The sequence below is a fragment of the Oncorhynchus kisutch genome, unplaced genomic scaffold (genome assembly GCF_002021735.2).
Source record: "Oncorhynchus kisutch isolate 150728-3 unplaced genomic scaffold, Okis_V2 Okis02a-Okis13b_hom, whole genome shotgun sequence".
Taxonomy (NCBI): domain Eukaryota; kingdom Metazoa; phylum Chordata; class Actinopteri; order Salmoniformes; family Salmonidae; genus Oncorhynchus; species Oncorhynchus kisutch.
Window position 1 is genome coordinate 3,545,855 of NW_022261979.1, and position 144,179 is coordinate 3,690,033.

Consider the following 144,179-nt stretch of genomic DNA (forward strand, 5'->3'; position numbering starts at 1 on the left):
TTTTCCCCCATTCATTTTTCCCATAGGCAATTTCAGAAACACATCAAATAAGGGTTGTGTTTCATGTAGGCTTACCCTGGTGTGCCATTTTTAGAACCATGTAAATCTCTCACGGACAAGGTGACTTTTAGCAATACATTTGGCTCTATTTACTCTCAGATTCGAAATTTGTAATTAGCATCGAAGTAGACATGCAAACTACAAATCCCTGCAAGCTCCTAAACGTCATTTCTAGCTGACACCTTGCTAACAGGTTTTGTGTCAATTTAAACTTGCACTAACATTTCACAGAATTGGCCATTAAAGAAATGTAGCCAATTTATTAATTACTACATTTAGCTAACATTAGATAGTTAATCAAGAGATTCTTACCTTTGCCTCGATCAGCATGATCATCGTGGCATTTGTAGTTCTTTATGATAGCCACATTAGCAGATAATTAGCATTCATTTTTGGGGGGTAAATACAGGCGAATATATTGATAAAAGTCACCTTGTCCTAGAGAGATGTACAGTTATCAAAATGTCACACCAGGGTAAGCCTACCTGAAACACAGCCCTTATTTGAAGTGTTTCTAAAATCCACTATGGGAAAAGTCCCTGTTTGACTACTATGTTTTATGGGATGTTTTATGGGGATTATGACTCATTCCTGTGGCACTCTATAGGGCTCCGGCCAAATAAGTGCATTATATTGGAAATAGGGTGCTATTTCGGACACAAGCATAGATATGATGCATTATGATGTGACCATAGAAATAGAATCACTAGAAAGGATAGAGTCTCTGATCACGGCAATTTGACTGGTAAACTGAACTGTACACCTGACATGATGTTCTGATGATTCTATTTCTATGCATATGATGCATTATGATGCAGTCACAATTGATGCCAATTGGAGTGTTGGGTTAATGGTGCTTTCAAGGCAAGTGATCTTGGTCAAATCATGACTTCCGTGATCTATAGGTCGGAAATTTGGAGCTCTAAAGAGTTGCCAGAGTTTTTGTCATTTTTTGTTATATCCAATTGGTAGTTACGATCTAGTCTCATCGCTGCAACTTCTCAAAGGTCGAGTCAGGAGTCCTCCGAAACATGACCCGCCAAGCCGTGCTTGCTTCTGACTTGGAAATCCAAGTTGGATGACTGTTGAAAACAATTTCTCCATGTCCGAGTTTTTTTTTCTTTTTCGGTTGTCTTGAACACTCTGAAGTCGGAAGTCCGTTGTTTTCAACACGGCCAAAGGCGACACAGTAGGTGACATCTAAACTTGACTTTGTGCTTGCTGTCTTTCAGGAGTCAGAGGTCAGTGGGAATGACCTCACCCTCATAGACCTGGGTGACCCCATCATTGACGGTGATGTTATGAAGGAAGACAGGTAAGTGATTTACACTAATGACACATTTGTGACTGGTTACAGGATCACATAGGCCTACAGATACAGATTATGTAGTAGGTCAAAGGTCACCGCCTACGGAGAGGTAGGCCCAGAGCCATGTATTTAGAGAGATGGGACATCTATCTGCATTATGTTCCTTTCTAGGGAGTTTTTCCTAGCCACCGTGCTTCTACACCTGCATTGCTTGCTGTTTGGGGTTTTAGGCTGGGTTTCTGTACAGCACTTTGACATATCAGCTGATGTACGAAGGGCTATATAAATAAATTTGATTTGATTATGTTGCATTTACATCAAAATGTATACATTACATGACACAGTATAATCAAAGATATCCATATGAGAGCTGGCTCCCCATGCGCAATATTGACATTTTAAACACTAATATGTACCTGAACATCTATTTTATAATTGACTTATAATGAAAGGGTAAATGAAAGGCTCAAAGGCGCTAACATGGAGTCCTTTCTAAAAGTTTGCCAAATTCTCTAAATATATAACTCTGGATAGGCCGAGTCATCTCAGATTATTGGAACCATAGAATTCCAGTGATTCTATCCTAATTCTAGAAGGATTCATTCTACTTCTATGATTCTACTTCTATAATTGGAACACATCCTCACACTCACATTATAGTGACCTTAGAGAGATTCCTTTTTCTGTATCACAGAGAGGTTGAGAGACAGACCAAGTTGGAAGAGGCTGTTCTAGAGACAGATATCCCAACTCTGTCACTAGAGGCTGAAGGAGAGATTGAGATGCAGGAGGCTGATCTGAAGACAGATGGCACATCTCAGTCACAGGAGGTTGAAGGAGAGAGTGAGTTGGACGAGGCCATTGTCATCCCATCTCAGTCACAGGAGGTATGATGTTTTGTGCTTTAATGACGCATTGAAGATTAAAATGACAAATTAATTGACCAAGCTTGAGCTAGTAAAGGTCTTCTAATCCAGGAGGCCAAAGGAGAGAGTGAGTTGAATCAGGTTGATCTGAAGACATCCACATCAACTCTGACACTGGAGTTCGAAGGAGAGAGTGAGTTGAATCAGGTTGATCTGAAGACATCCACATCAACTCTGACACTGGAGGTCGAAGGAGAGAGTGATTTGAATCAGGTTGATCTGAAGACATCCACATCAACTCTGACACTGGAGGTCGAAGGAGAGAGTGTGATGCAGGAGAGTGATGATGTAGAAACAGCCGGGCCATCTCAATCCCAGGAGACTGAACGAGTGGCAAAGGTAAATGCTTCCAGATAACAGTGTGTGTGTGTGTACATGTCTGTTTGTACACGCAGACAGTAGTTCGTAAACAGACACTGCGTTAACAGTGCTATGGCGAATTTGATTGAATTCCAGCCTAAGTCTGCTTTCTGTTGTCCCCATCAGGCTGCAGTGGTGACCTTCACTACCATGACCCGCAAGGCTGCAGCCTCCCAGACCAGCCTCAGCAGGGGAAAGAGAAGCTACCCAGACCTACACACCTTTGTGCAGGACATGAAGGATGGGTAAGTTGTCTTTGGTTCCCCGTGCATCCCCTAGATATGTTCCCTATTAGAGCCTTGGTCAACAATAGTTCCGTATTTAAGGAATATGGGCCATTTGCGACGTACCCATAGGGACAATCTCAATTGCATTCTCCTAGAGTTCTCTCTTCCCGCCTCCTTCTCAAAACCCATTGGATGAGAAAGCCCTCCCTTTTGTCCATCTCGTCCAATGGGTTTTGAGAAGGAGGTAAGGTGTCTCGTCTCGGGCAAATACAAGGGACTCAACTGACCAACTGACCAATCAGGGATGTTTGGATGTGGCCTACTTCCGTAGAGGTCCATCCATAACGTAATCTAAGAGAATAGAGGTAATATCATGTAGTTTATTTGTGTACCTTTTTTTATTTACTTTTCAGCCATTGGAATCTGCTGAGTGAGAATATGCGTTCCGGGGTGAGTTATAGTCACTTCTAAAGTAGTTCATGTTGGTAAGATGGACCAAACATTCCAAACTCTTATTGGTGGAAATCGTGCAGGACCTTTAATTCAGAGGAATTCCAAACTTTTTCACTCAGGCCCCCCTTTCCAGCATTGTGGAACATCCTGAACCACTGCTTTAATTGACTAGCTTAAGTAAACACATGGTGCAGCAGTGCAGCTCTGTTAACAAACTAACTCTGTATGGTCTTTTAACATTTCAGATGAGCAGAGATGAGTTTAGTGCTAGGTGCATGGATATTACAAATTGGGTAATGGAGTCTACATCCACTGTGGTCGTTCCCGCCCTTGACCTCACCATGCAGATCAGGCTCTCTGATTCGTCAAGCTCTTCTGGATCAGGAAGCAATGTGGCTAGAGAAGTGACCTCTCTTGGCCGCAGCGTCAGATTCAGCTTTCGTGGTGGACCCAGTAGACGCACCAGTTCAAGAACTACTTGCAGCACACAAACTCCCACGCCTTTCCCCTACTCTCACAGGTACCTACCCCTATCCCCTCCTCTCACAGGTACCTACCCCCTCCTCTCATAGGTACTTACCACTATCCCCTCCTCTCACAGGTACCCTACCCTATCCCCTCCTCTCACAGGTACCTACCCCTATCCCCCTCCTCTCACAGGTACCTACCCCTATCCCCTCCTCTCACAGGTACTTACCCCTATCCCCTCCTCTCACAGGTACTTACCCCTATCCCCTCCTCTCACAGGTACCTACCCCTATCCCCTCCTCTCATAGGTACTTACCACTATCCCCTCCTCTCATAGGTACTTACCACTATCCCCTCCTCTCACAGGTCCTTACCCCTATCCCCTCCTCTCATAGGTACTTATCCCTATCCCCTCCTCTCACAGGTACTTACCACTATCCCCTCCTCTCACAGGTACCTACCCCTTTCCCCTCCTCTCATAGGTACTTACCCCTATCCCCTCCTCTCATAGGTACTTACCACTATCCCCTCCTCTCATAGGTACTTACCACTATCCCCTCCTCTCATAGGTGCTTACCCCTATCCCCTCCTCTCATAGGTGCTTACCCCTATCCCCTCCTCTCATAGGTACCTACCCCTATCCCCTCCTCTCATAGGTACCTACCCCTATCCCCTCCTCTCATAGGTGCTTACCCCTATCCCCTCCTCTCATAGGTGCTTACCCCTATCCCCTCCTCTCATAGGTGCTTACCCCTATCCCCTCCTCTCATAGGTACCTACCCCTATCCCCTCCTCTCACAGGTACTTACCCCTATCCCCTCCTCTCATAGGTGCTTACCCCTATCCCCTCCTCTCACAGGTACTTACCCCCTATCCCCTCCTCTCATAGGTACTTACCCCTATCCCCTCCTCTCATAGGTACTTACCCCTATCCCCTCCTCTCACAGGAACTTACCCCTATCCCCTCCTCTCACAGGTACTTACCCTATCCCCTCCTCTCACAGGTACTTACCCCTATCCCCTCCTCTCACAGGTACTTACCCCTATCCCCTCCTCTCATAGGTGCTTACCCCTATCCCCTCCTCTCATAGGTACCTACCCCTATCCCCTCCTCTCACAGGTACTTACCCCTATCCCCTCCTCTCACAGGTACTTACCCCTATCCCCTCCTCTCACAGGTACTTACCCCTATCCCCTCCTCTCACAGGTACTTACCCCTATCCCCTCCTCTCACAGGTACTTACCCCTATCCCCTCCTCTCATAGGTACTTACCCCTATCCCCTCCTCTCACAGGTACTTACCCCTATCCCCTCCTCTCATAGGTACTTACCCCTTTCCCTCCTCTTCTTGTAGGTTTTTCTAAAAACATTATTCCCATGTCCCTTGTTATAAGTACAAATATCCATTCCAGATCCACCTAGAGAGAAATACTACTTAGGTGCTTCCAATTCTTGGATCATATTTTGTAATTTGTTATCATGTACTATTAATTTCTGTTGTGCATTCTGCAGTTCCATGACCTCTTTGCTGAGTGTTGACGAAGAGCGATATGTCTCCTCACCTGAGGGTGGTGATAGAGAGATGAGACACAGACCCCACTCGGCACCACTGAGTTCTGTGTTTGGAATCTCTGAGGATTCTGTCTTCAACATGGTCCAGAGAGGCCAGTCACAGAGTGAGATCGTACTGTCGTCCAGTTGGAGTAGACGGGAGAAATACAGACCTGTCAAAATACCAACGGACACCAGGTTTATGATGGGTATTGTAGAGTTGGTAATGAACCTTCTCAATTCCAGATTGGCTGAGCTAATGCGAAGTTTCAGTCAGGGAACTCTAGGTCCGCTGTCTGGTAGTATCTCAGCAAGTCAGCAGTTTGCCCAAGAAATGCTAAGCATGGTGTCTGCTAAGATGTATTCCCATGCCATAGAGCATATTGCGCACGGCCACAAGTCTCCCCTTGAGTTAGAGAGGGAGCTTGAGGCCATATTGGGTCCTCTGGCTGGACAGGTTATAGTCATCATCATAGATAGCATCTTTAAGGCTAAAGCCAACGGAAGAAACGAGGGACGAGCGACCAGCCCCTTGACCTATTTTCTCACTGCCATTTCAGCAGAAATACAAAGCCTAGTTGTTCAGAGATCGGCTAGCAGACCGTCCACCAGACTGTCCAACAACGACCCACTGCTGAACGTTTCCAAGTCAAAGGTCTTAAGATCAGTTCTGCTCAAAATGGCAGAACTCTTTGGCCAAGGTCCAAGTGAAACCTGTCTAGTTCCACTAGTCCAGAGTCAGTCCAACAACTCTGTTTGCGACTGGACTCTGAATGCAGGCACCGTTCATCCAAGTCAATTTCTGTCCCACAACAGAATGACAGAAGTGTCCTCTGCCAGGGGGGAAGAGACTAAGAAGAACAGGAAGTGGCATTTCCTACACAAAATTGTCAAGATTCCAAAGATCAGGATTAAGGTAGAGGGCTCAGTGTCTTTAGTTTACCTCTGTAAGGCAGGGCTGAAATGTACCCTACAGATTCACTAAACCCCTATTGTCTCTGCATTAGAACAATGCTGTTGTCATTGTCTTTAGGAGGTTGAGTGAGGCCGCTGTAATACAATCCTAATACACATGGGAGAGAGAGTCAATGGATGTGTTCCAAATTGCACCCTATTCCCTATATAGTGCACTACTTTTGACCAGAGCTCGATGGGCCCTTGTCAAAAGTAGTGCCTTACGTAGCCAATAGGGTGACTTTTGGGATGCATGCCATACAGTGCCTTGCGAAAGTATTCGGCCCCCTTGAACTTTGCGACCTTTTGCCACATTTCATTTTTTGTGAAGAATCAACAACAAGTGGGACACAATCATGAAGTGGAACGACATTTATTGGATATTTCAAACTTTTTTAACAAATCAAAAACTGAAAAATTGGGCGTGCAAAATTATTCAGCCCCTTTACTTTCAGTGCAGCAAACTCTCTCCAGAAGTTCAGTGAGGATCTCTGAATGATCCAATGTTGACCTAAATGACTAATGATGATAAATACAATCCACCTGTGTGTAATCAAGTCTCCGTATAAATGCACCTGCACTGTGATAGTCTCAGAGGTCCGTTAAAAGCGCAGAGAGCATCATGAAGAACAAGGAACACACCAGGCAGGTCCGAGATACTGTTGTGAAGAAGTTTAAAGCCGGATTTGGATACAAAAGATTTCCCAAGCTTTAAACATCCCAAGGAGCACTGTGCAAGCCATAATATTGAAATGGAAGGAGTATCAGACCACTGCAAATCTACCAAGACCTGGCCGTCCCTCTAAACTTTCAGCTCATACAAGGAGAAGACTGATCAGAGATGCAGCCAAGAGGCCCATGATCACTCTGGATGAACTGCAGAGATCTACAGCTGAGGTGGGAGACTCTGTCCATAGGACAACAATCAGTCGTATATTGCACAAATCTGGCCTTTATGGAAGAGTGGCAAGAAGAAAGCCATTTCTTAAAGATATCCATAAAAGGTGTCGTTTAAAGTTTGCCACAAGCCACCTGGGAGACACACCAAACATGTGGAAGAAGGTGCTCTGGTCAGATGAAACCAAAATTGAACTTTTTGGCAACAATGCTAAATGTTATGTTTGGCGTAAAAGCAACACAGCTCATCACCCTGAACACACCATCCCCACTGTCAAACATGGTGGTGGCAGCATCATGGTTTGGGCCTGCTTTTCTTCAGCAGGGACAGGGAAGATGGTTAAAATTGATGGGAAGATGGATGGAGCCAAATACAGGACCGTTCTGGAAGAAAACCTGATGGGAGTCTGCAAAAGACCTGAGACTGGGACGGAGATTTGTCTTCCAACAAGACAATGATCCAAAACATAAAGCAAAATCTACAATGGAATGGTTCAAAAATAAACATATCCAGGTGTTAGAATGGCCAAGTCAAAGTCCAGACCTGAATCCAATCGAGAATCTGTGGAAAGAACTGAAAACTGCTGTTCACAAATGCTCTCCATCCAACCTCACTGAGCTCGAGCTGTTTTGCAAGGAGGAATGGGAAAAAATGTCAGTCTCTCGATGTGCAAAACTGATAGAGACATACCCCAAGCGACTTACAGCTGTAATCGCAGCAAAAGGTGGCGCTACAAAGTATTAACTTAAGGGGGCTGAAGAATTTTGCACGCCCAATTTTTCAGTTTTTGATTTGTTAAAAAAGTTTGAAATATCCAATAAATGTCGTTCCACTTCATGATTGTGTCCCACTTGTTGTTGATTCTTCACAAAAAAATACAGTTTTATATATTTTTGTTTGAAGCCTGAAATGTGGCAAAAGGTCGCAAAGTTCAAGGGGGCCGAATACTTTCGCAAGGCACTGTATATTTTACACAGGCTCAGTTGTCCTGATGTGTTTTGTCAACAGCTATTCAAGACAAAAGGGGAACCGAAGAGCCACCCTGAACAGGATTCTCTGCCTACCAAACGTCTCAGAGAGACTCGTATTTCACAGGGTAAGTGATAAGCATTGATTATGTCATATTGATGTATCACCCTATGGCCAGCTTGTTAAAACGGTGACTACAGATACAGGCGGACAGACAGGCAGACAGATACACACATTCATTTTCTGATTATGAAATATTCTTATCACAGATGCTGAGTGTGAGGTTCTATCCACTTCCCCACCCAAGGAGGCCCTGACAACCACACTGGCCCCTGCTCCCCAGGAGTCCCAGTCCCGTAAACGCCCTCTCATAGTCAGGGTGTTACGAGCTATCTCCAGAGCCGTCTCCAAACCATTCAGAAAAGCTTTTGGGAAGAAGAATTAGCCAAATGCCGGATTTTATTACTATTTTAATCAGAGCCTTTATTTAATAAAACATTACTGCATTGATTTCTGTCTATAGTCGTCTTACTGTTTGTGCAAGATAATGGTACTTCAAACCACATCGTCAAACATATTTATAGTGAAGCACTGTTTATGATTATTGATTGTGGAAATCACATTTTAATACAGAAAAGATGTTACATAAAGACAGACATATAGGAGAAAACTCCGTCGACTATTCACATGATCAAGACACAACTAAAGCCATGAATGGATCATATTATTCTACCTTTATTTCAACAAGGAACACAGACTGAGACCAAGGTTTCTTTTACAGCTGGGCCCTGCATAGACATGTTACACATTCAGTTCAGCTACAATGATTCAGAAACTACACAAGACAAACAAGACCATCACAGATAACACAGACACCAGCAGATTATTACATTTGCACACAGGTTATTCCCCTAACAGGTTATTCCCCTAACAGGTTATTCCCCTAACAGGTTATTCCCCTAACAGCACAATAACTTGCATTACTCGAAAGTTACAAGCAATACAAAAATAAAAATGCTCCAATAAATATTTAAAATGGGCGACAGGGGGACAAGACTCTCAAATGTAAGTTTAGTCTGCAGGCTATTCCATTGGCAAGGAGCGTAAACAGGAAAAGGCAGCCATACCCAACTCTGGAAATCACATGGGCCTCAAGTGTAATCCATTCTTGAGACCTGGTTTTAGGAATTCTAATTCTAATATTGATGAGTGATGATAAATAAGATGGTAGTTTATTCAGAAGTGCTTCATAGACAAACACGAGAACATATTCTCGTCTCATGGACAGCGAAGTCCAACCCACATGTTGATACAAAACACAGTGGTGAGTTCTGTAGCTAGCGCCCGTAATAAACCTAAGTACTCAATGATAAATAGCATCCATCGATTTAAGTGTTGATGCCGTAGCATGCATGTAGATAATATCCCCATAATCTATAACAGACATAAAAGTAGCTTGCACAATTTGTCTTCTATTTGTAGAGGACAAACATGTCCTGTCTCTATAGAGGAAGCCTAGCTTGATTTTTAGCCGTTTATAAAGTTGGTCAATGTGCATTTTAATAGACAGTTCATCATCCAACCATATCCCTAAGTATTTATATGCAGAGACCTGATTCATTCGAGAACCATGTAAGCTCGTGTAAGTGCAAGTGTATTTTCAACCAACTTTTTGAACCTATTTAAAATCATAAAATGTGTTTTCTTTGTTTCTTGTTTTAAATGTACATTTTATTGTAACAATTTTAAAACAAGATGAACAGAGAACAGTTGTTACACTTTCTATGAAGCCCATATCTATAATGCATACACTCAAGTCATACACTAATAATTATTTAATTTAGTTAAGTATAAATGCAGTTATAAACACATAATGAGACCTTGTTGTGTATTTCTTGCAATAAAAAAAGAAAAAGGCTACTAGTTCATACATATTCATAACTACTATCGTACGGCTCATGTGATTGGCCCTGAACCCGGAAGTCGTAGAAACGGGTCATGCTTTGGGCAGCAGTGCCAGAAGTCGTCCAGTCACTCAAATTTGCACTCTGTGGAGTAAGTGGCTATCGAAATATCTATCGATTGTCGCTACTCATATAATGCATTTTGTAATGCGGACAAAAACCAATGATTTGCAAGAGATCTAAAAACGACGAATAAGCTATTGAGTATCACTAACAGATTTCTGGACAGTAATAATGGAAGATGTGACAGGCGCTCAGCTCATTGCTGAGGCACTAAAAGCTCAGGTGAGATATGTGCAATTTATATAAAAGAGTATTACACTGTATAACGGTATTGCTACGGTTTGGTAAATAATATATTCGCCGCTGATCATGGCCTTTGGAATTGACAATGTAGCACTAGGAGTTGTGAAAGTGTGTCAAAGGTCATTGCACTGGTATAGCGAACTATTCATATTTGTGTAGCAAAACATTTAGATGTTTATGTGGATGTTTGTTAAAATATGGAATAGCATATGTTAACACCCCTGTTGATGTATCCCAAAGTGTGTGTCAATGCAAAGAACATCTAAACTACACTGTAACAATTCATACTGTATCCACATGTATCTCTCTGCAGAATGTAGAATATATGTTTGGAATAGTTGGTGTTCCAGTCATTGAAGTGGCTATGGCAGCTCAAGCCTCAGGAATCAAGTATGTGGGAATGCGCAATGAACAAGCCGTAAGCCACCTTTTATTTTTAGGAATCTTCCCATGACATGTTTTATGTGAATTGGTTGTGGGTACACCAGTAATACTGATGTGGTGTGTGTCATCCAACAGGCTTGCTATGCTGCGTCTGCTGTTGGTTACCTCACTGGACGGTAGGAGGATTGTCATTATAAGAGAGCTCTAGAGATACTATCTCTCCTCTCTGAAATCCCTGACCTATCTCCATACATTGTTAATGTGGGAAGCATCCCATCTGCCTAGAGAGACTACTCTCTCCATACAATACTAAACCATGGGATATTAACTAGCCAGACTTGTGTGTGAGGGTCAGTTTCATAGCTGTTTTACATTGCTGTCTCTCAGTTTGTTTTCCTGTCTTACTGCCTGTTCCTCTCTGTCTGCTTATCTTCCTGTCTGTCTGCCTGTCTGTCTGTTCCTCTCTGTCTGCTTATCTTCCTGTTTGTCCGCCTGTCTGCCTGTTCCTCTCTGTCTGCTTATCTTCCTGTCTGTCTGTTCCTCTCTGTCTGCTTATCTTCCTGTTTGTCTGCCTGTCTGTCTGTTCCTCTCTGTCTGCTTATCTTCCTGTCTGTCTGTTCCTCTCTGTCTGCTTATCTTCCTGTTTGTCTGCCTGTCTGCATGTTCCTCTCTGTCTGCTTATCTTCCTGTTTGTCTGCCTGTCTGTCTGTTCCTCTCTGTCTGCTTATCTTCCTGTTTGTCTGCCTGTCTGTCTGTTCCTCTCTGTCTGCTTATCTTCCTGTTTGTCTGCCTGTCTGTCTGTTCCTCTCTGTCTGCTTATCTTCCTGTTTGTCTGCCTGTCTGTCTGTTCCTCTCTGTCTGCTTATCTTCCTGTTTGTCTGCCTGTATGTCTGTTCCTCTCTGTCTGCTTATCTTCCTGTTTGTCTGTCTTACTGCCTGTTCCTCTCTGTCTGCTTATCTTCCTGTTTGTCTGCCTGTCTGTCTGTTCCTCTCTGTCTGCTTATCTTCCTGTTTGTCTGCCTGTCTGTCTGTTCCTCTCTGTCTGCTTATCTTCCTGTTTGTCTGCCTGTCTGCCTGTTCGTCTCTGTCTGCTTATCTTCCTGTTTGTCTGCCTGTCTGCTTATCTTCCTGTTTGTCTGCCTGTTCCCCTCTGTCTGCTTATCTTCCTGTTTGTCTGCCTGTCTGTCTGTTCCTCTCTGTCTGCTTATCTTCCTGTTTGTCTGCCTGTCTGTCTGTTCCTCTCCAGTCCAGGGGCGTGTCTGGTTGTGTCTGGACCGGGACTCATTCATGCTCTTGGTGGAATGGCCAACGCTAACATGAACTGCTGGTATGTTAGAACTCTACAAACAGAAGGCCCTTCTACTCATGTTCAGTGGTCCTTCCTTTCAAAAGAAGGGATGCTATCCTTACACTGCAAAAAATGATCTGAGGACTCCAAACTATCTCCGCTTGTCAGTTGATGTCATTGTGTGATACTACTCTCTCTGTAGGCCTGTGATTGTTATTGGAGGCTCCGCCGATCAAAACCAGGAGACCACTGGGGCGTTTCAAGAGTTTCCACAGGTACTAACTCAACCATGAGGTTTCTGACTATTGAACATTAGGGGGTGGTTTCCCGGACACAGATTAAGCTTAGTCATGGCCTAAAAAGCAAACTCAATAGAGAATCTCTATCCAGGAAACTGGTCCTAGCAGTGTAATTGCTGAAAGAAGACATCATTTGTTATTTGTGGTCCTCTTTGTTCGTCAGGTGGAGGCGTGCCGACTGTACAGTAAGTTCTCAGCTAGGCCCAGCAGTCTGGATATGATCTCCTCAGTGGTAGAGAAGGTATACAGTCTCCTCTGACTCCCTATGTTTAGTCCTCTTCATATCATTTGGTATCACATGCAATTATTTTCTGAACTCTAATTTTCCAGCTTAGCAAGGTAACTTAAGTGCTTCAGAAGAACACAGCCTTAATTGATTCTGAATGGAAGGGTATTTGGTCTGTCTTAGGCAGTACGCACTAGCATGTATGGACGTCCCGGTGCTGTATATGTAGACATATCTGGGGACATGGTCAATGCTAAAGTGGACAGGAGCAGAGTCAGGTTGGTGGCTATCACTGTCTTTCATCCATTTAAAATGTATACTAATGTGTTTCTGTTGAATATGTATACCTCTGACTTCACATCACCATAGTCATTTTGATTTGATTTTGTTCTACCTTTTAACGTCTGAAGTGAACAAGAAATTACCAGATTTTGTTAAATTAGTTAGAAAATATAGCACTATATCAAAGTATTCTCATCAGAGAATAGCAATACGCCTAGATAGACCTTCATGATTTATTTACCTATGCAATGAAGTTGATAGGTAACATGTTTAATATTTGACCAATTCTTTCCTATTTCCTTTGTCAGAGAGGTGCCCTGTTGTCCACCTCCTCCAGTGAGTATGGCTGACCATATGGCGATCACAGAAGCACTGGCTGTTCTAAAAGGAGCCAAACGGCCTTTACTTATCATTGGGAAAGGTAGGCCAAACAGCCTTTACTTATCATTGGGAAAGGTAGGCCAAACAGCCTTTACTTATCATTGGGAAAGGTAGGCCAAACAGCCTTTACTTATCATTGGGAAAGGTAGGCCAAACAGCCTTTACTTATCATTGGGAAAGGTAGGCCAAACAGCCTTTACTTATCATTGGGAAAGGTAGGCCAAACAGCCTTTACTTATCATTGGGAAAGGTAGGCCAAACAGCCTTTACTTATCATTGGGAAAGGTAGGCCAAACAGCCTTTACTTATCATTGGGAAAGGTAGGCCAAACAGCCTTTACTTATCATTGGGAAAGTTAGGCAATGCTTTTTAATAGCCAAACCCAGAACTGACATCTTGTGGAATTGCGTCAGGTACTTGATTCAGTTCTGTGGGGAGATATTAAGAGAAAGATACAAAGATACAAACGTGACTCTTCACCCCCCCTAAACAGAAACTCTCTGCAAGTTTCAGGCAAGTTTATGGGCCTAATGTCCCCATCCCCTTCTGACATTGAAAAGATGCGAACACCTGTGAAATCGTGATTTGTCCAAATGATCAGTAGTGAAAAATCAGCGTACCAGAACAGAGTTCCTCGTTAGTGGCAGGTAGCCTAGTGGTTAGAGCGTTGGCCCACTAACCGAAAGGTTGCTGGATCGAATCTCCCGAGCTGACAAGATAAAAATCTGTCGTTCTGTCCCTGAGCAAGGCACTGTTCCCAGGGTGTCGTGGATGTGGATTAAGGCAGCCCCCTCACCTTTCTGATTCAGAGGGTTACATACGGAAGACACATTTCAGTTGAAGGCATTCAGTTGTACAACTGACTAGGTATCCCCTTTCCCCAGTCTGTTGACAGACGCTACTACCAGTTATGTTACTGTCTGTCCAGGAGGGATCAATAGCCAGCTGAAATGCACTGTAACACCTATAGCATTGTACCAGGGTTCCGCTGAAAACAGGACCACGCTCAGTAGACAAAAGTTGTGGACATGATTACTCATTCTACCTGTCAGAGAGGCATGTTTGTTCTACATGCTATATTTTATCTGAACATTGCACAACGTTGTGTTCAGCTGAATGCAAGGTCAGTCTGTTGATATCAGTGTGGCGGTGCCCTCTGTCTGTTTCCCTCTGCAGGTGCAGCCCATGGAAGAGCAGAGGGGGCTCTGAGGGAGCTGGTGGAGGGGTGTGGCCTGCCCTTCCTGCCCACCCCCATGGGTAAAGGGGTGCTGCCTGACGACCACCCCAACTGTGTTGCTGCTGCCCGCTCCAGGTCAGCCACTCCTTCTCTCAGCTGGCATCATATTCATGTGCAGACCTTTGACTGTATAAGTAGGACCAGGATGAACAGACCAGTAGAACTCTGGGCCTTCCTGAAATCCCCATCTATAACTAGTCTCTTTTCATCACATTTGGTTTCATCTGATTGTGTTCTTTTCCCTGCTCTCTTCCTCTCTTCCTAACCCTCTTCATCCTCTCTTCCTAACCCTCTTCCTTCTCTCTTTCTATCCACCTCTCTTCCTATCCTCTTCCACCTCTCTTCCTATCCTCCTCCTCCTCTCTTCCTATCCTTCTCTCTCTTCCTAACCCTCCTCCTCCTATACTCCTCCTCTCTTCCTATCCTCCTGGTTCTATGGTCTTGGTGTGGACTGCAGAGCTCTGCTCCAGTCTGATGTTGTGGTCCTACTTGGTGCCAGGCTCAACTGGATCCTGCACTTTGGCCTTCCCCCCAGGTTTGACCCCCATGTAAAGGTCATCCAGGTAGGTCAAAGTTCACCAGTAGGGTTGCTTTTTAAATGTTATTTTCAAGATTCCAGATTTTCTGCTTATTACGTCAGATTTTCTGATTTCTGGAATCTTCCAACAGGGATTTCTGGGAATTTTGGGAAAGTTGCCATAATTTTGCAACCCTAGTCACAGGTCATGTCGTAGTGTACTGCAGTTCATTGTAACCAGGTATAAATGTCTTTGAGTCAGTCTATTGGATTTAGTCTATTACCTAAATAGCTTCTCTATAAGTCTCTTGTGGTCTGTCTAAATAATGTCATGGCTGTCATAGTGCTGTACAGTACATCTGTAAGGTGGTGTGGTAAATGGCCAATATACCACGGCTAAGGGCTGTTCTTATGTACGATGCAACGCAGAGTGCCTGGATACAGGCCTTATCCCGTGATATATTGGCTATATACCTTAAACCCCAGAGGTCCCTTATTGCTATTATAAATTGGTTACCACCACATTCCAACAGTGAAAATGTTTTTTTGGTCATACCCACGTTAAACGGTCTTTTATAAGCCGGGTGGTTTGAGCCCTGAATGCTGATTGGCTAACAGCCATGGTTTATCAGACTGTTAACCACGGGTATGACAAAACATGTATTTTTACTACTCTAATTATGCTGGCAACCAGTTTATAATAGCAATCAGGCACCTCAGGGGTTTGTGGTTATGACCAATTTACCATGGCTAAGGCCTGTATGGTATATTGGTCATATACCACACCCCCTTTGGCCATATTGCTTAAATATACAGTACCTCGGCTTTAACCCAATCAGCATTCAGTGCTCAAATCACTCGGTTTATAAAAGGGAACGCTATATACACACACACACACACACACACACACACACACACATGCATACATACAGTGGCAAGAAAAAGTATGTGAACCCTTTGGAAATACCTGGATCTCTGCATAAATTGGTCAAACTTTGATCTGATCTTCATCTAGGTCACAACAACAGACAAACACAGTCTGCTTAAACTAATAACACACAAACAATGATACGTTTTCATGTCTTTATTGAACACACTGTCAGTTAAAGCTTGGTCACATGGGTCTTCCAAATGGACAATGACCCCAAGTGTACTTCCAACGTTGAGGCAAAATGGCTTAAGGGCGACAAAGTCAAGGTATTGGAGTGGCCATCACAAAGCCCTGACCTCAATCCCATAGAAAATGTGTGGGCAGAACTGAAAAAGCGTGTGCGAGCAAGGAGGCCTACAAACCTGACTCAGTTACACCAGCTCTGTCAGGAGGAATGGGCCAAAATTCACCCAACTTATTGTGGGAAGCTTGTGGAAGGCTACCCGAAACGTTTGATCCAAGTTAAACCATTTAAAGGCAATGCTACCAAATACTAATTAAGTGTATGTAAACTTCTGACCCACTGGGAATGTGATAAAGAAATAAAAGCTGCAATAAATCATTCTATCTACTATTATTCTGACATTTCACATTCTTAAAATAAAGTGGTGATCCTAAATGACCTTAGACAGGGATTTTTACTAGTATTAAATGTCAGGAATGGTGAAAAAACTGCGTTTAAATGTATTTGGCTCAGGTGTATGTAAACTTCCCACTTCAACTGGCTATTTTATATGTAGTATAAAAATAAACGTCCCTTTTTCAGGACCCTGTCTTTCAAAGATAATTCTTAAATATCCAAATAACTTCATAGATCTTCATTGTAAAGGTTTTAAACACTTTTTCCCATGCTTGTTTTAATGAACAATAAACAATTAATGAACATGCACCTGTGGAACGGTCGTTAAGACACTAACAGCTTACAGACAGTAGGCAATTAAGGTCACAGTTATGAAAACTTAGGACACTAAAGAGGCCTTTCTACTAACTGAAAAACACCAAAAGAAAGATGCCCAGGGTCCCTGCTCATCTGCGTGAATGTGCCTTAGGCATGCTGCAAGGAGGCATGAGGACTGCAGATGTGGCCAGGGCAATAAATTGCAATGTCAGTACTGGGAAGTACACCTAAGACAACGCTACAGGGAGACAGGATGGACAGCTGATCGTCCTCGCAGTGGCAGACCACGTGTAACAACACCTGCACAGGATCGGTACATCCAAACATCACACCTGCGAGACAGGTACAGGATGGCAACAACAACTGCCTGAGTTACACCAGGAACTCACAATCCCTCCTTCAATGCTCAAACTGTCCGCAATAGGCTGAGAGAGGCTGGACTAAGGACTTGTAGGCCTGTTATAAGGCAGGTCCTCACCAGACATCACCGGCAACAACGTTGCCTATGGGCACAAACCCACCGTCGCTGGACCAGACAGGACTGGCAAAAAGTGCTCTTCACTGACAAGTTGCGGTTTTGTCTCACCAGAGGTGATGGTCGGATTCGCGTTTATCGTTGAAGGAATGAGCGTTACACCGAGGCCTGTACTCTGGAGTGGGATCGATTTGGAGGTGAAGGGTCCGTCATGGTCTGTGGCGGTGTGTCACAGCCTCATTGGACTGAGCTTGTTGTCATTGCAGGCAATCTCAACTCTGTGCATTATAGGGAAGACATCCTCCTCCCTCATGTGGTACCCTTCCTGCAGGCTCATCCTGACATGACCCTCCAGCATGACAATGCCACCAGCCATACTGCTCATTCTATGCGTGATTTCCTGCAAGACAGGAATGTCAGTGTTCTGCCATGGCCAGCGAAGAGCCCAGATCTCAATCCCATTGAGCACGTCTGGGACCTATTGAATCGGAGGGTGAAGGCTAGGGCCATTACCCCCAAAAATCTCTGGGAACTTGCAGGTGCCTTGGTGGAAGAGTGGGGTAACATCTCACAGCAATAAATTGCAAATCTGGTGCAGTCCATGAGGAGGAGATGCATTGCAGTACTTAATGCAGCTGGTGGCCACACCAGATACTGACTGTTACTTTTGATTTTGACCACCCCTTTGTTCAGGGACACGTTATTCCATTTCTGTAGGTCACATGTCTGTGGAACTTGTTCAGTGTATGTCTCAGTTGTTGAATCTAATGTTCATACAAATATTTACACATGTTAAGTTTGCTGAAAATTAAAGGCAGTTGACAGTGAGAGGACTTTTTTTGCTGAGTATATTTTCGTATATATATATATATATATATATATATATATATATATATATATATATATATATATATATATATATATACGAAAATATACTCAGCAAAAAAAGTAGGAAGAGCACCGTGCACGACACATGTAACAGCAGCTGGAAGACCGGCCAAACACAACAGAAATAACCAGGTTCCACCACATAATGATAAGGCTAACACACACATAAATATATATATTTATTTTTATTTTTATTATATATATATATTTTTATTTTTATTATATATATATATTTATGTGTGTGTTAGCCTTATCATTATGTGGTGGAACCTGGTTATTTCTGTTGTGTTTGGCCGGTCTTCCAGCTGCTGTTACATGTGTCGTGCACGGTGCTCTTCCTGTCATGTGTTGCGCACAGTGCTCTTCCTGTCATGTGTCGCACACGGTGCTCTTCCTGTCATGTGTCGCGCACTGTGCTCTTCCTGTCATGTGTCGCACACGGTGCTCTTCGTGTCATGTGTCGCGCACGGTGCTCTTCCTGTCATGTGTCGCACACGGTGCTCTTCCTGTCATGTGTCGCACACGGTGCTCTTCCTGTCATGTGTCGCGCACGGTGCTCTTCCTGTCATGTGTCGCGCACGGTGCTCTTCCTGTCATGTGTCGCGCACGGTGCTCTTCCTGTCATGTGTCGCGCACGGTGCTCTTCCTGTCATGTGTCGCGCACGGTGCTCTTCCTGTCATGTGTCGCGCACGGTGCTCTTCCTGTCATGTGTCGCGCACGGTGCTCTTCCTGTCATGTGTCGTTGCTGGTATGTTGTAGTAACGTTCCACATACTTTATTTATGTCAAGGTTGATCTATGTGCCGAGGAGATGGGGAACAACATGCAACCTGCTGCGGCTCTCCTAGGGGACGTCAATGCTATTGTCAAACAGGTAACACAACTCAGTCCTAGGGGACGTCAATGCTATTGTCAAGCAGGTAACACAACTCAGTCCTAGGGGACGTCAATGCTATTGTCAAGCAGGTAACACAACTCAGTCCTGGGGGATGTCAATGCTATTGTCAAGCAGGTAACACAACTCAGTCCTGGGGGACGTCAATGCTATTGTCAAGCAGGTAACACAACTCAGTCCTGGGGGACGTCAATGCTATTGTCAAGCAGGTAACACATCACAGGCATCTAATATGTGCCCCATATCTGTATGTTACTGTATTGCTGGGTCCTGGTGGTCTGTACATTGGTCTGTATTTACAGTGCATTTAACAAGTCTCAATACACTTTACAATAAAAAATAAAATGTTTAAAACAAATGTATTTTTTTTTTTAAACAAGCATTGATTATCCTGTCTGTAACAACTATTTGATTTTCAGCAAAGTATAAATGGAATTGAATTGGTACAGATGTAGGATCTTATTTGAACCAGTTTGCTACAGCAGGAAAATAATCCTGCAGCAACAGGAATGTGAATTATTATGTGGATTATAATAATTTGACATTTTCTGTAGGGGTTGATACATTTCTCATAGGGGAAAATCAAGTCTGAAATGTATAAGAGTAAACACTTCAGAAGCCTTTTTAAACCTCAAATATACAACACATTTTACATGTCCTGCATTGCAGGAAAGTTCTCCTGCTACAGGGTGCTCAAATTAAGATCGTACATCTGTACTTGATTCAGTTTGCTTAGTTTCTACTCCTCATCTTAACTTTCAGCTCCTAGAGTATGTCCATAAAGATGGCTGGAAGTATCCAGCTGATACAGAATGGTGGACCACATTGAAAGAGAAGATGGCTGCTAATGCAACAATGACAAAGGTGTGTTGGTGTGTGCGTCCATGACCTGTGACCTAAGCAAGCTAGCCTATCTACCACCCCTGATTTGATTGTGTTTCTCTCTCCAGGCATTAGCTCTTCAGTCAACAACACCCATGAACTACTACCAAGTGTTCCACCACATCTCCCAGCTGCTGCCCCACGACTGTGTCATCGTGAGTGAGGGGGCCAACACCATGGACATTGGGCGTACCATGTTGAACAACTACCTTCCTCGACACAGGCAAGGCATGCCGCCTCACACAAGTCTTCCCTGTAGGCAAGTAGGAATTAGTTGTTGTTGTCCAGGAACCTGTTGATAGTTCTGCCTGGGAAGACTTCTCAATCTAGTGCTGCCTGGCAGGTTGACTGGATGACTTCTCAATGTAGTGCTGCCTGGCAGGTTGACTGGATGACTCCTCAATGTAGGTCTGCCTGGCAGGTTGACTGGATGACTTCTCAATGTAGTGCTGCCTGGCAGGTTGACTGGATGACTTCTCAATGTAGTGCTGCCTGGCAGGTTGACTGGATGACTTCTCAATGTAGTGCTGCCTGGCAGGTTGACTGGATGACTTCTCAATGTAGGTCTGCCTGGCAGGTTGACTGGATGACTTCTCAATGTAGTGCTGCCTGGCAGGTTGACTGGATGACTTCTCAATGTAGTGCTGCCTGACAGGTTGACCTCTCAATATAGTGCTGCCTGACAGGTTGACTGGATGACTTCTCAATGTAGTGCTGCCTGACAGGTTGACTGGATGACTTCTCAATGTAGTGCTGCCTGGCAGGCTGACTAGATGATTCCTCAATATAGTGCTGCCTGACAGATTGACCTCTCAATATAGTGCTGCCTGGCAGGCTGACTAGATGACTTCTCAATGTAGTGCTGCCTGACAGGTTGACTGTATGATTATTCAATGTAGTGCTGCCTGACAGGTTGACTGGATGACTTCTCAATATAGTGCTGCCTGACAGGTTGACTGGATGATTATTCAATGTAGTGCTGCCTGACAGGTTGACTGAATGATTATTCAATGTAGTGCTGCCTGACAGGCTGACTAGATGGACTCTTAGTATCTTACCCCCCCAGATATTGTTCCTTGCTTCCTACTTAACACACAGACACACACACAAACAAAGATACCTTTTTTTACACACTCTGAGCTCTTATTAACACAGCCGTGTGTGTGTGTGTGTGTGTGTGTGTGTGTGTGTGTGTGTGTGTGTGTGTGTGTGTGCGCGCGCGCAGGTTGGATGCTGGCACCTTTGGGACGATGGGGGTGGGTCTGGGCTTTGCCATCGCGGCTGCAACAGTGCAGAGGAACCAGAACACAGGCCAGAGGGTGGTGTGTGTGGAGGGGGACAGTGCCTTTGGATTCTCTGGGATGGAGGTGGAGACCATGTGCAGGTTGGTACAGTCAAGGTCTCTCTCACATAGCAAAATGTGGTTGTAGTAATCACTGGTCAGGTGCATAGGAGAATTAAAGTGTCAACACCCTAACCTAGTCATTGATGCTTTCCCTCGTTATTGATGCTTTCCCCTCATCGTTGATGCTTTCCCCTCTGACCAGGTATAAACTCCCGGTGGTCATCATCGTGGTCAACAACAACGGGATCTACAGCGGCGTGGATGCAGAGACGTGGGAAATGATGGGGAAGATGGGAGATCTCACCACTGTGTGAGTACAGAGGGGTTTGGGTTTAAAGGTCAATTTGGGACTGGGCCTACTCTGACTGGTTATGTCAAGGTCAGGATTACCTCTAGTGATGGTATGTTGGTCATCTTGTCCTCGGTTCTCCCCCCTCCACTCTCCCCTCTCCTCTCCAGAGCCCCCCCTGTGACCCTGCTGCCTGAAGCCCGCTATGATGAGGTCATGAACGCCTTCGGAGGACGAGGGTTCCTGGTGCGGACAGAGGAGGAGCTGCGTAGTGCCTTACAGCTCAGCCTCAGTGACTGGGAGAGACCTAGTCTCCTCAATGTCCTCATAGACCCCTCCTCAGACAGGAAGCAACAGGTAACTACAGGACAAATCTGACATGACACCCCGTTCCCTGGTCTATACCAGGCAAATTCAAATCTGGATGTCAAAGCCAGTTCGACTGACTGTCCATGGTCTGTCTCTGTCTCTTAGGAGTTTCCATGGCTAACTCGCTCCAACCTGTAGGCCAGTGAGGAAGACCTGCTTCCTTCTGCCACCTGATGGACAAATTGGGTACATCCCAAATGGCAACCTCTTCTCTATAAGTTTCATTCTCTATGGGCCCTGGTTAAAAGTAGTGCACTAAATAGGGAATATGGTGCCATTTGGTATGCAGCCCTTGTCAGTGAAGTTTCTCTCTATAACGTGGTGTTTGGAGACAATGACAGCTCCTCTCTCGACCATGAGAAGGCTGCATGTGTTTTTGTATCTAAAAAATAATCATGTTTCTATGAAATGTTTTAATCAAGTTACATTTACTACACGGTAGTATTACATTTTCGATTTTGGAAATTTATACCATGATTAAGATGTAGATTTGTGAGAAAATGTCAGGTATAATATTTGTCTTTGGCTTGTTTACTATATTTGTACAAGTGTCCTTGATAATAAACTTAGTTGCAGACAAACTGAAAGATATTAGTAGTTATTTTAGAAAATTACAAGTGAATTCAATGTCTTTCAGAGCAGTAGACTAGAGGACTCTTTGCCACTTCCTTTTTAAGTGTCCTGTTCATCTCTCCAGTCCCTCAGTCAGTGTGCCTTGTCCCCAACAGTACCCAGGTAACTGCTGATATTACAAAGTCCTCCAGCTGAAAATAAGCTCATGTGTAGCATGTGGTCAACGCAACTCCTTCCTCAAACTAACCTCTTACCCCTCTTCAGGGTTCCTCTGCCAAGGAAACATCATGGCTGACATTAGTTCATGTCAGTCTGTGTGACATTGGGTTGGAATCAGTGGAGGCTCCTCGGGAGGACCATCCTCCTCAGTGAATTTCATAAACATAAAAACAGTGAAACATTAAAGTGAACCTTTTTAGATAAAACTAAATATATTAATGTCGCCAAATAATCTATTAAAATACAGTGTTGCAATGAAGGTCGACAGTAGCAATAACAGCACTCTGTAGGGTAGCACTATGGTGTCGCTGGAGGACAGCTAGCTTCCTCCTCTGGGTACATTGACTTCAATATAAAACCTAGGAGGGTCGTGGTTCTCACCCCCTTCCAAAAATGTACACAAATTCCAGAGGACTTCCTTCAACCTTTCGGAGCTCTTGCAGCATTAACTGACATGTTGTTGACCCAATCAAAGGATCAGATAATTAATCTAGTACTGAAAGCATAAGCTACAGCTAGCTAGCACTGCAGTGCATAGCATGTGGTGAGTAGTTGACTCCAAGAGAAAGACAATAATTGAAGCTAAACAAAGGAATTTATTTTTAAAATGAAGCGAGAGAGAGCTAGCTATATATTTTTTTCCACTTTCACTTACTTCGCTAGATAGTTTAGCCTACTCAAACACCTGGCTCAAACAGAGAGGGATGCTATGTTACCTAGCTAGCTGGCTAAGGCTATCCAACACTGGAACTCTTCCAAGTCACAGTAAGCTTTTGGTTTTATGAATTTATTGCCACTGGGGCCGCCAGTGTAACTGCTTGCTGACTATACACTGTAGTGCATTATTGTAGCGGGTTTACTTATGTGTTAGTTCTACTAGCCATGTTGACTTGATGTGAGCTAATATGGTGACAACGGTGTAGGCTGTGTGTAGCGGTTATGATATGAAGGGTTGGCTTGGAATGTTTTTTTTTTCGCCTGACAGCTGATGTGTTGTGCACTGAAGTCCACAAGTGAAGGGAAAGGTGAGAGGAAGAGAGCGCGTAGATGCAAGAAGGAATTAGCCAATGATCAAAGTCACGCTGTTTGTGTGGCTGCTATGGAAGTGAACTGTGTTTGTGTGAGTGGGTGTATTCATTCCACCTACTCTGTTAAAAAAACATTTCTTAAACAGAAGCAAACAGAACAAAAAGGGGATAAACATACCTGAATTTATCCAATAGAAACTCTTGTTTGCAACTGTTGGGCTAAGGATTACACCCTAGATCAGCTCGATGCAGGCAAGAGTGTGCAAGGCGGTATTGAATGTGTCACTGTCTGTCACCTTGATTACTGAAATTTCTCTCGACCTGTGCACCTACATTGTAAACTTTCACTCATAGGCTAGGTTGTAGCATCCTCATGATGGCTATAGGGTAAATGTGAGTATCCTAAACCTATCAATGTTACATTGAGATAGATGAACGGAATATGAATGACAGTCATCCAATATGCTGTAATTGAAAAGAAAAATCGTCCCTCATCTTAAACAGTACCGACCGCCACTGGTTGGAATAAGGCCCGTGTGTGTGTGTGTGTGCGCGTGCGTGCATGCATTTTCAATGTGTGGCTGTGTCCCTGCCTGGCCAGCAGCACCCTGCATGCCTGTCATTCCTCTCTATAGGTCAGGGATTTCCACTGGGACTGGGAGGACAGCTGGGTCCCTGCCTGCTTCCTGCCCTGAGGCCTCCCCAGCCCAGCGTCACCCCCCACGCCCTCCTCCCCTTACAACCGTAACTAAACTCCACCCCAACCTGCACTCAAATAACACATTTTCTCTTTTGTGAGGGAAACATGTTGTATTCACCTTATTTGTTGGATATGTAACAATTATTTACTTAACAAACAGTAAGATATTTCTGTCCTGCTAATGCTGTGTTTTATGGTCTCCACTCTAGCACCCTGCAGCTAGTCTGGGTGTTGAGGACATGGGTTCTACGAGAGAGAGCTTGAAGCTGACATTATATATAAAAAATAAATTTAAATAAAAGCTTGGGGATTTGAACTTGCTACCTTCCGGACTTGTGTTGGTGATAAAAACCTAAAAGCTAGCATTCTATAGACAAGATGTGGTCTGTGTGACTCGAGATAGAGAGAGCCTGGAAGAATTAAGAATAATGTTGTCTCATCTTCCTGGCATCTGGGAAACTAAGTAAAATACCATCTTGTGTAGATAACCAAGGTGGCTTATGGGAAGGTTAGAAGTGACTGACTAAGCAATCTTGGTATCAGCTATATAAAAACTGTGCGTTGTCTGTAAAGGCTAGACTCTCAGCCTAACAGTCAGTCAAGACTGGTGGGCTGACGGTCTCATTATTGCAATAATTAATTGATGTTAAATAAAGATGATTGTTTGAAGAAATGACTAAGACCAAGTCTCTCTCAGTACTGAATTTCCACAACACTTTTCTGTGGGAACGAAAAGCCAGTGACTGTGTTCATTATTTCATGACTCGCCACCACTCCTGTCTCACTCAGGCATCCTGATGGGTCAGAGGTCAAAGCCCCCCCCACCCAGGATAAACTGATGAAGGTCACCCAGACTGTCCGTCTCAAATGATATTTTAGGGTCACACAGAGCACAAAATGGCTTTAGGGAAAATTGTCTCTGTATTCTTTTATCAACTTCATTAAGATAATAGAATGGGCTTCATTTCTAAAGGCATCTACAGAGAGACATCTGTACTCTGCCCACAAATCACATTGGTCTGGTTAGGGAACCCAGAGTGGTAGGACAAAGAAAAGCAGAGGTAAGCTTTTATTTGGGCATCTCTGCAGGCAAATGAACCTTAATGAAATCATGGAGTGAAATATGACATGGTAATTGAGTTACGGGGAGGGCAGAACGGCAGCCAACTCCTACCTACTCCTGTCCTGTACCCATGTCTCCCTGCCACAACCTGAGCCCTCAATCTTCTGCCTCAGGCACACACACACACATACACATATGCATACACATATACACACACACATACACACACACACACACAGAGAGAGAGCTCATTCTGAGAGATCATACAATTCCTTTGTTTGCTTTTCAGTTCATTAGGGCATTTAGAAAATAGTCCCAGAATAATGTTACTGCTCGTGAGGTAGACCATCAGGCTGACTATAGAACACTAGGCCAAATCCGGGAGAGTTGATGACAATTCTAGCTGTGGTGTGTTCAGTTCAAGACTCTGTCTCTCTGAGGATATTTATGCCCTGCCAATACATGAAATAGTACAGACAGACACAGCACTTTGTCAGCAGCTGCCTGCTGACAGAGTCTTTTCTCTGCTTGATGCAGATCCACTGCTGTGCAATGTGTTCTCTTCCTTCCTGAGAGAACGTCAACAGAATTTCCGTAACTGTCAGTCTGCTCCCCACCACACACCAACCATCCAATCACTGTCAACGACAGAGGAGACTCCTCTACTCGGGGATGCTGACAAACCCCTGACTCCCAGCCCCATGTCAGACCAACCAGATGCCCTGACACTAACTAGAGACTATTGACTCTGGTCAAAAATGTGTATGCAACCATTTGATGTGAGTTCCTTGGCTGAGTAAATAGCTTGTAACAGTCAACAGCTTCCATTTTCTCATCTTTATTTTGTTCTCAATAATGCATGTCTGTGTCAAACATGTTTTAATTATGAAATCAGAGGAGTTTTGAAATCCTGATATGCGAGCGCATTCACCACCACCAAGCATTGTGTAATGTTATCACATGCTACTAGTGTACCTACAGCATACAGTACACTCATATTAGCCAAACAAATGGATATTTAATGTGTTTATACACGGTGCAATGGATAATACATTTATACCTGTCATATAAAAGTTGACGTAATATTCAGTCATTACAGTTATACAGTTACATTAACAAGAACCATCAATATTTCTTTAAAAGCATATACCTTGTCGAGAGATGACTAATATTTACTTACAGCATGTAGGCTTCATTCACAGCCTCCTTTGGCAAATCGGTTGCATTTTAAACTTGTAAATTACAGTACCACTAACATGCAGATGTAACATTTAGAACAGTCTTGAAATGACATATTTTCATACATCCACTTTTACGTGAGTAACAATATTTTCGTAAGTGTGGGTGAGGTTAAAGGTCGGCCTCCGTTGGCACGGAGACCTGTAGCTTGTGGTAAAGAACAGCTTATCCTGAAACGTTCTCTTAAACTACTGAGGGAATACAGGAAGTAATGCAGACTACAACTATAGTGTTCAGTTCTCCACTGAGTGGTGCAGTAGTTCTGCTCCAGGTATTTAAGCAGGCAGGCTGGAGGTATCAAGAGGAGTACTGCTATAAATACGAGACAGAAAGATGTCCAGAGCTTTCTAACTGATGCACCGTAGACTGTCATAAGGTTTCCCACCCTAACTATCGGAATTCACTTCCTACCAATTAGCAGCTAAAAAAGCTTCCTGATCTGCAATGAGGAAATGATTTAAGAACATGTAGCAGTAATAATAACATTTTGCCTGCCTTCACGTGTCATATCTCCCTGCAGAGAGTAGTTCACTGAGGTCCTCCTCTTTACCTGGAGGACTGATGGCACGAGTCATCAACATGTACAGTAAGCACATCTGAGTGAGGAGGGGGACAGTGTAACAGTCAGTGTGCAGCATAGACTCATTGGTCTCATCTGTGTTCTACAGTGGATATGAGGGAGGATTTCTCTGAAAACATTATGTTAGAGGTTCCTGAGTTAAACCGTGGAAATGTCAATCTAAACTAAAGCAAAGCTGACCTTGCCCACAATGTCCAGATTCTGAACGGCCCTCTTCAACTACAGTACAGTGCCATCAAAAGCTAATAGAGCGCACGGGCCTGGTTGTCCAAATGGCACACTATCCCCTATATAGTGCACTACTTTTAACCAGGGCCCATAGGACTCTTGTCACAGGTGGTGCACTACATGGGGAATAGGGTGTCATTTGGGACAACAGCTGTTCAGTTCTACCAGAAGGTGAGGGTTCCCGGTCTATCAGCTTGGCTGCTATTTCCACAGGCAGCCATCTTGGCTTAATGCTACTACTGTACAGTACATAGCTTTACTGTTCTTCTGAAGAGGATCTGACCAAGGTTTAAGATCTGCCTCTTCAGTACAGACTGACCAAGGCTTAAGATCTGCCTCTACAGTACAGACTGACCAAGGCTTAAGATCTGCCTCTACAGTAGACTGACCAAGGCTTAAGATCTGCCTCTTCAGTACAGACTGACCAAGGCTTAAGATCTGCCTCTTCAGTACAGACTGACCAAGGCTTCAGTACAGACTGACCAAGGCTTAAGATCTGCCTCTACAGTACAGACTGACCAAGGCGTAAGATCGGCCTCTTCAGTACAGACTGACCAAGGCTTAAGATCTGCCTCTTCAGTACAGACTGACCAAGGCTTAAGATCTGCCTCTTCAGAACAGACTGACCAAGGCTTAAGATCTGCCTCTTCAGTACAGACTGACCAAGGCTTAAGATCTGCCTCTTCAGTACAGACTGACCAAGGCTTAAGATCTGCCTCTTCAGTACAGACTGACCAAGGCTCTCAGAATCCTCCTGAATACTGTATCATTATAACATGCGCCTGCTGTCCTGATTAGTACAATTATAACATACAATATACTCCCTACGTACAATTGGAGACGTATACCTACTATATATACACAGTACGAAGCTCATGACAACGATAGTAAGTATTGTGATTGGTTAAATGCCTAGGTAATGACATGTGTGGCCATGGTCTCACAGCAATCTCAGCCTCATGCAAATGCTACAGTACATGATGTCATTGACGTTGCAGTAAAATACACAGCACCCTACTTTTGATTGTTCAGACCTGGTTCTCTTTTCTTTAACAGTGCTACGTCGAGGTAAATATGGCTTCCGGCTCCACCCACAAATATCTCACTTTCTCAGAGCTTTCCCATTGGCTGTCTCTCCCTTCCTGGCTGTCTCTCATTTGACCGCCTCTCGTTCAGCGGCTGGTCCTATCAGGTGGGCAGAGCCTCTTCAGTCTTGAGTTGAGTTTTATTTAAGACAAAGTGAAATTGTCCAGTGCGAATGGATGAGGGGGGGGCGTTTTACTGGCCCCGGCTCCCCTCCTCGGGAGCTACATGGCTTCAGCAGCGATACAACAGAGTTAGTGTGTGTAGTTTTAGTTATTTTGTCAGGCTTAGTCCAGTTTGTCAACACTTCCTTTTTGAGTCTCTTGTTTGCAGTGTTGTTGTTGATCTTTTATTTGCATTACCGTCATCCTGTTCAGTACCAAAGCAAACAAGACAAGAAGGATCCCACTGCTGTGTCCAGGTTCCTCCTCATGTGAAATACTTGCAGTTTGTAGAGTCAATGACACAGTACGGAGTGCATCTGAGACGACCATAAGACCTGGGAATCAAGGAGAATTAGAACCCTCTGTCAACTAATCATGACAATGGCAGACAGTTACTGCTTCATAGGGAACACAAAGTTATGAGGTTACGTACTGTAAGATATGGAAAGCAGACAAGAATGGATCAAGCCAGTAAGCCTACTAACCCTGGGAGATATGAGTTGCATGTCTGATAGCCAAAGTCCTTTCCATCACATTCCTCGGCCCCGTCGTAGCGATAACCATCTCCACAGTAAGCATGTTTACACTCTGAGGAGGAAGAGATGGAGAGAGAAACAGAGGGGGAGAAAAATAGAGACCCGCGGAGAGAGAAAGACACAGAGAGACAAGGAGAGATCAAAAGCCATTCAAACCAGACCGGTGCTTCTGTAGGTCATCAATAGCATTATCATTTAACAAGTTCATTTATCCAAATCAACTTCCCATGCGGTAATCGAACCCACAACCCCAGGCTCCAACAAACCGAACCATCAGCAGAACCAAACCACGAATCTGGTTCATCCACTCTGATAACATGACTTACTGACGCAGCCGTCGGTGACAATCCTATTCCCGTCGTCACATTCCTCCCCATTGGGGATCTGAACGATCCCGTCGCCACAGTAACCCTCCTGTTCCGGAGCGTTCTCCGTAGACTGGAACGGCGTCAGCTGGAAGAAAGAAGTCTTTTACAGAGATTAGAAACTAAAACTAAGAAAATGAAATAAAACTGTAACTTAAAGATGAACCTTGCCAGGCAATACTGTAAGCACTTAGACATATCCCGTTTAGAAGATAGTGTATCAAGTGAGGTACCTGAATGGGCAGCCATCCGCTGGTGTCTTTGAAGTAAAGCGATCTCTGGTCTTTCCGGAAGGCTAGGGCATTGTCTGTATGAAGACCATCTAGTTCTTCTTGACTGTTTACCACAAATATCTGTACGAGAAACAACAAGATACATTCTGGGTGAGACACAATAAAGACTAATTCGGCCTATTAAGTGCCTTTCGCTGAGGCAAGTTTCTGATTCGCAATAAATGTTGATCATGTGTTACTTGTGTTGCCTGCTCACCGCTGGCACTTTGGCGTAGTCGCTCCTGGAACTATGTTCATCAAACTGTGGACTCTTCACACTAATGGAGTTACAGCTGCAAGGTCCAGGAAGACCTGGTAGCCCCCTCTCACCTTTCGTTCCAACCACGTAGAGTCCTGAACAAGAAATAAACATTTAGATCATATATTATCAATGTAGGCATATGTACAAAAAGTCGTGTACACATGAAACCATCTCTATATCACAGAGTACCACATTCAGAGACCGCCATGAGCGAGGTCACAGGGACTATATGTTATAAATACCTCTGCTGAAATGCACTATCCTGGCCCCCTCGTCTATCTATGAAGTTGGTAAAGCAATCAACTTAATTTGCACAGACACCTGAACAAGACACCGGCTGTCACAGTTTAATTACATGGTGACATAATGTTTGTAAATATGTAAGGAGCTTCTTGGCCCACTATGAATTCGTTTTAAGGACATGATGTCATGGCTTTAGCATCCGTCCCATCCCAGATCCCCCCGCCACCCCCCTCATGGTATCTGTTACACCTCAGGAGGGGGAGAGAGGGGCGGTGATCAGGTTCCTCTGAAGCTAAATAAGCTCTCTGGTGTTACCTCCTGCTGTGTTTTAATGTCTGCTTCCTTTCGCTGATGCTGCACGGGGGGCTGCCTGCCTGAAGCTTCTCACACCCATCCCTGAAGCTTCTCACACCCATCCCTGAAGCTTCTCAGACCCATACCTGAAGCTTCTCACACCCATCCCTGAAGCTTCTCAGACCCATACCTGAAGCTTCTCAGACCCATACCTGAAGCTTCTCACACCCATCCCTGAAGCTTCTCACACCCATCCCTGAAGCTTCTCACACCCATCCCTGAAGCTTCTCACACCCATCCCTGAAGCTTCTCACACCCATCCCTGAAGCTTCTCACACCCATCCCTGAAGCTTCTCACACTCATCCCTGAAGCTTCTCACACTGACAGGACCTCATATTAAACCTCAAAATGTACTTTCCAGTGAGATTCTCCATTTTGCCTTTCTTTTAATTACAGGACAAGGTTTTAATAATCTAGGTCTGAGAAACTAGCCTTCAGAGTCCAGAAAATGGGCAGAGCCTCCAACAAAGAACATACCAATCACTCTAAATCTGACTCGATGTTCTTCCCTGGAATTCATCCAGGTACACACTCAGCCTGCATATACACAGACTGGCAACAGATTAGCATGTTAGCCCAGCCACACTCCCTAGCCCTACAGCGGTCTCTAAAGAAGAGAAGCTCAGATGGGAGAGCTGATGGAGGTAGAGTCCTTACCTGAGGCTGGGAGACCTGGGGGACCAGGGTGGCCTGGGGACCCCTGAGGACCTGCTGGACCTAGAGGGCCAATAATCCCATTGTCGCCCTTCCCTCCCTGTTAAATCAGACAAGAAAAATACCACATGTAAAAACATCGACAGACAAACATATGGTAAACCTTTATTGGTCAAAACATGTCACCACATCATAGTGATTTGAAGTTACAGTATGTTGCTCAAAGAGGGTAGCATAGTGGTTAGGGCGTTGGACTAGTAATCGAAAGGTTGCTAGATCAAATCCCGAGCTGACAAGGTCAAAGTCTGTTGTTCTGCCCCTGAAAATGATTGAAAATAAGAATTTGTTCTTAACTGACTTGCCTAGTTAAATAAAGGTTAAAAAAAAAGATAGGCAGAACTTTTTTAATCACAGCTTCTAACAGCATATGATATGTCATTAAGATCCAAGTAAGATCCTAATACAGTATATCTCTCACCTGTTTAATAAACAAAACACCTGTTTAATACAGCATCTCTCACACCTCTTTAATACAGCATCTCTCACCTGTTTAATACAGTATCTCTCACCTGTTTAATACAGCATCTCTCACCTGTTTAATACAGTATCTCTCACCTGTTTAATACAGCATCTCTCACCTGTTTAATACAGTATCTCTCACCTGTTTAATACAGCATCTCTCACCTGTTTAATACAGTATCTCTCACCTGTTTAATACAGTATCTCTCACCTGTTTAATACAGCATCTCTCACACCTTTTTAATACAGTATCTCTCACCTGTTTAATACAGCATCTCTCACCTGTTTAATACAGCATCTCTCACACCTCTTTAATACAGCATCTCTCACCTGTTTAATACAGTATCTCTCACCTGTTTAATACAGCATCTCTCACCTGTTTAATACAGTATCTCTCACCTGTTTAATACAGTATCTCTCACCTGTTTAATACAGCATCTCTCACACCTCTTTAATACAGTATCTCTCACCTGTTTAATACAGCATCTCTCACCTGTTTAATACAGCATCTCTCACACCTCTTTAATACAGCATCTCTCACCTGTTTAATACAGTATCTCTCACCTGTTTAATACAGCATCTCTCACACCTCTTTAATACAGCATCTCTCACCTGTTTAATACAGCATCTCTCACACCTCTTTAATACAGTATCTCTCACCTGTTTAATACAGCATCTCTCACACCTCTTTAATACAGCATCTCTCACCTGTTTAATACAGCATCTCTCACCTGTTTAATACAGCATCTCTCACCTGTTTAATACAGCATCTCTCACACCTCTTTAATACAGCATCTCTCACCTGTTTAATACAGCATCTCTCACCTGTTTAATACAGCATCTCTCACCTGTTTAATACAGCATCTCTCACCTGTTTAATACAGCATCTCTCACCTGTTTAATACAGCATCTCTCACCTGTTTAATACAGCATCTCTCACCTGTTTAATACAGCATCTCTCACCTGTTTAATACAGCATCTCTCACACCTCTTTAATACAGCATCTCTCACCTGTTTAATACAGCATCTCTCACACCTCTTTAATACAGTATCTCTCACCTGTTTAATACAGCATCTCTCACACCTCTTTAATACAGTATCTCTCACCTGTTTAATACAGCATCTCTCACACCTCTTTAATACAGCATCTCTCACCTGTTTAATACAGTATCTCTCACCTGTTTAATACAGCATCTCTCACCTGTTTAATACAGCATCTCTCACCTGTTTAATACAGCATCTCTCACCTGTTTAATACAGTATCTCTCACCTGTTTAATACAGCATCTCTCACCTGTTTAATACAGTATCTATCTCACCTGTTTAATACAGCATCTCTCACCTGTTTAATACAGCATCTCTCACCTGTTTAATACAGTATCTCTCACCTGTTTAATACAGCAGCTCTCACCTGTTTAATACAGTATCTCTCACCTGTTTAATACAGCATCTCTCACCTGTTTAATACAGTATCTCTCACCTGTTTAATACAGTATCTCTCACCTGTTTAATACAGCATCTCTCACCTGTTTAATACAGTATCTCTCACCTGTTTAATACAGTATCTCTCACCTGTTTAATACAGCATCTCTCACCTGTTTAATACAGTATCTCTCACCTGTTTAATACAGTATCTCTCACCTGTTTAATACAGTATCTCTCACCTGTTTACTAATCAGGTATATATCCCACCTGTTTACTAATAAAGTATATCTCTCACCTGTTTAGTAATAAGATATATCTCTCACCTGTTTAATAATAAGATATATCTCTCACCTGTTTACAAATAAGATATATCTCTCACCTGTTTAATAATAAGATATATCTCTCACCTGTTTAATAATAATATATATCTCTCACCTGTTTAATAATAATATATATCTCTCACCTGTTTAATAATAAGATATATCTCTCACCTGTTTAATGATAAGATATATATCTCACCTGTTTAGTAATAAAGTATATCTCTCACCTGTTTACTAATAAGATATATCTCTCACCTGTTTAATAATAAGATATATCTCTCACCTGTTTAATAATAAGATATATCTCTCACCTGTTTAATAATAAGATATATCTCTCACCTGTTTAATAATAAGATATATCTCTCACCTGTTTAATAATAAGATATCTCTCTCACCTGTTTAATAATAAGATATCTCTCTCACCTGTTTAATAATAAGATATCTCTCTCACCTGTTTAATGATAAGATATATATCTCACCTGTTTAGTAATAAAGTATATCTCTCACCTGTTTACGAATAAGATATATCTCTCACCTGTTTAATAATAAGATATCTCTCTCACCTGTTTAATGATAAGATATATATCTCACCTGTTTAGTAATAAAGTATATCTCTCACCTGTTTACGAATAAGATATATCTCTCACCTGTTTGCCCCTCTTCCCTGGTCTGCCCGTCGGTCCTCTATTCCCTGATATTCCAGGTTCTCCCTTTGGACCCATTTCCCCCTGAGGACATAAACCACAGCACTCCATCAACAACAACATATGCCGGTACGTCATATAAATAACTGTGGTCCAGTTTAGAATTGTGTTTTTCAGTTATTATGGAGGGCCAGTTGATTCTGGTTCTATCCTGTTGTTCAATGAACCTCCACTACACGTCACCCTACAATGACCTCCTCCTGCTCCTTCTCCCCTTCCTCCAGCTCCTCCACATCAACCCCAGTAGCTGATAAACATCAGATCATGTTACAAGATGTATGTCTCACTTTCTGTCCAAGCATTCCAGGGAAGCCCATTGTGCCCTTGTCTCCCTTCATCCCTCTCTCACTACGGTCACCACGGGAACCCTGATGAGACAGACAGGAGACAAAACAACTGTAAACAAAACATCCATAAACACACTGAAAACACACACGATGTTGAACCAACCCAGAGGAACTAAAATATGGTTTGTAATGTAATAGAATAAAAGAAAGCAGTCCAAAACATTCTAAGTAAAATCACCCACCTTTTCTCCTTTGTATCCAGGTAAACCCTAGGAAGGAAGATCAGAAGTCTGAAGTATAGAAATTATGTATAATATGATGGTTGAAATCAGACATTTTTCTCAGTGAAAGATGAAGGTTCACAGACCTTCGGTCCAAGAGGTCCTCTTGCTCCAGGTATTCCCATCAATCCACCATCTCCCTTGTCCCCCTGCCAGACACGCACACGTGCATACACACACACACACACACACACACACGGCTCTGACAACACAGTCTTCATGTACCTTTACAAATAATATCATACAGATGTGGTATCTTAATTTTGATCACTGTCAGAGAATTTTCCTGCACCATAGGAAATTCAAATGAGCCCTGTGATTTACATAAATTCACTGAAAACCCACAGTTCTCTTTCCCTTACTAGATCTTACTGCTAATATATAGCCTGCTGTGGCCTATCAAAACTACTGTCCATTCTCATTAGAAATGATCACTTTTTAAATATCAAATCCTCCTGCTGTGACGAAACTGGTCAAATTAAGATCTAACACCTGTAGGTACAGGAACTCACATACCATCTTATCTTATTGCATAATTTGTGTTCTATCATTTTTTTTCTTCCATACTATGGTACGGTATTATATCATATTGACATTTGGGCACCATGAAATAGGACTTACTCACCTTGGGCCCATTTGGTCCTGGCCACCCGGCTGGTCCCTGGCGCCCCGGGAGACCTGGAGGCCCCGTCCGACCCTGGTGGGCCACAACATAATTTCTTTAGCACAGGGTTCCCAAATAGTTTTTTTGCGTGGGGGGGACCCCTTATGTGATAGCAAATTCATCAGGGACCACCTCATAATATCAGAACACAAGTCCTACTTCAGAGTAGACTATAAATAGCATAGAAGCAGTTTTACTGTGACTTCAAGTCTTGTACCCCAGGAAATACATCTTTAAAGGCTCATTACCTGGAATTCTACACATTTTGCCTTTGGGCATAGAGGCTATTTTGCCATTTTAAAGTTAATTTCTTGCAATTCTAGTACCAGTGTAAATTTTGCCAACAACAACTACAGTGGGGCAAAAAAGGATTTAGTCAGCCACCAATTGTGCAAGTTCCCCCACTTAAAAAGATGAGAGAGACCTGTAATTTTCATCATAGGTACACTTCAACTATGACAGACAAAATGAGAAAAAAATAATCCAGAAAATCACATTGTAGGATTTTTTATGAATTTATTTGTAAATGATGGTGGAAAATAAGCATTTGGTCAATAACAAAAGTTTATCTCAATACTTTGTTATATACCCTTTGTTGGCAATGACAGAGGTCAAACGTTTTCTGTAAGTCTTCACAAGGTTTTCACACACTGTTGCTGGTATTTTGGCCCATTCCTCCATGCAGATCTCCTCTAGAGCAGTGATGTTTTGGGGCTGTTGCTGGGCAACACGGACTTTCAACTCCCTCCAAAGATTTTCTAAGGGGTTGAGATCTGGAGACTGGCTAGGCCACTCCAGGACCTTGAAATGCTTCTTACGAAGCCACTCCTTCGTTGCCCGGGCGGTGTGTTTGGGATCATTGTCATGCTGAAAGACCCAGCCACGTTTCATCTTCAATGCCCTTGCTGATGGAAGGAGGTTTTCACTCAAAATCTCACGATACATGGCTCCATTCATTCTTTCCTTTACACGGATCAGTCGTCCTGGTCCCTTTGCAGAAAAACAGCCCATAAAGCATGATGTTTCCACCCCCATGCTTCACAGTAGGTATGGTGTTCCTTGGTTGCAACTCAGCATTATTTGTCCTCCAAACACGACGAGTTGAGTTTTTACCAAAAAGTTATATTTTGGTTTCATCTGACCATATGACATTCTCCCAATCTTCTTCTGAATCATCCAAATGCTTTCTAGCAAACTTCAGACGGGCCTGGACAGGTACTGGCTTAAGCAGGGGGACACATCTGGCACTGCAGGATTTGAGTCCCTGGCGGCGTAGTGTGTTACGGATGGTAGGCTTTGTTACTTTGGTCCCAGATCTCTGCAGGTCATTCACTGTGGTTCTGGGATTTTTGCTCACCGTTCTTGTGATCATTTTGACCCCACGGGGTGAGATCTTGCGTGGAGCCCCAGATCGAGGGAGATTATCAGTGGTCTTGTATGTCTTCCATTTCCTAATAATTGCTCCCACAGTTGATTTCTTCAAACCAAGCTGATTACCTATTGCAGATTCAGTCTTCCCAGCCTGGTGTAGGTCTACAATTTTGTTTCTGGTGTCCTTTGACAGCTCTTTGGTCTTGGCCATAGTGGAGTTTGAAGTGTGACTGTTTGAGGTTGTGGACAGGTGTCTTTTATACTGATAACAAGTTCAAACAGGTGCCATTAATACAGGTAACGAGTGGAGGACAGAGGAGCCTCTTAAAGAAGAAGTTACAGGTCTGTGAGAGCCAGAAATCTTGCTTGTTTGTAGGTGACCAAATACTTATTTTCCACCATAATTTGCAAATAAATTCATTAAAAATCCTACAATGTGATTTTCTGGATTCTTTTTTCTCATTTTGTCTGTCATAGTTGAAGTGTACCTATGATGAAAATTACAGGCCTCTCTCATCTTTTTAAGTGGGGGAACTTGCATAATTGGTGGCTGACTAAATACTTTTTTGCCCCACTGTATGACAAAAAAATACTTGACAACTTATTTTTCCTGACTAAAGCTATGATAATGAGACGCTCTGGAAAAAAACGATAACTGTAACTTCATTTTAGTGACCAGATGAGAATTCCACACAAGACTAATGGACATTTCATTTGACATGAAGCTCCTTTTCATCTGTTTTGTCCAATCAGAAGTCAGGATATTTCATGCAACCCTCTCATTGGCAGAGTTGACATCTTTCAGTTGCGCGATCTGATTTAGCTGATCTATCCGACTCTCCCACAAAGCTCCCAGGTGGTCTCTTCAGTCCATCTTTTGAACTGATGTGAAGCGAAGACACTTCACTTGTAACTAACCTCAACCAGAAACAATAATGTTTATTCTCTTTCTTACTTTCATGTAGGGAAGTTCTGTTTTGATATCATCAGAAGCTCTATTTTCCCATACAATAGTATTTCTGGAATTTCTGGAAAGCTAAAATTCTCCCCTTCAATGAAACAATTGTTATTTACCCCTTCAACAGTCATGATGGGGAGAAAATCAGAGCTGTACATCTTATTTACCTGTAGCCCAGCCTTTATGGTTAATTATGGCTGGCTTTGGTTGCAATCTGCCACAATATCAATGTGGCTAAATTATATCAGGGACAGTAGGCCTAGTGGGACAAGGCCACCTGAATGTAATCTACACCTCCATTAGGTTGATATACACTGAGTGAACCAAACATTAAGAACACCTTCCTAATATTGAGTTGCATCCCTCTTTTGCCCTCAGAACAGTCTCAATTTGTTGGGGCATGGAGTCAACAAGGTGTCCAAAGCGTTCCACAGGGATGCTGGCCCATGTTGACTCCAATGCTTCCCACAGTTGTGTCAAGTTGGCTGGATGTCCTCTGCGTGGTGGACCATTCTTGATACACACAGGAAACTGTTGAGAGTGAAAAACCCAGCAGCATTGCAGTTCTTGACACAAACCGGTGCGCCTGGCTCCTACTACCATACCCCATTTAAAGGCACTTAAATCTTTTGTCTTGCCCATTGACCCTCTGAATGGCAACACATACACAATCCATGTCCCAATTATCTCAAGGCTTAAAAATACTCCTTTAACCTGTTTCCTCCCCTTTATTTACACTGACTGAAGTGGATTTAACAAATTACATCAATAAGGGATCATAGCGTTCACCTGGATTCACCTGGTCAGTCTACGTTATGGAAATAACTCTCTTCAAACAATAGCATGGTATTATTTCACTGTAATAGCTACTGTAAATTGGACAGTGCAGATAGATTAACAAGGATTTAAGCTTTCTGCCAATATCAGATATGTCTGTGTGCGGTGAAATGTTCTTGTTACTTACAACCTCATGCTAATCGTATTAGCCTACGTTAGCTCAACCTTCCGGAGGTGGATTTACCAATCCTGTAGAGGTTATGGAAAGAGCATAATGTTTTTCCGTAACGTTTTGTCCACTCAGTGTAAATTGTAATTATGTTGTTTGAGTGTCATTTCTATATAGCCGACACTTTCTCATTCTGAACTTCTGACAAGAGTGGAATGGATGTGGCTTTGTGAAAATGACCACGTGAGCAGCTGCCTCTCACCGATTTGACAGCTCTAACAGTTACACCTCTGACACCGCCAAAACATCAGCTATGCGGGTGTCGGATATCGCCTGTTAACACTTAATCTGATTAAATCTAGGTCTAAGACTAAAACAGGTGACCAAATTAGTTCTACCCATTTTGCCATGGACACAGAGAAAATGTTGCCGTTTTAGGCATAAATTACAGTGCCATTATGTTCAAAACAACATTTTGGGGAATACAAATAGAATTTAGCTAAAGAAATGTATAATTGATGGAGAACTGTGGATATCTATATACCGATGAACCTCCCAGTCCCAGGCTGTGCATCTAAGGTTTAACAGAAATTGTGGTTGAATAATACATTGCATTGTATTGCACCCTCTAGTCTAAACACTTTTCACAGATCCCTTCTGCAAAATGTGTTTAATCGGTTGTTGCTAGCAATATTAATCAAAAATATATTGCATTAATGAATGTATTATTATTGTTAAAAAAATAAGAGTCATGCCGCAGACCCCCTGCAGTACCTCCACTTTGGAAATGCCTGATTTAGCAGACTTTGTACAGTTATCACACAGTAATGGTTGGAACAGACTTTTTACAGTTATCACACAGTAATGGTTGGAGCAGACTTTTTACAGTTATCACACAGTAATGGTTGGAGCAGACTTTTTACAGTTATCACACAGTAATGGTTGGAACAGACTTTTTACAGTTATCACACAGTAATGGTTGGAACAGACTTTTTACAGTTATCACACAGTAATGGTTGGAGCAGACTTTTTACAGTTATCACACAGTAATGGTTGGAACAGACTTTGTACAGTTATCACACAGTAATGGTTGGAGCAGACTTTTTACAGTTATCACACAGTAATGGTTGGAGCAGACTTTTTACAGTTATCACACAGTAATGGTTGGAACAGACTTTTTACAGTTATCACACAGTAATGGTTGGAACAGACTTTTTACAGTTATCACACAGTAATGGTTGGAGCAGACTTTTTACAGTTATCACACAGTAATGGTTGGAGTAGACTTTTTACAGGTATCACACAGTAATGGTTGGAGCAGACTTTTTACAGGTATCACACAGTAATGGTTGGAGCAGACTTTTTACAGTTATCACACAGTAATGGTTGGAACAGACTTTTTACAGTTATCACACAGTAATGGTTGGAACAGACTTTTTACAGTTATCACACAGTAATGGTTGGAGTAGACTTTTTACAGTTATCACACAGTAATGGTTGGAACAGACTTTTTACAGTTATCACACAGTAATGGTTGGAGCAGACTTTTTAGTTATCACACAGTAATGGTTGGAACAGACTTTGTACAGTTATCACACAGTAATGGTTGGAGCAGACTTTTTACAGTTATTACACAGTAATGGTTGGAGCAGACTTTTTACAGTTATCACACAGTAATGGTCGGAGCAGACTTTTTACAGTTATCACACAGTAATGGTTGGAGCAGACTTTTTACAGTTATCACACAGTAATGGTTGGAGCAGACTTTGTACAATTATCACACAGTAATGGTCGGAGCAGACTTTTTACAGTTATCACACAGTAATGGTTGGAGCAGACTTTTTATAGTTATCACACAGTAATGGTTGGAGCAGACTTTGTGGAATGGTATCAAATACATCAAACACATGGTTCGCATGGTTTCCATGGTTTCCATGTGTTTGATGCCATTCCATTTGTGGCGTTCCGGACGTTATTATGAGCCGTCCTCCCCTCAGCAGCCTCCTGTGTACGGTACAAAGGGTATGTGTGGGAATAGCTGAGCCATATCAGAACTGTTAGAACACTACTTTAACCAGACCAGAAGTTCTGAACTGACTAGAAAACACAGAGCATGAAGACTGCCATATACAAAGAAATGACCAGCTGACCTAGCATCATTTAAATAAAGAAAATAATTATTAAATGAATCAGCAGCTATCCATGTAAGCTGTGTAGTGTACAGTATAATATTTACATGTGTAATATCATAGAAGTAGCATATAGCAGGAGTTACAAACATGATTGTTCTGAATAGTTACAGAGAATTCCATAAGCCGGTCGGGATGTTGACATGACAACCTGTGTTCTGTTTTTACCCTGGTCCGCCATGTGGAGAGAGAGAAGGACTTTAACAAGGTCTGTCACTCTGTCCGCTTTAATTAAATGATAGGCCGTATATATAGAACAGGACGGCCCTCTGCTTGTGGGGAATAAAATGATTTATGGTCTGGCTCGAGCACTAAGCTAAATTGCACTGCAATGCTGCTGCTGTACACCGCCAGCCCTGCAGCTCAGACAGAGCAGGACAGTGACTGAAGACACGTTCCAAATGGCACCCTATTCTCTATATAGCGCACTACTTTTGACCATGGGTCCTGGTGCCGTTTGGGACGCATTGTGAAGCTCTCCCAACGGAACTGTTTTAATACATAACTGCAGCCACCAAAAGACCACACTTCTCTTCTGACAGGTCTCACTCCTCCCCTGTCCCTCCGACAATCATCTATTTTCTATGCTATACATCTCTATGTGAAGGTGCTGTAACGCTGCACCCTCCTGAACAGGGCCCAGTGAAGCTGGATAGGTTTCAGGAGCTAACAGGGTGACCATAAGTTCCCCATCTGTTAGAGGAGACATGGGACGGGGTGGGAGGTTCATCCACTCTCCTCTACAACTCAGCAGAATGATTCTATGCATCTTCTATCTCAGCGGCTCTCTCTGTGTCCCAGCTGTCATGGCATCGTGTACAGGTTGTGCTGCTTGTCTTGCTCTCTCTGTGTCCTAGCTGTCCTGGCATCGTGTAAAGGTTGTGCTGCTTGTCTTTCTCTCTCTGTGTCCTAGCTGTCCTGGCATCGTGTAAAGGTTGTGCTGCTTGTCTTTCTCTCTCTGTGTCCTAGCTGTCCTGGCATCGTGTAAAGGTTGTGCTGCTTGTCTTTCTCTCTCTGTGTCCTAGCTGTCCTGGCATCGTGTAAAGGTTGTGCTGCTTGTCTTTCTCTCTCTGTGTCCTAGCTGTCCTGGCATCGTGTAAAGGTTGTGCTGCTTGTCTTTCTCTCTCTGTGTCCTAGCTGTCCTGGCATCGTGTCAAGGTTGTGCTGCTTGTCTTTCTCTCTCTCTCTGTGTCCTAGCTGTCCTGGCATCGTGTAAAGGTTGTGCTGCTTGTCTTTCTCTCTCTGTGTCCTAGCTGTCCTGGCATCGTGTCAAGGTTGTGCTGCTTGTCTTGCTCTCTCTGTGTCCTAGCTGTTCTGGCATCATGTACAGGTTGTGCTGCTTGTCTTTCTCTCTCTGTGTCCTAGCTGTCCTGGCATCGTGTAAAGGTTGTGCTGCTTGTCTTTCCCTCTCTGTGTCCTAGCTGTCCTGGCATCGTGTAAAGGTTGTGCTGCTTGTCTTTCTCTCTCTGTGTCCTAGCTGTCCTGGCATCGTGTAAAGGTTGTGCTGCTTGTCTTTCTCTCTCTGTGTCCTAGCTGTCCTGGCATCGTGTAAAGGTTGCGCTGCTTGTCTTTCTCTCTCTGTGTCCTAGCTGTCCTGGCATCGTGTCAAGGTTGTGCTGCTTGTCTTTCTCTCTCTCTCTGTGTCCTAGCTGTCCTGGCATCGTGTAAAGGTTGTGCTGCTTGTCTTTCTCTCTCTGTGTCCTAGCTGTCCTGGCATCGTGTCAAGGTTGTGCTGCTTGTCTTTCTCTCTCTCTCTGTGTCCTAGCTGTCCTGGCATCGTGTACAGGTTGTGCTGCTTGTCTTTCTCTCTCTGTGTCCTAGCTGTCCTGGCATCGTGTACAGGTTGCGCTGCTTGTCTTTCTCTCTCTGTGTCCTAGCTGTCCTGGCATCGTATCAAGGTTGTGCTGCTTGTCTTTCTCTCTCTGTGTCCTAGCTGTCCTGGCATCGTATCAAGGTTGTGCTGCTTGTCTTTCTCTCTCTGTGTCCTAGCTGTCCTGGCATCGTGTACAGGTTGTGCTGCTTGTCTTTCTCTGAATGTCATAATGCTCATAACCAGGCAGCGGGCGGACAGGCGGGCGGAGGGGACGTGAGTTACAGCCCACCAGACAGACTGAGGAGGGACTGGATCTTATTTTTCAGCAAATCCACTTAGCAGAGCTAATAGAATGATCAATGGGTGCTCTCACCTTTTGTCCAGGTCGTCCCAGTTCTCCCTGGCAACAAGATCGTTGGATGGAGGTGGAGAGAGAGAGCGAAGAAGAGAGACAAAGAGACAGAGAGAGATAATAACTGCTGATATTTTATTCAAGGCCTTTCCACTTCGTATAATGGTAGTTTTCAATCATTCACTAAACATCTCATGTAAAAACCACTGTTTATAAATGACACTTACCTTTTCACCTTTTGGTCCCGTCAGACCTGGTAGCCCAGCTGGACCCTGTAGAAGGTCAACAATAATCAGATATCTAACCAATCAGAACATGGGCTTTTTCTGTCTTTATGCCATCAACTGATTATTTACAATCCCAGTAATATTCTAAATATTATTTCCCTTCACAATGTCATTTTAATGAGTAGGTACAGGATCCATACGGACACCAAATGTGTTTGTTGTTAGCTTCATTGGCAGTCAGCTAACTCCGGTGCCATACTGTATAGGCTAAATTGTGTATGAATACAGATGTGAAAAACAAATCTGAAGAGTTTACCAATCATGCTCTCCTCTCCCTGACAGAATGCCATCTAGGCAAGTGGCCATTTATAGGACTCTGGAATTACTATAGGATCTTCTGCATTACAACACCACCACCACCCACCCTCCACACAGCAACACCACCACCACCCACCCTCCACACAGCAACACCACCACCACCCACCCTCCACACAGCAACACCACCACCACCCACCCTCCACACAGCAACACCACCACCACCCACCCTCCACACAGCAACACCACCACCACCCACCCTCCACACAGTAATACCACCACCACCCACCCTCCACACAGTAATACCACCACCACCCACCCTCCACACAGCCACACCACCACCCACCCTCCACACAGCCACACCACCACCCACCCTCCACACAACAACACCACCACCCACCCTCCACACAGCAACAACACCACCCACCCTCCACACAGCAACACCACCACCACCCACCCAAACTCCACACAACAACACCACCACCCACCCTCCACACAGCAACAACACCACCACCCACCCTCCACACAGCAACACCACCACCACCCACCCAAACTCCACACAGCAACACCACCACCCACCCAAACTCCACACAGCAACACCACCACCCACCCACCCTCCACACAGCAACAACACCCATCCACCCTCCACACAGCAACACCACCACCACCCACCCTCCACACAGCAACACCCACCCACCCTCCACACAGCAACACCACCACCCACCCTCCACACAGCAACAACACCACCACCCACCCTCCACACAGCAACAACACCACCACCCACCCTCCACACAGCAACACCACCACCCACCCTCCACACAGCAACAACACCCCCCACCCTCCACACAGCAACACCACCACCACCCACCCTCCACACAGCAACACCCACCCACCCTCCACACAGCAACACCACCACCCACCCTCCACACAGCAACAACACCACCACCCACCCTCCACACAGCAACAACACCACCACCCACCCTCCACACAGCAACACCACCACCCACCCTCCACACAGCAACAACACCCCCCACCCTCCACACAGCAACACCACCACCACCCACCCTCCACACCAGCAACACCACCACCACCCACCCTCCACACCAGCAACACCACCACCACCCACCCTCCACACAGCAACACCACCAACCTTCACATAGCAACAACACCACCACCCACCCTCCACACAACAACACCACTCACCCTCCACACAGCAACACCACCACCACCCACCCTCCACACAGCAACACCACCCACCCTCCACACAGCAACAACACCACCAACCTCCACATAGCAACAACACCACCACCCACCCTCCACACAGTAACACCACCACCACCCACCCTCCCACACAGTAACACCACCCACCCTCCACACAGCAACAACATCACCACCCACCCTCCACACAGTAACACCACCCATCCTCCACACAGCAACAACACCACCACCCACCCTCCACACAGTAACACCACCCACCGTCCACACAGCAACAACAACACCATTGCCCACCCTCCACACAGCAACAACACCACCACCCACCCTCCACACAGCAACAACACCACCACCCACCCTCCACACAGCAACAACACCACCAGCCACCCTCCACACAGCGACACCACCCACCCTGGTGGGCGATACAGGAATTGACTCCCTCCACTCAATATGTCTTTCCATGCAGACTGTTTGGGTTGTTTCTAAGAATGGTGTGTGGAGGGACGGAGAGTGGTGGCAGTCAGTGGAAAAAGTCTATTTGCGTCGTGTCTAAATGTGGAGCATTAATGTGTTGCAGAGCTCCATGTAATCCCCGTTCCTGTCTCCGTCCCCGTCCCTGTCCCTGTCTCCGTCCCTGTCTCTGTCCCTGTCCCCAGCTCTAGAGGAACAAGAGGAAGGAAGGAGAAGGATCTCACATGGGTCTCAGATGGTAAAGAGCTGATAGAGGTCTATAGAGGTCTTAGCCAACCCCCCAACACCTGTCTACCACCATTACTGACAAGTAAGGAAGCTCAGGCAACTAACCATTGTCTCCACCTGATAAACCCTGACTAAATACTCTTCCAAATATCTGCATTATAACCGTATTATAACTGTATAAATATATATTGAATATATATTGAATTGATGAAGCCAGTGGGATGACAACATTAACAGAGACATTTGGGGGTAGATAGGTTTACCTACCTGAGGACCGGGGGGTCCGTTGGGGCCAGGGGGGCCTGGGACACAGCTGGGCCCTTTCAGCTCTGTCCCTGTATCTGGATCTGGTCTGTGATCACCTCCCTTACTGGTCTCCTCATTCTAAACCAATCAAACAAAAACACTCTTCCATTCAATCATTGCTTTATTTTATAATAAAATGATCAGTAGCCATTTGTGATACTGAAGTACAGTTACTTATGCTCTCTACCTGCCAATCAAAATGACAGCTGTGTGTCGTGTCATCTGTCAATTTCAATTTGAGATTCTACACAATTATTCAGTGTCAACTCCTGCTCATCACCCCTCTTGAGTTTACAGTCCAGGCTCGAGACTGAGGGTTGTATCTCTGGGAAGGGGAAAGGGGATACCTAGTCAGTTGTACAACTGAATGCATTCAACTGAAATGTGTCTTCTGCATTTAATCCAACCCCTCTGAACTAGAGAATTAGAGAGGTGCAGGGGGCTGCCTTAATCAACATCCACGTCATCGGCGCCCAGGGAACAGTAGCTGCCTTGCTCAGGGGCAGAACGACAGAGGACCCTCTAACAGGATAGACAGAGTTGTATCTCTGAGAGGACCCTCTAACAGACAGAGTTGTATCTCTGAGAGGACCCTCTAACAGACAGAGTTGTATCTCTGAGAGGACCCTCTAACAGGATATACAGAGTTGTATCTCTGAGAGGACCCTCTAACAGACAGAGTTATATCTCTGAGAGGACCCTCTAACAGACAGAGTTGTATCTCTGAGAGGACCCTCTAACAGGATATACAGAGTTGTATCTCTGAGAGGACCCTCTAACAGACAGAGTTGTATCTCTGAGAGGACCCTCTATGGTCGTATCACCTCATCAACCCTGATCTGCAGTCAGCACTGTTGGGAGACCAGTTAATCCATTGCTTCCTGCACACACCTACGCTATCATCAGAAATCCCTATTGCTCTTAGTCAGTGGCGGAGGAGGGCAAGAGTGAGGCTAAGTCACAAATGACACACTGTTCCCTATACATTATAGTCCACCACTTTTGACCACAGCCCTATCAAATGTAGTACGCTAAATAGGGAGCCATTTGGAACGTAGCCAGGGAGTGAGGTTTGGACAGCACCCAAGGACAAATCAACAATCATATACTTGTCAAACGGGCAAGTCACATGACTTTGGACTCACATGACCACCGGGGTGCCACAGTGAGGGAGGAGGAGGGAATAGGGGGGGCGGGGGTGGACTCAGTAAACAGCAGGGGTTGAATTTCCTCTGCTGGTCCACGGCAGGTTGTTGTTGGAGAGCTGAGGAAAGTAGTGGACAGTATGGTAAGTCAGTCACAAGGGAAATAAATACACACCGACCCTGCAGAGGATGCCCTTGTAATAGACATATTTCATTTGTTTGTCATGTTGACATCAGTGGGAAATTAAATGAATAGAGTCCGTGTCAAAACTAGTTGACGGGGCTCAAAGAAAACTCAATGTTGACTTATTTCTAACAGCATCAGAGTGGATGGTAAGGTGTGTAATAGAATCTGTATGCTACTGCATCCTGCAGAGGCAGAGAACAAACAACACTTCACTAACAAGCCATGAAGGAAAAGCTCCTGCATAGGGGCATTGGCAAAGAAGTGGTGTTGCAGCTGCCAAGTTCAAATCCACTCAATCAGCAGATCCTCCCCTTCACAAAAAACATCAGCTGAACTGAAAGTAATCTGTAAATGTTTCCAAATGTACAGTTGTGGCCAAAAGTTTAGAGAATGACACAAATATTAATTTTCACAAAGTCTGCTGCCTCAGTTAGAATGATGGCAATTTGCATATACTCCAGAATGTTATGAAGAGTGATCAGATGAATTGCAATCAAAGTGCCATGCAAATGAACTGAATCCCCAAAAAACATTTCCAATGCATTTCAGCCCTGCCACAAAAGGATCAGCTGACATCATGTCAGCGATTCTCTCGTTAACGCAGGTGTAAGTGTTGACGAGGACAAGGCTGGAGATCACTGTCATGCTGATTGAGTTCGAATAACAGACTGGAAGCTTCAAGAGGGTGGTGCTTAGAATCATTGCTCTTCCTCTGTCAATCATGGTTACCTGCAAGGAGACACGTGCCGTCATCATTGCTTTGCACAAAAAGGGCTTCACAGGCAAGGTTATGATTGCCAGTAAGATTGCACCTAAATCAACCATTTATCGGATCATCAAGAACTTCAAGGAGAGCGGTTCAATTGTTGTGAAGAAGGCTTCAGGGCGCCCAAGAAAGTCCAGCAAGCGCCAGGACCGTCTCCTAAAGTTGATTCAGCTGCGGGATCGGGGCACCACCAGTACAGAGCTTGCTCAGGAATGGCAGCAGGCAGGTGTGAGTGCATCTGCTTGCACAGTGAGGCGTGGACTTTTGGGGGATGGCCTGGTGTCAAGAAGGGCAGCAAAGAAGCCACTTCTCTCCAGGAAAAACATCAGGGACAGACTGATATTCTGCAAAAGGTACAGGGATTGGACTGCTAAGGACTGGGGTAAAGTCTCTTTCTCTGAAGAATCCCCTCTGATTGTTTGGGGCATCCGGAAAAAAGCTTGTCCGGAGAAGACAAGGTGAGCGCTACCATCAGTCCTGTGTCATGCCAACAGTAAAGCATCCTGAGACCATTCATGTGTGGGGTTCCTTCTCAGCCAAGGGACTGGGCTCACTCACAAATTTACCTAAGAATACAGCCATGAATAAAGAATGGTAACAACACATCCTCAGAGAAAAACTTATCCTAACCATCCAGGTGATGGAGCACCTTGCCATAAGGCAAAAGTGATAACTAAGTGGATTGGGGAACAAAACATCTATATTTTGTGTCCATGGCCAGGAAACTCCCCAGACCTTAATCCCATTGAGAACTTATGGTCAATCCTCAAGAGGCAGGTGGACAAACAAAAACCCACAAATTCTGACAAACTCCAAGCATTGATTATGCAAGAATGGGCTGCCATCAGTCAGGATGTGGCCCAGAAGTTAATTGACAGCATGCCAGGGTGGATTGCAGAGGTCTTGAAAAAGAAGGGTCAACACTGCAAATATTGACTCTTTGCATCAACTTCATGTAATTGTCAATAGAAGCCATTGACACTTATGAAATGCTTGTAATTATACTTCAGTATTCCATAGTAACATCTGACAAAAATATCTAAAGACACTGAAGCAGCAAACTTTGTGGAAATGAATATTTGTGTCATTCTCAAAACTTTTGGCCAAGACTGTACAGTCTGGTAGGTTGTTGACAACACTAGATGCTAGAACTGGTATCTACATAGATATACAACAACAAGTAAAATAGCTCTACAAATCTAACACGTAATAACTAGAATCCAATAAGAACAGCAGAATATTCCGACTGGGAGCTGTAACATGATACGTGGAGTCATCCACACCGGAGAGGGCTGCTCCTGGCTCTGACTGAACACACATATGAAGCACCATACGCCTCCCTGTCAGGAACTGTCCACAGACGCTATTTATAGAGACATTTCCATTCTGACAGCATTTCATATTCCCATAAATGAAGGGAAAATACACAGGAACACACACTTCTTCAAAGTGCAAAGACAATCAGGATAAGACACGACATGGGGTTTACCCAGGGTCGGACTGCAGCTTGTCAAAACCGTGCATGACATATTCCTGCACGCATACACACACATATAAACACACACACACAGACACATATAAACACACACACATGCATGAGTATGCGCATGTACACACACACACGGCTGGCTCTCTTACCTGCTGGGAATGAGAGAATATTGTCCAGGAAAGAGGACTGAGACAAGACATAACAAAACAATAGTGGAAGATAGAGTCCAAATGTGATAAGGATCATGCTGCTGTCAATACAATGCCCTCTGTCTCCAACTTGGGTTTACTGAGGAGCCACAGCAAAACGACTCCACTCTCACTCTCTGACTCTCTCTTGCCTACTGCCCTCAACACCACGCTCTCTCCTCTCTCAGTACCCCTGCGTCTTTAGGAGGGGGGTGCCTGCCAACCATTGCCCATTAAATCTCCTGCATCAGTGAGCGCTAAATTTACAGGAGGCATCGTGTCAGCTGCCCTCCGTGACAATATTACAATCTTACTACTGCAAGGGATGCCTTTCTGAATCCTTTCCCCTCTCCTCTCATAGGGAAACAAGACGACACAATATACTACATGGCTGGAATGTCATTGGAAAGACAAAGACCATACGTACTGTGTGGTCACTTCACAACTGGAGACAAATAAACAGAACACAATTTCACAAGGTATCTGATCTTGTCCACGTTGCACAAGACAAGGAAGAATGAACACGGTTCTGTCATGAATCCATGCAAATTGCAATGCACCTGTGGCGGGTTGTCACCGTAGTATATATAAAACATGTTAGATTATACCACCCAGCAGCACCGTACGTACAAACCACCCAGCAGCACCGTACGTACAAACCACCCAGCAGCACCGTATGTACAAACCACCCAGCAGCACCGTATGTACAAACCACCCAGCAGCACCGTATGTACAAACCACCCAGCAGCACCGTATGTACAAACCACCCAGCAGCACCGTATGTACAAACCACCCAGCAGCACCGTATGTACAAACCACCCAGCAGCACCGTATGTACAAACCACCCAGCAGCACCGTATGTACAAACCACCCAGCAGCACCGTATGTACAAACCACCCAGCAGCACCGTATGTACAAACCACCCAGCAGCACCGTATGTACAAACCACCCAGCAGCACCGTATGTACAAACCACCCAGCAGCACCGTATGTACAAACCACCCAGCAGCACCGTATGTACAAACCACCCAGCAGCACCGTATGTACAAACCACCCAGCAGCACCGTATGTACAAACCACCCAGCAGCACCGTATGTACAAACCACCCAGCAGCACCGTATGTACAAACCACCCAGCAGCACCGTATGTACAAACCACCCAGCAGCACCGTATGTACAAACCACCCAGCAGCACCGTATGTACAAACCACCCAGCAGCACCGTATGTACAAACCACCCAGCAGCACCGTATGTACAAACCACCCAGCAGCACCGTATGTACAAACCACCCAGCAGCACCGTATGTACAAACCACCCAGCAGCACCGTATGTACAAACCACCCAGCAGCACCGTATGTACAAACCACCCAGCAGCACCGTATGTACAAACCACCCAGCAGCACCGTATGTACAAACCACCCAGCAGCACCGTATGTACAAACCACCCAGCAGCACCGTATGTACAAACCACCCAGCAGCACCGTATGTACAAACCACCCAGCAGCACCGTATGTACAAACCACCCAGCAGCACCGTATGTACAAACCACCCAGCAGCACCGTATGTACAAACCACCCAGCAGCACCGTATGTACAAACCACCCAGCAGCACCATACGATTATTATCAGAAAAATAAGGTTTAGGTATTAAAAAGCGCACCACATGGTTACGCAATGAATAGGACTCCACTTGTGTCACACAGCATTCACCACAACATCGGTCTCTAGGTTATATAAATTAGACCACCATCTATTTATCAGCCTCTGCCGCAACATTAATGGCCAGGCATTTATAAAGAGGCACTTGGATCGTGGGCTGGCAGGGGAGCAATATAGGCGCCAGTATCAATTTAAATAAATTAATGTAAAACTATATTTGACCATTTCTCCCAATTAGAGCAATCAGTTTGTGTAGGTGATTGTCATGACTTGAATTTTACGTTCAGTTTTATCGCCACAAATTTCACATGAACAAATGAATTACTCACAAATGAACATTTCCTCTCCAAATGAACATAGCCTTGTGGGTATCAATTTAACCTTGTTTGACAATTATTTCTCACTGATATGAAAGGTCCTTATGCTTCCAAAACCATGCTCTAAACAAACTCAAGTGTCAGGACTCTTAAGAAAACCCCATGGAGAAGATGCCTTCATCCAATGACTTGTGTGTAATGGAGAGTCATAATCAAGGGCTAGGAAGAGGGGATTTCACAGGGTTGTAATGGAAACTGAAATGCCCTAGGTAGAAATACCATCCAAATGACCAAAACGTAGCCATTCATGATTTCATCAAGTTTAATACATATGTAAAAATGCCATCTTATGTACATTCGTATAAAATGTGTTCTGAAATTGTGAGATACAAAAACATTAGCATAAACACTAGAAATGATTCACAACCAGGAATCAGCCTATTGCACATCGGTCAGATATTCCTGCTTTGTCCAAATGGTTCAGTGCATCTATAACAAGACTGAATTCATGTCCAGAACTAAGAGGCCAAAGTTAGACTGCCTCTATGATGATCACCGTTGTATTATTCTTAACCCACATCATCAGTCACAGAGAGGAAAGTCAGCTAATAGAAGACAATAACAATCTATCCATCATGATTGTTAATACATTTTGAATCAAGGCCTTGCTATATATTCCACTTCAGTTGGCACCTCAGTCGAACCCTATACATTAAAACATCGACATTTCCATCCATATAGAACATGGTTTATTCCATAAGTTACTCATAAAGACTACATTTAAATGATTAGGATAATGAGGAAAATAATAGTTCATGTCACTTGGTAAACAATACATTTGTAGATGAGACAATGTGAGAGAATGAGAATGGTTCTGGAGGGAGGGAGGAGGTTGGTTCTGGAGGGAGGGAGGAGGTTGGTTCTGGAGGGAGGGAGGAGGTTGGTTCTGGAGGGAGGGAGGAGGTTGGTTCTGGAGGGAGGGAGGAGGTTGGTTCTGGAGGGAGGGAGGAGGTTGGTTCTGGAGGGAGGGAGGAGGTGGCTTGGTGGTGGTACGCAGGTCATCCATGTACAGTATATTGGTGTAGGAGTTCAGCAGGGATCAATACTAACACCGCTACATTATACTCTTCAGTGTTGTGTGCAGTTCATTACATGCAGCCTATGTAGGCTGTCAAATAATGCTGTCAATAATAACAATATCAGCCTCAATTTAAAGTACAAGTCCATATTTGTGCAATCTCAGCCACCAATGGTGCAGCTGTTCATAATGGAAGTCACAGGAGGGAAAAGAGCCTGAGTCTAAAGTACTGTACACTACATCAAGTACACCAGAGCCACCGCTCTGCTGCGGCGGCTCAGACCGGGCTCTCCTCTTCTACCTCCTCCACTTCCTCCTCCTCCTTCGTCAGTGTATCCCAGATGGTCTGAGTCTGAGGGCTCTCTTCCTCCTCTGGTAGTGCCCCTCTCAGGCCACCAGTTGGGATCTCGTCTCCTCCTCTCAGACCACCAGTTGGGATCTCGTCTCCTCCTCTCAGACCACCAGTCGGGATCTCGTCTCCTCCTCTCAGACCACCAGTCGGGATCTCGTCTCCTCCTCTCAGACCACCAGTCGGGATCTCGTCTCCTCCTCTCAGACCACCAGTCGGGATCTCGTCTCCTCCTCTCAGACCACCAGTCGGGATCTCGTCTCCTCCTCTCAGACCACCTCATCTGACTCCAGGTTGTATTCTTCATACAGGGCATCCAGGATAGCCAGTTGTTTCTCCATGGCAGGCAGGTAGACCCCCAGGTCCCGGTGCATGCCTGTGTTGAATCCTTCTTTCAGTTCCTCCCCCTCTCTGGACACCAGAGCCGCCGCGAAGCTGCTGTATGATGGCGCTGCTCGGAGGGCCAGCTGGGAACGGAGAGACGAAGTGACACTAAGTCTCACACACCAACACACCAAGGTTATTATAGGTTTGTACTTACACTACTGTTCAAAAGTTTGGGGTCACTTAGAAATGTCCTTGTTTTTGAAAGAAAAGCACTATTTTTGTCCATTAAAATAACATTGTTTATGTTGTAAATGACTATTGTAGCTGGAAACGGCAGATTTGTTAAATGGAATATCTACATAGGCGTACAGAGGCCCATTATCAGCAACCATCACTCCTGTGTTCCAACGGCACGTTGTGTTAGCTAATCCAAGGCTAATTGATCATTAGAAAACCCTTTTGCAATTATGTTAGCACAGCTGAAAACTGTTGTGCTGATTTAAAGAAGCAATAAAAAAAAAACTGACCTACTTTAAACTAGTTGAGGATCAACATTTGTGGGTTCGATTAGTCTCAAAATGGCCAGAAACAAATAACTTTCTTCTTAACTCATCAGTTTCTCGGCATGAAATAGCGTTCATTTCTCAGAACAAGAATAGACTGAAGATCTCGTACAACGCTGTGTCCACGCTGTGGACGTCCTGGGCTGGTGTGGTTATACGTGGTCTGCGATTGAGGCCGGTTGGACGTATGGCCAAATTCTCTCAAATTATGTTGGAGGGGGCTTATGGTAGAGAATTTAAGATTCAATTATCTGGCAAAAGCTCTGGTGGACATTCCTGCAGTCAGTATGCCAATTGCACACTCCCTCAACTTTAGACATCTGTGGCATTGTGTTTGACAAAACTGCACATTTTAGTGGCCTTTTATTGTCCCCAGCACAAGGTGCCCTTGTGTAATGATCATCCTGTTTAATCAGCTTCTTGATATGCCACATCTGTCAGGTGGATGGATTGTCTTGGCAAGGGAGAAATTCTCACTAATCAGGGATGTAAACAAATTTGGGCACAAAATTTCAGAGAAATAAGCTTTCGTGCCTGTGAGAAATGTCTGGAAACTTAACATGTTGCATTTATATTTTTGTTCAGTATAATATTATTTCAGTGTGTGTGATATAGGGGGTTTATAAAGAATGGCACCGCTGCCATGTTGATCTGAGCCTTGCTGTCAGAGAACATTAGTGTCTGACTTTCAGCTGTCGTAAATGCACCTCCCCCCGACTCCAGTCCTTGACAGCTGGTTGTTTTAGAATTACCACTCAAACGCGCCCAATATCTGCAGTGCTGCTCCTCGTCTTGCGGAGTCTCCCTTTAAATTATAAAGTCAATCTCAATGTGATCCGCAAGATTCAGAAGCTTGAAAACCCCATTAGAAAAAAAATCCTTAAACCCCATTTTGCCTCCCAAAAAACCCCTTCATTTTAGTTTTTATTTTAGTTTGTTTTGGAGTCAAAGATAACAGTTTCAGTATAGTTTTTCAAACAGGTTTGTTAATTATTTTATTTCCGTTTACTAAATAGTTTTTGTTCCTTGATTAGTTTGTTTCAGTTGACTATAATAGCCTTAGTGCACGCACAGACACATGCCCGCCCGCCAAAGTGGGCATGAGAGCTTGAAGACTGATTATCAAGTATTACTCACAGCAAATACACCTCGCACAACCCATCCATGATACTGCCGCAGACTCCGTCCATAAGCATTACCTGAGTGGACGAGGGAGGGGAGTGTGTTAGGAATACAGAGGACATTACGTAATACACTATATGACATCAAACCAAAAGAGGACTATCACCTAACTATTAACCGTGTGTGTACCACAGTGTTGCGATGCTAACTCACCCAGCGCTCCGGGGATATCCCTTTCCCCAGAGTTGACCAGGGACAGGAACTCCTTGAGGAACTTGAGTCCTCGTTTGAGCCACAGCAGGGCCTCGGTGGCTGAGTTGCGGACGCGGGCCACGCCGGTCTGCACCTCGTGGAGCACTATGGTCTGCAGTGTGGGGAAGCTGCCCGGGTCCGACGACAGCTTCTGGTGGATCTTCTACAGACAGCCACACAGAGAGACAGAATAACTTGTCGTCATAAAGACAATGTCTGATGACCAAATGGCACCCTATTCCCTTTATAGTACACAAGATGTGGGCCCTGGTCAAAAGTAGTGCACTACATAGGGAATAGGGCGCCGTTTGTTACGCAGCCCCATCAGTTCTTATAGGTTTCTAAATCTGGTTGGTCGTGTCGTGTTGCCACTTAGCAGGTTTAATTGTTCCATGCCAACACTGGAAACCATAGCTTGTTATTTATTGGTGGCGGTAGAGTAAAATAACTCTGTTAAAGCTCTGCTAGTGAAATGTTCCAGTGCTTTATACACACAGCACTGCCTAATGACAATATATCACTTTCACCTTCCAGCACAGAAATTGTTAGAACAGTATTTGTTTAGTGTGTATTCTGCCCAACTGAAGAGTTCACAGGGCAGGTTAAGGACCCTATTCCCTCTGTAGTGCACTACTTCTGTACTGCGCTACCGTATATAGGGAATAGGGTGCCATTTGGGACAGAACCCGTGGGTGTAAAAGTCCATTTGGTCCCATTGTAACTGCGTGGAGGGAGGAGAGTCCCTCTTGTGGTCATTTAGAGAACTGTTGATACCAGACAGGCTTATACAACATCTGCTCCCAGAATGTCATGCTGATTTGAGCAGCTTTTTAAAAAGGTAGGCTTTAGTAAACTTAATCTAACTTTAATTTCCTGTAATGTAAAAATGTAACATTGTTCTAAACTCAAGACAGCCTTTCCTCTTACCTTGATGTTGCCTGTAAAATCCATTTTTACTGGACCAAATACTGTGGATCCTAGTTTGTCTGAGGAGAGAGAGTCCAATGTCACTTCAATGCTGGATATTTTTGTTACACTATTGTTTGTCCTTGTGGGGCGGTTCCCCCCCCCCCCCCATTCCGCAGTAACCATTACAAATTGATGTAGACTTCACTAGAAGAGTAAATTCTAAGTATAACATGGAAGAGATCGTAAGCCTGGAGGATCCAGAGCCATGTGTGTAACATACAATACATACCCGTAGCTCTCTATAGTTTATCACAGTGACATGCATTACGGTCGGATCACACGAACAATGGACAGAGGGCTGTTGTATGACTTCAAGATGGATTACACACTCCAGACTCACATACACACACCCTCCCTCCCAGGAAACCCATCCACTTGATTAGTAAGTAAGAGAAAGAAATGCCTCCAGTCAACCAGAGAACACATCCAATAGGATGATCAATTAGATGCAGACGAGGAGAACAGTATGAACATGTGAGAGTAGACTGAAGGGAACATGGACAGAGCATGCACCACCACCAGGTGGAAAAGATTATTTACAGCATGTTTCACAAAAGATGGAGGAAGAGACAGACAGAGGAGAACAGTATGGACGTGTGAGAGGAGACTGAAGGAAGGGAACATGGACAGAGCATGCACCACCACCAGGTGGAAAAGATTATTTACAGCATGTTTCACAAAAGATGGAGGAAGAGACAGACAGAGGAGAACAGTATGGACGTGTGAGAGGAGACTGAAGGAAGGGAACATGGACAGAGCATGCACCACCACCAGGTGGAAAAGATTATTTACAACATGTTTCACAAAAGATGGTATGATTGAAAAAAAAAAAAGATGGGAGGAAGAGACAGACAGAGGAGTGAAGTGACCGTCCTACCTAATACAGGCACTATTGCATAGCATGAGTCCAGAAAGGCTTGTGTAGGAATACCACTGTCACCGTCCAGTCTTATATCACTAAATCTAAAGAGAAGTCAGAGAGATTCAAACAAGGGGAGATATTAGTGAGGTCCAGTATCGACAACCTTTATTTCATTCAATCAAACCAAAACAGAAAAGAAACAGATACAACCAAAGCCAAAGAGCCTCCACACAAGACCGTGCTGTCAGGCCATTGGGTGATTTCATACTTGTTTTGAGTTCTTGTCTCGAACTTAGATACATTAGAACTATTTATTATACAGGTGTATCAAAAGCATATCAGCTATGTTCCCCAACCTCTACGGCGTTGTTCTAAGGATTTCATTTTCACTAGTTCTGTGTTGGATGTTTACTGCACTTAAACACGTTAACACCGCTTACATTGTCTCTCCCTGTCATTGGAATACTGTAATATCACAAGTGAACATCACGGTTATGATCATTCATATCACAGTTATGATCATTCAATTCACGGTTATGATCGTTAAAATCTTATCTTAATGCTGAATAACACTGTTAAAAAGGGGCTTTCAAATGTCATCAAAAAGAAAAGAAAGAGTGAAAGGATTACCAAAAAAAAAAAAAACCCAAAATCAGATGAGGGCATCTCTGTAATAGTCATGTGATCAACCGAGAACACACCAGTGTAAAACTTGTTATATGTTCAAATGGGTTTAAAAAGTCAACAACAAACTTGCTCTGTTTTAACCTAGTCAGTCATTAACAGCAACAGAGTTGGCAAGAGCACAAAGATCTGGGACCAGGCTAGTTCTCCCTTTTTCTTTTCGCACAGGCATGGAAAAATGACCTTTGCCCTTTCATACCCAAAGCATTAGCATTGGGCCTAAACAGTATATATCAGAGTAGCACAATTTGCAGCATAATCTGAACACACTAAATACATCAATCTCAATAATAAATACCTCATTGTGTAACATCATTACAGTACCTAGAATAATGAATTCATGGATTAGTGTATGAGTTGGCCCTTGTTCTGTCTAGTTACTGCTTGTGAAATATTAGCATTGACCGCAGTAGTAAAACACCTACACTCTGGGGTGAAGTTTTCCCCGAGTTACAGATCTATCATCAGCTTCCCCTCCCACAATGCAACAAGTGAAATCTAGACAAGCCTAAATATCTTATGTAGACTTGTCCTTCTTTTTTTCCCCGTACCAGGCTAATTGTGCATATTCTAACCAAAAACATGCTTAATACAAGCCATTTCTCCTATTTCAAGATATTTAGCTAAATATTTTACCTTAATACAATGATGTCTATGCAGATACCCAAGACTTCCAGTCTTTGAGCTAACGCTACATTGCCAAAATCCCAAACTATCCCTTTAATGCAAAACTGACCACAGATCAGCATTCTAGGGTCAACTTCACCCTACACCGTAAGGTCTACAGTATGTGTCCCTCCTGCAGTGTGTCCCCATACCTGTGACTCATCGTACTGAAGAATGTGTCCACCTGCTCTGTCTCCTCTTCTTCTCCCTGTGGCTGGGCAGGCTGCTCCTCCTCCAGCTTGGCTTCCTCTTGGTCAGTGACAGCTTCCTGTTGGTTCTGGGTCACTTCCTGTTTCTCTTCTTCTTGGGCGTTGCTCATTTCCTGCTCCACCTCTTTGAATTCCTCCTCCTCCTCCTCTTCCTGCTGTGCTGGTTGGTCGGTGTGTTCTGGGTCAGGGTTTGTGTGGGTGGTTTGGGTAGTGGCCTCCTCTTCCACTGCAGACTCCTCTGGGCCCTGGGGGTCCCTGCCGACTGGGCTATTTTCTGTATGGCACAGAGAGAAACACAACATGTTCACAAATGTTCTGTTCCAGTTGGCATGTATGAGCCATAGCAACTAGCATGTGAAACCCATTCAAGCAGAAATTGTCAATGTCATTTCAAGGAGAACTCTAAACCACTACCTTAAAAGTATCTAGGTGTGCCATATTGTGAAAGAAGCACTTTCTGAGTTCCACATTTATCAAGTGCCAGTGATACATCTAGCTTCGTACATTGGGGTCCGTTATTTTAATCAATGTTAAGATAAATATAATAAATCATTGCCAACTTCAGCTGGTCCTCTTTCTACAGAACTCTAGAAGACATTGCCAACTTCAGCTGGTCCTCTTTCTACAGAACTCTAGAAGACATTGCCAACTTCAGCTGGTCCTCTTTCTACAGAACTCTAGAAGACATTGCTAACTTCAGCTGGTCCTCTTTCTACAGAACTCTAGAAGACATTGCCAACTTCAGCTGGTCCTCTTTCTACAGAACTCTAGAAGACATTGCTAACTTCAGCTGGTCCTCTTTCTACAGAACTCTAGAAGACATTGACAACTTCAGCTGGTCCTCTTTCTACAGGACTCCTGCATGGTGAGCAGTAAAAGGTCTCATGCTTTGGAGGTGATTCTGGTTCATATACAGGGTGTGTGTGTGTATACATGTACATTTGAAAGGGCAAGTGTATTTAAATGAGAGACCTGTTGGGGGTGTTTGGGTGGTTCTCTCAGGGAGCGTGTCTGGTCCGTCTCGTTGGTCTGGTCCCTCTGCTCCAGAGTCAAGGCTCTGGTTGTCATGTGTTACAGATCCTCCTGAGATTTCTTTACACTCCCTGTGTCTGGAGAAAAAGACAATTAAGCCCCCCCACATCCCAAAGAACAAGACAATAACCCCCCACATCCCAGAGAACAAGACAATAACCCCCTACATCCCGGAGAACAAGACAATAACCCCCCACATCCCAGAGAACAAGACAACCCCGGGACGGCAGGGTAACCTAGTGGTTAGAGCGTTGGACTAGTAACCGGAAGGTTGCAAGTTCAAACCCCCGAGCCGACAAGGTACAAATCTGTCGTTCTGCCCCTGAACAGGCAGTTAACCCACTGTTCCTAGGCCGTTATTGAAAATAAGAATTTGTTCTTAACTGACTTGCCTGGTTAAATAAAGGTAAAATAAATTTTTTAAATAACCCCCCACATCCCGGAGAACAAGACAATAACCCCCCACATCCCGGAGAACAAGATAATAACTCCCCACATCCCAGAGAACAAGACAATAACCCCCCACATCCCGGAGAACAAGATAATAACCCCCCACATCCCGGAGAACAAGACAATAACCCCCCACATCCCAGAGAACAAGACAATAACCCCCCACATCCCGGAGAACAAGACAATAACCCCCCACATCCCAGAGAACAAGACAATAACCCCCCACATCCCGGAGAACAAGATAATAACCCCCCACATCCCGGAGAACAAGACAATAACCCCCCACATCCCAGAGAACAAGACAATAACCCCCCACATCCCGGAGAACAAGACAATAACCCCCCACATCCCGGAGAACAAGATAATAACCCCCCATATCCCGGAGAACAAGACAATAACCCCCCACATCCCAGAGAACAAGACAATAACCCCCCACATCCCGGAGAACAAGACAATAACCCCCCACATCCCGGCCACAGAGTTATCATGGATACATATCTAATGCTGTAGTTTCATGCAGTTAGTGGACATGTAGCAATTCATGGAAGATGGAGATAAGGGAGTGCTGGTGTAAAGGTTGAGACCGCGAGGAAAAAGTTAGCTTCAAACCAAACTTCTGAAAAGAGAGCCACCTACTTTTCCTGATTTGATTGATTGACAGGTTTGACCTGTGGAACAACAACAAAATTGCACATTAGCCAAAGACAGAGCAGTATGAAGAGAAAACGTTGGCTGGCTAAGCTCATGTGTAGAATCACGGTCGTCTTGCATCAAACTGAGGCCGTCAAATCAAAAGGTAGTCCTAAGTCCTAATGTTTCCTCCGACACATTGGTGCGGCTGGCTTCCGGGTTGGATGCGCGCTGTGTTAAGAAGCAGTGCGACTTGGTTGGGTTGTGTTTCGGAGGACGCACGGCTTTCGACCTTCGTCTCTCCTGAGCCCGTACGGGAGTTGTAGCGATAAGACAAGATAGTAACTACTAACATTGGATACCACGAAAAGGGGGTAAAATAAAATATAAAATATAAAAACGACTTAAGATATTGACTCCAATCTAGGTTGAGCCTTTAGATTTTGTGACAACTAACAACTAAATAAACTTTTTCCACTTCTCTCAGACTTATAAAACACGTTTCCAAAACGCACTACCAAATATGGTGGTGAGAGGAAGCCACTACCAAATATGGTGGTGAGAGGAAGCCCAGTGGCCGGCAGTGGGTGAAGATGGAACCAGATGGATTTTGGCCGACATTCTGCTGATTTTCTCATCAATTAAACATTTGATCGCAATACAGTTCTGTTACCAAAACTAAAATATGTTACAAACAGAGTGGACTAAGTTTTGTAGACTTTACCGTTTCCCAAAGTTTTACAATTGTTGAGTGCAAATTCAAATTGAGTTGTTGCACATGCTCACTTCAGGGTAGGCGCAAATATGCAAAGAAATGCTAGAACGCGCCAATAGGATCTCGCTAGTTCATGCTTGGCTCTGCCCACCTCCTTGCTTGTTCTGCCCAATATGACTAATTTGTTCTCATTTGAAACGATGGGCTGTGGTCTATCTTGGTTTAGTTATAAAAAACCTTTGGCATCTCTATGTGTAAGCAGGTACCTTCTGGGGTTTGATGGTTGCCACGGGAGGTGACCCGGGTGGGGTTTTTGTGGCCTGGTCTGAGCTGAAGGTGCGGTTGGCGATCAGCATGCACTCCTCCAACGTCTTGATGAAGGTGGTGCATGTAGATTTCACCATGGTGCCAGGGTTCTCCCCAGCCTGAAACAGACACACATATACACAACCATCAACTCCTAAGCAGATTGCTTATTCCTTGTTTGTGCTGTAAAAGTGACTGTCCATTTGCATAGCAACATAATCCACTGGCGATTCAAACAGAGCATACATACTGAACTCAGTGAGAAAAGGTTTTCTGGTTGCACAGAGAGTAAATAGGCCATTGAAAACTCACCCCGCACTCTGTCTTACCTCCTCAGTCTCCTCACTGTCCTTGATCTGGTTAACTTGCTGGAGCAGAAGGTCACAGTACAGCCTCAACTCTGACATCTTGGTCTTAAGAGCCTCTGTGTTCTCCTGGTGCTCTGAGGGAGAGAGAGAGACGCGATGAAAATATCCTTGGTTGTGTTATGTGAATATTTAAGATGAATAAAGATCATATTCTCTGCATACATTTCCCTCTCTATAATACACAATGTCCAGTGTTCTGTCGGTGGCTCTCTATAATACACAATGTCCAGTGTTCTGTTGGTGGCTCTCTATAATACACAATGTCCAGTGTTCTGTTGGTGGCTCTCTATAATACACAATGTCCAGTCGGTGGCTCTCTATAATACACAATGTCCAGTGTTCTGTTGGTGGCGCTCTATAATACACAATGTCCAGTGTTCTGTTGGTGGCTCTCTATAATACACAATGTCCAGTGTTCTGTTGGTGGCGCTCTATAATACACAATGTCCAGTGTTCTGTCGGTGGCTCTCTATAATACACAATGTCCAGTGTTCTGTCGGTGGCTCTCTATAATACACAATGTCCAGTGTTCTGTTGGTGGCTCTCTATAATACACAATGTCCAGTGTTCTGTTGGTGGCTCTCTATAATACACAATGTCCAGTGTTCTGTTGGTGGCTCTCTATAATACACAATGTCCAGTGTTCTGTTGGTGGCTCTCTATAATACACAATGTCCAGTTGGTGACTTTCGGGTTGATGGTCACTAGACTGGATGCTGTATGTTACGGATTAAACTCATATCTGTTGATAGTGATTGACGCCAGACTGGAGGTACAAGGACTAAACACACTGATTATTATTGTGTTGTCTGAAACACTGTGATCCTGTAGAAGCTGACAGTCACTGCCTTTTGTTCTAACTTCATACAAGCCTTCTGGGCTGGTGTTTACAGAGCAGCTGTCTGCTGATTATGATTTAGTCTCAGAGAAGGCCGGGTAGACATTTTCTCTGCTGCTGTGCTGGAGGCATCTCCCTGTTATAACTTGTAATGAACAGGATTGGCTTTAACTGAGACTGCTCTTCGCTTTAGTTCACCTGGAAATTCATTTTACTGGTTACGTCCCAGATGACACCCTATTCCCTATTTAGTGCACTACTTTTAACCATGGTCAATCGGCAAGTAGTGCACTATACGGGAATAGATGCCATTTGGGATGCGGAGGTTCTCACGTACTTGCTGTAGATCATCAACTAGTCAGCAGCGGGACAATTGTTTTATTGAGCTGGGCCGGAACATAATTAAAAATAATTTGTAGACTGAAAATTGACCGCAAGAATCCCCAAAATATATTTGACAAAAACATAATCATTTCAAACCTTGCTTCCATTATACGATCACATCTCTTATGCAGGAATACTTGGGAACAGATTTTACAGTCTCACGTCCAACAAATAAACACATTGTTTTGGGGGTTTTTTTTGCTCAGAAAACTTGGGTGATTTTATTTGTCCCTCCCTCGGGCCACCAGTTGAGGAATATAAACACATTCATTTCATGAAGTCAGTTGCTTTTAACAGGTCACCCATGTAGACCTACATGTCCATGGCAGGCACCAGGCTACAACAGGTAAAACCAAGCCAAACACCCACACAGCAACATTAAATCGTGTTTCAGTCAAGCTATTGTGTTGTCAGACTTGTTTGGAGTAACCCAAAGCTAACACCTTACCTTTCTCTCTCTTGGTTCGGTTGTCTGTGAGGCAGGCCTTTGCAGATCCCAATGCGACCAGCCATTTCTGCCTCTCCGCTGCGTTGATGGCTCGGAGGTAGAAGTACTGTTCTCCAGGGATGGTCAGGTCAACCCGTGTGAAGTCAGAGGAGTGGACTAGTAGGGAGAGATGGTGGAAGAGAGAGAAAGACAGAAAGTGGGTAAACCCCAGTTAACAGCAGACTCAAGGGTGTAGGACAGTGGTTCCCAACCTTTTTTGGTTACTGTACCACCAACTGAATTTAGCTCTGCCTGGAGTACCCCCTCATGTGCCATTTACCAGTAGGCCTATGGGCTCATGAGTCTTCTCAAGTACTCCTGTGGATAGGCCAAGTACCCCAGGTTGGGACCCACTGGGGTAAGAGACATTTTGGAAATCATATGTGGTTGTTATGTTGTCTATAGTTTGTCTGCCTTTGTATATTCCACTTAATTTGTACACTAGAGTGCACTATATGTTGGGTCATGGGTCACATGTATATAGGCACACAGGAAGTGGGTTTTTGGGGACAAAAACAATATAGACTAAGCTTCAGATTGACTCTTCAGTGGGGTGTAGCCTATCTAGTTCAAAGGACCGCAACAGTTAGCATGTTGTCATAATACAGGCCACTGTGTCTTTACCAAGCCAATAATAGCTACCAAGTACCAACCTTGTATTTCACACACTGAGATTTTGATGCTTCCCTTGCATCCTTTCCAGGAATCCTCTTGCGAGTCATAGTAGGACAAAGTCCCTCCTTCCAGTACAAACCAGCGAGGCTGCCAACCTGGAAAAAAGGATGTTGATAACTATGACCACTATTTACATTTACTATTCATTGTAACCTGTAGTTGCTAACTATCTAGCTAACAGAGCAAGACATATGACTCAGTGCCATCCAATGACAATTAGCTAACTAGCTAGCTAAGGTTAGATCATGTTGTTTTTCTGGCTGATTACCTGTCCAGCTAGTTGTTAGCTAGGTAGCTAACAATCTGATTCAAAGCTGACTTATTCAGAAGCTCAGTTAGCTGCTTAGTTTCTTCTTACCACTTATGTAATTTGTCCACTTGAATAGGATTCCCTCCATTCTTCATCTGTTTCTGAGGTTCATTACTTGTTTATTAGAACAAGACGCCGGCCACAGCTGATCCTGGAGACTCAATTTCATTCCCAAGTAAGATTTTCGGAAATAAAGGACCCGTTTCATTTGGATACGACAGAAAAGTACGTAAATCATACATGAATGGGGTTCCATGTGATCGCGTGAGATCCCGCCCAGTTCTGTGACGTCAAAGGATTTGGGTTTTAGGCCCTGTGGACGTAACAATGTGGGAGGAACTATGTATGTCCTCCAATGAACAGAAACTATTTAGAAATTGGGTGCGGCTTCCAAAAATTCTCTCCAATCGCAAAAAAAGGTGGTCTCACAAGTGAATAAGGGAAACATTTTGCAAGTACCTCTCTCAGTTTGACTGCCACGTAGCTATCAATTGGGCTAGACTCCATGCAAGTTTGTTGCACACCTGTTAGTCAGGCCTAGTTGTGTACTCTGGTGTGATTAATCTATCTATCCAACCAGAAACCACTGAAATGTTACTTTTATATTTTTGCAAATTTTTTTCGTGCTTTTTATATTTCTATGAATGGCGCTAAACTACCCGAACCAGTGGTGAAAATTGAGGTTTTGCATAAACCCTTTGCCTGCTTTCAGAAGTCGAAATATGGAGACATACTTCTTGTGCACTTTGAGGGATTTCTGGAGAGCAATGGCACCATGTTTCATTCCAGGTGACTTGTTGAAACCGATATAAAATGCTCTGTTGATTGGACAAGGTTCCGTTGCCTGTTGCTGCAATCTTAGTCTACTAACCAATGATCAACCAGTCCATCATACTCAAGGGTTGAATTGAGATCTTGAAGTTGGCACAAAAAAAAAACCATTTGCCCACCAAATGAATCCCCTTAATCACACTCCCATAACACCTGCATGTTTGTCGACATTGACAATCGATGTGTTTGTTTTACTGAGTAACCGTTTGGTTAAAGGGACAGTCCAATCAAAAATGGTATTTTGTCAATTAGTCCACCATTAATACAATCCTAAAAATGGTGCATGCCAGAACTGTGTTTTTGCGTGTGAACCAGAGGAGGCTGGTGAGAGAAGCTATAGGAGGATGGGCTCATTTTAATGGCTGGAATTAACAGTATCAAGTATATGGAAACTACATGTTTGACTCCGTTCCATGAATTCCTTTCCAGCCATGACAATGAGCCCATCCTCCCATTGTTCCTCCCACCAGCTGCCACTGGTGTGAAACAGTCCTTTAATTTAGTGGTTACTGATTTTTCATTAAGAACACTGATGGATCTGTGTGACTCTTGTCAGCCGTAACCACAGGGACAAGCAGCCAGTGTGGTTCACCCTGGGGATCTGAGAGGTGATCAAGGGTTGGGATAAGGGGCTGAAGAACATGTGTCCAGGAGGGAGGAGGGAGCTCATTATCCCCCCAGCTCTGGCCTATGGCAAAGAGGGAAAAGGTATTGCACATGTATTAACCTATGACTACCAGTAGCCTAGTGCTTACCTAACCTTTCATACCCAATTACAGAACGTTAGCCTGATCATTAGTGTGAACGTTAGTGTGATCTCCTGAAGCACTGAAATCCATAATTACTTTAATTCGCTAGGTGATTCTTTTGTGTCAAGGGTCAATGTCATCGGATGCACCACAAATGGGACAATGCTTTACTTTTGACTAGTGCGCTCTGGATGAAATAAGTCCACTAGGGAATAGGATGGCATTTGGGAAACAGCCATCGTGTTATATTGCTCACGTGTATTTTGTCAGGTAAAATCCCCCTGAGAGGACGTTGATCTTTGACATTGAGATCATGGAGATTCGGAACGGTCCCAGGTCCCATGAGTCGTTCCAGGAAATGGATCTAAACGATGACTGGAGGCTCTCCAAACAAGATGTAGGCATCAGAGGACTCTACACACGGCAGGGATTAGTGGACCCTCCAGTCACAAGCTACATGTGATTCATGTTTTTGCAAGGCAGAGGATCCCTGGTTCGAGCTCAGTAAGGGACAGGGTACCTAAGGAAGGAAGTGATACTGTTAAGCAAGCTACAGTGATACTGTTACACCAGGATAAACTCAATCAAGCCCAGTATTTGAACCCAGGTCTAGTGATTGTTAATCTCCTGTAGGCAGATTATTTTACTTCTGGGTTACAGAGATGAGGTGTTTGTTAACGTGAGGGTTTTATGTTCTCTCTGTGACAGGTGAAGGAGGAAAGAGTTTGAAAGACATGGCTACCCTGCTAATGATACGCGTCATGAGGCGATGGTGCAGGACTGATTCATATCTTCTAGAGAGTCTACCTACAAACATAATGAGCTGTAGAAGTCTGAAATGAGTTTGCAGTAGGTCAAGCGAATGTCTGTGTTGTTAGCCCAGGTATAAACCAGCCTTTACTCCTATTAACATGTCATTTGAACTGGTTAATCGGTCATGAATGTACCATTAAAGTGTTCTGAGGAGCGCTCAGGATTTACTGCTTTATATTTATGTGATATGGGTATTTTTCAGGCATGAAAATGCCATTTTTTTATGTTTTATTTTTTTATTTAACTAGGCAAGTCAGTGACTTGAACAAATTCTTATTTACAATGACGGTCTACCGGGGAACAGTGGGTTAACTGCCTTGTTCAGGGGCAGAACAATAGATTTGATCCAGCAACCTTTCGGTTACTGGCCTAACACTCTAACCACTAGGCTACCTGCCTCCCCAACTGCCTTGAAGACGTATCATAGAGAACACTAAATCCACCCACTGCATTTCTACCCAATGTGACCCATGTACAGTTATTCACATTCATTTCAATGATTTTCTGTATAGATACATATTTTTGTGTTAGTCTTTAGTTCAAGTCTTTAGTTCAAGTACAAGGCTGATGGTGAATGATGGGGTCACCAGTTTGTAAAGTATCATACAGTATTCATAAGAATATCTGTATATGTCAGCCACTGAAATAAAATGCCTCTTCATAAATCTCTCAGGAGAGTCATGTACTCCCCCCCCCCCCCACCCCCCCACCCCATGGCAAACATGGCCAAGTTGCAACTGTGCCACCAATGCCTCAAGGGAGAGGCACTGATAGTAGAGTACAGGATGAACAGTAGAGGGCACTAATTCTTCTGTTTTCATACCAATACCCAAAGTCCAGAACAACTCCTTTGCTTACTTGGAGAGAACAGTTGAAGTGAAAAGCTCACAGAAGCTATTCCATCACAAATATTTGTCCCCCTTTTTCACACCATCTGTAACATGGGTGAATAAGCAGATTACATAGAGCAACGGGGAATACAGTGTGTACTTCTGCGTGAATCTGAGTTGAAAAAGAATGAACCAGATCATTCCTTTATACTGTACATTTCACTTAACTAAGGTCGTCAGTCAGCCATTATCCAGTCCCGGCACTGTCATTATCAGGTCCCGGCACTGTCATTATCAGGTCATAGCACTGTCATTAGCAACCATTATAAGGTCCTGGCACTGTCATTAGCAACCATTATCAGGTCCTGGCACTGTCATTAGCAACCATGATCAGGTCCTGGCACTGTCATTAACAGCCATGATCAGGTCCTGGCACTGTCATTAGCAACCATGATCAGGTCCTGGCACTGTCATTAGCATCCATGCCGTTCACATGAACCATAATGAGTTACAGTAGCTACCTCGTATCCAGTAAGGAGGAACTGGTCATTCGGATCTATCAATCATTTATTGTAATAAGCCAAGGTAATTCTGTGTCTAATAATGGTGCTCTAAAAGGCAAGAATGTATGATTTAAAAAGAACCCCAGCAGCCCCAGGGAAGCTGCTGTCTAAACATTTCACCACACCCAGAGGCCTAGCAATAGAACAATGACAATGGCTACATCTATTGTGTGGTTCGAGGTCATGCATCCATTGATCTTCTAGAAACCAGAATAAACCAGAATCTTGAAAATTCTAAATGTGTATAGACATCTAGATGCATTTAGACTTCTAGATGTATTTAGACTTCTAGATGTATTTCGACTTTTAGATGTATTTAGACTTTTAGATGTATTTAGACTTCTAGATGTATTTAGACTTCTAGGTGTATTTAGATTTCTAGGTGTATTTAGACTTTTAGACTTCTATTTGTATTTAGACTTCTAGATGTATTTAGACTTCTAGGTGTATTTAGACTTCTAGGTGTATTTAGACTTCTAGATGTATTTAGACTTCTAGGTGTATTTAGACTTCTAGGTGTATTTAGACTTCTAGATGTATTTAGACTTTTAGACTTCTAGGTGTATTTAGACTTCTAGATGTATTTAGACTTTTAGATGTATTTAGACTTCTAGGTGTATTTAGACTTCTAGGTGTATTTAGACTTCTAGATGTATTTAGACTTTAAGATGTATTTAGACTTCTAGGTGTATTTAGACTTCTAGGTGTATTTAGACTTCTAGGTGTATTTAGACTTCTAGATGTATTCAGACTTTTAGACTTCTAGGTGTATTTAGACTTCTAGATATATTTAGACTTTTAGATATATTTGGACTTTTAGATGTATTTAGACTTCTAGGTGTATTTAGACTTTTAGGTGTATTTAGACTTTTAGACTTCTAGGTGTATTTAGACTTCTAGATGTATTTAGACTTCTAGGTGTATTTAGACTTCTAGGTGTATTTAGACTTTTAGACTTCTATTTGTATTTAGACTTCTAGATGTATTTAGACTTCTAGGTGTATTTAGACTTCTAGGTGTATTTAGACTTCTAGATGTATTTAGACTTCTAGGTGTATTTAGACTTCTAGGTGTATTTAGACTTCTAGGTGTATTTAGACTTCTAGATGTATTCAGACTTTTAGACTTCTAGGTGTATTTAGACTTCTAGATATATTTAGACTTTTAGATGTATTTAGACTTCTAGGTGTATTTAGACTTCTAGGTGTATTTAGACACCTAGGTGTATTTAGACACCTAGGTGTATTTAGACACCTAGGTGTATTTAGACTTCTAGGTGTATTTAGACTTCCATCCTAATATGTATATATTTCTTAATTCCATTATTTTACTTTTTAGATGTGTGTATTGTTTTGTATTGTTAGATATTACTGTTGGAACTAGGAACATAAGCATTTTGTTATACCCGCAATAACATTTGCTAAATATGTATATGCGACAAATAACATTTTATTTTATTTGAGATGTATTTAGACTTTTAGATGTATTTAGCTTTCTTCACCATATGTTATTAAGTGAAAATAAAACACAAAGTAAACCAAATAACATATTTACACATTTATTTACAATATTGTATCTCTGAAGTAAACTTTTAGCAGACTGGTAACAATGATGACAGAAGGCATAGTCCATTCAAAACAAATATTTAGAGATCGTGACTAAATAGTAAATATATTATCCACAATAAATATGTAACAAAGGTGTATTAACGTCATATGTAACTCCTGAGTGTGTGTGTGTGTGTGTGTGTGTGTGTGTGTGTGTGTGTGTGTGTGTGTGTGTGTGTGTGTGTGTGTACATACATTGCAGTACAAAGTACAGATGTTTTTTAGTTTTTTTTTTACATTTAAAGTATTATGTGATGTAAACAACTAAATGTAATCTTACAATCTCCTGAACACTAGCTAATGTACATGCTGGCATATCCTTCATTCACATCCTCTGTAAGAGTTCATTACTGCAGTGGTTCCCAACCAGTCGTATTAGGACCCCTGGGGGCACCTGGTCTATCCACAGGGGTACTTGAGAAGACTCATGAGACCATAGGTTTACTGGTAAAATACACATGAGTGGGTACTCTAGGCAGAGCAAAATTCAGTTGGTGGTACAGTAACCCAAAAATGGTTAGGAACCACTGCATTAGTGCATACTAGACCTTAGGTAGCCTAGTACAGTATGAACAGAATCAGAGTAATCCAACATGATCTAAATAAAGGTTGGTTGTATGTGAGTCCTTTATCAAACCACCTCTTCCTTCATATCAAACCACCTCGTCCTTCATATCAAACCACCTCGTCCTTTATCAAACCACCTCGTCCTTCATATCAAACCACCTCGTCCTTCATATCATATCAAACCACCTCGTCCTTCATATCAAACCACCTCGTCCTTCATATCAAACCACCTCGTCCTTCATATCAAACCACCTCGTCCTTCATATCAAACCACCTCGTCCTTCATATCAAACCACCTCGTCCTTCATATCAAACCACCTCGTCCTTCATATCAAACCACCTCGTCCTTCATATCAAACCACCTCGTCCTTCATATCAAACCACCTCGTCCTTCATATCAAACACCTCTTCCTTCATATCAAACCACCTCGTCCTTCATATCAAACCACCTCGTCCTTCATATCAAACCACCTCGTCCTTCATATCAAACCACCCTCGTCCTTCATATCAAAACCACCTCGTCCTTCATATCAAACCACCTCGTCCTTCATATCAAACCACCTCTTCCTTATATCAAACCACCTCTTCCTTTATATCAAACCACCTCGTCCTTCATATCAAACCACCTCGTCCTTCATATCAAACCACCTCGGCCTTATCAAACCACCTCGTCCTTCATCAAACCACCTCGTCCTTCATATCAAACCACCTCGTCCTTTATATCAAACCACCTCGTCCTTCATATCAAACCACCTCGTCCTTCATATCAAACCACCTCGTCCTTCATATCAAACCACCTCGTCCTTCATATCAAACCACCTCGTCCTTCATATCAAACCACCTCGTCCTTCATATCAAACCACCTCTTCCTTCATATCAAACCACCTCTTCCTTCATATCAAACCACCTCGTCCTTCATATCAAACCACCTCGTCCTTTATCAAACCACCCTCGTCCTTCATATCAAACCACCTCGTCCTTCATATCAAACCACCTCGTCCTTTATATCAAACCACCTCTTCCTTCATATCAAACCACCTCGTCCTTTATATCAAACCACCTCTTCCTTCATATCAAACCACCTCGTCCTTCATATCAAACCACCTCTTCCTTCATATCAAACCACCTCGTCCTTCATATCAAAACCACTGTCCTTCATATCAAACCACCTCGTCCTTCATATCAAACCACCTCGTCCTTCATATCAAACCACCTCGTCCTTCATATCAAACCACCTCGTCCTTCATATCAAACCACCTCGTCCTTCATATCAAACCACCTCGTCCTTCATATCAAACCACCTCGTCCTTCATATCAAACCACCTCGTCCTTCATATCAAACCACCTCGTCCTTCATATCAAACCACCTCGTCCTTCATATCAAACCACCTCGTCCTTCATATCAAACCACCTCGTCCTTCATATCAAACCACCTCGTCCTTCATATCAAACCACCTCGTCCTTCATATCAAACCACCTCGTCCTTCATATCAAACCACCTCGTCCTTCATATCAAACCACCTCGTCCTTCATATCAAACCACCTCGTCCTTCATATCAAACCACCTCGTCCTTCATATCAAACCACCTCGTCCTTCATATCAAACCACCTCGTCCTTCATATCAAACCACCTCGTCCTTCATATCAAACCACCTCGTCCTTCATATCAAACCACCTCGTCCTTCATATCAAACCACCTCATGTCCTTCATATCAACCACCTCGTCCTTCATATCAAACCACCTCGTCCTTCATATCAAACCACCTCGTCCTTCATATCAAACCACCTCGTCCTTCATATCAAACCACCTCATGTCCTTCATATCAAACCACCTCGTCCTTCATATCAAACCACCTCGTCCTTCATATCAAACCACCTCGTCCTTCATATCAAACCACCTCATGTCCTTCATATCAAACCACCTCATGTCCTTCATATCAAACCACCTCGTCCTTCATATCAAACCACCTCATGTCCTTCATATCAAACCACCTCGTCCTTCATATCAAACCACCTCGTCCTTCATATCAAACCACCTCATGTCCTTCATATCAAACCACCTCGTCCTTCATATCAACCACCTCAAGTCCATAATCTCAAACCACCTCAAGTCCTTTATCAAACCACCTCATGTCCTTCATATCAAACCACCTCATGTCCTTCATATCAAACCACCTCGTCCTTCATATCAAACCACCTCATGTCCTTCATATCAAACCACCTCGTCCTTCATATCAAACCACCTCAAGTCCATAATCTCAAACCACCTCAAGTCCTTTATCAAACCACCTCATGTCCTTCATATCAAACCACCTCATGTCCTTCATATCAAACCACCTCATGTCCTTCATATCAAACCACCTCGTCCTTCATATCAAACCACCTCATGTCCTTCATATCAAACCACCTCGTCCTTCATATCAAACCACCTCATGTCCTTCATATCAAACCACCTCGTCCTTCATATCAAACCACCTCAAGTCCATAATCTCAAACCACCTCAAGTCCATAACCTCAAACCACCTCAAGTCCTTTATCAAACCACCTCATGTCCTTCATATCAAACCACCTCATGTCCTTCATATCAAACCACCTCATGTCCTTCATATCAAACCACCTCATGTCCTTCATATCAAACCACCTCATGTCCTTCATATCAAACCACCTCATGTCCTTCATATCAAACCACCTCATGTCCTTCATATCAAACCACCTCAAGTCCTTCATATCAAACCACCTCAAGTCCTTCATATCAAACCACCTCAAGTCCTTCATATCAAACCACCTCAAGTCCTTCATATCAAACCACCTCAAGTCCTTCATATCAAACCACCTCAAGTCCTTCATATCAAACCACCTCATGTCCTTCATATCAAACCACCTCAAGTCCTTCATATCAAACCACCTCAAGTCCTTCATATCAAACCACCTCAAGTCCTTCATATCAAACCACCTCAAGTCCTTCATATCAAACCACCTCAAGTCCTTCATATCAAACCACCTCAAGTCCTTCATATCAAACCACCTCAAGTCCTTCATATCAAACCACCTCAAGTCCTTCATATCAAACCACCTCAAGTCCTTCATATCAAACCACCTCAAGTCCTTCATATCAAACCACCTCAAGTCCTTCATATCAAACCACCTCAAGTCCTTCATATCAAACCACCTCAAGTCCTTCATATCAAACCACCTCAAGTCCTTCATATCAAACCACCTCAAGTCCTTCATATCAAACCACCTCAAGTCCTTCATATCAAACCACCTCAAGTCCTTCATATCAAACCACCTCAAGTCCTTCATATCAAACCACCTCAAGTCCTTCATATCAAACCACCTCAAGTCCTTCATATCAAACCACCTCAAGTCCTTCATATCAAACCACCTCAAGTCCTTCATATCAAACCACCTCAAGTCCTTCATATCAAACCACCTCAAGTCCTTCATATCAAACCACCTCAAGTCCTTCATATCAAACCACCTCAAGTCCTTCATATCAAACCACCTCAAGTCCTTCATGTCAAGAAAACAAACACACAAAAACCAATTTAAACAAATGTCAAAATAAGTAATTGACCCTGGCTGGATATATTTGTAACATTAGATACCATGTGCTTTAGGCTGTGTGTGTATGAAATATGAAAACATACTTGAAAATCGATATTGTAGGAGACCTTAACCCACACCTAGTGAAGTGGGATGGTGCCCGTGAGCCCATTTGAGAGGCGTGTACACATGAGAGAGACTTGGTATAGAGAAGTGTGGGGACACTCTCCTGAAGGAAGGTGGTAATATTGTAACCTTTATACCTAATATATTAACCTGGTGATATGCGCAATTGATGAACATTATGAAAGTTATATCTTTAAAAAATGCCTCAAAATATATTCATATTTCATCATCAATGCTCCATGCTCCATAACAGGTGCGGTCTGGCAGGTATAATGATCATGATGTAGCCTGGACTACTTAGCAACAGCAGTCGCAGCAACACTTCCACTGAAGTTGTTATTGTCAGGTATGGTCCCCCGTACTCGTCTGTTCTCCTTAAAACGGCCAGAACGTGAAACTTTGAGATTCCGTCTACAAGTTCTCTCATTGAACATTGGCTCAAACTCTGCATCGTCAAAGGTTTCTGCATCTGGAAAGGTTTCCTTTCCCTTTAAGTCCGGGGTAGATTTGGAGGAGATAGGAGACATCTTCTCCCCAGAAGGTTGGGTCTCACCAGATTCTTGGGTTGTTGGAATACTCTTCCTTGTCACAAATGCTCTCCACCAAGGGTATCTCACAGGCGCTGCCATATCTGGACCATTAAGTTTCACCTGCAAGATACATTAGTGTATGTCAATATAGACAAACTGGTATTGAGAAAAAAGAATCAATCATGCCATAAAAATGCTATCAATAATAGAACATATAGGAAGTCATGTTCATACAGCTGTCATGTAAACATGCTATACGTCAGCTATGGTGGATCATATGTCATACACCTGCCATCAACTCACCTGTATGTTTTCAGCCCTCTGGTGTCTCCTTTAGTATCTCCAAGGGGGTTCAACGTGAGGTTAGTCCTCGGCTGAGGACAACATGACCCGCACACAGACCTTCTCTACAGCTGCATCCACTTGGAAGACTCAATTTACAACATCCAATCAAGGCTTGAATCTACACGAAGGCCAATGTTTTAAGTAGAAAAACGACTGTAAATAACTGACTTCTGATGTATTCCTTGTCACTGAAAGGCAACAAATGTTACAGGTATCGGAATACAGCTGTCTATATCGCCTACAAACAAAACCCCACCCATGCACACCTGATTGGTGCACGTAAAACTGGGAGAGAAGTTACCTCCCTGGAAGCCTGCAGGAAGAATACCTGACCTGACAGCCAGAGTAACACAGTATCTGAGAACTAGACACACAGAAGAAACAATACATGCAAAGTCCTCCACACCCTTACATTTAGAAACAGGGTGACTAATCATGCCTGAGTCCCAAATTGGCAGCCTATTCCCTACATAGTGCACTACTGTTGACCACAGTCCTATGGAACCTGTTCAAAAGTAGTGCACTATATAGGGAATAGGGTGCCATTTGAGACACACTCCATGTGTGTACCCTCAGGTACAGGGCGTCCACCATTGTTGCTCTCTTCAGCACCAGCGCTATTGAGCCATCGTTGTCCTATTGAAGGTGTGGTAGAGTACGTGTGTGTTGTGATTGCATTGCACCATGACGCAGACATTGCTTTGAGCAATTGAATTGTAGCCTATCCTAAACGTACACATAAAAGATTGAGCAAAATGTCATTTTACATCCTTTTAATAAATCAGCATTTGATCAATTACAATCTTAATTGCACCCATCACAAAAATACTTTTAATAAAATGGATTCGTAGAAAGGATTTCAATTATTATCAATAATGGAAAACAGAGAATGTGTAAACTCTGTCGCCATGACGTTATTTGGAGAAGGCGAGCTCCACAACACCTATAGCTGCTCCAGGCAGTTTTATAGTCTGAACATTTACACTTTATGTTTCCTGACTTTAGTATGTGTCAAATAGTGGCAGAACACTACGAGGTCTAGTCCTTACCCATACTAGATGTTTGGCAGTCTACGAGTAGCTATTACTGAACACAAATATAAACGCAACATGTAAAGTGTTGGTTTCATGAGCTGAAATAAGATCCCAGAAATGTTCCATACAGACAAAAAGCTTATTTATCTAAAATGTTGTGCACACATTTATTTACATCCCTGTGAGTATTTTTCCTTTGCCAGGGTAATCCAACCACCAGACAGGTGTGGCATATCAAGAAGCTGGTTAAACAGCATGATCATTACACAGGTGCACCTTGTGCTGGGGACTATAAAAGTTCACTCTAAAATGTGCAGTTTTGTCACAACACAATGCCACAGATGTCGCAGGTTTTGAGGGAGCGTGCAATTGGCAAGCTGACTGCAGGAATGTCCACCAGAGAATTGAATGTTCATTTCTCTACCATAAGCAGGCATAATTTTAGAGAATTTGGCAGTATGTCCAACTGGCCTCACAACCACGTGTAACCGCGCCAGCCCAGGACCTCCACATCCGGCTTCTTTACCTGCGGGATCATCTGAGACCAGCCACCCGGACAGCTGTCTGTAATAAAGCCCTTGTGTGTGGAAAAAAACTAATTCTGATTGGGCAGGGGAGCACCCATGGGTAGGCCTGGGAGGATTTAGGCCCACCCAGTCTTATGAAATCCATAGATAAGGGCCTAATTCAGTTATTGCGACTGATTTCCTTATTTGCACTGTAACTCAGTAAATTCTGTTGAAATTGTTGTATGCTGCGTTAATATTTTTGTTCAGTGTGTGTATATGTATATACATATATTACCCAATGGTATTCCACTAAAGTATGAATATTAATATATATATTATATTAATTACTTTACTAATTCCATGTGTCAATTTAAAAGAATGAGAAGTTTGATTCAAAAGTTCTGTAAACATTTAGGCTCACACACATTTCACCCAAACCAAACCATACACTATAACTCAGCCTATTTTTATAGTACCAGCAAACAGTCGCAGATGGAACTTCAACCGTGCCACTCAAAATAGGTTTCTAACCATTTCCTTACAAGTTTAACCTACTCTGTTTACCAATTCCTTTAGGGTTTTGTTGTATTTTGACAATGGAACACATCGCAGATCCTTGACAACCTATCAGTTTCAGGGGGAAAAAAAGCACATGATGCTGAAAACAAAGAAATCTTCACAAAATAAATTGATCAGCACAGTGCTTCATACATAGACCATCCATCCATATCTCACCCTACAGGATCACACAGTTACTGAGTCATGAGACTCATTGACCAAGAAGCACACAACGAACACACTTGAGCAGACAATCACTATACAGACAGACATCAACCAAGAAGAATGTGTTAGTGTGATGATGCTGGATTTATGGAAACATAAAAACAAACGTTTTTATTGTCACAGACACTGGAAAGGGGCAGTGAAATGTGTTGTTTTACAGGGTCAGCCATGGTAGTACAGCGACCCTGGAGCAAATTAGGGTTAAGTGCCTTGCTCAAAGGCACATTGACTGATTTTTAACCTTGTCGGCTCGGGTATTCAAACCAGCAACCTTCGATTACTGGCCCAACACTTACCGCTAGGCTACTTGACGCCATGAAAGGTGTGTGGAAATGTTGGAATCAATGGCTTTTTCTAAAATGGCACCCTACTCACTATATAGTGTACACTACTGTTAACCAGAGCCCTATGGGGCCTGTTCAGAAGTAATGAAAATAGGGTGCCATTTGAGACGTATCCAGTACCTTGTTCCTCTTAAGGAGAATATGGCAAGATGTGACAACCTTTGACCTTACTGTAACAAGACATGATGTCTGACTGACGTACCACAGACTCAACTCCAACACTCATGCTTATGGGAGAGAAGTAATGGAAGCTCAAATCTGACCACAATAGAAACATTTGGGAATTTTGACATTTCATATGATGACAGACATGATGGCTTGAGATTCCTCTGGTATGGAATAAATCAAACATCCTATTCCTGCCCAGCAACAGACAGGGCTCCAGCCCATCCTGCCCAGCAACAGACAGGGCTCCAGCCCATCCTGCCCAGCAACAGACAGGGCTCCAGCCCATCCTGCCCAGCAACAGACAGGGCTCCAGCCCATCCTGCCCAGCAACAGACAGGGCTCCAGCCCATCCTGCCCAGCAACAGACAGGGCTCCAGCCCATCCTGCCCAGCAACAGACAGGGCTCCAGCCCATCCTGCCCAGCAACAGACAGGGCTCCAGCCCATCCTGCCCAGCAACAGACAGGGCTCCAGTCCTTCAAAACAAGACGTCTTCATGCTCTATCAGGAGCTGTATGATGAGTTTCTGATGCCTCATGTCGTTCAGAGTGGCCAGGGCGTTCTGTTCAGGCGGCTGCATTAACGTCGGACCAAACACAATCCCCAGGTTCTCAGAATTCATGAAATTGTCCTTTTCAAACATGGTGACCCTGTGAGAAAGATGATTATTATATTAGTCAGAAAGGTGAGAAACAACATATGTGTATGTAAGACTACATCACTGATTCAACCCCATGAAGATCAGATGCAGTGTGTGTTTCATCACTTCTTGAGATGCATCATCAGGTAGCGTAGGGTCTCGTAGTGGGCTGGTGGGAGCAGCAGCAGTCCCTCATGGATGGCCTCCAGTCTGGTGTCTGGGTTGGGCATTTCTACCAGGAGGAAGTACTACTGTTAGTTACATTCACCTGATAAATAACCGTGCCACAGACCTGAAAATTTTCCTTAGCTCCCCAAGCTAGTACTTAGCCTTTAGCTCAGTACACAGTCAGTCATTGCGCTGGAGACCCAAGGTGCATTGAGCTAATTGTGGGAATAAGTATGGGCGTACGTACTTGCAGCTTGTATGAATTTGGAGTACACGTGGAATGTGATGACTGGAATGGGCAGGTCTCTCAGATAGAGCTTCAGAGCTCCAGCGATGATGTTGATGTCGTTGTACACATTGGCACTGATGTCTGCCTTCTCGCCATCTGCAGAGATGACACACCAGACACATTATGTACCGACCAGACTGCAGTATATTCACTACAATTACCACAATGCAACATAATTGCCCTTTACACCTCACATAACGACATCCGGCAGTCTGATACGGCTTTCCTGTGCTCATGTGCTTTTCATTTCAACCTATGGACTTTCATGTCTCATAACCTTAAACCAGACCTAAGCTCTGAGGCAAAGGAAATTAAGTTAACCCAAACCTCGGTCAAAGGCGAGCCTCACGTCCTCAATGTGTTCTGAGAAGCCAGACACTCTGTAGAGGCCCTCAGACTGCAGACCTGCAAGCAGCAACACAGAGAGTCGGTTATCTCTACTCTCTGTACCCTCTTTCACCCCATGCAGTCTCTACTAAATAAACTCAACAAGCTCTTTGGATCAACAAAATTATTCAACAAGGGTGGCCTTTATTTCAACCAATGGAGCCTCGAGGCAGATTACAGTACTTTGGGGAAATTACATAATTTGATTAAAATGTTGAATAAGTCTATTATATACACTGTATTTTAGAAATAACACATCCAGTTGAAATAACCCTTTTGAGAGTAGTTCAATAACCCCTTTGAGAGTAGTTCAACAACCCTTTTGAGAGTAGTTCAACAACCCTTTTGAGAGTAGTTCAACAACCCTTTTGAGAGTAGTTCAACAACCCTTTTGAGAGTAGTTCAACAACCCTTTTGAGAGTAGTTCAACAACCCTTTTGAGAGTAGTTCAACAACCCTTTTGAGAGTAGTTCAACACAGTTCAAATGGACAATTTTCTTTGACTAAATGTAGCAATCTCTACCTGGAACAGCCTAAAGAGGACTGGCCACCTCTCAGAGCCTCATTCCTCTCTAGGTTCCTGCCTTTTTAGGGAGTTTTTCCTAGCCACCGTGCTTCTACATCTGCATTGCTTGCTGTTTGGGGTTTTATGCTGGGTTTCTGTATAAGCACTTTGTGACATCTGCTGATGTAAAAATTGATATATAAATACATTTGATTGATTGAATTTGATGCTAATTTAAAAGATTGGTTTACACAGCACTTCATTTAGGAGCCTCCTTAACCCTGGTCCAAGAAAGCCAATACATTTTAGTAATTTAGCAGATGCTTTTATCCAGAGCAACTTACAGTTGTGGGTGCATACATTAAAGTACCGGTCCCCCGTGGGAATCGAACCCACAACCCTGGAGTTGCTAGTCCCATTCTCTACCAACTGAGCCACACAAGACCATATCACAGACATCCATTTTCACCTTGAAATTTGAATATTCTTTCAGTTTAGCTAACAACATGCAGGGTGCACCTGGCTTAAATGTCACAGAAACATTCTAAACGGTACCTCGTAGTTCTATCTCCTTGATACACATGTCCACCACCATGGGCCGTGTGGTGTTGTGGGCCTTGACCAGGGTAGTGAGGTCACAGCTGAACACCTTCTTAATCCTGCGCAGGTCTGGCTGACAGTCGCTGGGCACCAGCTTGGAACACTGCTTGTGTACGTTCAGCCCACAGTCTGAAAACCACAGGTCAGAGAGGTGGTTAGTCAGTGTTAAAATACACACACAAACAAAGATTTATTCCATTCTTATAATCTGACATGATTATGGTCAACTTCTTCTAAAACAACATGTAACACATTACAGAGGGGTTAGAGATAACAAGTAGTACAGGGATTATCCCAATCTCAGAGAGAAAGCCCAGCCAGCTACGGTAAGACCAGGCTGCTTCAATATGCCATGGTGGGCCACGTCACAGCAGAGGGTGTTGGACAGCTGGGGGTGAGAGAGTGGAACACCACCTCTCTGTGTGGCATCACTGTCCCGGTCTGGCCTGCACACACACCGTGACGAAGAGAGCGAGCTGCCTCTCTGGGAGATGGTGGGCCACGTCACAGCAGAGGGTCTTGGACAGCAGGGGGTGAGAGAGCGGAGCACCACCTCTCTTGTGTGGCATCACTGTCCCGGTCTGGCCTGCACACACACCGTGACGAAGAGAGCAAGCTGCCTCTCTGGGAGATGCCACAGGAATGTAACCTAGGTTGAGGTTTCTCTGCCTGCCTGTAAACATACTGTACTTGGGAGTCTCCCTGACTCAATAAGAACATCCAGCTAAATCATTCATCACTGATAGTGGCGTTGTTACTACCAAGAAATACCCAGCATTATTGCTGGTCCGCTGACTGGGGTTCCTTATTCTCAGATACAGACAGATTACAAATAGAGAAAAAACAGAGACTGTCAGACAGAAAAAGATAGATAGAGAGAGAGATAGAGAGAGAGATAGAGAGAGAGATAGATAGAGAGAGAGAGAGATAGATAGAGAGAGATAGATAGAGAGAGAGATAGATAGATAGAGAGAGAGATAGATAGAGAGAGAGATAGAGAGAGAGATAGATAGAGAGATAGATAGATAGATAGAGAGATAGATAGAGAGAGAGATAGATAGAGAGAGAGATAGATAGAGAGAGATAGATAGAGAGAGAGAGATAGAGAGAGAGATAGATAGAGAGATAGATAGATAGAGAGATAGATAGAGAGAGAGATAGATAGAGAGAGAGATAGATAGAGAGAGAGATAGAGAGAGAGATAGAGAGAGAGATAGAGAGAGAGATAGAGAGAGAGATAGAGAGAGAGATAGATAGAGAGATAGATAGAGAGATAGATAGAGAGATAGATAGAGATAGAGAGAGAGAGAGAGAGAGAGAGAGAGAGGAAACACAGAGAGAGGAAACACAGAGAGAGGAAACACAGAGAGAGGAAACACAGAGAGAGGAAACACAGAGAGAGGAAACACAGAGAGAGGAAACACAGAGAGAGGAAACACAGAGAGAGAGATGGGGATAGGGAGGAAGAGAGAAAAGAGAGATGACAGGGAGAAAGAGAGACAATGAGGATAGAAAGCCAGTCATCAGTTGTGTATCTCTGTGTTAGAGATCTGCTTCAGATACGACTGGAAGTACTAAAGAAGTCTCTTCTGATTCCCATAGGGCACAGGGCTGTCTGATGACACCAGTGTTTGCCTGGGGCTTATAAGCATGGCTAATATCTGAACAACAAACCATCTGTCTACAGAGAAAAACAGCCACGTTAGTCCATGTCAGGATTGTATCCAGGCCATAATAGAACCCTGTGTCTATCGCAGAGAGTTTAGGGACTTTCCAAACCTACTTGTCTACTGGTCAACTAGCCTCAATTGTGCTACAGTCTTGCTAAGTTATAAATGTCTGTAATGTATTTATATTGTGTGTCTGAACCCTATACTTCACTGCACCAGTGAAGTACAGGGAAGCAGGTAGGCTAGTGGTTAGAGCGTTGGGCCAGAAATCGAAAGGTTGCTGGAACGAATCCTTGAGCTGACAAAGGTAAAAAAAATCTGTCGTTCTGCCCCTGAACAAGGCAGTTAATCCACTGTTCCCCGATAGGCAGCCATTGTAAATAAGAAATTGTTCTAAACTGGCTTGCCTCGTTATAAAAATACAGTCTGATCTGTTTTTCAGCCAACAAACATTTCAACAAGTTCACTAGGATACAACATTTTTGATCAGTAGAATCATTAGGTGGTGTTCATAAATACTAGGGTTGCAAAGGGTGGTTCATTTACTGGAAACTTTCAAGTTATCACAAGACATCTAGTGGTGCTTTTGGGGTATTTCAGATTATCACAGGTATCTGTAATTATCTCTAGCTCTCTGTGTGTCCTTATTACCTGTACAAATATATAAAGAAATTTTTATTTTACCTTTATTTAACTAGGCAAGTCAGCTAAGAACAAATTCTTATTTTCAATGACGGCCTAGGAACAGTGGGTTAACTGCCTTGTTCAGGGGCAGAACGACAGATTTGTACCTTGTCAGCTCAGGGATTTGAACTTGCAACCTTCCGGTTACTAGTCCAATGCTCTAACCACTAGGCTACCCTGCCGCAAACAGAATGACAACGCTGTTGATCCTAAATATAAACCAGCAACTTAGTGAATACCATTGGTACCATATTAGGGTTTCAGTGTGACATACAGTACCAGTCTAAAGTCTGGACACACCTACTGTACTCATTACAAGGTTTTTAGTTGTACTATTTTCTACATTGTAGAATAATAGTGACGACATCAAACTATGAAATACATATGGAATCATGTAGTAACCAAAAAGTGTTAAATAAATCAAAATGTTTCCACCCTTTGCCTTGATGACAGCTTTGAACACTCTTGGCATTCTCTCAACCTGCTTCATGAGGAATGCTTTTCCAACAGTCTTGAAGGAGTTTCCACGTGTGCTAAGCACTTGTTTCCTTCACTCTGCGGTCCAACTCATTCCAAACCATCTCAATTGGGTTGAGGTCGGGTGATTGTGGAGGCAAGATCATCTGATGCAGCACTCCATCACTCTCCTTCTTGGTCAAATAGCCCTTACACAGCCTGGAGGTGTGTTTTGGGTTGTTGTCCTGTTGAAAGACAAATGATAGTTCCACTAAGCACAAACCAGATGGGATGGAGTATCGCTGCAGAATGCTGTGGTAGCCACGCTGGTTAAGTGTGCCTTGAATTCTAAATCAATCACAGACAGTGTCACCAGAATAACACTCCCACACCTCCTCCTCCATGCTTCATGGTGGGATTTATTTAACCACACATGCAGAGATCATCAGTTTACCTACTCTGCATCTCACAAAGACAAAATCTAAAATTTGGACACGTCAGACCAAAGGACAGATTTCCACCAGTCTAATTTCCACCAGTCTGTGATTGCTTGTGTTTCTTGGCCCAAACAAGTCTCTTCTTATTATTGGTGTCCTTTAGTAGTGGATACTTTGCAGCAATTCAGCCTGATTCACGCAGTCTCTTCTGAACAGTTGATGTTGAGATGTGTCTGTCTGTTCATTGAACTCTGTGAAGCATTTATTTGGGCTGCAATCTGAGGTGCAGTTAAGTTCATTAGTTATCGTCTGCAGCAGAGGTAGCCTAGTGGTTAGAGCGTTGGACTAGTAACCGAAAGGTTGCAAGTTCGAATCCCCGAGCCGACAAGATACAAATCTGTCGTTCTGCCCCTGAACAGGCAGTTAACCCACTGTTCCTAGGCTGTCATTTGTTCTTAACTGACTTGCCTAGTAAAATTAAAATAAAACTCTGGGTCTTCTGTGGCGGTCCTCATGAGAGCCAGTTTCATCATAGTGCTTGATGTTTTTTTTGACTGCACTTGAAGAAACTTAAAATGTTCCTGATGGACTGTCTTTCTCTGCTTATTTGAGCAGTTCTCCCCATAATATGGACTTGGTCTTTTACCAAATAGGGCTATCTTCTGCATACCACCCATACCTTGTCACAGCAGAATAGCTCAAATGCATTAAGGAAAGAAATGCACACCTGTTAATTGAAATGCATTCCAGGTGACTACCTCATGAAGCTGGTTGAGAGAATGCCACGTGTGTGCAAAGCTGTCATCAAGGCAAAGGGTGGATACTTTGAAGAATCTCAAATACCTTCTGATTTATTTAGCACTTTTTTTGGTTACTACATGATTCCATATGTGTTATTTCATTGTTTTGATGTCTTCACTATTATTCTACAGTGTAGAAAATAGTAAAAAGAAAGAAAACTGGTGCCAAACTGGTGGCAGTTGTGACAAAAGTTAATAGTAAATAGTGTCACAGTTCATTGAAAATGCCATCGTTGATTAGATGCTTTTTGCATTATTATGCTGTTCTCTCTTCAACCATATGGTCTATCTACTAGAAACTCATGGACAATATGGTAACTTACCGGTAGCTTTGCAACCCTAAATATTACATCCTTTTATCTGGCAGGAAGCGCCAAGGACAGCTACATGTGTCCCTTTTCACTCAATTTAACTTCAGGATTGGAATGATATGAACAGTATTGTGATATTTTCCCCATGTACTGAAGCACTGAAATGGGTTAAAACCACTCCTTAAAAAGGATCTCCATTACAACGCGATCAAGAAAGCATGACAGCATGGCCAGACAGGATTGTTTTGATCTCGCAGACTGGGACATGTTCCGGGTAGCCTCAGAGAGTAATATGGACATATACGCTGATTCGAGTGAATTTCTAAGAAAGTGTATAGGAGATGTATCTACTGTGACTATTAAAACCTACCCTAACCAGACACTGTGGATAGACGGCGGCATTCGCACAAAACTGAAATCGCAAATCACCACATTTAACCATGGAAAAGGGACTGGGAATATGGCCAAATACAAACAGTGTAGTTATTCCCTCCGCAAGGCAATCAAACAAGCAAAATGTCAGTATAGAGACAAAGTGGAGTCACAGGAGTCACAGACAAGAGATATATGTGGTAGGGTCTACAGACAATCACGGACTACAAAAGGAAAACCACAGCCACCTCACGGACACCAACATCTTGCTTCCGGACAAACTAAACACCTTCTTTGACCGCTTTGAGGATAATACAGTGCCACAGACACGGCCTGCTACCAAGGACTGTGGGCTCTCCTTCTCAGTGGCCGACGTGAGTAAGGCATTCAAAAGTTAACCCTCGCAAGGCTGCCAGCCCAGACGGCATCCCTAGCCACGTCCTCAGAGCATGCGCAGACCAGCTGGCGTGTTAACGGACATATTCCATCTCTCCTTATCCCAGTCTGCTGTCCCCACATGATTCAAGATGGCCACCGTTGTTCCAGTACCCAAGAAGACAAAGGTAACTGAACTAAATGACTATTGCCCCGTAGCACTCACTTGTCATCATGAAGTGCTGAGAGACTAGTCAAGGATCATATCACCTCCACTGTCACCCTAGACCCACTTCAAATGTTCTTACCGCCCCAATAGGTCCACAGACGATGCAATCGCCATCACACTGCCCTATCCCATCTAGACAAGAGGATTACCTATGTAAGAATGCTGTTCATTGACTATAGCTCAGCATTCAACACCATAGTACCCTCCAAGCTCATCATTAAGCTTGAGGCCCTGGGTCTCAACCCCACCCTGTGCAATTGGGTCCTGGACATCCTGATGGGCCACCCCCAGGTGGTGAAGGTAGGAAATAACATCTCCACTTCACTGATCGTCAACAATGGGGCCCCACAAGGGTGCGTGCTCAGCCCCCTCCTGTACTCCCTGTTCACCCATGACTGCGTGGCCATGCACACCTCCTACTCAATCATCAAGTTTGCAGACCACACAACAGTAGTAGGCTTGATTATCAACAATGACGAGACAGCCTACAAGGAGGAGGTGAGGGCACTCGGAGTGTGGTGTCAGGAAAACAACCTCTCACTCAACATCAACAAAACAAAGAAGATGATCTTGGACTTCAGGAAACAGCAGAGGGAGCACATCCACATCAATGGGACAGCAGTGGAGAAGGTGGAAAGTTATGTTCCTCTGTGTACACATCACAGAAGCTGAAATGGTCCATCCACACAGACAGTGTGGTGAAGAAGGCACAACAGCGCCTCTTCAACCTCAAGAGGCTGAAGAAATGTGGCGTGTCACCTAAAACCTTCAAACTTTTACAGATGCACAATTGAGAGCATCCTGTCGGGTGTATCACCGCCTGGTACAGCAACTGTACCTTCCTCAACCACAAGGCTCTCCAAAGGGTGGTGCGTTCTTCCCCTCGCATCACCGGGGGCAAACTACCTGCCCTCCAGGACACCTACAGCACCTGATGTCATAGGAAGGCCAAAAAGATCATCAAGGACAACCACCCGAGCCACTGCCTGTTCACCCTGCTACCATCCAGAAGGCGAGGTCAGTACAGGTGCATCAAAGCTGGGACCGAGAGACTGAAAAACAGCTTCTATCTCAAGGCCATCAGACTTTTAAAATAGCCACTAACACAGAGGCTGCTGCCTACATAGACTCAATCATTGGCCACTTTAATAAATGGATCACCAGTCACAAATAATGCCACTTTAATAATGTTTACATATCTTGCATTCCTCGTTAACATTACTCATATACTGTATTTTATACATTCTATTGCATCTTGCCTATGCCACTATCATTGCTCATCCATATATTTATATATTCTTATTCCATTATTTTACTTAGATGTGTGTATTAGGTAGTTGTGGAATTTTTAGATTACCATGTTAGATATTGCTGCACTGTCAGAACTAGAAGCACAAGCATTTCGCTACACTCACATCTGCTAACCATGTGTATGTGACCAATAAAATTTGATTTGACAGCACAGCCAGCCAGCCAGCACAGCCAGCCTTGTTGCAGTTTTGTGGATACAGTATTTGGATGTCCTTGCTTGACTGGGTGTGTCCCATTGATGCACCTTCTAAGCTCTCTGTGAGCGTCTGTCTTGTTTATAAATAGTTGACAGCCATAGTCGCAGGGCGAACTGGTTTGTCCCAGGTGTCACTGAGGAATGCTAAATTACTACATTTCACAGGCCTCATCCAACCATTGACTTATATGGAACAGACCACATTTCACAGGGCTCATCCAACCATTGACTTATATGGAACAGACCACATTTCACAGGCCTCATCCAACCATTGACTTATATGGAACAGACCACATTTCACAGGCCTCATCCAACCATTGATTTATATGGAACAGACCACATTTCCTGGACTCCATGACATGACATGACATGACTCCATGACATGATCCAGGCTTAGACGTAATATTGTAATACCCTTTTTATTGTCATAGCATTTAAAAATAAATACATTATTAGGCATTTCAAGTTTGATATCTCATGTGTTACAATTAGTCACGACATTAGTCACATGACATGAAACCCAACCGGACAGAGACGTCTGATCAGTCCAATTTGATTGATATTTGATCAAACGTGAATTCTTTAAATAAATCAAAACTTGGAAGTCATTGTTTATTTGTGGTAAACACGGGGGATAAAATGAGACAAAGCCTGGTTACATGGATGATTTATTGAACATGTTAACAGGACTCCGAGGGTCTGATCAGGGATGTTAACAGGACTCCGAGGGTCTGATCAGGGATGTTAACAGGACTCCGAGGGTCTGATCAGGGATGTTAACAGGACTCCAAGGGTCTGATCAGGGATTGGAGTTATTTTCTTTAGGCTTTCATCCCAAATTGCATCCTATTCCCTGTAAAACTTTAGGGTTCTGATCTATGAGCCCTACACACGCGGACTACATAGGGAATAGGGTGATATTTGGGATGGTACTCTAATGTAATGAAGTACCCATGAAAGGTGATGGTAGCTAGGTCAGCAGTGAGCAGTGTTGGGATGTCTGAATGGAAGAGGAGGGTACCTGAGCAGTGGACCCCTTGGGCTATGAGGCCCCACATGAAGTTGGCACAATACTCGCACCAGTGAGGCCCTCGGAAAGTATGAACCTATGAAAGGGTGAGACAACACAGCAATAGATTAGAGTCTGGAAGACACACACGCCACACCTTCTCGCTCTCACTGAACAAACATAACTCTAAATCACACACGCACACAGTAAACAAACATAACTCTAAATCACACATACCTCACTGAACAAACATTATAACTCTAAAATCACACACACATATACACAAACAGACAAACACACAAGATCTGTGAATTTTTTCATTCATTGTATTTCTGGAGGTGAGTTGGCCCCAGGGCAGGTCAGATGGTTTACTGTAGGTGAGTAGGACCCAGGTCAGGTTAGATGGTTACTGTAGGTGAGTAGGACCCAGGGCAGGTCAGATGGTTACTGTAGGTGAGTAGGACCCAGGGCAGGTCAGATGGTTACTGTAGGTGAGTAGGACCCAGGGCAGGTCAGATGGTTACTGTTGGTGAGTAGGACCCAGGGCAGGTCAGATGGTTACTGTAGGTGAGTGGGACCCAGGGCAGGTCAGATGGTTACTGTAGGTGAGTGGGACCCAGGGCAGGTCAGATGGGCTGACAGAGATTCACACACAATGAATCATGTTGTCGTCCAAACTACACATTCTGTATTCGTTCATCAGCTCTTTTGTTTCTTAGATCAAAATGGAGGTTTCACAATGGTTTCTCATAGGGGAGAGAATATTAGCGTCCTGTCCAGGGGGTGTACATACACATCAAGCTGCCTCGCACTACAGAAACAGACTCCTGTCCTATGGGCTGCTCTGGGTCAGACGCGGCTTACTGTCCTATGGGCTGCTTTGGGTCGGACGTGGCTTACTGTCATATGGGCTGCTCTAGGTCAGACGTGGCTTAGACGTGGCTTACTGTCCTATGGGCTGCTCTGGGTCGGACGTGGCTTACTGTCCTACGGGCTGCTCTGGGTCAGACGTGGCTTACTGTCCTATGGGCTGCTCTGGGTCAGACGTGGCTTACTGTCCTATGGGCTGCTCTGGGTCGGACGTGGCTTACTGTCCTATGGGCTGCTCTGGGTCGGACGTGGCTTACTGTCCTATGGGCTGCTCTGGGTCAGACGTGGCTTACTGTCATATGGGCTGCTCTAGGTCAGACGTGGCTTACTGTCCTATGGGCTGCTCTGGGTCAGACGTGGCTTACTGTCCTATGGGCTGCTCTGGGTCAGACGTGGCTTACTGTCATACGGGCTGCTCTGGGTCGGACGTGGCTTACTGTCCTATGGGCTGCTCTGGGTCAGACGTGGCTTACTGTCCTACGGGCTGCTCTGGGTCAGACGTGGCTTACTGTCCTATGGGCTGCTCTGGGTCAGACGTGGCTTACTGTCCTACGGGCTGCTCTGGGTCAGACGTGGCTTACTGTCCTATGGGCTGCTCTGGGTCAGACGTGGCTTACTGTCCTACGGGCTGCTCTGGGTCAGACGTGGCTTACTGTCCTACGGGCTGCTCTGGGTCAGACGTGGCTTACTGTCCTATGGGCTGCTCTGGGTCAGACGTGGCTTACTGTCCTACGGGCTGCTCTGGGTCAGACGTGGCTTACTGTCCTACGGGCTGCTCTGGGTCAGACGTGGCTTACTGTCCTACGGGCTGCTCTGGGTCAGACGTGGCTTACTGTCCTATGGGCTGCTCTGGGTCAGACGTGGCTTACTGTCCTACGGGCTGCTCTGGGTCAGACGTGGCTTACTGTCCTATGGGCTGCTCTGGGTCAGACGTGGCTTACTGTCCTACGGGCTGCTCTGGGTCAGACGTGGCTTACTGTCCTATGGGCTGCTCTGGGTCAGACGTGGCTTACTGTCCTATGGGCTGCTCTGGCTTGGGAAGTAAATATTACACCATGTCAAAATAGAGGGATACTTGTTTACCTGGATGTGCCACAGCTCTTCACACTGTGCTTAGTAATGACAGAGGAATGTCTCTTCAGTAAGGCAGAGAATACTTGTTTGGGTCCCAAATGGCACCCTATACCTTATATAGTGCACTACTTTTTCCTGGTGAAACTAGTCCTCTATCTAGGGAATATGGTGCCATTTGGAACTCAGCCCTGGTCTCTGGTCCCGGTCTACAGTGGAAGGGAGGGAGGGACCCCAAGCCCAGTCTACAGTGGGAGGGACCCCAAGCCCAGTCTACAGTGAGTGGGAGGGACCCCAAGCCCAGTCTACAGTGGGAGGGAGGGACCCCAAGCCCAGTCTACAGTGGGAGGGAGGCAGGGACCCCAAGTCCAATGAGTGACTGTGTATACAAGTCAGATTAAAAGGATTTACGAACAGTCTGGCATCTGTTCCTGCCCGGGCTGCTGGATACATGCAAACCTGTTCACATACACGCAAGCCTGCACCGACCACTTCACTTAAGAGTTATTAGGTTACGTTAGATTGATAAAACAGTACAGATAAGGGCTCTTGACAGGTGCTGAGCAGCCGGGTGGTTTGTTGTTCTGAAATGGGACCAGACACTGGGCTGGAGAGCTGGAGGTTAGGAGGCCATTCTACCCTGCAGGCTCACTGAAACCTGAGACACAATGGCAGGAATGTATTCAGGTGCCCATGAGGAGAGATCGCTTTCTCTCTCTCTCAATTCAATTTAAGGGCTTTATTGGCATGGGAAACATATGTTAACATTGTCAAAGCAAGTGAACCAAATAATAAACAAAAGTGAAATAAACTAAAATTAACAGTAAACATTACAGTCACAAAAGTTCCAAAATAATAAACAAGACATATACAAATGTCATATTATGTGCAAAAATGTCAAGTACAAAAGGGAAAATAAATAAACAGAAATATGGGTTATATTTATACTTCACTGGTTGTCCTTTTATTGTGGCAACAGGTCACAAATACTGCTGCTGTGATGCACACTGGTATTTCACCCAATAGATATGAGAGTTTATCAAAATTGGATTTTTTTCAAATTCTTTGTGGGTTTGTGTAATCTGAGGGAAATGTGTCTCTCTAATATGGTCATACATTGGGCAGGAGGTTAGGAAGTGCATCTCAGTTACCACCTCATTTTGTGGGCAGTGTGCACATAGCCTGTCTTCTCTTGAGAGCCATGTCTGCCTACGGCGGCCTTTCTCAATAGCAAGGCTATACTCACTGAGTCTGTACATAGTCAAAGATCTCCTACATTTTGGGTCAGTTACTGTGGTCAGGTATTCTGCCACTGTGTCCTCTCGGTTTAGGGCCAAGTAGCATTCTAGTTTGCCCTGTTGTTTATGTTCATTCTTTCCAATGTATCAAAAAAGTCTTTGTTTTCTTCTGATTTGGTTGAGTCTAATTGTGTTGCTGTCCTGGGGCTCTGTGGGCTCTGTGGGCTCTGCAAACAGAGCCCCAGGACCAGCTTGCTTGTTATCGACGGTTTGGGAATCACTTCCTTTTAGGTGGTTGTAGAATTTAATGGCTCTTTTCTGGATTTTGATAATTAGCAGATATCGGCCTAATTCTGCTCTGCCTGCATTATTTGGTGTTTTACATTGTACACAGAGGATATTTGTGTTTGTCCCATTTTGTGAATTCTTGGTTGGTGAGCGGACCCCAGACCTCACAACCACAAAGGGCAATGGGTTCTATAACTGATTTAAGTCTTTTTAGCCAGATCCTAATTGGTATGTCGAATTTTTATTTCCTTTGGTGGCATAGAAGGCTTTGTGGAAGTTACCTGTGGCACTGATGTTAAGGCCGAGGTACCTATAGTTTGTGTGCTCTTGGGAAACGGTGTCTAGATGGAATTTGTGGTCCTGGCAACCGGACCTTTATTGGAACACCATTATTTTAGTCTTAAATTATTTATTTTTTACCCCTTTTTCTCCCGAATTTTATGGTATCCAATTAGTTACAGTCTTGTCTCATCGCTGCAACTCCTGTACGGACTCAGGAGAGGCGAAGGTCAAGAGCCATGCGTCCTCCAAAACACAACCCAACCAAGCCGCACTGCTTCTTGACACAATGCACATCCAACCCGGAATCCAGCCGCACCAATCCCTGCCTGCCAAACCCTCCCTAACCCGAGTTTAAGTATAGCCAATTGGAATTTGTGGATTGTATATTTGATCAATTTCATTTATTTATTTAACCTTTATTTAACTAGGCAAGTCAGTTAAGAACAAATTCTTATTTTCAATGACGGCCTAGGAACAGTGAGTTAACTGCCTGTAGGGGCAGAACAACAGATTTGTACCTTGTCAGCTCGGGGATTTGAACTTGCAACCTTCCGGTTACTAGTCCAACGCTCGAACCACTCGGCTACCCTCGGCTGCCTCATTGAGGACACCAACACCACAGGTGTTGGTTGGAGGGTTTGTATTTTGTCCTGTAGTTCATTCAATGTCATTTGATAATCTAGTGGGTTCTGGTAGTCTTGTATAGTTGATTCTAAAATGTGTATTTGATCATGTTTCTGCTGTTTGTTCTTTGTTGTAGGGCCATAAAGACTAGAGAAGTTATTTACCCATTCATTTGATAGATAACTCTGTGTTGTTGTTTGTTTAGGGTATTCTAAGAGTCTATGGATTCTTCAATTACATTGAGCTGATTTCTGAAGTGCTGTTCTTTCTGTATGGTTTTAGTGATTCACCATAGTGAAGGCGTAGGCTCAGGTTCTGGGTCTCTATGTTTTTGGTTGGATAGGTTTCTCAATCTCTTTCTTAGGTTTTTGCTTTCTTCATCAAACCATTTGTCATTGTTAATTTTCTCTGGTTTTCTGTTTGAAATGTTTAGATTTGATGAAGCCGAGAGGTCAAAAATACTGGTTAGGTTTACTGCCAAGTTTGTGTTGGTCTCACGCAAAATCATTTGTTGTATTCAATATATCAACTGTATTTCTGTTTTTGAAAATCAAGATGAAACAAAGAGGTTAAAGTGCTCGAAAATCTCAGCCAATCAATGTTCACAGCCGTTAATGGGTTAAAACATATGCCATATCCATGAAGCAAGTCGATAGATTTAGACATATGGCTGACAGCTGCACGTGCCCACAAGACAGCTTTCATCATGAAAGCACATGATGATGAATAACATCAGTCTCTGTGTTATAATGATACCTAACCAGTAGCCAGTCTAGTGGCAGGTAGGCAGCTCACTAGAGAGATAGAGTCATTGAAATCGGTTACTTTGTCACTTTGAGGGACGTCACTTTTAAGTTTCAGATCAACCTGACAGAACTTAATCTCCCAGAGCCTGCATGGACAAGCAGAGCTGCCTGTAGGAATGGAATCATTTCCTGAGGTGAAAGAACTTCGAACAGAGCTTTGAACAAAGAATCTACAGAGAGGCAGATCTCCTACAGAGGTCCTAAAGCAGTCGACTCTCACCCCTTCCCTCCCTCCCTCCCAGTACCTCACTACATCCTCCTTTAAAAGGGTTCAATCAAACAAACCATCTCACCTTGAAGTTGTGGATCTTGTCATAGGAGCTCTGCTTCTCGGAGGGGCAGTCTTTCAGGGTGCTGTGCCGTACCAGAGGAGAAGTGGTGATCTGTGGACAGGAAGCCAACAGTTTTAGAGGCTTCCAGAGTAACGTTCTCCTGCTCCCCAACTTGACCCTCAGGGCAAAGGCCAGTAGCTCCTGCCTCTTCCGCTCCCCTCTCTTGGTCTTGTGGACCGTTACATCTCCTGGCCCTATCCCTCCTCCCAGACCCCGGCTCCCTTCCTCCACTTCCATGGCCGATGCCGTGTGTCTGACTGTGTCCCCCTGTCCTGGTCCTAGTCCGGGTTCCCACAGAGCCTCGGTCTCCTCTGGTGAGCCGTGTGGTGTGTGCTGGAGGACGTAGCGCCCAGTACTGGGTAACAGACGCCGGCGGCAGCCGCCCAACGAGGAGGACACGGCCGCTGTGCTCCTCTCCCCTCCTCCTCCCTCTGTTCCTCCTACTCCTCTTCCTGTTGCTGCTGGGACCCAGGAGGGTACAGACTGACAGTCAGGATGGGGGCGGCTCTGCATCTGTTCTGAGCTCCAGCTCCAGGGAAAAGAAGCAGAGAGCAGCCAGCAGCAGTGGGCGGCCCCCAGGGCAGGAGTGTGCCTCACACAATGGCTCTCATTCACACACACCCAATAGGAGAGAGAGAAGTCCGGGGGGAGGGTCCCTTGGTTGGTGGGGAGGGGCTAGGAGGAGAGTCCCTTGGTTGGTGGGGAGGGGCTAGGTGGGTGTGTGGGGTTAGAGTGAGTGTGTGTGGGGTGAGGGGGAGCTGTCAGTACAGCTCAGCAGCAATCTAAAGCAGGATCAATGGCTGCTGTCAAACTCTCTACAGACACAGAGAACCATGTCACACTACCTATTAGCACGTTGCCTCCCGGACATACACACTCAACTGGAGATACTGAACTGCCAGTAGCCCACAGTAACAAACCCCCCCACCAACAACAGTTACATAACCAAGTCCCCTCCACACAACATGAGTCCTGGCACTATCCTTCTGACCCAGAAGAGCCACGACATGCTCCTAGATTCCTTCCAGTCCAGTAGAAACAGATTAGTCAACTACATCTCGACATTCATGCCTCACAATCCACTGGTGGTCTTCCTCTCCCTGCCTAGACTGCAGCCAGACTACATACAAACAGCCGCTATGACTCCAGCCTGCTCCCACCAATCACTCTGCTCTTAAAACCCCCATCAGAACAGCACCCGACCATGGTCATCCACTGGGATTGGCAGGGATTATGGCCGTAATCCCCACTCAAGGTGTAATCCCAAAGTGGCCAAATCCCTGTCAGGTACCAGGCAGAGTTCATGATGTCCATGTCCTGACTCAGTGGGGGGGCTGTTGCCAAATCTACAGCACTACAACACATTTTGAGCGACTCTCCTTCTAAACATCCAATCCTAAAACACCAGGAGGGCCTCATCAGCTCCTCTTGATTAACAATACAATCAAATGGGAAGTAGACAACTCAAACTAGTGGACATTCAGGGTTACTGAAATTAAATGTTGAAATTAGGGACAGCAATGCAGTTAATCTGTGAAGAGAAAGAATGAGGGAATGTCAGAATTAGACTAGAACAGAGGATTTTGGAATGATGAAGAGCTGGAAGGGTAGAATAGTTGAGGAAGGGAATGATCCTAAGGGAGAGAGAAATATATGCTTGAAGTTCACTCAGCTCAGAGACAAAAGCACTTCAGCTGAAATGAGAGGATAGGCAGCTTTAAAAAGGTTGTAATAGATATAGAAGCCGTTTTAAAAATATGGCTTTGGGCCTCCTGTACACCGTCCAAACTTCCGTAACGTAGACTGAGGACCATGTTGTGCTGTAGCTACAGAAGTAATGTCTTCTCATTTCTACCAGCATGTCAACTGTGCAACTAGATGAGACAAAACATTTACTCCACACACACAAACACATACAAAGCTCTCCCTAACCATAACCCTATCCTCATGATTCGTGCTTACAAGCAAAACCTCAAAAACAGGAAGTACCAATGACGTGCTCAATAAGGAAGTGGTCCGATGAAGTGGTTGTTAAGCTACAGGACTGTTTCACTACCATAGACTGGAATGTGTTATGGGATTCATCAGTCACCGGCTTCATTAATAAGTGTATCAACGACGTTGTCCCCACAGTGCCCGTACGTACATATCCCAACCAGAAGTCATGGATTACAGATAATATCCGCACTGAAAAGGCTAGGGCTGCCGCTTTCAATTAGCGGGAGGGACACTAATCAGGACACAGAAATCCTGCTACAACCTCTGACGAGCCATCAAACAGGCAAATGGTCAACTTAGTATGATTCGATCTATGCCGGCACTGACGCTCTTCGCATCATCCCAGACACCCTGGACCCTCACCAATTCACAAACCTCCCTAACAGCTCCACACTGCCCTCTCCTACCTGGACAAGAGGAACACCTTAGTGCCCTCCAAGCTCATCACTAAGCTATGGACCCTGGGACTGAACACCTCCCACTGCAACTGGATCCTGGACTTTCTGACGGGCCGCCCCTAGGTGGTGAGGGTAGGCAACAACACATCCACCAAACTGACCCTCAACACGGGGACCCCTCAGAGGTGCGTACTTATATTCCCCTCCTGTACTCCCTGTGGCCAGGCACGACTACAACACCATCATTAAGTTTGCTGATGATACCACTATGGTAGGACTGATCCTGATGAGACAGCCTATAAGGAGATCAGAGAGACCTGGCAGTGTGGTAGCAAGAAAACAGCCTCTCCCTCAACGTCAGCCAAGGAGCCGATGATGGACCTCAGGAAACGAAGGGCAGAGCAGCCCCCATTCACATCGATGGGGCTGTAGTGGAGTGGGTCAAGAGCTTCAAGTTCCTCGGTGTCCACATCACTAAGGATCTATCATAGTCCACACACACCAACACAGTCGTGAAGAAGGCACGACAATGCCTCTTCCCTCTTAGGAGGTTGAAAAGATTTGGCATGGGGCCTCAGAACCCCAAAAAAGGTCTACAGCTGCACCATTGAGAGCATGACTGGTTGCGTCACTGCTTGGTATCCGACCGCAAGGCGCTACAGCACATCACGGAGGCCAAACTCCCTGCCATCCAGGACCTCTAGACCAGGCAGTGTCAGAAGAAGGCCATAAAAATTGTCAGCCCCACAAGTCATAGACTGTTCACTCTGCTACCGCATGGCAAGCAGCACCACTGCACCAAGTCTGGAACCAACAGGACCCTGAACAGCTTCTACCTCCGGAGCCTCGAGACTATTACATAGTTAGTCCAGGTAGCTATTTGGCTATCTGCATTGACTGTTTTTCCACTAACTTAGACTCCTCACATACTGTACGCTGCTGCTACTGTCTATTATCTAGCCTGTTGCCTAGTCACTTTATTCCTAGTTATATGTACATAGCCGGTCCAGCATCACTACTCTGGACGGTTCTGACTTAGAATATATGGACAACTACAAATACCTAGGTGTCTGGTTAGACTGTAAACTCTCCTTCCAGACTCACATGAAGCATCTCCAATCCAAAATGAAGCTTCCTATTTCGCAACAAAGCATCCTTCACTCATGCTGCCAAACGTACCCTTGTAAAACGGACTATCCTACCAATCCTCAACTTTGGCGATGTAATTTACAAAATAGATTCCAACACTCTACTCAGCAAATTGGATGCAGTCTATCACAGTGCCATCCATTTGTCACTACCCACCACTGCGACCTGTACACTCTCGTTGGCTGGCCCTCGCTTCATACTAGTCGCCAAACCCTCTGGCTCCAGGTTATGTACAAGTCTCTGCTAGGTAAAGCCCCGCCTTATCTTAGCTCACTGGTCACCATAGCAGCACCCACCCGTAGCACGCGCTCCAGCAGGTATATCTCACTGGTCACCATAGCAGCACCCACCCGTAGCACGCGCTCCAGCAGGTATATCTCACTGGTCACCATAGCAGCACCCACCCGTAGCACGCGCTCCAGCAGGTATATCTCACTGGTCACCATAGCAGCACCCACCCGTAGCACGCGCTCCAGCAGGTATATCTCACTGGTCACCATAGCAGCACCCACCCGTAGCACGCGCTCCAGCAGGTATATCTCACTGGTCACCATAGCAGCACCCACCCGTAGCACGCGCTCCAGCAGGTATATTTCACTGGTCACCATAGCAGCACCCACCCGTAGCACGCGCTCCAGCAGGTATATCTCACTGGTCATCCCCAAAGCCAATTTTTCCTTTGGCTGCCTTTCCTTCCAGTTCTCTGCTGCCAATGACTGGAACGAACTGCAAAAATCTCTGAAGCTGGAGACTCATATCTCCCTCACTAGCTTTAAGCACCAGCTGTCAGAGCAGCTCACAGATCACTGCACATAGCCTATCTGTACATTGCCCATATGTAAATAGTATATCAAATGACCTCATCCCCATACTGTATTTATCTTGCTCCTTTGCACCCCAGTATCTGTACTTGCACATTCATCTTCTGCACATCTACCATTCCAGTGTTTAACTGATATATTGTATTTACTTCGCCACCATGGCCTATTTATTGCCTTACCTCCCTTATCCTACCTCATTTGCACACACTGTATATAGACTTTTTCTACTGTATTATTGACTGTATGTTTGTTTATTCCATGTGTAACTCTGTGTTGTTGTATGTGTCGAACTGCTTTGCTTTATCTTGGCCAGGTCACAGTTGCAAATGAGAACTTGTTCTCAACTAGCCTACCTGGTTAAATAAAAGGTGAAATAAAAAAATATATACAAAAATTAGCTTGTACCCCTGCACATCAACTCAGTACTGGTACCTTGTGTATATAGCTAAGTTATCATTACTCATTGTGTATTTATTATTACTTTTCTATTATTCATCTTTTATTTCTCTGCATTTTTGGGAAGAGTCCGGAAGTATTTCACCGTTTGTCTACACCTGTTGTTTACAAAGCATGTATCTAATACATTTCATTTAAAATGGCTGAACAGGGATCAGTCAGGACAAGAGAAGCTGTTTGTCACAGATAGACAGCCTATCAAAGACCGGGAGGAGGATCTAAACTAGACAGAGCAGAGAGAAGAGTAAGGGATCTGGAGGAAGAGAGAGACAGGCGGATGAAAAAATGTATGACAGAAAAAGGGGGGGGAAGAGGACGAGAGAGGGGGTATACAGTACGTATTGAGAGAGAGTGTGTGTGTGTGTGTGTGACGGTTATGGTCTTTTTCCCTCGAGGCAGATGGCTTCTTGTCTCAGAGAAGAGTTTAGAATAAAATCCATTTAAGAAAGGCCCTGGTTTCTTTTCAGCAGCCAGGCTCTGTTATTCACTGTGTGGGTGCAGCTGAGCAGACACAGTGGGGAGAACAGAGGATCATGGGAAAATAGAAAATAACACTAGTGTCTTTCTTTCTGTAAGGTCAGATAACCATCCAAACAAAAACACAACATCTCATACAATTTCATCCAAACATAGACGTGAATGGGGATGTAGTCAGTGATAAAGTCTGTTTTACTATTCAGAAAGGAAAACCTCCAGTGCCAATTAAAACAGGCCTGTGTCTGGAAGTATGACAGATCAACGTTGACAGCCTTCTGCCTTTTACAAAGTATGTAGCTACTGTAGAAAATCTTTATTGTAGTAGCTCTATTTCCCAACGCCATCTTTATAGATCATGTTGTTTCCAACAGACTAACAGGTTGCTCAAGGACGAGGTCATTAAACTTCCAAAAACAAACTACTATAACCTCAGAATAATATCCAAGCAGGCTAACCTGACATTATAGAACTAGGACCAGAACAGACTAGAAATGCATTGATCACCTTCTTCCATCACCCCTCCAGCACCAGTTACATTACACCAGTGATGGGTCTCAAACGGCTCCCCATTTCCTGCATAGTGCACTTCTTTTGACCAAAGCCCTGAGGGACCAGAGGGTATAGGGTGCCATTTGGGAAGCTGTTATAGGAGGAAACTGGCAGGAGTTTGGCCACTGTGGCAACTCCCAGCACAAGTACACAGACACATTGAGCCGTGTGAACCGAGGAGGCTGACACACAGCAGGTCACCAGACAGGTTGAGTGAGTCTCCTCCCCCCCTTCGGGAGGAATGTACACACACACACACACACACACACACACACACACACACACACGAATGAGGATTTACAAGAGAGAGTAAAGACCGTATGTGAGGGAACATGTTTACTATAGCTACTGTGTCTCTGAAAACACAGACTGATACTGGACAGAGTATTATAGTGCAGTGTTAACTAAAGTCAGTAAATATACAGGCCATTCGAACAAGCCTGGCTCCACTCCATAGGGACATATGCTACATCCCAAATGGCAACCTATTCCCTACTTAGTACATTACTTTTGACCAGAGCCCTATAGGCCCTGGTCAAAGGTAGTGCACCATAAAAGGAATAGGGTGTCATTTGGGACATAGAGAGGAAACAGGAGGACTGCACTTTGACCTCCTGCTTTTTTTGGGACATGACAGACTGGCAGGTGTTTGTCCAACACTGAAAGCCTAAAATCAGGAGACCTGTCATTGGCCCAACTCATCATGGTTTCCAAGACTGCATCCCAAATGGCACCTCTTTAGTGCTCTACTTTTGATCAGGACTCATAGGGCTCTGGTCAAAAGTAGAGCATTGTATAGGGAATAGGGTGCCAGTTGGGACATAACCTAAGCTTGACAGATCGAGCACATTTTTACAGACACTCTGACATTACTGACTGATAGGCTGGCAGTCTGGTGTCAAAACATGCTCTAGATATCCACTCACATGTCTGCTGGTAACCCCCCCCCCCCCAAAAAAAAATACTATACAAGGTCAGACAGTCTGTACTTGACCAGACCAAATACCCTAGCACATGTACTTTCTGTATATCAGGTCCTGTATGTTTCCTGACAGAAACACAGACCATGCTATGAGACTCCTCCTGGAGGGGTTTAGTTTTATGTTAAGGATTCATCTCGAATGTGTTGGAATCCGTCAGAGTCCATGAACTACTGACCAAGTTAAGAGCCTGCAGGGATAGAGCTGCCCCCTGCAGGGATAGAGCTGCCCCCTGCGGGGATAGAGCTGCCCCCTGCGGGGATAGAGCTGCCCCCTGCGGGGATAGAGCTGCCCCCTGCGGGGATAGAGCTGCCCCCTGCAGGGATAGAGCTGCCCCCTGCAGGGATAGAGCTGCCCCCTGCAGGGATAGAGCTGCCCCCTGCAGGGATAGAGCTGCCCCCTGCAGGGATAGAGCTGCCTCCTGCAGGGATAGAGCTGCCTCCTGCAGGGATAGAGCTGCCTCCTGCAGGGATAGAGCTGCCTCCTGCGGGGATAGAGCTGCCTCCTGCAGGGATAGAGCTGCCTCCTGCAGGGATAGAGCTGCCTCCTGCAGGGATAGAGCAGCCTCCTGCAGGGATAGAGCTGCCTCCTGCAGTAAGGGCTTAAGGCTCTCTGTCCCCTTCACTCTAACTCTAGTGGACAGACAGTGACATGAATAGCACAGCGCTGGTGGGTGTTGGAAAGGAGCGGAGAGGAAATGGACGCCTTGCAACGCTACTGACTCGGGCAGAAATGCCTTGTTGCTGTCAGACGACTGATGGAGACCCATGTGCGTCCCAGATGGCACCCTATTCCCCATATAGGGCATTACTTTTACCAGGGAAAAGGTAGTGCACTACATAGGAAATATAGTGACATTTGGGAGGGATACTGTTTATCAGAACTAAATGATTTGTTCAATATTCCAAGAAGCACCAGGGGTGTGTGGCTGGTATGAGAGGAACAGAGCAGAATGTCAAGACAACTTCACCCAACCAAACATGGATGAAAGAAAAGCTTTGTGATTTTACCATGTTTAACAGTCAAAGACTGAAGAAAAATAACATTTCCAATCACAGCTAAGTGTGAAATGTGCTGTTGATATGCTATGGCTTGGTCCGGTTGCCACCTAGTGGTGAGATGTGGGAATTGCCAACACCTTAGAACGTCACAGTAGAATGAAAGCATTTCACATCGGCTAATATAATGAGTCACAGACAGTCAATATCCTTCAGCAGTTAGTTGATGAGAACAAATGGTGTGAAATGTGTGATTCATCTATAGCCCTAGAACAGTGTCTGTCTGTTACACAATAACATCCCAGTCCTGTTGGTCCTCATGACCTTTAATGAGAGGTGATGTCAGGAAGGAAACACCCCCCTGCAGAGACAATAAATGCCTCTTTCTCATGAGAAAACAGTTACATAATGAAAAACTCCATCCTTACTGCAGATGCTGATAGAGTAGAAGGTAATGAACATGTTTTAGGGACAGGAGTTTTTCCAGACCATGTGGCGTGACCAGGAAAAACTCTGGTCCGTTACAGTCCATAGCTAAGGCCCAGAGTTGTTCCTAAGGTCACAACTATAGTCAGGAAACACAACAGTAGTAGATGTAGCATGTTAATACATAGTTAATCTGGTGCTATGGGAGAGAATCACCGTCCCCAATGTCACCACAACCACCCCCAATGTCACCACCCCCATGTCACCACCCCACCACCCCAATGTCATCATCCCCAATGTCACCACCCCCACCATCCCCAATGTCATCACCCCCACCATCCCCAATGTCACCATCCCCACCTTCCCCAATGTCACCATCCCCATCATCCCAAATGTCACCACCACCACCTTCCCCAATGTCACCATCCCCAATGTCACCACCGCCACCTTCCCCAATGTCACCACCCCCATCATCCCCAATGTCACCACCACCTTCCCCAATGTCGCCACCACCACCATCCCCAATGTCACCTCCACCATCCCCAATGTCACCACCCCCACCAATGTCACCACCCCCACCATCCCCAATGTCACCACCCCCACCATCCCCAAGGTCACCACCACCCCCACCATCCCCAATGTCACCACCACCCCCACCATCCCCAATGTCACCACCCCCATCATCCCCAATGTCACCACCCCCATCATCCCCAATGTCACCATCCCCACCCCCAATGCCACCATACCCCACCCCCAATGCCACCATCCCCAATGTCACCACCCCCAATGTCACCACCCCCACCATCCCCAATGTCACCATCCCCTTCCCCAATGTCACCACCACACCCACCATCCCCAATGTCACCATCCTCACCCCCAATGTCACCATCCTCACCCCCAATGTCACCACCCCCAATGTCACCACCCCCACCAATGTCATCACCAAAGTAACTTTTCACAGCACTTTGTTACCTAAAGAATGTCAAAGCGATGTACCTCACCTTCCTGTCCTCTCTCTGGAAGGTAACCCTATGGGGTTCAGTGCGTCTCCGGCACAGCCGGTGCCCCATCTTGTCCTTCAGCAGGGATGTGTAGCCCAGGTGTTCATAGATGGGGTTGGTGGTCATCTTGGCGATGTACTCTGCTGCCTTGGTCTCGATGTACAGGGTGATGAGGCCATCCGTCACCAGGTCATGGACCGTCTCAAAGCGCTTCTCCCCCACAAAGTGCTTCCCGTCATAGAACAGTCTGTAGTTCAGGGTCTGGTGCCCAAACCTGGGGAGAGAGGTAGAGCGAGTGGGTGGGTGGGGAGAGCGTTTAGTAAGTAAATGTGTGTGTACTGTGTACAGTACCTTAAGGCCAAGGTGTGTGTCCCTGGCTGTCTCTGGCTCTCTCTGACAAGGTAAGCCCCCTCTGCTCCTCCCAGCAGCTCATCTGCAGACTCTCTGGATAGCATGCCATGGAACCTTGAGAGAGCCACAAGTCTCCCGTCAATGCCTCCCGTCAATGCCTCCCTCAAGTCTCCCGTCAATGCCTCCCTCAAGTCTCCCGTCAATGCCTCCCTCAAGTCTCCCGTCAATGCCGACCACAAGTCTCCCGTCAATGCCGACCACAAGTCTCCCGTCAATGCCGACCACAAGTCTCCCGTCAATGCCGACCACAAGTCTCCCGTCAATGCCGACCACAAGTCTCCCGTCAATGCCGACCACAAGTCTCCCGTCAATGCCGACCACAAGTCTCCCGTCAATGCCGACCACAAGTCTCCCGTCAATGCCGACCACAAGTCTCCCGTCAATGCCGACCACAAGTCTCCCGTCAATGCCGACCACAAGTCTCCCGTCAATGCCGACCACAAGTCTCCCGTCAATGCCGACCACAAGTCTCCCGTCAATGCCGACCACAAGTCTCCCGTCAATGCCGACCTCAAGTCTCCCGTCAATGCCGACCTCAAGTCTCCCGTCAATGCCTCCCTCAAGTCTCCCGTCAATGCCTCCCTCAAGTCTCCCGTCAATGCCTCCCTCAAGTCTCCCGTCAATGCCTCCCTCAAGTCTCCCGTCAATGCCTCCCTCAAGTCTCCCGTCAATGCCTCCCTCAAGTCTCCCGTCAATGCCTCCCTCAAGTCTCCCGTCAATGCCTCCCTCAAGTCTCCCGTCAATGCCTCCCTCAAGTCTCCCGTCAATGCCTCCCTCAAGTCTCCCGTCAATGCCTCTCTCAAGTCTCCCGTCAATGCCGACCACAAGTCTCCGGTCAATGCCGACCACAAGTCTCCGGTCAATGCCGACCACAAGTCTCCGGTCAATGCGGTGGCCTTGTCTATGTCCCTCTGGATTTAACACTCAATTATCTCCATGGTCCAGAGCTTGACGTTAATGATAAATCACACAGCTAGAGCCAGTCTCCCCAGCAGCTGTATTAGAACATGGATGAAAATCACAAAGTCAGTCTCACTACTCACTCTCTGCCGTAATATTTGGGTCTGGTCTCCATCTGTAAATCCAGAGGAAAGAGAAAAGATACATTGGCTGACAGACAGACAGTTGAAAGGTCACTTCAATGGCTTGGCCAAGAAGGATACATGTTTCATAAAGGATGTCTGTCTCTGTTGGGGAACAGATATTTATTGCTTTCTGTCTGTCTCTCTCTGCCCGTCTGTGTCTCCGCCAATTCCATTTAATTTAAGGAGCTTTATTGGCATGGGAAACATATGTTCACATTGCCAAAGCAAAAATGAAGTGAAAGTGAAAAACTAACGTACAGTAAACATTACACTCAAGTTGTTTTTTAATTTAAAAAATTCAAATGGTATATTAAGTATATATATATATATATACACACACACAGTGTTGTAATGATGTGCAAATAGTTAATGTCCAAAAGGGAAATAAATATAGGTTGCATTTACAATAGTGTTTGTTCTACACTGGTTGCCCTTTTCTTGTGGCAACAGGTCACACATCTTGCTGCTGTGATGCACACTGTGGCATTTCACCCAGTAGATATGGGAGTTTATCAAAATTGGATTTGTTTTCAAATTCTTTGTGAGTTTGTGTAATCGGAGGGAAATGTGTCACTCTAATATGGTCATACATTTGGCAGGAGGTTAAGAAGTGCAGCTCAGTTTCCACCTCATTTTGTGGGCAGTGAGCACATAGCCTGTCTTCTGTTGAGATCCAGGTCAGGTATTCTGCCACTGTACTCTCCGTTTAGGGCCAAATAGCATTCTAGTTTGCTCTGTGTGACTCTCCCTCTTTCATTCTGCCAATTGCCGGACCTCTTTACCATTCAGTACCAGATTAGAGATAAACTAACCATTTACCACATTGTCGTTTTCTTATCAGAATGTTCTTTACATTATCACAACAGATCAGGCATCCTATCACAAAGTACTGTAGTCTATATGGTGTAAGCTTATAATCTTTAAAGAGGTGCAGTGCTGACCTCCTGAGGGCAGGTCATCCTCTTGGGCCGAGGAGCTTCCTGCTGGAGCCGGTACACTGTTAGAGACAAACATGGACTGTCAAGTAAAAAGCATCGTATTCAGTATTAGAATGGCTGCACTGCTGAGGCCACGATATGTACGCTTCGAGAGTTACACAGCCTTAAGGACGCAACACAGTCTACGGAAACTGAGCCAACGGTGGTCCGTTTCGCGTCGACAGCAACACAAACAGACCTCCTTCAGCTCCGTTTACGTAGACCGCTTCACACACACACAGACACTAATTCATGCATTATTTCTCTATGGGACAATAAAGTTCAGTAACGTCTTCATTCAACACTGTATGGGGTCATCAGCTGGACATACAGTCCCACTACAGTCCCACTACAGTCCCACTACAGTCCCACTACAGTCCAGCCATCCACAATGTATTCATCTCCTGTAAGTCCCATTTTCACTCCACAACTACCAGGCCGGTCCGGATTATTTTTCAAAGATTTTGTGCACAAATTTGTTCACATCCCTGTGAGTGAGCATTCCTCCTTTGCCAAGATAATCCATCCACCTGACAAGTTACTGGCCTTGCCATATATGTTCAAGCAGATGTCTAATCATTTATTTGAGTTACACAATTATTAATAACGCCCCAATGCACTCCTCTTGCAGCTCACCGTCACATGCTACATGTACAACACTATTTTTAACCATGGAACATGTTTGTGTGCAGTGGTCCCAGCAGACTTGGAAGGGGCACTAGATTCGGAGGAGTTAAAACTGTCCGTTAGAAAGTTAAAAAGGTTATAGTTGCTCTAATATTGGACATGCAGCATACAGTCTCTGTATGGCCACTGACAGTATGATTCAAAGATGGCTGGCTCACTTTTAGCCGAACTCAGAGCAAAGTCAACAAGGAACAGTAGGAACACCAGGAGCTGTTAGCGAAGTCGAAGATATCCACGGGCTAATGTCTCTCAGTGGTTTATATGACAGGTCCCATACATCACCAAACCCTCTGTGTGAATGTCAATGAATATTACAGAGGGATACATCCCAAATGGCACCCAATTCCCTAGGTAGTGCAGTACTTTAGATCAGGACCCATAGTGTACTATATAGAGAATAGGGTGCCATTTGGGACATAACTTTAGTCTAGGGCCTTAGTGCAGGATACGAACAGTGACTATTAAATCTCAGTACTGGGACACAATGGGGAGACAGTATGCATCCCCAAAGTCACCCTATTCCCCTACATGGTTCTGGTCAAATGTAGTGCACTAAGTACTACAGTAAATAGGCTTTAATTTGGGACGCAGTCAGAGTAGCGCAGTAACATATGCAGCAGCAGCACTGAGCCAAGCTGCCATCATGGATGAAGTGTACTTAAAAGACTGAGTGCTCGGTGTAAATCAGTGCAACTGTTGAAAATGGAATGGAGAAAAAACCATGTAGCGAGCGAGATTAAATCCCATCTACGGTTAAGACTGCCACAGTATAATATATCACAGCTGAGCTGGGGACACTAGACCTATGGTCTGTAATGTACCTATTCTAAGGGCTTTACTGTAGACACAGATTATACTATACTCATGTGATGCAATAAGAATGTGCATGACACTAAGTGTGTGTACCAAGTGGCACCCTACTCCATACATTGTGCACTACTTTTTTATAACAGAATTATTGGTGAAGTACACAAAATTATACAGGTTTACATTTTTGGTGCAAAAGTAATGCATTAAATAGGGAACAGGGTGCCACTTGAGGACGCATCCTAAGAATGTTGAACGAAACAAGATTAGAAGAGACAGACAGTGTCTTCGTCTTCCTCGTTGTAATGTAACACAGCATTGGGAGTAGTGCCGTTTCCTCGTTGTAATGTAACACAGCATTGGGAGTAGTGCCGTTTCCTCGTTGTAATGTAACACAGCATTGGGAGTAGTGCCGTTTCCTCGTTGTAATGTAACACAGCATTGGGAGTAGTGCCGTTTCCTCATTGTAATGTAACACAGCATTGGGAGTAGTGCCGTTTCCTCGTTGTAATGTAAAAATGTAACACAGCATTGGGAGTAGTGCCGTTTCCTCGTTGTAATGTAACACAGCATTGGGAGTAGTGCCGTTTCCTCGTTGTAATGTAACACAGCATTGGGAGTAGTGCCGTTTCCTCGTTGTAATGTAACAGCATTGGGAGTAGTGCCGTTTCCTCGTTGTAATGTAACAGCATTGGGAGTAGTGCCGTTTCCTCATTGTAATGTAACAGCATTGGGAGTAGTGCCGTTTCCTCATTGTAATGTAACAGCATTGGAGTAGTGCCGTTTCCTCGTTGTAATGTAACAGCATTGGAGTAGTGCCGTTTCCTCATTGTAATGTAACAGCATTGGAGTAGTGCCGTTTCCTCGTTGTAATGTAACAGCATTGGGAGTAGTGCCGTTTCCTCGTTGTAATGTAACAGCATTGGGAGTAGTGCCGTTTCCTCGTTGTAATGTAACAGCATTGGGAGTAGTGCCGTTTCCTCGTTGTAATGTAACAGCATTGGGAGTAGTGCCGTTTCCTCGTTGTAATGTAACAGCATTGGGAGTAGTGCCGTTTCCTCGTTGTAATGTAACACAGCATTGGGAGTAGTGTAACAGGTTAAGTCTCTGTACTGAATCTTCCCCACAACAGACTTTCCATGCGGGAGGAGGCAGACTCCTGACTGAGTCTGTTTTAATCAGGACAACTCACAACAACCAGCAAGACCTGGCCGTCTTCCACGGACACACACGGGTCGTCTTCCACGGACACACACACACGGGTCGTCTTCCACGGACACACACAGGTCGTCTTCCACGGACACACACAGGTCGTCTTCCACGGACACACACGGGTCGTCTTCCACGGACACACACGGGTCGTCTTCCACGGACATGAAGACATAGTGAGCTCCAGTTGAGGCTGCTGAGGGGAGAACGGCTCATAATAATGGCTGGAATGGAGTGAATGGAATCATGAACATGGTTGTGTAGGACACCATTCCATTCCAGACATTATTAAGAGCCGTCCTCCCCTCAGCAGCCTCCACTGGTGAGCTCTAAAAATATCTCTCAGCCAGTGTTAGAAGACTGGAGAGGAGAGAGAAGTAACAGGAAGCTGTGCTGAGGCATGGCGCGTCCCAAGAAGCCTTACTGTACACACTAACTGTAACAGAGGAGTATTTCTGCTTTAATATCCTTATATGATCACATATAAGAGTCCTTTGTAGTGACATGCAGCAGCCTGGCGGCCATGATGACTAGGCTTCTAGCGTTCCACATTCCTGGTGGACAACCAAGACTTTACAGTGGATAAACAGTACTTCAGACACTTACAGTAAGACTTCCATATGGGCGGTTGGTAATCCTCAGGATCTGAAACGACAACACAGGAGGCGGGTTAGTGGTCAGAGAGAGAAAGACAGACTCCCATATCTATTGGGGGAAATACCACAGTGTCCAATCACAGCAGCAAGATGTGTGACCTGTTGCCACAAGAGTGAAAGGCAACCAGTGAAGAACAAACACCATTGTAAATATAACCTATATTTATTTTCCCCTTCGTACTTTAACTATTTGCACATCATTACAACACGGATATATATATATATATTATATATATTATATATATATATATATATATAATATATATAATATATATATATATATATATATATATATAATATATATATATAATATATATATATATATATATATATAATATATATATATATATAATATATATATATATATATATATATATAATATATATATATAATATATATATATATATATATATATATATATATATATATATATATATATATATATATATATATATATATATATATATATATATATATATATATATATATATATATATATATACACACACATACATACACACACACACTTGAAATGTTTTTATTCTTTTGGAAATTCTGTAAGTGTAATGTTTACTGTTACTTTTTATTTTATAATCCATTTCACTTGCTTTGGCAAACATATGTTTCCCATGCCAATAAAGCCCTTAAATTGGACAGACACTTCAGAACTAGACATAAGGGAGGTAAAGGGGTTAGACAACAGGCATAAATTGGACAGACAGTTCAGAACTAGACATACGGGAGGTAAAGGGGTTAGACAACAGGCATATAGAACCGTTTGATTCTTTCTTTGGTGAATTGTCCGTCTCTCTGCATCCCAGTTCCATTCTCTCTGAATGGATTATGAACTCATCATCACCATGGTTATTTCAGGGTTGTTTACGTCTCAGTCTAGTTATTCTGCTAGACCAGCATAATTATACACAGGGTTTATTCACACTGAAGCCTCTTGAGATACTCATTGCTCAGTGAGTGAATATAGTTGCCACACAACAGATCTATAGCACCTGGTGCAGCCCAGGGATCTATCCCTTCTTCACAGATAGATCCATCTTTATAAAACACCTTTAAAATGATAACATTATGCCATGATGAGGATACACAGTATTCATTACCCAAGGACAAAGCAAATTAGAAAATGTGGAAATGCAATTTCCAGCCCAATAGCCATGGGATCTACTGTAACCTGAGGGGAAATGTGCTACTTTAATTGCATGGACGGTTGAAGTTTGTGTTTATTGAAGGAAAATGTAACCACAATTTCTTACTCCTTGTACTCTGTCATCATGCCTACCGTATTCCCTTGGTAACTCATAAGTTGGTACAACTTCCTCCTGCATAATATACTACCTACTATATGCACCATAAGTACCTTGACATATGCTTGTATACTGTAACAGTACATGACTATCTAATTCATTAGTATGGCTATACTATGGATCTTAGGCTGGCAAGGCTGTGCATGCCAACTATCCCAGAAACGTAGAAACCTACTGTAGGCTTAAGTCCTCTGCTACCTCACAGACACTTAGTTAGGAATCATTGTGTAAATGTAGCTAGTAATACTGCAGCAGGTGGAATGATGGAATGTGTCCTTAATGCATCACATCTCTCTACTGTTCCCGGCGGAAGGATCTCACCGACAGTTGGAGTAACTGCATGTGTGAACAATGGATCACATTAAAAAAGGTAAAAGACAGAGTTAATTTAAAAAGACCCAGGGACATCTATCTAGGGGTCAATATGCCAACCCACTATTCCCCCCCCAGAGGACGGGCTGCATGCTAACTATCCTATGGCTGCCACAGGCCCACCTGAGAGAGTCAAGAAGAGCCACATGTGTGCATGGAGGGGTGTGTCATTGTGCCCTCTCACTCTCAGTAGTGCACTATATTTATAGTCAACAACTCACTGGCAGACCAAACCTGCCTACTGTCATTGTCTGGAACCAACCAGACAATGACAGTCACAGTAAGTTTAGTCTGAGTGAGTGACTGGTCCACCATGTCAACCACACTGAATGCTTTGTCGTCATCATAGGCAATTTCAATACAGTCACAGAGAGCTTTGAGGTGCATATTCAGTGTGGGATCCAAGTGGCACCCTGTTCCCATGAAGCTATAGTTAGGGTTGAACCAGGATGTGGTCATGAAGCTAGAGTTAGGGTTGAACCAGGATGTGGTCATGAAGCTAGGGTTAGGGTTGAACCAGGATGTGGTCATGAAGCTAGGGTTAGGGTTGAACCAGGATGTGGTCATGAAGTTAGGGTTATGGTTGAACCAGGATGTGGTCATGAAGCTAGAGTTATGGTTGAACCAGGATGTGGTCATGAAGCTAGGGTTAGGGTTGAACCAGGATGTGGTCATGAAGCTAGGGTTATGGTTGAACCAGGATGTGGTCATGAAGCTAGGGTTATGGTTGAACCAGGATGTGGTCATGAAGCTAGAGTTAGGGTTGAACCAGGATGTGGTCATGAAGCTAGGGTTAGGGTTGAACCAGGATGTGGTCATGAAGCTAGGGTTAGGGTTGAATCAGGATGTGGTCATGAAGCTAGAGTTATGGTTGAACCAGGATGTGGTCATGAAGCTAGAGTTATGGTTGAACCAGGATGTGGTCATGAAGCTAGGGTTAGGGTTGAACCAGGATGTGGTCATGAAGCTAGGGTTAGGGTTGAATCAGGATGTGGTCATGAAGCTAGGGTTAGGGTTGAACCAGGATGTGGTCATGAAGCTAGGGTTATGGTTGAACCAGGATGTGGTCATGAAGCTAGGGTTATGGTTGAACCAGGATGTGGTCATGAAGCTAGGGTTAGGGTTGAACCAGGATGTGGTCATGAAGCTAGGGTTAGGGTTGAACCAGGATGTGGTCATGAAGCTAGGGTTGGGTATAGGGAGCCATTTGGGAAGCAGACATACTGTACTCTGTCTACCGTCATACATCTGACTGATAAAACCAAATGCCTTTGTTCAAAAGATCTAGCAACCAATTCACTACACATCCCTTATGGGCCCAGGTATAAAGTAGCACACTAGGGAGGGAATAGGGAGCCATTAGGGAAGTAACCATACTGGATATACTGGATGTGTCACAAAGCCTTTGTTCAATAGATCTAGAAACAGCACTCAGGAGAGAGACTTTATGGACAAACTTCCCCAACTCAAAACATGGCTTGATTCCTAGAAAATGGGGGGGGGGGGGGGGGGGTTGGTCATTGTGCCTCTGCTCTGGTGAACAATCAAAATGAAATGTATCTACTGCAGATCATTTGGAGAATGCTCTCTTTTTAATAACTGGTTATTCTGGAAGGGTATTGTCTGGGGGTGTGAGGTCCTTCAGGGCAGGCCCAGAGCTGACGCATTCTACTCTAAAGGAGTTTAAGGTCCTATTAAATGGATGGCATAAGGGCTATGCCACTTTTGGTAAAGCTCAAGATATAAGGACTTGTTTTAACACGCTTAAATAATATGACATGATTGGTGGAGTGTGCTGTTTGCTGTATGCGTAGGCCTAAGAAAGGGTTTGGGAAAGCTGAAGATATACTGGTTTGAGACTGAATTTCAAACTGAATTTCAAATAGGGAAAGTTGAACTGCTGCAGCCTGTGTGTTGTGGAGGAAGAATAGTGAGAGAACACACACACACACAGTAGCTGGAGGGTAAGGGTTGTCCCCTCAGGAGACAGACAGGATATTAATTGTGTTGCCTCTGTAACTCTGTTACTCACCAGTCATTGGAAGAATTTGATAAAATAATTACAGTGGTGTGTGTGTGTGTTCTCAGGGTGTTTGTTTTGGAAGCAAAGAGAATAAGAGATGAATAAAGATCAAGCTTAGCAAAGACGTTCTCCCCTGAGAGGACTGGTGCTCAAGCAAGATTGAACAAAATGTAGATTCCACGTGAGCAGAAAATATTTTTGGCATCTCAGATTGTTCTGGGAATTCTCACATGGAAACTTCATTGGGAGGAAGGATGTTTAACATGCTTTTACATTGGTATCCTCTCCCATTGGTGTGGAATCACCCTGGAACACGCCTATTCACAGAAAGAGACCCCACACTCCTTTCACCATCCATATGGACAGCTAGACCCAACCCAACATATGGCCACACACACAGGGATGTAGCACAGCCCCTGTGGGGAGACCATCTGTGCATCAAACTGTTCTAAAACAAGCATATCCAGACAGCAAGTAAGTGTGTGTGTGTGTGTGTGTGTGTGTGTGCACAGGTATGCACAATATGCTATGCATAATAAATAACAGTTTGGTGGGTTATAAAACCCTTTGGACTGCATACCCATTGTGCTGGTTAGGTTAACACCAGGCCAGGCTCCATCAGTTAGGGAGGAAACACAGTGTGCTGGTTAACACCAGGCCAGGCTCCATCAGTTAGGGAGGAAACACAGTGTGCTGGTCAACACCAGGCCAGGCTCCATCAGTTAGGGAGGAAACACAGTGTGCTGGTTAGGTTAACACCAGGCCAGGCTCCATCAGTTAGGGAGGAAACACAGTGTGTTGGTTAGGTTAGCATCAGGCCAGGCTCCATTGTTTGGTAATGTGATTCCCTGGCTGCCACAGAGGGAACCAGGGTTTCTAATTAATAATGAATAGAGAGAAAGACAGCAGACTCATGTTGCATTAAACAACTCACCATCTCTGTATGGAAACATTAGGCCATTTTTTATGTTTTCATAAAAACAGACAACTGTTTAGTTTGTGTTTGTCACTTCAAGGGTGAGAACCTGCTAAAGTTACTACAATGTGAAAAGAATGTAATCCTTATCTTTTGACACCAGTACAGTCCTGAAGCCGGACTAGTCATGACTAGTAAACAGCTTCCACTCCACATGTGAATGCCTGTGTGATGCAGAACAGAGTGGGACAGAAACACCTGCAGGATAATGATGTTGAAGAACAGACGGCTCTCTTCCTTTACAAGACTGTGTCTGCGTCACAAATGGCACACTGGTGGGCCAGGGCACTATATAGGGAACAGGGTGCCATTTGGGATGCAACCTATGAGACACAAAACCTGCTTCTACTACTATCCAACGGTGTGGTTGCAGGGCTCGGACAGAAGACGAGATACACTCATCCTGTATCCCTCCATTTATTCCCAGCCAGAGTAGGGCAGAGTGTTTGCTGAGAGCTGTGTGACTAACAGTGTGCTGGTGCACACTACTCAGCTCTCCTGTGCCAGGAATGCGGAGGAGTAGTCTCTCAGATCAGTGCACGGCACAAGCACGGCCACAAATGGGTTTTTTTTATCCAGGGGAAAGAAAAATGATTGGTGATATATTTCACAATCTCTTGTTTTTTTCCATTGGAGTGTAATACACAGTGCAAGTCAGTGCCTGGGAAACGGCTTTTCATCAATGGTCTAATATTCCTCCAACTGTATTACACAGATTTACATTGTTGGTAACATCCTACAGCGGGATGGATAAACATTGTTGGTATTATCCTACAGCAGGATGGATAAACATTGTTGGTAACATCCTACAGCAGGATGGATAAACATTGTTGGTAACATCCTACAGCAGGATGGATAAACTTTGTTGGTAACATCCTACAGCAGGATGGATAAACTTTGTTGGTATTATCCTACAGCGGGATGGATAAACATTGTTGGTATTATCCTACAGCGGGATGGATAAACATTGTTGGTAACATCCTACAGCGGGATGGATAAACATTGTTGGTAACATCCTACAGCGGGATGGATAAACATTGTTGGTATTATCCTACAGCAGGATGGATAAACATTGTTGGTAACATCCTACAGCAGGATGGATAAACATTGTTGGTATTATCCTACAGCAGGATGGATAAACATTGTTGGTAACATCCTACAGCGGGATGGATAAACATTGTTGGTAACATCCTACAGCGGGATGGATAAACATTGTTGGTAACATCCTACAGCGGGATGGATAAACATTGTTGGTAACATCCTACAGCAGGATGGATAAACATTGTTGGTATTATCCTACAGCGGGATGGATAAACATTGTTGGTATTATCCTACAGCGGGATGGATAAACATTGTTGGTAACATCCTACAGCGGGATGGATAAACATTGTTGGTAACATCCTACAGCGGGATGGATAAACATTGTTGGTAACATCCTACAGCGGGATGGATAAACATTGTTGGTAACATCCTACAGCGGGATGGATAAACATTGTTGGTATTATCCTACAGCAGGATGGATAAACATTGTTGGTAACATCCTACAGCAGGATGGATAAACATTGTTGGTAACATCCTACAGCGGGATGGATAAACATTGTTGGTAACATCCTACAGCGGGATGGATAAACATTGTTGGTATTATCCTACAGCGGGACGGATAAACATTGTTGGTAACATCCTACAGCGGGATGGATAAACATTGTTGGTATTATCCTACAGCGGGACGGATAAACATTGTTGGTATTATCCTACAGCGGGATGGATAAACATTGTTGGTATTATCCTACAGCGGGATGGATAAACATTGTTGGTAACATCCTACAGCGGGATGGATAAACATTGTTGGTATTATCCTACAGCGGGATGTCTTTCTGTCCATCCTGGTAGTTTCATGAAGAATAACTTCAAAGTCTTGATTGGCTGGACCGACCTCGCTCATGTACTGTAGTTTCCTCATACAACCGCTGTGTCTCCACCGAGAGAGGACGGTCTAGTCAATTAAGGCTTGCAGACTAGAGACTACGGTCACGTAGAAACAGCTGAAGACAGCAGCATCACAGCAACATTTGTTTACAGCAGCAGCAGGAAAACAAGGGGCTAATATGAAGCAGAACGTGTTGTGTTCACAGATTCATTTCTGAGGTTGCATCCTAAATGGCACCCTATATAGTACACTACTTATGACCAGATCCTTATGGGCCCTGATCAAAAGTAGTGCACTATATAGGGTACAGGGTGTCATTTGTGCTGCAGATGGAGTCATACGCCTCATAGAAAAGATTATTCAAAATGTCTCTGTCAGCCAGAAAGCTCTCCAGGAAGATAATGATAGCCATGTGTGACAGGCCCTCTGTCCCTGGCAGCACAGCACCTCGTAACGTCTGGTAATTATATTGAGAGCCCAACAATAATGACAAGCCTCCACACCACAGTCAGAAAATACTTTCCCCTTAAAAAAGATGGTCAAGTGGTAATTCCAGTGCTGTTGGCAACGTACTCATGAGATAATGTCTTGTGAAGTATGAAGTCAGCACAGACAGCCTGTATCAGCCTGGAACGGATCTCTGCGTCCCAAATGGCTCCCTATTCCTTATGTCGTGCACTTCAGAGATCATAGAGTACCATTTGGGACACAAACATTGTGTCTTGGCTCCCATGGGCAGCAGAGCCTTGTGGGTCATTTCTGTGGTATGGTGGTGCGGTATGGCTGGGTGGGGGATTAGAAGACACTAAATAAATACAGACTATCATATCATATGTTCACTCTGACAACGACGACCCAGCAGCAATAGGATCAAAGGTCTGTGCTACTCCCAAACACTGTACATTCTGGAACTTTTGGTCACATTGTTATCTTAACCTGAGTCAATCATGTAGAGAATAGAAAAAGACTGTCACAAATGTTCAGAATATGAATATACAGAATATACAGCTGCTCAAACAGTTGTAGTCACTGGCTGTAGCCTCCTCCTGAACACACAGTATAACTGAGTGTGAAACAGCAGTCCCTGGCTGTAGCCTCCTCCTGAACACACAGTATAACTGAGTGTGAAACAGCAGTCACTGGCTGTAGCCTCCTCCTGAACACACAGTATAACGGAGTGTGAAACAGCAGTCACTGGCTGTAGCCTCCTCCTGAACACACAGTATAACTGAGTGTGAAACAGCAGTCGCTGGCTGTAGCCTCCTCCTGAACACACAGTATAACTGAGTGTGAAACAGCAGTCGCTGGCTGTAGCCTCCTCCTGAACACACAGTATAACTGAGTGTGAAACAGCAGTCGCTGGCTGTAGCCTCCTCCTGAACACACAGTATAACTGAGTGTGAAACAGCAGTCGCTGGCTGAAGCCTCCTCCTGAACACACAGTATAACTGAGTGTGAAACAGCAGTCGCTGGCTGTAGCCTCCTCCTGAACACACAGTATAACTGAGTGTGAAACAGCAGTCGCTGACTGAAGCCTCCTCCTGAACACACAGTATAACTGAGTGTGAAACAGCAGTCGCTGGCTGTAGCCTCCTCCTGAACACACAGTATAACTGAGTGTGAAACAGCAGTCGCTGGCTGTAGCCTCCTCCTGAACACACAGTATAACTGAGTGTGAAACAGCAGTCGCTGGCTGTAGCCTCCTCCTGAACACACAGTATAACTGAGTGTGAAACAGCAGTCGCTGGCTGTAGCCTCCTCCTGAACACACAGTATAACTGAGTGTGAAACAGCAGTCGCTGGCTGTAGCCTCCTCCTGAACACACAGTATAACTGAGTGTGAAACAGCAGTCGCTGGCTGTAGCCTCCTCCTGAACACACAGTATAACTGAGTGTGAAACAGCAGTCGCTGGCTGTAGCCTCCTCCTGAACACACAGTATAACTGAGTGTGAAACAGCAGTCGCTGGCTGAAGCCTCCTCCTGAACACACAGTATGGATAAACATGTGGTGCCCATGTTTGTCAGGGTATAAAGGACAAACAACCCTATCACACTGTTGGTTAATGTATGTGAACGCCACGCCAGTAACCACAGGAAGGGGGTGTGTGTGTGTTATATCTCAGTGGAGAAGTGGTTATTCTAGTAGTTTAATAGCCAGGAGAGGGAGTGTGTGTGTGTTGTGTCTTTGATGTTGCCACCACTATTCTACCCGGAGTCACCCTTAAAATAAAGTCCACCATAGTGAAGCATATGTTGCTTGTCTCACAAACCATCAATGAACATAGGAACAGTCAGCTGTGCAGGGCAAGGCGGTGTTTGTTAAGAAACCCAGAGAATCTTCTATCTGTATCTAAAGACCATCAGAACACAGCATATATGGCATCTTGCCAACTAGTGTGTGACCAACTTCAAAATGTTTTGATGGGAATAAACAAGTATTTTTGAAATGTCACATCAAGCCCGGTCTTTGCATGATGGGAAATTGTAGATTTAGTTAGAGGGACACCACCCCTGGTGCAACCAACCAACAGAATATAGCAGTGGCCACAATGGCCAGTCAACAAGGATTATGGGGACAATTGAGAATGTAATGGTAGTTATCCAAACAAAAACATATGTACATCAATGACAATTCCAACCCTACAATCTCAGCCTGTTCATTGAGAGAGGCGTTCACTTCCTATCCAAGATGATTCCTCACTGAAACCAGACGCAAGAAGGGATGCGTTAAAATGCATAAAAACACATCCTAATTGCGAATGTCACTCCATCAAGCTCTTGAAAGTGGAACGTTTATCATTCTGTTCAGGTGCGGCAGATGTGAAAGAGATCAAGAGATAAGGAGGCATGAAATGAATTATTATCGATGCGAACGTAGACGACTGTCGTCGTGACTTATTGGGTGATGTCTGTCAATTACGCACAGATCGACATTTTTTAAGTTACATAATGTGTATCACAAACGAAATTCATGCATGCCAACTATGACACGGTTAACTCTCAAGTCCCTATATTAATTGCATTATGCAATAAATATTGAATAGAGAGAGAGAATAACAAGGGTGGTAATATTATCATTGATAAGCCTAACAAATAATAAAATGTTAAGGCCGAATAATATATAGTAAATTGTTTATTATTTGTTTCATCAAACAAAATATTTTAATTTAGTGCTCTTACCAGAAGACACTGATGAACCCGAGAGGCTTGAGTTGCTGGATGCTGCCATCCCAATCCGCTTCAGGCTCGGTCTGTTCACTCGCGGTCGGTTGAGGTGCGCTCACAGCCCGTTCCCCGTAGTCCGTCCATCTCACTATGTCACGTAGAGTAAACTACTCTCACTCGCTGATTTGGCACGAACTAACACTGTTCATACGAACTAACACTGTTTATTTCACGTCCGTTTTCAAAATTTCTCCTCTTGTATGTGTAACGTTCCAGCACGCTTTCACTTCTCTCGGTTCCTTTCCCTGCGCGCCGTATGTTGCCGCATTTACTGTCGCTCCACTCACTGGCAGCAGTGTAAAAATAGTCAGACAGGATCACAGGAACAATATCAACTTTCGATCATCTTGTCTAAACGCACCACTATACACACAATTAAAGTTTGTCAAATGTATCCACTGGAAGAGCAGCATATGCTTTCGCCATGTTGAATTAAAAACACAGTGTCGTTTTCCATGTGGTGGTGCCACTTCTGGGATCGTATAAACACACTACACTGCGACGGAGCCGCCTTCTTAAAGTGGAAGTATTCAGTAGACTGAAAGAGACCTCTGAACTCCAGTCAATCTGAAGCAGATCTGTTCCTCAGAGCTCTGACCTTTGATTTCAATATGATGGCGATGATGGCGACAGAGTGGCTGGGTGCAGGGCAGGCTGCTGCTGGTTCAGTGTCCCTACTCCCCAATGCAATAATAACAACAAATAACCAGAATAAAATACATATTTGAGGATGTTTAATCAGGAAATTAACATCATGATGACAACTGTATTCTGCTATATTGCATGTGTCCAACTCCAAACCAAGTCCATTTACACCCTTTAAACCATAGGATATTGATTTCAACAGCCTAAAAATAGGTCCTCTCTGGGCTATATTTTTATAGCACAGGAAGCCCAATTCTGATATTTTGTTTGAACAATCAGATCAGCTCTGAAAAAGACATTGATGTGAAAAGATCTGACGTGATTGGTTAAAAGATCAATTATAAAATATAACAATTGGGCTGCCTGTCTAACCTCTGTCACCCCACAACAGGGGCGCAGCCAGGGATTTTGGGCCCCATGAAAAGACATCACATTGGGCCCCACCACCACAGGCCACACCAACCCTGCACAATTTCTGTAACCACACACCTCCAGAGGAATTTCTGTAACCACACACCTCCAGAGGAATTTCTGTAACCACACACCTCCAGAGGAATTTCTGTAACCACACACCTCCAGAGGAATTTCTGTAACCACACACCTCCAGAGGAATTTCTGTAACCACACACCTCCAGAGGCATTTCTGTAACCACACACCTCCAGAAGCATTTCTGTAACCACACACCTCCAGAAGCATTTCTGTAACCACACACCTCCAGAAGCATTTCTGTAACCACACACCTCCAGAAGCATTTCTGTAACCACACACCTCCAGAAGCATTTCTGTAACCACACACCTCCAGAAGCATTTCTGTAACCACACACCTCCAGAAGCATTTCTGTAACCACACACCTCCAGAAGCATTTCTGTAACCACACACCTCCAGAAGCATTTCTGTAACCACACACCTCCAGAAGCATTTCTGTAACCACACACCTCCAGAAGCATTTCTGTAACCACACACCTCCAGAGGCATTTCTGTAACCACACACCTCCAGAAGCATTTCTGTAACCACACACCTCCAGAAGCATTTCTGTAACCACACACCTCCAGAAGCATTTCTGTAACCACACACCTCCAGAAGCATTTCTGTAACCACACACCTCCAGAGGCATTTCTGTAACCACACACCTCCAGAAGCATTTCTGTAACCACACACCTCCAGAAGCCAATCGACCCAGTCAAAGCTTTAAATAACTCTACCTTTGCAGGCTTGCAACTCTCTTGTAGTCCAATATTTACTGTTCGATATTTACTGACAGCGAGCTGTGATAATATAACACTGTGTAGACATGCATGCAACATTCTGCATCCAGTGGAATTCACTATTTGATGCAAGACTGATACACTCTATTAGAAATGTGCTAAAGGCCATCTTTTACAGTTTAAATGTCATTTTAATGGTAAAAATCTTGATTGGAAAATTCTCTTAACATGAATGAATAACTTAAAATAAATATAAATTAAATATACATCAACCTTTTCAATTAAAATAAATGAACTGTATCATCTACAGAATGATATAACAAACAAAAGAATAAAATCAGCAGCATATTATTGAACTAAGTATACATACCAACGAGAAAATAAGCAGCTGGAAAAGTGGAAATGGAAAACCAAATGGATATGAAAATTAAAAGGCCTGATGATGGCGCCAGAGGAAAGGTCAAGAGGTCACCAAATCAATAGGTTTCTTCCACTTGGGGTCTTGATTGTGCACAACAAATGTTATGGCAATCCAGCCATTACTATGAGATATATCTTGTTCTCAGTCTTGTTCTCAGCCTGTGGGCATCATGTGTGTAGTGATGCAATATCCATAGCCATTTAACAGATATCACTGGCCCCTGCTCAGCCTTACTCACCAGGAGCCCAGCCTTCTTACTAGCAAAGTCCCTGATCAAGTCTTTGAAGTCCAGCTTTCTAGCTAACTGACTTTCAACGGACAGCATGGCAAGACTGCACAGCCTGTCCTGGGACATAGTGGACCTCAAATAGTTGATCAGTTTTAGCTTCCTGAAAGCTCTCTCGCCACCAGCAACAGCCACAGGCAGTGTGGAAAATATACGTAAAGCAACGCACACTTCTACAAAACTGTTTGCAGCTGCATCTTACTAATTGCATTCAGGAGACCAAGAGGGGACAGGTTAGGAGGAGAAAGAGTCAGCATATACAGTGTTCAGGAGACCAAGAGGGGACAGGTTAGGAGGGGAAAGAGTCAGCATATACAGTGTTCAGGAGACCAAGAGGGGACAGGTTAGGAGGAGAAAGAGTCAGCATATACAGTGTTCAGGAGACCAAGAGGGGACAGGTTAGGAGGGGAAAGAGTCAGCATATACAGTGTTCAGGAGACCAAGAGGGGACAGGTTAGGAGGAGAAAGAGTCAGCATATACAGTGTTCAGGAGACCAAGAGGGGACAGGTTAGGAGGAGAAAGAGTCAGCATATACAGTGTTCAGGAGACCAAGAGGGGACAGGTTATGAGGATAAAGAGTCAGCATATACAGTGTTCAGGAGACCAAGAGGGGACAGGTTATGAGGGGAAAGTGTCAGCATATACAGTGTTCAGGAGACCAAGAGGGGACAGGTTATGAGGGGAAAGTGTCAGCATATACAGTGTTCAGGAGACCAAGAGGGGACAGGTTATGAGGGGAAAGAGTCAGCATATACAGTGTTCAGGTGTCAGGAGACCAAGAGGGGACAGGTTATGAGGAGAAAGTGTCAGCATATACAGTGTTCAGGAGACCAAGAGGGGACAGGTTATGAGGGGAAAGTGTCAGCATATACAGTGTTCAGGAGACCAAGAGGGGACAGGTTATGAGGGGAAAGTGTCAGCATATACAGTGTTCAGGAGACCAAGAGGGGACAGGTTATGAGGGGAAAGTGTCAGCATATACAGTGTTCAGGAGACCAAGAGGGGACAAGTTAGGAGGGGAAAGTGTCAGCATATACAGTGTTCAGGTGTCAGGAGACCAAGAGGGGACAGGTTAGGAGGAGAAAGTGTCAGCATATACAGTGTTCAGGTGTCAGGAGACCAAGAGGGGACAGGTTAGGAGGGGAAAGAGTCAGCATATACAGTGTTCAGGAGACCAAGAGGGGACAGGTTATGAGGGGAAAGTGTCAGCATATACAGTGTTCAAGAGACCAAGAGGGGACAGGTTAGGAGGGGAAAGTGTCAGCATATACAGTGTTCAGGTGTCAGGAGACCAAGAGGGGACAGGTTAGGAGGAGAAAGTGTCAGCATATACAGTGTTCAGGAGACCAAGAGGGGACAGGTTAGGAGGAGAAAGTGTCAGCATATACAGTGTTCAGGTGTCAGGAGACCAAGAGGGGACAGGTTAGGAGGAGAAAGTGTCAGCATATACAGTGTTCAGGTGTCAGGAGACCAAGAGGGGACAGGTTAGGAGGAGAAAGAGTCAGCATATACAGTGTTCAGGAGACCAAGAGGGGACAGGTTAGGAGGAGAAAGTGTCAGCATATACAGTGTTCGGGTGTCAGGAGACCAAGAGGGGACAGGTTAGGAGGGGAAAGAGTCAGCATATACAGTGTTCAGGAGACCAAGAGGGGACAGGTTAGGAGGAGAAAGATTCAGCATATACAGTGTTCAGGTGTCATACTTCATTTTGAAACTCAGGTGTAAGATCTCTGGAATACTTCATGATCAGCACACAGAAGGGACTTAATCCTCACTAATCTGACCAACTTTCAGAACAGCAGAAAAGTATTCTACAATGTTTGCAGTGGTGTGGAACCTAGTGTCCAAGTCACTTATGATGTTGTCCATAGCAGTAAAAAACACTGTGTTCTGAAACACCGTTGCTGCACTGTCCTGAGCTGTCTCCTCTTGAGAGCTCATCATGGAATCTCTTCCTCTGGCGGCTGTGTTCCTTGCTAAATTGAGGTGCAACATTCATTTGCGTAGCAATCAGTGTTGCCTCAGACAGAAAGACTCCCATCCATCTCTAAGAGCCTGCATGTCTTCCTTTAAGGCTCTGATATTGGCTGCCTCTGTGTCAAGTAAGATTTTTCCTGACTGGAGAATCACATTCCTGTCCTCAATGCATTGCAGTACCTGCAATTATGCCAACTGACATGTCATTCAACACAATGCTGCTCACCTCCTTCTTCAGTTGGGAGTAGGGCTGGTTCAGGGGGATGGGGAGACAGGGCTGGTTCAGGGGGATGGGGAGACAGGGCTGGTTCAGGGGGATGGGGAGACAGGGTTGGTTCAGGGGTATGGGATGGGGAGACAGGGCTGGTTCAGGGGGATGGGGAGACAGGGCTGGTTCAGGGGGATGGGGAGACAGGGCTGGTTCAGGGGTATGGAAATGGGAGACAGGGCTGGTTCAGGGGTATGGGGATGGGGAGACAGGGCTGGTTCAGGGGTATGGGGATGGGGAGACAGGGCTGGTTCAGGGGTATGGGGAGACAGGGCTGGTTCAGGGGTATGGGATGGGGAGACAGGGCTGGTTCAGGGGTATGGAAATGGGAGACAGGGCTGGTTCAGGGGTATGGGGATGGGGAGACAGGGCTGGTTCAGGGGTATGGGGATGGGGAGACAGGGCTGGTTCAGGGGTATGGGGAGACAGGGCTGGTTCAGGGGTATGGGATGGGGAGACAGGGCTGGTTCAGGGGTATGGGGAGACAGGGCTGGTTCAGGGGGATGGGGAGACAAGGCTGGTTCAGGGGTATGGGATGGGGAGACAAGGCTGGTTCAGGGGTATGGGATGGGGAGACAAGGCTGGTTCAGGGGTATGGGATGGGGAGACAAGGCTGGTTCAGGGGTATGGGATGGGGAGACAAGGCTGGTTCAGGGGTATGGGATGGGGAGACAGGGCTGGTTCAGGGGTATGGGGATGGGGAGACAGGGCTGGTTCAGGGGTATGGGGATGGAGAGACAGGGCTGGTTCAGGGGTATGGGGAGACAGATTTTTCTTTAGGAAGCTGAGACATGATGCTCCACCGGCAAATCACTGCTAGCAAGTACCGTTCGCGCCTGGTTTGGGGGCAGGACCGAACCATTTCATGTAAATAATGTAATATTGAAAAAAATGTACCTAATGTTCTAATAATTGTTTAGGGCCCCTTTCAGTCACAGTTAGCTAGGCATACTAAAATGTCTTCCACGATTAGGGGTTATGTATCAATTTGAGTGTAGGCTCTAGCCTGCATTTGGTAAAAATGCTAGTGCCTCACGTCATTGACTAACCATGTGCACATAAATAATTCACCCAAGATAAACATGTGAATAGGCCTACATCCATTTATCTAAAACCAAACAGCTAAAAAATACAATGCCTGAAGAAAACCGTAACATTCATGAACCATTTGGATAGACCGTAAAAAAAATGGTGTCGAATTTAGCAGTTGCGAAAGTTCTTCGACGTGAAGAATGGTTGAGAACCGGAAACAGAAACGCACCGTTGGATGAGGGACTTGATTGCGCAAGACAGCATGGAGTCACATGATCACTCACCCAGTGATCATGTGACCAATCCATTTTTGTAACAACCGCGGAGCAGCAACGTGAAACGACAGATGATTTGATTTATCTCGCTTCTATAACACGGATTAGCTGGTTTCTCTGAACTCCAGAGGAGGCGAGCCCCAATTATGAGGTATGTGTGCAAAATAAAACTGTATGAAAGCCTGGTCATTGGATTATGCAGTGCAGTTCTCTCAATGGTTATTTGACTAGGCTCGCTAATTCCTTCTTTTTTATATCGATTTTTTTGTTTTTTTTAAATACATGCGCAAACTAGCTAAATCAGACATTTGAACATTTGATAATGCAAACATGTGTGAGAATGAAATTGTGTTGAAACTAAACTATCAAATGTATCTGTTCTCCACTCACCCCTGACAGAATGTTGAAGGAGACGCTGTGTGTCCTTCTCCTGTGGGCTTCTCTGGAGGCAACACAGTCAAGGGGCTGCTCGAGTTTCTTCTGCCGGAAATCTCACCGTGTCAGCATGCTCTCCAGAGGAGCCGACCCTGGCAAGCCGCTCTTTCTCACCCCCTACCTGGAAAAGGGCAACATCGAAGAGGGTAGGTTGGTTTACTTTACTCAGAAACTATATGTTGTTCAACTGTTAATGCTATCCCTAATGTTGTACAAGGCAGTTGTCAAGTTTTCAAAAAATAGACGAGATTGCGTTATGCATCATGTTATTTCCATCATCAACACAGATCAAATCAAATGTATTTCTATAGCCCTTCATACATCAGCTGATATCTCAAAGTGCTGTACAGAAACCCAGCCTAAAACCCCAAACAGCAAGCAATGCAGGTGGATCCCCATTAGCTGTTGCACATGCAGCAGCTACTCATCCTGGGGTCCACGCAACAAAACATGACATAAACGTGTGCAGAACAGTTGTTACGACGTTGTGATGTTAACGTCATGAATGTTACAGTATTACACAGAAGTCTGAGGGAGACTAATCGTAGTGTTCAGATGAAAGGAGGTTTGAGGCAGTTATTTGAAAGCGATGACCTGTTCTATCTTTCAGCACGGAAGCAGAGTCTGGTAGGTCCCCTGCCTGGTGCCAATGTGAAGAGTTATGCCGGCTACCTCACTGTCAACAAGAAATACAACAGCAACCTCTACTTCTGGTTCTTCCCTGCTCAGGTACACTACACTACAGTACCATGTGTCCCAAATGGCACCTTGTTCCCTTTGTAGTGCACTACTTGTGACCAGGGCCCCATAGAGAATAGGGTGCCACCCATATCAGCTGCAGTGTCCTCTGTAGTTTCACTCGTGACAAGAATCAATAGCACGTGTTTGTCTAGCAATCACCTTTTATCAGTTCCTGTAAAGGAATGTGTGAATCAGGGCACTGTTTTATTTGGATTGTACATTTCAACAGGTTTTGGTTTCAGAAAACTTAACAAAAGACTTATGGGCTTAGCCTCTATAAAGTAAGTACAAAACAAGTCCTTTCTGCTGCCTACATTACCATGGTCCTAGTGATTAAACAGTGTTTCCTTCATAACTGTGTGTCAATGACTTAGCCACAAGGTGGCAGTGTTGTATTAGAAGGGTTTTGGGTGGAGGCCTCTCACTAAGATAGCTCCACTATCCACTGTTAGAGAACTACTAACTTGTATTTGTCTGTCTGTCTCTTTGCAGGAGTGGCCTGAGACTGCTCCAGTCCTGCTGTGGCTGCAGGGGGGTCCTGGGGGCACGTCTATGTTTGGGCTGTTTGTAGAACATGGACCCTACTTTGTATTGAAGAACCTAACAGGTACCAACATCGCCATATGTCTCTGTACTGACCCCTGTCTAGTGTATAATAACATGACTCTGTACTGACCCCGGTCTAGTGTATAGTAACGTGTTTCTGTACTGACCCCTGTCTAGTGTATAATAACATGACTCTGTACTGACCCCTGTCTAGTGTATAATAACATGACTCTGTACTGACCCCTGTCTAGTGTATAGTAACATGACTCTGTACTGACCCCTGTCTAGTGTATAATAACATGACTCTGTACTGACCCCTGTCTAGTGTATAATAACATGACTCTGTACTGACCCCTGTCTAGTGTATAATAACATGACTCTGTACTGAGCCCTGTCTAGTGTATAATAACATGACTCTACTGACCCCTGTCTAGTGTATAATTACATGACTCAACTGACCCCTGTCTAGTGTATAATAACATGACTCAACTGACCCCTGTCTAGTGTATAATTACATGACTCTGTACTGACCCCTGTCTAGTGTATAATAACATGACTCAACTGACCCCTGTCTAGTGTATAATTACATGACCCAACTGACCCCTGTCTAGTGTATAATTACATGACTCTGTACTGACCCCTGTCTAGTGTATAATTACATGACTCTGTACTGACCCCTGTCTAGTGTATAATTACATGACTCTGTACTGCCCCCTGTCTAGTGTATAATAACATGACTCTGTACTGACCCCTGTCTAGTGTATAATAACATGACTCTGTACTGACCCCTGTCTAGTGTATAATAACATGACTCTGTACTGACCCCTGTCTAGTGTATAGTAACATGACTCTGTACTGACCCCTGTCTAGTGTATAATAACATGACTCTGTACTGACCCCTGTCTAGTGTATAATAACATGACTCTGTACTGACCCCTGTCTAGTGTATAATTACATGACTCTGTACTGACCCCTGTCTAGTGTATAATAACATGACTCTGTACTGACCCCTGTCTAGTGTATAATAACATGACTCTGTACTGACCCCTGTCTAGTGTATAATAACATGACTCTGTACTGACCCCTGTCTAGTGTATAGTAACGTGTCTCTGTACTGACCCCTGTCTAGTGTATAATTACATGACTCTGTACTGACCCCTGTCTAGTGTATAATAACATGACTCTGTACTGACCCCTGTCTAGTGTATAATAACATGACTCTGTACTGACCCCTGTCTAGTGTATAATAACATGACTCTGTACTGACCCCTGTCTAGTGTATAATAACATGACTCTGTACTGACCCCTGTCTAGTGTATAATAACATGACTCTGTACTGACCCCTGTCTAGTGTATAGTAACATGACTCTGTACTGACCCCTGTCTAGTGTATAGTAACGTGTCTCTGTACTGACCCCTGTCTGTCATTTCTATCAGAAAGCCACCTGTATGTTCCTACTGTAGTGATGGGGCCTTCATCTCTCTCCATGTAGCTCTGTTCCTACTGTAGTGGTGGGACCTTCATCTCTCTCCATGTATCTCTGTTCCTACTGTAGTGATGGGGCCTTCATCTCTCTCCATGTAGCTCTGTTCCTACTGTAGTGATGGGGCCTTCATCTCTCTCCATGTATCTCTGTTCCTACTGTAGTGGTGGGACCTTCATCTCTCTCCATGTATTGTTGTTTCACCTGTTTACAGTGGGCTACAGAGACTATCCCTGGACATCCAGATACTCTGTTCTGTACATCGACAATCCAGTACGTATGGCTTCTACTTCCTTCGTGTGAATGTATGAACACTGTTGTTTGCATCCAAATGGCACCCTATTCCCTTTTATAGTGCTCTACTTTTGACCAGGTCCTCTTGTCAAAAGAAGTGTACTAAATAGGGAATAGGGTGCCATTTAGGACATCATGTATCAGACAGGTTTGATTTGGTTTCTATGCTGCTTTAATAGTTTTCTCATCAAAATGTGTGTAATGTTACTTAACAGCATGTACAGTATGGGATTGTAATGTTACCTAACAGCATGTACAGTATGGGATTGTAATGTTACTTAACAGCATGTACAGTATGGGATTGTAATGTTACCTAACGGCATGTGCAGTATGGGATTGTAATGTTACTTAACAGCATGTACAGTATGGGATTGTAATGTTACCTAACAGCATGTACAGTATGGGATTGTAATGTTACCTAACAGCATGTACAGTATGGGATTGTAATGTTACTTAACAGCATGTACAGTATGGGATTGTAATGTTACCTAACGGCATGTGCAGTATGGGATTGTAATGTTACTTAACAGCATGTACAGTATGGGATTGTAATGTTACCTAACAGCATGTACAGTATGGGATTGTAATGTTACCTAACAGCATGTACAGTATGGGATTGTAATGTTACCTAACAGCATGTGCAGTATGGGATTGTAATGTTACCTAACAGCATGTACAGTATGGGATTGTAATGTTACCTAACAGCATGTACAGTATGGGATTGTAATGTTACCTAACAGCATGTGCAGTATGGGATTGTAATGTTACCTAACAGCATGTGCAGTATGGGATTGTAATGTTACTTAACAGCATGTGCAGTATGGGATTGTAATGTTACCTAATAGCATGTGCAGTATGGGATTGTAATGTTACCTAACAGCATGTACAGTATGGGATTGTAATGTTACCTAACGGCATGTGCAGTATGGGATTGTAATGTTACCTAACAGCATGTGCAGTATGTGATTATAATGTTACCTAACAGCATGTGCAGTATGGGATTGTAATGTTACCTAATAGCATGTGCAGTATGGGATTGTAATGTTACCTAACAGCATGTACAGTATGTCATTGTAATGTTACCTAACAGCATGTGCAGTATGGGATTGTAATGTTACCTAATAGCATGCGCAGTATGGGATTGTAATGTTACCTAACAGCATGTACAGTATGTCATTGTAATGTTACCTAACAGCATGTACAGTATGTCATTGTAATGTTACCTAACAGCATGTACAGTATGGGATTGTAATGTTACCTAACAGCACGTACAGTATGTGATTGTAATGTCAGGTGTGTGTTTTCTTGTCCAGGTAGGAACAGGGTTCAGTTTCACTGATGATGACCGAGGCTTTGCTCAGAACCAGGATGATGTAGGCAGAGATCTGTACAGGTAAGTCTGGTCACTGAGGTTCTGGGTGCATTAGGCTGTATTTACAGACAGCTCAATTCTGATCTTTTATTTACCAATTGGTCTTTTGACCAATCAGAATTGAGCTGCCTGTGTAAACGCAGCCTTACACGATGCACAGATTATAATATCATTCTATCATATTGATGTGGTTCCTAAGATGGAAAACACTTCTCTAGGCATTGTAAAGATCTGATGGTGGCCTTTCTGAGTGGTGCAGCGGTCTAATGCACTGCAGGGCTTGAGGCCTCACTACAGATCTGGGTTCGATCCCGGGCTGTGTTGCAGCCGGGCCGTGACCGGGAGACCCATGAGGCGACGCACAATTGGCCCAGCGTCGTCCGGGTTAGGGGAGGATTTGGCCGCCTGGGATGTCCTCTTCCCATCGCGCTCTAGCGACTCCTGTGGCGGGCCGAGCGCATGGTGCTAAGTTTGTCACGTCCCCCGAATACAACAGGGGACAGTGAAATGCTCATTTACAGGCTCTAACCAATAGTGCAAAAAAGGTGTTAGGTGAACAATAGGTAAGTAAAGAAATAAAAAGACAGGCTATATACAGTAGCTATGCTATAAAAGTAGCAAGGCTACATACAGGCACCGGTTAGTCAGGCTGAGGTAGTATGTACATGTAGATATGGTTAAAGTGACCATGCATATATGATGAACAGCGAGTAACAGTAGCTTAAAATAGGGGGTGGTGGGTGGGACACAATGCAGATAGCCCGGTTAGCCAATGTGCGGGAGCACTGGTTGGTCGGCCCAATTGAGGTAGTATGTACATGAATGTATATAGTTAAAGTGACTATGCATATATGACAAACAGAGGAGCAGCAGCGTAAAAAGAGCAGTTGGGGGGGGGGGGGGGGGGGGGGGGGGGGGGGCAGCTTAGCTCCAGTGATGTACTGGGCCGTATGCACTACCCTCTAGTGCCTTGCGGTTGGAGGCCGAGTAATTGCTGTACCAGGCAGTGATGCAACCAGTGAGGTTGCATCCAACTGATGTTGCAGCTGTAGAACCTTTTGAGGATCTCAGGACCCATGCCAAATCTTTTTAGTTTCCTGAGGGGGAATAGGCTTTGTCGTGCCCTCTTCACGACTGTCTTGGTGTGTTTGGACTATTCTAGTTTGTTGTTGATGTGGACGCCAAGGAACTTGAAGCTCTCAACCTGCTCCACTACAGCTCCGTCGATGAGAATGGGGCGTGCTCGGTCCTCCTTTTCCTGTCGTCCACAATCATCTTCTTAGTCTTGGTTACATTGAGGGATAGGTTGTTATTCTGGCACCACCCGGCCAGGTCTCTGACCTCCTCCCTATAGGCTGTCTCGTCGTTGTCGGTGATCAGGCCTACCACTGTTGTGTCGTCTGCAAACTTAATGATGGTGTTTGAGTCGTGCCTGGCCATGCAGTCGTGGGTGAACAGGGAGTACTGGAGGGGACTGAGCACGCACCCCTGTGGAGCTCCAGTGTTGAGGATCAGCGTGGCAGATGTGTTGCTACCTACCCTCACCACCTGGGGGTGGCCCGTCAGGAAGTCCAGGATTCAGTTGCAGAGGGAGGTGTTTAGTCCCAGGATCCTTAGCTTAGTGATGAGCTTTGAGGATACTATGGTGTTGAACGCTGAACTGTAGTCAATGAACAGCAAAAGGAAGACAGATTTGTACCTTGTCAGCTCGGGGGTTTGAACTTGCAACCTTCCGGTTACTAGTCCAACGCTCTAACCACTAGGCTACCCTGCCGCCCCATTGGTGCGGCTAGCTTCCGGATTAAGTGAGCAGTGTGGCAAGAAGCAGTGCGGCTTGGAGGGGTCGTGTTTCGGAGGACGCATGTCCAATATACATCTAGAACCTTGGTTATGTCACATGGCATCATGGTCTCTGGTCAATGTACATCTAGGACCTTGGTTATGGCATCATGGTCTCTGGTCAATGTACATCTAGGACCTTGGTTATTGCATCATGGTCTCTGGTCAATGTACATCTAGGACCTTGGTTATGTCACATGGCATCCATTGTTTTTCTCATCTTGTGTCTTTGTCCTCTAGCGCATTGACTCAGTTCTTCCAGATCTTCTCTGAGTATCAGTCCAATGACTTCTATGCTACAGGAGAGGTGAGTTTGGTTCTAGTCTCCACATCTGTGTTCCACATAACATTCCACAACTTCCCTACATCCTAGTTGGCAAATTCCCCAAATCTACAAAGACATCTGCTTTTTATTCCCTTTTATGATGCTGAACAAGGTCTTAAAATGGTTATTTTAGGGTCTCTGCTATAGCAACAAGAATAATCTTTCCACTTAAATGCATAATAACATCAAATTGAAATGACTTTCTTCAATCAGAACGCAGACACTAAAGTTGATTGGAATTGTCCTCGCTGTCCTCAGTCCTATGCAGGAAAGTATGTCCCAGCCATTGGTTACTACATCCATAAGCATAACCCCATTGCTAAGGTGAAGATCAACTTCAAGGGAGTTGCCATTGGAGACGGCCTCTGTGACCCAGAGCTGGTGGGTTGTGTTTTAATACACCGTGATTTCAACTTTACTCAGCATTGTTTGACACTTCTTGACTTAATATGAAATATATCAGTAATATAATTTAAGATATATTATTATATCTCCAGGATGAAAAAAAGGTTGTTTTTGTTCTTCATTTGCTCTTTCCCTTGGTCTCACCTGTTCTGTCTCTCTCTCCCCTTCTCTCTCTCAGATGCTGGGAGGGTATGGCGACTTCCTGTACCAGACAGGTCTGATAGACATGCTCCAGAAGCAGTATGTTGAGCAGCAGACAGCCAGCGGGGTGCAGCTCATCCAGCAGGAGAAATGGGTGGAGGCCTTTGAGGTAAGACCCTGACTGCATCTGCTAACACAATAAACTGTGTGTTTGTTGTCCACTCCACATATCTGAATGTCTGGCAGTCATTCTTTCAAGGCCTCCAACTTCCTGGTACGTTCTTCCACTGTCCTCTTGTCCTGCAGGTATTTGACAGCTTGCTGAATGGGGACATTCTGCCGTACCCCTCGTTCTTCCACTGTCCTCTTGTCCTGCAGGTATTTGACAGCTTGCTGAATGGGGACATTCTGCCGTACCCCTCGTTCTTCCACTGTCCTCTTGTCCTGCAGGTATTTGACAGCTTGCTTGAATGGGGACATTCTGCCGTACCCCTCGTTCTTCCACTGTCCTCTTGTCCTGCAGGTATTTGACAGCTTGCTGAATGGGGACATTCTGCCGTACCCCTCGTTCTTCCAGAACGCCACTGGCTGCACCAACTACTTCAATTACTTGCAGTGTCAGGTAGGTACACAGAGCGAGGCTTACACAGACACCCAACTGATTGAATAAAGGTCAGGTAGGTACACAGAGCGAGGCTTACACAGACACCCAGCTGATTGAATAAGTGTCAGGTAGGTACACAGAGCGAGGCTTACACAGACACCCAGCTGATTGAATAAAGGTCAGGTAGGTACACAGAGCGAGGCTTACACAGACACCCAGCTGATTGAATAAGTGTCAGGTAGGTACACAGAGCGAGGCATACACAGACACCCAGCTGATTGAATAAAGGTCAGGTAGGTACACAGAGCGAGGCTTACACAGACACCCAGCTGATTGAATAAAGGTCAGGTAGGTACACAGAGCGAGGCTTACACAGACACCCAGCTGATTGAATAAAGGTCAGGTAGGTACACAGAGCGAGGCTTACACAGACACCCAGCTGATTGAATAAAGGTCAGGTAGGTACACAGAGCGAGGCTTACACAGACACCCAGCTGATTGAATAAAGGTCCAGTTATATTACCCGGGGAAGATTTCCTGAATGAAATCTGTCTTCTTACAAGGCTTACACAGACACCCAGCTGATTGAATAAAGGTCCAGTTATATTACCCGGGGAAGATTTCCTGAATGAAATCTGTCTTCTTACAAGGCTTACACAGACACCCAGCTGATTGAATAAAGGTCCAGTTATATTACCCAGGGAAGATTTCCTGAATGAAATCTGTCTTCTTACAAGGCTTACACAGACACCCAGCTGATTGAATAAAGGTCCAGTTATATTACCCGGGGAAGATTTCCTGAATGAAATCTGTCTTCTTACAAGGCTTACACAGACACCCAGCTGATTGAATAAAGGTCCAGTTATATTACCCGGGGAAGATTTCCTGAATGAAATCTGTCTTCTTACAAGGCTTACACAGACACCCAGCTGATTGAATAAAGGTCCAGTTATATTACCCGGGGAAGATTTCCTGAATGAAATCTGTCTTCTTACAAGGCTTACACAGACACCCAGCTGATTGAATAAAGGTCCAGTTATATTACCCGGGGAAGATTTCCTGAATGAAATCTGTCTTCTTACAAGGCTTACACAGACACCCAGCTGATTGAATAAAGGTCCAGTTATATTACCCGGGGAAGATTTCCTGAATGAAATCTGTCTTCTTACAAGGCTTACACAGACACCCAGCTGATTGAATAAAGGTCCAGTTATATTACCCGGGGAAGATTTCCTGAATGAAATCTGTCTTCTTACAAGGCTTACACAGACACCCAGCTGATTGAATAAGTGTCAGGTAGGTACACAGAGCAAGGCTTACACAGACACCCAGCTGATTGAATAAAGGTCAGGTAGGTACACAGAGCAAGGCTTACACAGACACCCAGCTGATTGAATAAAGGTCAGGTAGGTACACAGAGCAAGGCTTACACAGACACCCAGCTGATTGAATAAAGGTCAGGTAGGTACACAGAGCGAGGCTTACACAGACACCCAGCTGATTGAATAAAGGTCAGGTAGGTACACAGAGCGAGGCTTACACAGACACCCAGCTGATTGAATAAAGGTCAGGTAGGTACACAGAGCAAGGCTTACACACAGATGCACGTTTTAATAATGTTATGTTATGGTTCTCTATGCTACAGGAGCCTGCGGATCAGGAGTATTTCTCCCAGTTTGTGACGCTGGCAGAGGTGCGGCGCTCCATCCACGTGGGGAACCTGACGTTCCACGACGGCTCGGAGGTGGAGAAACACCTGCTGCAGGACGTCATGAAGAGCATCAAACCCTGGCTCGCCACGCTCATGGACAACTACAGGGTGAGACTAGAGTTGATGCCCATCTAGCCCTCAGACATGCTTCTATTAACAGCACAGATCTATAATATATGCCATTTAGCAGACGCTTTTATCCAGAGACACTGACGCGTGCGTCCATTTTATGTATGAGTGGCCCAGAGAATCTAACCCACAATCCTTGCTCTGCGAGCGGCGCGCTCTACCAACTGAGCCATGGTTTAACTTTGGTTTACAGTATCCGTCACGGGCTACGGCGTCCGTCACGGGCTAAGGCGTCCGTCACGGGCTGCGGCGTCCGTCACGAGCTCCTCTCCTCAGCTATTGCTTGGACCACTATACTGTAATCATTGAATAAATGCCTTACCTGTGTTTCTCTCTCTCTCTCTTCTGTACACACACACCACAACACACACACACACAGGTGTTGATTTACAGTGGTCAGCTGGATGTGATTGTGGCGGCCCCCCTGACCGAGAGGTTCCTGCCCACGGTGAACTGGACCGGGGCTGATGAGTTCAACAAAGCCTCTCGCTTCCATTGGAAGATCCAGCCAGAGGACACAGAGGTGGCTGGATATGTTCGCCAAGTAGGGGAATTCTACCAGGTGAGTACTGCATGTCTGTGTCCAGGGGTCAGATTCACAAAACCTTCTTAAGAAGACATTTCTTCTTAGCTGCCATTTGTTTCCTTAACTATAGACTGAAGAAGAAAGTTAAGCAAAGTTGCTATTCCTCAAAAAGGTTAGAGGAAATTATCTTGCACTATTTCTTATGTTTCTCCTGAAGCAAAAAGTTAAGAAGAAATTAGATTCTTGAAAATAAAGTTCTTGGAAGTGTTCTTGAATTCTGAGATAGCTAAACCCTTGTCTTAATCTCAGGGCAGTGAGAGAAAATGAAAGCAATTGAACATGTTTAATTCACTCAAACTTCATCTGAAAGTTTCAGTATTTATTATTTTAAACCCAAGAACATGTTTTAGAAGAGTCATCTCAGTTGGAAATTTGCTAACATGATTGCCATTGCTAGCCAGATAGCTAGCTAAATCGGGTGCCTAGCAACAAACATCGTAAGAAGATACAGTTGAAGTCGGAAGTTTACATACACTGAGGTTGGAGTCATTAAAACTCTTTTTTTCAACCACTCCACAAATTTCTTGTCAACAAACTAGAGTTTTGGCAAGTTAGTTAGAACATCTACTTTGTGCATGACACAAGTAATTTTTCCAACAATTGTTTACAGACATTATTTCACTTATAATTCCCTGTATCACAATTCCAGTGGGTCAGAAGTTTACATACAAGTTGACTGTGCCTTTTAAACAGCTTGGAAAATTCCACAAAAGTATGTCATGGCTTTAGAAGCTTCTGGTAGGCTAATTGACATACAGTGCCTTGCGAAAGTATCCGGCCCCCTTGAACTTTGTGACCTTTTGCCACATTTCAGGCTTCAAACATAAAGATATAAAACTGTATTTTTTTGTGAAAAATCAACAACAAGTGGGACACAATCATGAAGTGGAACGACATTTATTGGGTATTTCAAACTTTTTTAACAAATCAAAAACTGAAAAATTGGGCGTGCAAAATTATTCCGCGCCTTTACTTTCAGTGCAGCAAACTCTCTCCAGAAGTTCAGTGAGGATCTCTGAATGATCCAATGTTGACCTAAATGACTAATGATGATAAATACAATCCACCTGTGTGTAATCAAGTCTCCGTTCATCTCTAGGCGTTCTGTCGCCTAGAGATGAACGTACTTTGGTGCGAAAAGTGCAAATCAATCCCAGAACAACAGTAAAGGACCTTGTGAAGATGCTGTAGGAAACAGGTACAAAAGAATCTATATCCACAGTATAACAAGTCCTATATCGACATAACCTGAAAGGCCACTCAACAAGGAAGAAGCCACTGCTCCAAAACCGCCATAAAGTAGCCAGACTACGGTTTGCAACTGCACCTGGGGACAAAGATCGTACTTTTTGGAGAAATGTCCTCTGGTCTGATGAAACAAATATAGAACTGTTTGGCCATAATGACCATTGATATGTTTGGAGGAATAAGGGGAGGCTTCCAAGCTGAAGAACACCATCCCAACCGTGAAGTAAGGGGGTGGCAGCATCATGTTGTGGGGGTGCTTTGCTGCAGGAGGGACTGGTGCACTTCACAAAATAGATGTCATGAATCATGAGGGAGGAAAATTGTGTGGATATATTGAAGCAACATCTCAAGACATCAGTCAGGAAGTTAAAGCTTGGTCGCAAATGATTCTTCCAAATGGACAATGACCCCAAGCATACTTCCAAAGTTGTTGTCAAAATGGCTTAAGGACAACAAAGTCAAGGTATTGGAATAGCCATCACAAAGCCCTGACCTCAATCCCATAGAAAATGTGTGGGCAGAACTGAAAAAGCGTGTGCGAGCAAGGAGGCTTACAAACCTGACTCAGTTACACCAGCTCTGTCAGGAGGAATGGGCCAAAATTCACCCAACTTATTGTGGGAAGCTTGTGGATGCAATGTTTGACCCAAGTTAAACGATTTAAAGGCAATGCTACCAAATACTAATTGAGTGTATGTAAACTTCTGACCCACTGGGAATGTGATGAAAGAAATAAAAGCTGAAAAAAGCTAAATCAGTCCCTCAACTATTATTGTGATATTTCACATTCTTGAAATACAGTTGTGATCCTAAGACAGGGAATCTTTACTAGGTTTAAATGTCAGGAATTGTGAAAAGCTTAGTTTAAATGTATTTGGCTCAGGTGTATGTAAACTTCCGGCTTCAACTGTACATAAGATATTTGAGGAGTTTGAAAGAAAATAATTAAATCTTAAGGAATTCTTGAGGAATTGCATTTACCAAATATCTTGTGAACTTCTTATTTTTTTTCTTAAGTTATTGCGTAAGAAGTGTTTTGTGAATCTGGGCCCAGGACTTTACTGGGTATTCAGGGCATTTGGCCACCCTTTAAAATGGAAAATGTTAACATAGCATTACTAAACATAATGTGAGTAATTTAGCAGTAGATCTCATGCAGAACACCTTAGTCAGTGCATTCAACTAAGTTTAGTAGGAAAAAAAACAAGCACGTGACAATTATTGCAAGTAGAGTCTTATTGAAAATGGCTGTGCCAGGAAGATACGATCAACTTTATGGACACCAGGTGGGAACACAGTGCTGCTGATGGGGAAAACTGGTTCACATGCTAAACCTGTCTGACTGTCTGTCTGTCTCCTTGTCATGCAGGTGATTGTACGAGGGGGAGGACACATACTACCATACGACCAACCACAGAGGTCCTTTGATATGATTGACAGATTCCTCTCAACACAGGGATTTATTTAAGTGGGCGGGACTGAGCAGGAACGCAGTTGATCTGAGTTCTTCCACCTTTTGATTCAGAGTGTCTCCAGATTCCCAGTGTTTATTTCAAACACAATTACACAATTATACATGGTAGAGGTCTATCACCTAGAAAGGAATACATGTCATGGATAGAGACGTCTGGACAGCTATGCTGCCTTCATCAGACTTTAATGACCTCCTAAATACTACTTTAACCCTCAGATTCTGACTGCACTCTGATGCACTGCCAATGAATCCTTATGTTTGATATTCTGTGGATCTGTCAAAATGATTATTTTTTTTGACCGTGGGGAATAATGATTTATGCTGCACATGATCAATGTATGATTTAAGATGAAGAGATGGCATGCAATGCAATTGTAATAAAAAAAATTATGAAACCAACATGGGTCCGTCAAACAAGTTCAATGGATGAACACCAGAGGGCGCTGGTGTTTGAAATACTGTAAATGCCCGGTGGTGTTGTCCCTTGTAAATGCAACAAAGTTACTGAATAGTTTCTCTTATACAACTTTGGTAAAAGTTCCATTATCCAAGATAATGACCAAGACCTTTTTATTCTACCTGTCAGATGATTCTGTCATACTCGACCATCCTGTTTAATCAAAAAAATAACAATTCAACTCTGAATAGGCTGCAATACCTGCCTCTGTTTAGGTAATAGTAGGTACTACTCCGAGAACCCAATAACCTCCACAGACAATCATGGCAGACTGTTTTAGAAAGTACTAACCAGTAACAGAGAAACAGGCTGGCATGATCATCTGGTGGTTTGGGCAGTGAGATGACTACTCCTTGCTCTGTCACGTACCAAGGCAAAACATCATGCTACTTATCAGCTCATTAAACTTAATTTAAGCAGTCTAGACATCTCCATAGTTCTTGATGGTTTTAGAAAATTTAAACACAGAACTATTTAATGAGAAATCAATGGTCAGGTCTTTATATTGGAAGACCATGTGGATTATTGGTCACTAAGGAGTTGCTTCAGCCTCAGATATATCAGGACATGCTCCCCTTGCCACATTCACACACATCCTGATTACAGTACCATGAACATGTGCTCTACTGTATATGTAGATACACTGAGTGGACAAAACATTAAGAACACCTGCTCGTTCTATCACACACTAACCAGGTGAATCCAGGTGAAAGCTATGATCCCTTATTGATGTTACTTGTTAAATCCACTTTGTCAGTGGCGCTGAAGGGGAGGAGACATGTTAAAGAAGGATTTTTAAACCTTGAGCCAACAGAGACAAGGATTGTGTGTGTGGCAATCAGAGGCTGAATGAGCAAGACAAAACATATGTGCCTTTGAACAGGGTATGGTAGTAGGTGCCAGGCGCACCAGTTTTTGTCAACCACCGCAGCATCATTATGAGCCGTCCTCCCCTCACCAGCCCCCACTGGTGTATACTCGGTGTACATTTTGTGGTTATATGGTTTGTCTGTGAAAGGTACATCTGAAGTCATTTGAGGCAGCTGAGTAATGTTACAGAACAAGTGCTTTATTCTCCTGCTGTAATGTAGCCGCAGTGATGTGTAACATCTGAACAACTGCTGAACCAAACGCAGACCAAACAATATGCTGTGATGAGACACACAAACATGTACAAAGTTATGCAGGCAATTCTGAATTCATCAATCCATTACGTATAATACACCGTGGACACGTATCGAAGCGCGGAAATGAACCTTGACGAACATACACTGAGAAGGCTGCAAACAAGTGCTACGCAAAAACCTCATTTACATACATGTACAAAACATCAGACTCCTTTCAAAAAGAGAGGTGGTTGCATTACATGTACAGTCAAGATTATAAAAATGAATGACATTCTATACAATATTTATAGTTTTATATTTAAAATGATACATTTATACTTGTATTAATGTGCAGGCATTGTCCTCCACCTCTCTCCCAGAAACCCACACACACTCATCCTGAACTCACTAACCTGTCTTTATGTCTGCCTGTACAGTTAGACAAACCAGTCTTCCTTATGCTTGACCTGTCTGTTAACTAGAAACTCCACACTATTAGCTGTTATTCCAACAAAACATCTAACAACAATTCCAGTTGAATATGTTGAGGTCAATGCCATATATTCCCCATGATGCAACATGTTTTATTTCAGAACAGTTAAATACTCAAGTAGTTGGTGAAAGTAATAAGCCACAACGTTTAGAGATTCAAAAGAAAATACAAAAGTCAATGAAATAAGGCGCTTTGTAGGTGTTTCACTTGTTTGCAATACAGGAAGCCCTTAATACATATTCAACCTTTCATAAGTTCAGTTGTTATCACACACGTGCACACACACCTCAACCCACTGCCCGAGCCTTTCTACAAGACCTTTGTGCATCACACTGGAGAAAAAGGGAATGCATGTTTCCAGTTGACCTTATTCATTTAGTTACCGTTCACAGTGAGACAAACTGGAGCTGAACAATGTTGTAGTAACGCATCTGCAAGGTACATGTTTCAAGCTTTATAAGGAGCACCCTGTGGAGCCTCACCATTAGGCACTGCCATGCAGTCAGTCTCTACAGAGTAACAGTCACTACTATGCAGTCAGTCTCTACAGAGAAACAGTCACTACTATGCAGTCAGTCTCTACAGAGTAACAGTCACTACTATGCAGTCAGTCTCTACAGAGAAACAGTCACTCAGTCAGTCTCTCTACAGAGCATCAGTCAGTCAGTCAGTCAGTCTCTACAGAGCATCAGTCAGTCAGTCAGTCTCTCTACAAATCATCAGTCAGTCAGTCTCTCTACAGATCAACAGTCAGTCAGGCAGTCTCTCTACAGATCAACAGTCAGTCAGGCAGTCTCTCTACAGATCAACAGTCAGTCAGTCAGTCTCTCTACAGATCAACAGTCAGTCAGTCTCTCTACAGATCAACAGTCAGTCAGTCTCTCTACAGCGCATCAGTCAGTCAGTCTCTACAGAGCATCAGTCAGTCAGTCTCTCTACAGATCAACAGTCAGTCACACAGAGTCTCGCTGGTGTATTGAACCGGGCATCACTGAGACCTCAATATGGCTATTCTACCCTCTGGATATCCCAGAGGTCAAAGTGCATAGACAGCTACATGATGTCTCTCTAGCTCACCTGTCTGTAGAGCTGCTTGGCTCACTCCTACTAAAGGATGTAGTCATAGGTACTACTAGTCCTGCTGAAGTATCAACATGTTCAGGGAAAAGTGGAGTTTCTCCCAGACACTGAGCTACGGTCTGTTTAGAATCCCCTTCCACTAATGGTTTAGGTTTGGATACGGGGAGCGTAAACTGATCCTAGATCAGTGCTAACTAAGGGGTGACTTAAGCAAGCATGACAGAGTCGTGGTCAAAACTAAAGTGAATATTGAGCTTTCCTACTAGTTCGGGCTATTGGACGATGTGTTGATGGAAAACATTCATACACACACGCACACAGACACGCACACAGATACAGACACACGCACACACACAGACACGCACACAGACACGCACGCACACACACGCACGCACACACACGCACACAGACACAGACACACGCATACAGACACAGACACACACACACACACACACACACACAGACACACACACAGACACACGCACGCACACAGACACACACACGCACACAGACAGACAGACACACACACAGACATGTCAGCCGGTCTGTGGGAGAGCTGGGTTAGAGCTAGAATGGAGAGGTTAGACTGAAGGTCAGCTTTTTCCTCCCTGGTCAGTCAGCCAGCTGGTTTGGCCCTTACAGACTAAACTCCCTGACAACACACTGGTGCTCTGTAGGTCAGTTGGTAGAGCATGACACTTGCAACAACAGGATAGTGGGTTTGATTCCCGTGACCATCCACACATAAAGAATGTATACATGACTACGTGGTTTGAAGAAAGACCTCTGCTAAATGGTATAAAAACACACCAACAGCAGACACACAGTGTCCATCAACACTACACTCACTGAGACTGGGGGAACAATCACTTATAAAGGCTTGCTAGCTCAATGGAAAAGTTCATGATGATTCAAAAGTATTTGAAACAATTGACATTCCATTTAGTAATAAAAAAAGACAGAGAAGTTCAGGCACGTTGTGATGTTTTGGAAAACATTCGGCTAAAACTGCTGAGCCTCGTTAGAGATGGTTGTAAGACCTTTTCATTATAAAGGGATAGAAACTCAGCCAATCGTTCTTCAACTGTCAAACACACACTGACAGTCAGACTACAAAAGCATAGACTCAATCAACTATCTCACCTCATATCTCTCTCTATATGTCTCCTACAGTATGACAACCCCACCTGAGATATTGAGGCAGACAGAGGACAAGGCTCATATCTGGAATGTTCAGGTCATTTGGAATGTGCCGCTGATTCTGGAAGTCTGGCTGCAGCAACACTAGAACTACACTGAAGGAGATGTCTCTTAAAGCTTTACTTGGTCATGGAGAGTGGAGGAGACAGGTCAGGGGTCAGCCTCCAGGAGAGTGGAGGAGACAGGAGTCAGGAGTCAGCCTCCAGGAGAGTGGAGGAGACGGGTCAGGGCTCAGCCTCCAGGAGAGTGGAGGAGACAGGGGTCAGGAGTCAGCCTCCAGGAGAGTGGAGGGGTCAGCCTCCTGGAGAGTGGAGGAGCCAGGGATCAGCCTCCAGGAGAGTGGAGGAGACAGGGGTCAGCCTCCAGGAGAGTGGAGGGGTCAGGGGTCAGCCTCCAGGAGAGTGGAGGGGTCAGGAGTCAGCCTCCAGGAGAGTGGAGGAGACAGGGGTCAGCCTCCAGGAGATTGGAGGAGCCGGGGATGAGCCTCCAGGAGAGTGGAGGAGACAGGAGTCAGCCTCCAGGAGATTGGAGGAGACGGGGATCAGCCTCCAGGAGAGTGGAAGAGACAGGAGTCAGCCTCCAGGAGATTGGAGGGGTCAGGGTTCAGCCTCCAGGAGAGTGGAGGAGACAGGGGTCAGTCTCCAGAAGAGTGGAGGAGACAGGGGTCAGGGGTCAGCCTCCAGGAGAGTGGAGGAGACAGGGGTCAGGGGACAGCCTCCAGGAGAGTGGAGGAGACAGGGGTCAGGGGACAGCCTCCAGGAGAGTGGAGGAGACAGAGGTCAGGGGTCAGCCTCCAGGAGAGTGGAGGAGACAGGGGTCAGGGGACAGCCTCCAGAAGAGTGGAGGAGACAGGGGTCAGCCTCCAGGAGAGTGGATGAGACAGCGGTCAGGGGACAGCCTCCAGGAGAGTGGAGGAGACAGGGGTCAGCCTCCAGGAGAGTGGAGGAGACAGGGGTCAGCCTCCAGGA

The 144,179-nt window shown here is 44.4% G+C and overlaps 7 protein-coding genes and 1 long non-coding RNA gene across 12 annotated transcripts in view; 4 read left to right on the forward strand and 4 right to left on the reverse strand.

Moving 5' to 3' along the window:
* LOC116359343 (uncharacterized) overlaps positions 1–8,685 on the forward strand; it is a 9,667-nt gene extending 982 nt beyond the window's left edge. Inside the window, exons 2-10 of the mRNA XM_031812270.1 lie at positions 1,293–1,375; positions 2,064–2,256; positions 2,347–2,634; positions 2,782–2,900; positions 3,296–3,332; positions 3,581–3,855; positions 5,316–6,270; positions 8,215–8,302; positions 8,445–8,685. Coding sequence (XP_031668130.1) covers positions 1,362–1,375; positions 2,064–2,256; positions 2,347–2,634; positions 2,782–2,900; positions 3,296–3,332; positions 3,581–3,855; positions 5,316–6,270; positions 8,215–8,302; positions 8,445–8,620 — 2,145 coding nt within the window. The 5' untranslated portion in view covers positions 1,293–1,361 and the 3' untranslated portion in view covers positions 8,621–8,685. The remainder of the gene's footprint in view (positions 1–1,292; positions 1,376–2,063; positions 2,257–2,346; positions 2,635–2,781; positions 2,901–3,295; positions 3,333–3,580; positions 3,856–5,315; positions 6,271–8,214; positions 8,303–8,444) is intronic.
* Positions 8,686–10,137: 1,452 nt separating this feature from the next.
* On the forward strand, positions 10,138–22,618 carry LOC109876961 (2-hydroxyacyl-CoA lyase 1). 2 transcript variants are annotated; one of them, XM_031812055.1, is made up of 17 exons: positions 10,138–10,424; positions 10,759–10,863; positions 10,965–11,005; positions 12,076–12,156; positions 12,320–12,392; positions 12,580–12,657; positions 12,826–12,920; positions 13,233–13,345; positions 14,482–14,617; positions 15,000–15,105; positions 19,042–19,125; positions 19,909–20,010; positions 20,097–20,251; positions 21,254–21,412; positions 21,576–21,683; positions 21,833–22,019; positions 22,137–22,618. In XM_031812055.1, exons 1-17 carry the CDS (start codon positions 10,374–10,376, stop codon positions 22,167–22,169), a joined length of 1,707 nt encoding a protein of 568 aa, XP_031667915.1. In that variant the 5' UTR covers positions 10,138–10,373; the 3' UTR covers positions 22,170–22,618. The 2 variants fall into 2 exon arrangements, with proteins under 2 accessions (XP_031667915.1, XP_031667914.1); XM_031812054.1 differs by having other exon boundaries at positions 10,207–10,424; positions 20,097–20,287.
* A 3,818-nt stretch (positions 22,619–26,436) lies between these two features.
* On the reverse strand, positions 26,437–50,195 carry LOC109877232 (acetylcholinesterase collagenic tail peptide). Of its 3 annotated transcripts, none has more exons than XM_031812071.1 (16): positions 49,919–50,188; positions 47,328–47,446; positions 46,144–46,260; positions 43,651–43,695; positions 43,445–43,471; positions 35,756–35,827; positions 35,217–35,279; positions 35,092–35,118; positions 34,850–34,930; positions 34,506–34,586; positions 31,599–31,695; positions 30,299–30,435; positions 30,043–30,162; positions 29,771–29,912; positions 29,394–29,496; positions 26,437–29,243 (listed from the first exon to the last, which is right to left on the reverse strand). In XM_031812071.1, the coding sequence occupies exons 1-16, from the start codon at positions 50,013–50,015 to the stop codon at positions 29,174–29,176; spliced, it is 1,398 nt and encodes a 465-aa protein (XP_031667931.1). In that variant the 5' UTR covers positions 50,016–50,188; the 3' UTR covers positions 26,437–29,173. The 3 variants fall into 3 exon arrangements, with proteins under 3 accessions (XP_031667931.1, XP_031667932.1, XP_031667933.1); XM_031812072.1 differs by having other exon boundaries at positions 29,771–29,897; positions 49,919–50,187; XM_031812073.1 differs by lacking the exon at positions 47,328–47,446 and having other exon boundaries at positions 49,919–50,195.
* A 2,042-nt stretch (positions 50,196–52,237) lies between these two features.
* LOC116359278 (pleckstrin homology domain-containing family A member 8) lies at positions 52,238–65,484 on the reverse strand. The gene is made up of 14 exons (XM_031812005.1): positions 65,255–65,484; positions 64,875–64,991; positions 64,183–64,338; positions 62,474–62,586; positions 62,105–62,263; positions 61,130–61,161; positions 59,984–60,120; positions 58,955–59,285; positions 57,468–57,553; positions 56,549–56,607; positions 55,583–55,784; positions 55,385–55,446; positions 53,636–53,824; positions 52,238–53,602 (listed from the first exon to the last, which is right to left on the reverse strand). The coding sequence occupies exons 1-14, from the start codon at positions 65,292–65,294 to the stop codon at positions 53,594–53,596; spliced, it is 1,692 nt and encodes a 563-aa protein (XP_031667865.1). The 5' UTR covers positions 65,295–65,484; the 3' UTR covers positions 52,238–53,593.
* A 119-nt stretch (positions 65,485–65,603) lies between these two features.
* Positions 65,604–67,776, forward strand: LOC109877073 (uncharacterized). Its single transcript, XR_004206647.1, has 3 exons — positions 65,604–65,995; positions 66,594–66,745; positions 67,495–67,776. It is a non-coding gene; the product is annotated as an uncharacterized LOC109877073 (long non-coding RNA).
* Positions 67,777–76,469: 8,693 nt separating this feature from the next.
* On the reverse strand, positions 76,470–120,004 carry chn2 (chimerin 2). Of its 2 annotated transcripts, XM_031812082.1 has the most exons (14): positions 119,384–120,004; positions 109,536–109,574; positions 106,191–106,246; positions 105,208–105,239; positions 104,105–104,218; positions 103,754–104,027; positions 94,462–94,551; positions 89,002–89,086; positions 81,095–81,268; positions 79,975–80,052; positions 79,606–79,743; positions 79,317–79,422; positions 78,999–79,200; positions 76,470–78,966 (listed from the first exon to the last, which is right to left on the reverse strand). In XM_031812082.1, the coding sequence occupies exons 1-13, from the start codon at positions 119,430–119,432 to the stop codon at positions 79,029–79,031; spliced, it is 1,407 nt and encodes a 468-aa protein (XP_031667942.1). In that variant the 5' UTR covers positions 119,433–120,004; the 3' UTR covers positions 76,470–78,966; positions 78,999–79,028. The 2 variants fall into 2 exon arrangements, with proteins under 2 accessions (XP_031667942.1, XP_031667940.1); XM_031812080.1 differs by having other exon boundaries at positions 76,470–79,200; positions 119,384–120,003.
* A 5,537-nt stretch (positions 120,005–125,541) lies between these two features.
* On the forward strand, positions 125,542–139,274 carry LOC109876565 (probable serine carboxypeptidase CPVL). The gene is made up of 13 exons (XM_031812083.1): positions 125,542–125,692; positions 125,941–126,122; positions 126,587–126,705; positions 127,210–127,324; positions 128,962–129,020; positions 130,355–130,434; positions 132,493–132,559; positions 132,836–132,958; positions 133,161–133,292; positions 133,647–133,745; positions 135,373–135,546; positions 135,947–136,129; positions 138,771–139,274. The coding sequence occupies exons 1-13, from the start codon at positions 125,688–125,690 to the stop codon at positions 138,867–138,869; spliced, it is 1,437 nt and encodes a 478-aa protein (XP_031667943.1). The 5' UTR covers positions 125,542–125,687; the 3' UTR covers positions 138,870–139,274.
* A 1,106-nt stretch (positions 139,275–140,380) lies between these two features.
* LOC109876563 (cyclic AMP-responsive element-binding protein 5-like) overlaps positions 140,381–144,179 on the reverse strand; it is a 14,357-nt gene continuing 10,558 nt past the window's right edge. The window contains exon 4 of the mRNA XM_020468971.2: positions 140,381–144,179. This exon is cut by the window's right edge and continues 1,693 nt beyond it. The gene's annotated coding sequence lies outside the window, so the exon portion shown is untranslated.

Bases quoted from the DNA above. Each gene is read 5' to 3' on its own strand.
- LOC109876961 (XM_031812054.1), top strand. From the start codon at position 10,374: ATGGAAGATGTGACAGGCGCTCAGCTCATTGCTGAGGCACTAAAAGCT. The intron at 15,106-19,041 runs GTAGGTCAAAGT...ATTTATGTCAAG, and splicing joins CCCATGTAAAGGTCATCCAG to GTTGATCTATGTGCCGAGGA. The intron at 20,288-21,253 runs GCAAGTAGGAAT...GCGCGCGCGCAG, and splicing joins CACACAAGTCTTCCCTGTAG to GTTGGATGCTGGCACCTTTG.
- LOC109877232 (XM_031812071.1), bottom strand. From the start codon at position 50,015: ATGATCCTTATCACATTTGGACTCTATCTTCCACTATTGTTTTGTTAT. The intron at 35,119-35,216 runs GTCTGTGAACCT...CTTCCTTCCTAG, and splicing joins GAGGACCTCTTGGACCGAAG to GGTTTACCTGGATACAAAGG. The intron at 31,696-34,505 runs GTGAGAGATATA...CTGATTTAACAG, and splicing joins CAGGGAAGAGGGGCAAACAG to GGAGGGAAGGGCGACAATGG.
- LOC116359278 (XM_031812005.1), bottom strand. From the start codon at position 65,294: ATGGAGGGAATCCTATTCAAGTGGACAAATTACATAAGTG. The intron at 64,339-64,874 runs GTTGGTACTTGG...TCTCCCTACTAG, and splicing joins CTCAGTGTGTGAAATACAAG to TCCACTCCTCTGACTTCACA. The intron at 56,608-57,467 runs GTAGGACGGTCA...CTCTCTCCTCAG, and splicing joins TGCAATAGTGCCTGTATTAG to ACAAACTAGGATCCACAGTA.
- chn2 (XM_031812082.1), bottom strand. From the start codon at position 119,432: ATGGCAGCATCCAGCAACTCAAGCCTCTCGGGTTCATCAGTGTCTTCT. The intron at 104,219-105,207 runs GTGAGTAGTGAG...GGCTCTCTCAAG, and splicing joins CCCAAATATTACGGCAGAGA to GTTCCATGGCATGCTATCCA. The intron at 89,087-94,461 runs GTGAGATGGTTT...ACCCTTTCATAG, and splicing joins ACAAGATCCACAACTTCAAG to GTTCATACTTTCCGAGGGCC.
- LOC109876565 (XM_031812083.1), top strand. The intron at 126,123-126,586 runs GTAGGTTGGTTT...TCTATCTTTCAG, and splicing joins AAAGGGCAACATCGAAGAGG to CACGGAAGCAGAGTCTGGTA. The intron at 133,746-135,372 runs GTAGGTACACAG...TCTATGCTACAG, and splicing joins TCAATTACTTGCAGTGTCAG to GAGCCTGCGGATCAGGAGTA.